At 36.3% G+C, this 144,179-nt stretch overlaps 5 protein-coding genes, 3 long non-coding RNA genes and 1 pseudogene across 11 annotated transcripts; all 9 read right to left on the bottom strand.

Moving 5' to 3' along the window:
- Window positions 1-5,029: 5,029 nt before the first annotated feature.
- On the bottom strand, window positions 5,030-14,922 carry LOC148995810 (complement factor H-like). Its single transcript, XM_089116711.1, has 21 exons — window positions 14,702-14,922; window positions 14,362-14,529; window positions 14,167-14,272; window positions 13,991-14,067; window positions 13,706-13,888; window positions 13,429-13,596; window positions 12,517-12,711; window positions 12,268-12,441; window positions 12,001-12,177; window positions 11,548-11,724; window positions 11,297-11,467; window positions 11,009-11,188; window positions 10,328-10,498; window positions 9,637-9,831; window positions 9,388-9,561; window positions 9,123-9,296; window positions 8,385-8,558; window positions 8,108-8,296; window positions 7,374-7,547; window positions 6,110-6,154; window positions 5,030-5,927 (listed from the first exon to the last, which is right to left on the bottom strand). Exons 1-20 carry the CDS (start codon window positions 14,769-14,771, stop codon window positions 6,147-6,149), a joined length of 3,105 nt encoding a protein of 1,034 aa, XP_088972837.1. The 5' UTR covers window positions 14,772-14,922; the 3' UTR covers window positions 5,030-5,927; window positions 6,110-6,146.
- A 2,979-nt stretch (window positions 14,923-17,901) lies between these two features.
- LOC148995811 (coagulation factor XIII B chain-like) lies at window positions 17,902-25,865 on the bottom strand. Its single transcript, XM_089116707.1, has 8 exons — window positions 25,731-25,865; window positions 25,440-25,616; window positions 25,192-25,359; window positions 24,880-25,059; window positions 20,754-20,945; window positions 20,443-20,646; window positions 18,294-18,479; window positions 17,902-18,191 (listed from the first exon to the last, which is right to left on the bottom strand). The coding sequence occupies exons 1-8, from the start codon at window positions 25,798-25,800 to the stop codon at window positions 17,995-17,997; spliced, it is 1,374 nt and encodes a 457-aa protein (XP_088972833.1). The 5' UTR covers window positions 25,801-25,865; the 3' UTR covers window positions 17,902-17,994.
- Window positions 25,866-31,674: 5,809 nt separating this feature from the next.
- Window positions 31,675-33,185, bottom strand: LOC148995812 (uncharacterized). Its single transcript, XR_016145457.1, has 4 exons — window positions 32,868-33,185; window positions 32,669-32,774; window positions 32,231-32,585; window positions 31,675-32,121 (listed from the first exon to the last, which is right to left on the bottom strand). It is a non-coding gene; the product is annotated as an uncharacterized LOC148995812 (long non-coding RNA).
- Window positions 33,186-41,017: 7,832 nt separating this feature from the next.
- LOC148995813 (neoverrucotoxin subunit beta-like) lies at window positions 41,018-46,201 on the bottom strand. The gene is made up of 3 exons (XM_089119135.1): window positions 46,085-46,201; window positions 42,993-43,085; window positions 41,018-42,825 (listed from the first exon to the last, which is right to left on the bottom strand). The coding sequence occupies exons 1-3, from the start codon at window positions 46,152-46,154 to the stop codon at window positions 41,018-41,020; spliced, it is 1,971 nt and encodes a 656-aa protein (XP_088975261.1). The 5' UTR covers window positions 46,155-46,201.
- A 1,449-nt stretch (window positions 46,202-47,650) lies between these two features.
- Window positions 47,651-48,542, bottom strand: LOC148995814 (uncharacterized). The gene is made up of 2 exons (XR_016145461.1): window positions 48,490-48,542; window positions 47,651-48,324 (listed from the first exon to the last, which is right to left on the bottom strand). It is a non-coding gene; the product is annotated as an uncharacterized LOC148995814 (long non-coding RNA).
- A 7,073-nt stretch (window positions 48,543-55,615) lies between these two features.
- Window positions 55,616-76,257, bottom strand: LOC148995815 (coagulation factor XIII B chain-like). The gene is made up of 15 exons (XM_089119136.1): window positions 76,182-76,257; window positions 75,233-75,388; window positions 72,205-72,396; window positions 71,895-72,098; window positions 67,355-67,540; window positions 67,068-67,258; window positions 66,362-66,365; window positions 60,731-60,910; window positions 60,471-60,647; window positions 60,164-60,340; window positions 59,913-60,083; window positions 59,626-59,805; window positions 57,203-57,385; window positions 56,559-56,744; window positions 55,616-56,452 (listed from the first exon to the last, which is right to left on the bottom strand). Exons 1-15 carry the CDS (start codon window positions 76,240-76,242, stop codon window positions 56,256-56,258), a joined length of 2,445 nt encoding a protein of 814 aa, XP_088975262.1. The 5' UTR covers window positions 76,243-76,257; the 3' UTR covers window positions 55,616-56,255.
- LOC148995816 (uncharacterized) lies at window positions 68,313-70,751 on the bottom strand. The gene is made up of 4 exons (XR_016145460.1): window positions 70,715-70,751; window positions 69,649-69,777; window positions 69,095-69,174; window positions 68,313-68,985 (listed from the first exon to the last, which is right to left on the bottom strand). It is a non-coding gene; the product is annotated as an uncharacterized LOC148995816 (long non-coding RNA).
- A 2,100-nt stretch (window positions 76,258-78,357) lies between the features above and the next one.
- LOC148995817 (coagulation factor XIII B chain-like) lies at window positions 78,358-83,094 on the bottom strand (annotated as a pseudogene). The gene is made up of 10 exons (XR_016146400.1): window positions 82,983-83,094; window positions 82,339-82,533; window positions 82,090-82,263; window positions 81,826-81,999; window positions 81,517-81,693; window positions 81,266-81,436; window positions 80,980-81,159; window positions 79,201-79,404; window positions 78,570-78,759; window positions 78,358-78,469 (listed from the first exon to the last, which is right to left on the bottom strand). The product of XR_016146400.1 is annotated as a coagulation factor XIII B chain-like (transcript).
- A 2,227-nt stretch (window positions 83,095-85,321) lies between these two features.
- Window positions 85,322-95,226, bottom strand: LOC120477218 (complement factor H). Of its 3 annotated transcripts, XM_039668718.2 has the most exons (13): window positions 95,109-95,226; window positions 94,823-94,990; window positions 94,627-94,732; window positions 94,448-94,524; window positions 90,752-90,934; window positions 89,388-89,570; window positions 89,135-89,308; window positions 88,869-89,045; window positions 88,521-88,712; window positions 87,592-87,771; window positions 85,883-86,059; window positions 85,598-85,780; window positions 85,322-85,507 (listed from the first exon to the last, which is right to left on the bottom strand). In XM_039668718.2, the coding sequence occupies exons 1-13, from the start codon at window positions 95,176-95,178 to the stop codon at window positions 85,488-85,490; spliced, it is 1,890 nt and encodes a 629-aa protein (XP_039524652.2). In that variant the 5' UTR covers window positions 95,179-95,226; the 3' UTR covers window positions 85,322-85,487. The 3 variants fall into 3 exon arrangements, with proteins under 3 accessions (XP_039524652.2, XP_088972818.1, XP_088972823.1); XM_089116692.1 differs by lacking the exons at window positions 94,448-94,524; window positions 94,627-94,732; window positions 94,823-94,990 and having other exon boundaries at window positions 95,109-95,222; XM_089116697.1 differs by lacking the exons at window positions 90,752-90,934; window positions 94,448-94,524; window positions 94,627-94,732 and having other exon boundaries at window positions 95,109-95,222.
- Window positions 95,227-144,179: the final 48,953 nt, after the last annotated feature.

Below are 144,179 nucleotides of genomic sequence, written 5' to 3' on the forward strand. Positions count from 1 at the left end.
GACGAATTTGAGCATTTAATAGTCGAATATTATTCGAATATTACATAAAATATGGAATGGAATTCGAATAGTATTATTGAGGAAGATTGACAGCCCTATTATGTACTCCATCTTTAAAACACTGACAAATGTGAGCTTAGGACGCCTGGAACTGTTGTGGTTCTGTCGTAACAAATTTTACACACTTAGCAAATAGAACCACTGCAAAGCAAATACTCTGTGCAAACATGAAGTGCTCTTTGTACGGGAATTTCAGATACAAATATCCTGGAATTGATGTTTTTGAAGGTCGATAAAGCAAGGCACTGATTCACATCAGTCGGTAGGACCTTATGCAATTTTGCAATGTATTGATATCTGACTTCTTTTCATGAATAAACAAACACTGTTATGTTGTCTTGATTGATACTGTGAAGCAGCTTTGATACAATCTGTATTGTGAAAAGCGCTATATAAATATATTTGACTTGACTTGACTTCTTCTGAGCAAATCATGCAAGGCTGATCGTTTAAAATCATTTCGATTAAATTACACATTAAATTACATTAAATTACAGCCAGCAGCCATATCACCCTGTAGCCCAAGACTGGTTGCCCACTGAAGCTAAGCAGGGCTGAGCCTGGTTAGTACCTGGATGGGAGACCTTCTGAGAAAGCAGGTTGCTGCTGGAAGAGGTGTTAGTGAGGCCAGCAGGGGGTGCTCACCCTGTGGTCTGTGTGGGTCCTAATGCCCCAGTATAGTAATGGGGATACTATACTGTCAAAGAGCACCGTCCTTCGGATGAGACGTTAAACCGAGGTCCTGACTCTCTGTGGTCATTAAAAATCCCAGGATGTCTTTCGAAAGAGTAGGGGTGTAACCCCGACATCCTGGCCAAATTTGCCCAGTGGCCTCTGTCCATCATGACCTCCTAATCATCCCCATATACACCAATTGGCTTCATCACTGTCTCCTCTCCACCAGTAAGCTGGTGTGTGGTGGGCATTCTGGCACACTATGGCTGCCGTCGCATCATCCAGGTGGATGCTGCACACTGGTGGTGGTTGAGGAGATCCCCCCCTCTATGTGAAGCGCTTTGAGTGTCCAGGAAAGCGCTATATAAATGTAATGAATTATTATTATTATTAATTACACATTGTCTCTCTTTTTGGTATGTCAGAGCTCCCCTTTCATGCTTAGAGAGCCTGTCATCTTCAAGTACTATTAAAACGTGCCAATGCAATTGGCAAGCGTGAAATGCATTACTCACTCCCCCCTCGCAGTGCGTGTAAAAATACGGAAGTGGATGCATGCAGTGCCACTCACTATGCTCTCAAAAGAAGTTGAGGAAGCGGTACCCAGACTCCAAAGAAAGAGCAAATTCCTCTCCAAGAGGACGAGTCTGGTGATGTGCGACCCTGTAAGCCTTGCACCCCTCAGCCATAAAAGTGAGTGCTTCACTGTTCCGTGTTGCTGCGGTCATTCCCATGGTGATGGGTCCTGTTTTCTGAAAGAGCAACACAGGTGTGTTTGCGTGCCTTTAAAAAAAAAATCCAAGTTTCTGGATGCGGTCGTTCCCTTTTCCTCTCTGACGGTCATAATTGTTCAAATTGGTCACGATTGCATCAAACCTTCGTCTGCAAAGCGCAAGTCCCCATAACCATGCCCCACCCCTGGGTGCCGTGTGGTATGGGTGAAGGGAGGATAGTGATGGAGGTCTCGCCTGGTAACCATTCCATGTGGACTCCTCTATCACACTACAGCCGATGGTGCGGTGCAGGTGCGCCTTTTGGCGGTATCCTCGTCTCCCCCCTAAGGCCTCTGAGTTCTCGTCCGTTCTGACGGGCAGAGCTTACAAAGCCAGCACTTGTCCACTTAGGTGTTGAGCTCTTTTTAAATGAGTGTGTGCTCCCGCTTAGGCGTTGACACAGAGTGCTTCGCTGGCAGATTTTCTAGAGTTTTCTAGACTTAGTCAAACCACTGCTTCCCGTGGGCTCTCTTCACATGAAGCCAGTTTTACTGGAAGCCCGGTTCATTGTGTCGGATTGCTGCGCCATTCCCCACCTATGAACTGGATACGTGTGCAATTCTTGCTCCAGTTGAGTTCCCCTTTTAAGCCGAACCCTGTTGAGCTCATCCATACCCTTCGGCAACGAACATGGTGGAACGTCCGAAGCCAGGCCTATCACTCGTATGCACCGGTGGAACCTGTGTTAGGCAGGGTCCATATGCTCTGATCCCTACGGCAATCCCATATGTGTATTCTTCCACAGTACGAACTCAGCCAGAACCGGGAACATGTCCCGTAAAACGTGATGTACTTGGTACATCAAAAGAAGGATGGCGTCTACGCTAATATTAGTTTTTCTGTTTATCCCGGGGGACCCTCTATGGTGGACCCATCCCGACTCATCCTTAAGTGCCGGCCTCATTGACACGACAGCCATCGGCACTGATCCTCATCATCTTGTCTCCAAACCGGTGTGATTACTTTGACTTCCAAACAGATGGAAATGGACAATTTCTCTTAAAGGGTTAGTTCACCCAAAAATTAAGTCATTAATTACTCACCCCCATGCTGTACCAACCCCGTAAGACCTTCGTTCATCTTCAGAACACAAATGAAGATAATTTTGATTAAATTTGAGAGGTGGATCACTGCTAGGCTCCCTAAGGGTATGAAACTTGATGGCCCAGAAAGTCTTTAAAGAAAATGTTTAAATATTCCATGTGCCTACAGTGGCTCAATTATAAGTTTATCTAGCGACGAGAATACTTTTTGTGCGATAAAAAAACAAACAACGACTTTTTTCGACTATTCCATTACTTCCTTGTGGGCCTTGAGACGAGAGTTGAGGAGATCTCGCATGCGCGAGAACTGAGATGAGGATGTTCTTCTTCGACTACTTCTTGTTACCGGCTGCTCACAGCTTAGGAGTATTACCGCCACCTACCGTATAAGATGACGTGCCGGAAGCGCAAAACTTTCTGTTTACAAGCAGAGGAAGATGCACGCTGTTCATACGCTTTTCAATTAGACACTTAATGTGCTGTAGGTCTCGCTATATACAATGGTTAAAAAGTGTGCATTTCCAGGATATCAGCACGTCATCATATAGGGTAGGTGGCGGTAATACTCATGTTGTATGTAATAAATAAATAAATATCAAACTTCGAGTTATAGCTCGGGTGGCAAGCTTTATTCTGATTCTGAAGCAGTGTTAACACAATATCATATTACTGTATATAAAAAAATAAGATTCAAACATCAAGCTAGCCGTTGTGTGTGTGTAGTGTGTATAATTAATTTGTATTATATAAATACCCACACATGCATGTATATATTTAAGAAAAATGTGTTATTAATATATCAATATTTATATATATATATATATATATATATATATATATACATGCACATATTTCTTAAATATATACATGCATGTGTGGGTATTTATATATACAAATTAATTATACACAATAGACACACATATATTATGTAAACACAAACTTTTATTTTGGATGCGATTAATCGCGATTGCAGGCCATGTATGTGTGTGTGTGTGTGTGTGTGTGTGTGTGTTTGTGTTGCTCCTGCAGCAGTATCTCTGTCCATCTTCATTTACATATGTAGGATTCTCAGATCTTAATAAATAAAATAACACTTTCCTTAACCGAAAAGCTTCTTTTATGTATAATTCAACCAACTTATTTAAAAGTTTGAGGTCAGTAAGATTTTTTTTTATTCAGTAAGGATGCATTATATTGATCAAAAGTAACGTAAATACATTACTAATGGTACAAAACATGTTGGTAAGACTAAAAATAATAACACCACACATGACAAGTAAATGTGATTCTAGATTCTTAACATTCTAAGATGTGCAGACAAATGTTCCACTCCATTTTCACAGATCCATGTCCGTTTGAATTCCATCACATGGATAAATGCACTTGTATTACAGAATTTCTTCTCTGTCGTAGACATCTTTCTCATTCAAGTATCATTCGAGTGTGGTTTGTGACACTTAGTTAATGGAACAAATGCAAAATGTACAAATATAGAAATAGTGCCATATAAACAATGCATTTACTGAAAATACATAATACAATATATGTGCAGACAGACTGGGTTGAGTCAGATTCATTCTTTTACATTTTACTCAGTATTTAACAGCTTTGGATAAATTCAGGCTTGTACATTAGCCATAGAGTCTCTGCTTTATTTACAAAGTTGCTATCATCTCTTTTATTTGGTAAATTCACGGAGGATTAACATGGGTAATTTTTTAAATCATTTATAACCCTCTTTCTCTGTTGGCCTCAAGAAGGCGAGAAGACATTTTGTGAGAGGGAAGACCACTCTTAGAAGAAATGGTTCTATATAAGACAAGGGTTTTTGACTCAATTTTAAAGAACCCTTTATTCCAAAAAAGGATAACACACATGTAGATCAGAGAAATACATGAAACGTGTCGGACAGGAAGCAAGTGGGAAGCTTTTGAAACCCTGAGTTTGAGGGGGAAAAAAACTGTGAATTTAATTTGTATCTCTAGCAACATTGAAAGGTTTACGTAAATAAAACAAAATAAATGGTTTTAACTAGTGTTATAATGTACAGTATTAAACAATGGTTCTAGATTCATCCATGCCCTGGCCTGAACTGAAAAAGCCCAAAATTAAAAGCCAAAATTAAATCTTTTTTACATTTATATTGTCACTTTGCTGATCCCAAAATAATTTAAACTATTATCATGAAAATATTTACTTTGTATTAAGTTTGTATTTTATATTCTTCTAACTAACATTTTCAATTCATAGTCTTTTGTGTAGTGATTCCAAATATCAATCTAAAGCAGAATTTACTGTAAATATTAATTACTGGGGTTCTCAACCAAATTTCGAAAATCGAAATACACAGTTTTACAGCAATAAAAAAATGTTTACATACCTTGATGTGTGCTATGACATCAGTATAGCTTATCAGAGACAAAATTTCTTTTACACTATTAAACACATCAAATTGAATTTGAAAAGACAGCACAGTAATAGTTTAAATGTTAAGCTTTATTCTGAAGCGGTTACAGTTTTTGAACTATGGCTCCATTTCTCAAAACACCACAAAACACACACAATAAACAAAACATAGGAGTTTGTCTAATGTGCACAAATACACTGTGTATAAATCCTCAGTTACGTATATAGTGTATATGGAACTGAGCTGAATCAACGCTGAATAATGACTATGAGAGATGCGTTACAGCAGAATTAGAATTTGTCACTATTGTGAAGCTGCTGTTAAAAACGATATAATTGTATAAAGCGCTTTAGAAATAAAGTTGACTTTTTGACTGGCTTGCATATGTGATGAATGTATGTAAAAGTGAAGAATTCAGATGCAAAAGCCTCTAAGTGCCATTTAATATTTTCTTCTAAAATGACCATTTTTATCAAGCTTGTATATTTAAGTTCAGTAATTTCACTTAAATGGCAATGAAGATTACCTATTAATTGTCATTCAAGTGAAATTACTGAACTTAAATATAAAAGCTTGATAAAAATGGTCATTTTAGAAGAAAATTTCAAATGGCATTTAGAGGCTTTTGCATCTGAACTCTTCAAGTGTTTTCACACATTATCATTGTGTTATCGGGAAATGATTGTGGCATTTAAATGGCAGTGTTTTCTAAATGAGTTGTTTTAAATGATGTGTGTAGAGCATGTAGAGAACTGTTTAGAGTTCTTACAAATGCAAACTGAGTGTAGACTTGGTCTGAAGATCCGGTACATGAGTGAATGGAAGTGTGACTTTAAGTCACACTTCAGTGTGTAAGGAATAAAAAAACAAATATGTAACATCTTTCATATTACTGTGAGCAAGTAAATTGAAGCATCAAGCAAGTGTGTGTTACACTGCAGCAGTGTGTCTGTCCATCTTCATTCAGATCTGTGGGATGATAATAAATGCAGTTACTTGTGGACATTACTGTTGATTTTAATCAGTTTACACTTCATTACAGGATCTTCATCCCATTCTACTTTTTCACTGCAAAATAAACTCTGAGAGCAGAACATTTTTGTAAAATCAAATGTAGCTACTACATTATCAAATTGTTTCATAGTTTTTACCTCAGTGTTTTACTCCAACTTTCTTTCAATTTATGTCTTACTGACCTGAAGAAAAAAGAAACAAAAAACATTTAATTTTCAATAATATCAATAAAAAAGGGTTCAATCTTTAAACAATTCAGTAAGGATGCATTAAATTGACCAAAAGTGACAGTAAAGAGATTTCTAAGGGAACAAAACATTTTCTATTTTAAATAAACTCTGATATTTTGAACTTTCTCTTTAGTTTAGCTGTCCGTAATATAAAACATAAAAACCTCAACAGAAGTACATTATTCATTATTATCAGGATGATAAAGATTGATTGAAAACTTTATTAATCCCGATAGGGAAACTGGTTTGCCACCCATCAAACACAATACACAACTAACAGACAGATAAATTATTCTGCATTGAGACTAATAAACCCTGATTAGGAGATCCAATTTGAGAAAAAGATTTAATTCCATAGTTAAAAAAATATACAAAATGAGCACTATAAAAGACAAGAATAATTTTCAACAATTAACAGTGTTTGTTAAAATATATGAAACATTAAGAGCTTTTGCTGATGTTCAATGATCTGAGTTTTCTCAAAAAGAACAGTCTCGTCTGAGCCTTCTTCATAAGGACATTAGTGTTCTCTTTTCAGTTTAATTTTTCATCCAGATGGACACCTAAAATGTATAGGACTGCACAATTTCGATCAACTGACCATTAATTGTAACTGAAAGGAGCTTCTCTTTTTTCTTTCTAAAATCAATCCCAAGTTCTTCCATACATTCAGTTTCAAAAAGTTTGACTCACACCAGCTGTGAAAAGACTGAACCTCCGTTCTGTACGCAAGATCATCACCCTGATTAAGTAGACCCACTAAAGCAGTGTCATCAGAAAATTTTTGTAACCAGCAAGATGGCTGACTATGCATATAGTCAGCAGTATAAAGTGACAACAAAATACTGTGTATTTAACGTGAAATAACGATAAAGTGAAATAACAAATATACAAAGATAAAATAAGTAAATTACAAAGATGTAAAGTACAATACATTATTGGCTTATGTAAAATATGCCCAAAATTTCAGAGGCAGATCACGACACGATTTTTGCTTTTTACTGTGAGGAAATTGTTATGTTAAAAAATTTGCACAAACTGTAACATTAATATGAGCATGCATTTTTTTTTCACTTTTTTACTGTAAACAAATATCCATCACATTAATTAGAATTCATAATTATGATAATGATTCATTTGCACAAACTGTATCATTAATATTTGCACATACCACCAGCACACAGTGGGTTTGGTGTCCATCCTTCTCGTGTGCATGTGGCCTCTGCTGACATTTTATCATATCCAGGCGTGCATTCGTACAATATTTTTACTCCTAATTTCAGATCATTGAAGTAAATATCTGGTCTATACACATGCGGGTCATCAGGAACTTTACATCTTGTTTCTGAAACAAGATTTACATTATTATACAGTAATAACATGCAATAAGTTCAGCACAAAATTCTGAAGTGTTTCTCTATAATCTTACAGTAAACTAAAAACCATTTTTAAGCCATTTTTCAAGATTTAGGCATTTCAATAAATAGTAAAATTCCATCAAATTCAATTGAAAACTCCTTACATATTATTCAAATTGTGAATTAAGATTTGTACATGATTATAAAAACCTGATAAATATTAATAAAACATTTTCTATAAATCTTAAACTTCTTTTTTAAATGTATGAATACGAATCACATAATCTAAATGATCCATTTTCTTATTCCATTAATATTTATACAAAATGTTTTATTAAGCTCTGTTTTTTTCTACTCATTTAAAATTCTTTATTCACAATATGAATAATATCTTCAGTGTTAATAATGAAATAGTTATTAAAAAGTTAAATAATTTTCTCAATCTGTAACATTAAACTGAGCACAGTACAAACTGAGTTATCATTGTGAAGATATATAATGACTTGAAAAAGTTATGGAATCTGTAAAATACATTATCATATCATACCATTTATCATACCAGTGCATTGCTGTATTCCTGTCCATTGATTCTGGGAAGTACAGGTGATTTGTACAGGCTGTTCTGGTTCAAACCCAGGATTACATTGATATTGTATTATTGAATTGATGTTGTAAATTGTTCTCTGATCTCCCATAATCGCTGAATTTGGGATGTTTGGTGCTGCACACGTGTTTACTGTAAACAAATATCCATCATTAATTAGAATTCATAATTATGATAATGATTAATTTGCATAAACTGTATCATTAATATGAGCACATACCACCAGCACACAGTGGGTTTGGTGTCCATCCGTCTCGTGTGCATGTGGCCTCGAACCTTTGATCATTTCCAGGCATGCAATAGTAAAATATTCTTGCTCCTAATTTCTCATTTCCTCTGAAGTAAGAGTACAGGTCAAACACATGCTGGTCACGTGGAACTTCACATCTAATTTCTGAAACAAGATTTACATTATTTTAATAACATGCAGTAAGTTCCGCACCAAATACAGAAGTATTTCTCGATCTTAAACAGTTTTTAAGCCCTTTTCAAGATTTATGAATTTAATATATATATATATATATATATATATATATATGTTTTTTAAATTCCATCAAATTGAATTGAATTACCCTAAAAATTATCCTATTTTTTTTTCATTTATGAATACAAATCGTATAAACTAAATGATATATTTCATCATTCCATTAACATTTATACAAAATGTTTTATTAAGCTCTATTTGTATTACTCATTTAAATTCTTAATTCAGAATATTAATAATATGTTCTATAATATCAATTTAAAAAAGGGTTAATTTCATCCAGGATATAACTAAATGTTTTCCTTTTTAAATTAAGTAAGGATGCATCAAATTGATGAAAAGTAAAAGATTTCTCTTTTTCTTTTTCTTTTACACGAAAATCTTATTTGAATATAATACTACTAATAATAATAATATAATGATTTGAATATTGAAAAAGTTATAGTATCTGTAATATACATTACTGTATCATACCAGTGCATTGCTGTATTCCTGTCCATTGATTCTGGGAAGTACAGGTGATTTGTACAGGCTGTTCTGGTTTAAACCCAGGATTACATTGATATTGTATTCTTGAATTGACAATGTGTTTTGCTCTCCGATCTCCCTCAATCTCTGCATTTGGGATGATTGGTGCTGCACACGTTACTGTAAACAAATATCCATCACATTAAATAGAATTCATATAATATTATAATGATTCATTTGCACAAACTGTATCATTAATATTCGCACATACCAGCACACAGTGGGTTTGGTGTCCATCCGTCTCGTGTGCATGTGGCCTCTACTGACATTTTATAATATCCAGACATGCAAGCGTAAGATATTCTTGCTCCCAATTTCAGATCTCCTCTGAAGTAAGATTCTGGCCTATACACACGCTGGTCATCTGGAACTTCACATCTAATTTCTGAAACAATATTTACATTATTTTAATAACATGCAGTTTATCAATAAATGCAGAAGTGTTTCTCTATAATCTTACCCGCACACACAGGCTCATGATCCCACTGTCCATTCTCTCCACATGTAAATGATTGGATGATTTCTTTTGTTCGAAAGATCCAGTATCTTTCAGTGCAGGTGATCTCCACACTTTCTCCAGCTTTGAAAATAGTTTTTCCGTCCGGGTTGATCCTTTTTATTCCAAATCTGGGTGGCTTAAGCTCACAAGTTACTTCTGTACAAGACATAATTATATAGAAATAAGGGTAAGAAGAGATGAAGCATCAAAAATTCATTTTTTTCAATATCTACAAAACAAAATTTTATCCCAAATTAGCCAGATTTAAGTTGAGTCAGATTCAATCTTTTAAATTGTACTCAATAGTTTTGGATAAATTCAGGTTTGTTCATTATATACTTTCCTTAATAAGTTGCGTTAGTCTTTTTAGTTTTGCAAATTCACTGAGGATTAATGTGAACACTTTTGAAAGCCACTTAGCAAGCAGATGAGAAGACTGCTGGTTGTGAAGGACCTATCGCACAATTTCACTAAAACACTAATTTGATTCTGGAAAACATTTGGACGAAAAAACTGTTGCATTGGATTGTTGCTTATGTAAAATATGCCCAAAATTTCAGAGACAGATCACGACAAGATTTTTGCTTTACTGTGAGGAAATTATTTATGTTAAATAATTTGCACAAACTATATCATTAATATTTGCACATACCAGCACACAGTGGGTTTGGTGTCCATCCGTCTCGTGTGCATGTGGCCTCTGCTGACATTTTATCATATCCAGGCATGCAAGAGTAAGACATTTTTTCTTCTAATTTCAGATCAGTGAAGTTCTGTTCTGGCGTAACCACACGCTGGTCATCTGGAACTTTACATCTAATTTCTGAAATAAGATTTACATTATTTTACAGTAATAACATGCAATAAGTGTTTCACTATAATCTTACAGTAAACTCAAAACAATTTTAAGCCATTTTTCAAGATTTAGGCATTTCAATGAATAGTAAAATACCATCAAATTCAATTGAATAATCCTTACATATTGTTCATAATATGAATTACGAATTGTATATGATTAAAAAAAATAACCCTAAAAAACAATTCAATTTTAAAAGAATATAAAACTGACGATGTTTAACATTACTATCATATTAATCTAAAGCAAACGTGGCAAAACTCAATTTTAGATTTCAACAGGGTCTTCAAACATATTGATTTAACAATTAAATTGATTCAGTTGTCATCACTACCAGAAAATTTGATGTGGACTTGATGTTATTCCTCATGGTTTTCAAATATCCAAGTGAGCCTTTCTTTCTTGATTTTCTCCAACAAGAATGTTTTGTTTTCTAATCTGTAAGAAGTTTTAAATCATCACCAATCAAAATCTTACCTTCACATGTTGGTGTTTCTTCCCAAATTCCATTGTGGCAGAAAACTCTACTTGTCCCATTAATTGAGAATGAGCTTCGACATGCGTATGTTACACTAGATCCATTTACATACAACTCTTCAGGTTTAGATGTTATGAGTGCATTTTCCACTTTTGGAGGAATGTCACAATGCACACCCACTAAAGAAAAGAAGAAGAATTTTATGAACTGATTTTAACACTGTCAATAGATTCTATTGTCCACTATATGCTCTCGCTGAACATGCAATAAGAGTTTGAGAAGCTCACCCTCACACACTGGTTCCTTCCATTTACCATTGACACATGTTATGAAGTGTGGAGTTGCTATGAACCCTGGATCACATTCAAATTCTGTTGTGTCTCCATCATGAAAGGTCTCTTTTGTTTGCTTTTGTTTTCCATGGTGAACTCTGGGAAAAGCACCACATTCGTCCTCCGCTGTAAAGACAGAAAACAGGAAGCACATTTCAGTACACTATCATTCGTCTAACACCCGAGACTGACAATAATAAACTCACGGATGCACCGAGTTTCGTCAGACCAAGAGCCTTCAATACATGTTGCTGAATCCCACCAGTTCCCAGAGAATGGTTTATAACCCGCGTTGCAGATGTATAATATTTCTTCCTTATTGGAGGGGATGCTGTATGTGAACCCATTTACCACGGATAGGTCACGGCAGGTTTTCTGCTTTTCTAGAAGGGGGAAACAGTTTAAAACCTTTCTTAAATACAAATCTCAAATGTTTTTGAGTTATCATTGTGAAGATAGATAATATATAAACTTTATCAAGCTGTATGCCCAACAACAGGACATACACCACACAAGAATAAGAAGAAGAAAAACAAAAAACATAAACATGTACAATAAACCCTGTTTCACAGAAATCTTATTTGAATATAATAATAAAAATATAATGATTTGAATATTGAAAAGTTCAAGTATCTGTAATATACATTACTGCATCATACTAGTGCATTGCCGTATGCCTGTCCATTGATTCTGGGAAGTACAGGTGATTTGTACAGGCTGTTCTGGTTCAAACCCAGGATTACATTGATATTGTATTCTTGAATTGATGTTGTAAATTGTTCTCTGATCTCCCAAAATCGCTGCATTTGGGATGTTTGGTGCTGCACACGTGTTTACTGTAAACAAATATCCATCACATTAAATAGAATTCATAATTATGATAATGATTAGTTTACACAAACTGTATCATTAATATGAGCACATACCAGCACACAGTGGGTTTGGTGTCCATCCGTCTCGTGTGCATGTGGCCTCTGCTGACATTTTGTAATATCCAGACGTGCAATAGTAAAATATTTTTACTCCCAACTTCTTATCTCCCCAGAAGTAATAATCTGGGTTATGCACATGCTGGCCACGTGGAACTTCACATCTAATTTCTGAAACAAGATTTGCATTATTTTAATAACATGCAGTTCATCAATAAATGCAGAAGTGTTTCTCTATAATCTTACCCGCACACACAGGCTCATGATCCCACTGTCCATTCTCTCCACATGTAAATGATTGGATGTTTTCTTTTGTACCATAAAACCAGTGTTTTTCAGTGCAGGTGATCTCCACACTTTCTCCAGCTTTGAAAATAGTTTTTCCCTCCGGGTTGATCCTTCTTACTCCATATGTGGTCGACTTAAGCTCACAAGTTACTTCTGTACAAGACATAATTATGAGATAAAGCAACACAAATTGTGAAACAGATCTGTGTATTTGCATGCCATGTCTTTTCAAGAGACAAATAAATCCTAAAATGGAACAATTAAATCCAATCTTTCTGTGAATAGTGTTGTCCCCATGTAAGTATATTAGAGGCACATTTTCTATTTTAAGAACCTTATAAATATTGGTTAAACTGTTATCTAAAGATCATAAGTTTCTAGTTTTAAATGTCTGTATCCCCCGTAAGTTCTTTACTCTCCCCACAATCCAAATTATAAAACATTATTTAAAAATAGCGAGAATCAATTAAACTGATAAACACTGTATTAAGTAGTTATTAGGTCATTTTGTAGTTAATAATTGTGTTTAGGTGCCTAAAAAAGCACACCCTTACAATAAAAACCTAGAAATCAACACCGGTCTGATCCTTTCTACAGCATGACTGGAAGATGGAAGTTAACAATCTTGTTATGTTTCCTCAGGATTTACATATTAAAAAAATAAATCTAAATAAGATCAAACACTCTCAATAACTTCACTTGCAATTTTGTTTTTCAAATTCCAGTTTCGATTTTACGGTTAATGGCTTATCTTATTATAAAATGTTCCAGTGTGACAACACAGAGTTTTTCCCATTATAAATGCTATATGGATAGAAGATTTTATTTCCCATATTAATTGTTTATTATGTCAAAATAATTGTGCATTACCATCACATTCCGGGTTCAGAGTCCAGCCGAATTTAGCACATTTGGGGACTCCCTCTCTAGGCTTGAACCCTGGTGAACATCTGTATTTTAATACGGCATCTTTCTGGTATTCTTCCATTTTCCTAACAACTTCACCATTCACTATATCTGGCGCTGTGCACGTTATCTCTGTGTGAAAAGCAAGGGAAGGAGACATTGTTAAATTGGTGCTTTGAATAAAGCTCAGAAATCTGTGATCATTGGGTAAAGATACAAACAAACAAACAATGTAATGAACCTTTGCACTTTGGAACGGAGTCACTCCATTCGCCCGTCTCTGTGCAGTGAATGTCACTACTTCCGTCTATCTTTTGGTCATTAGATTCGCACTCAAAGTGAATAACATCACCATAACTTCCCTCCTCTGTGTTGCCCGATGCAGTCACACCCTTATCTGTGCGAATGGCTGGACATGTCACAGCTAGGCAATAAAATATTACAAATAGAATTAAAAATAGAATAACCAACAAACCAATCACTCAACAAATTATTTTAGTTATAATTCTCAATATCAAAATCGTACATTCACAGATCGGGACAGTATTGTCCCATCCTTGAGCTCTGCAGGTACGCTGATTGATTCTGCTTGTCATTTCAAACCTGTGAACACAAGTATAAGGACAAGTAGTGTTAAACTGAAAAGGATAGCATGCATGTCCCACAATGGAAAAGAGAATAAAAAGCATAAAGCACATGTACCCTTTCTTGCACGTATACAACACTGTTGCTCCAAAAACAAACTCAGACCCTGATTTAAGTTTAAAATCACCATTTGGTGTGTCCCCTGGGTGAGTGCATTTTTTCTCTGCAGAAGTCAAACAAGTTTTACTTATTATGACATTGATTTATTCATAAAAAAAAAAATGATGTAGTCATTGGTAACCATTTTCTCACTTGCACATGGTCGCGCAATGGATGTCTTCCATTGTCCTTTTTCACATTTTAGTCTGTACATTCCAGTGAAACCTGTCGTGCAGGTCAGCTTCACTGTTTCACCTTCATTGTATGACTCTTTCGCAACTGGTTCTGTGTTTTCATGGGGAATCTGTTCTCGACTACATACTGAGAAACAAAAACAAATGTTACACAAAGAAGTAACTGTCATCATGTATTAAACGATATACTACTTGCACAGTCAAAACACCTTCTAAAGCTATCATTTGGGAAGTGCATACAATACAATATCAAATCTAAATGAAAAAGACATTCCAAAAACCCAACAAAAAGCGCTTACCTTGACATTGGCCACAATTTAAGAAAAACAACCAAAAGACAAAGCCGAGGAGTTTTACAGGAACTCTCATTTTGAGCTCAATTCACAAGTGCCGTTTTTGGGTCTGTCTCTGATACTCTTGTCTGCTTGGGGATCAACAAGTTAATCATTTATAAAAGTCAAAGAGAGGGTTTTTCTTACACCAGATCACTCTGATGCATCAAAACGTATTTGTCATTTGCACACAACAAAAGGAAAGTTATTTTAGAGAAGTCAGACTTCTTGAGTCTATATTTATGCAACATATGAACAGGAAGCAAAGGGCAGGTTCCAGAATAATTGTCATGCACTGTAAAAAAAATATTTTCAAGATTTGTTATCACAACATTTTTTTTCTTTTGTCAAATAAACTTAAATAATTTCTTTAGTTGAGATAACTTATTATTTTGAGTTTCTTGTGATTAAATCAATCTCCTTCATTGTATTAGCTCACTTTTTCCAGTTCAATCAACTTGAAAATTTTTAAGTTAAACCAACAATATTTTTTTTACAGTGTGTTCAAATTTTAACTTATCCTGTAACAGTTTTTCACTGGATCATGCTTGTATCAAATCATAAAATAGAATGCAATGAATAAATCTGCCCCATAGAGCATTGGAAAAGAATGAGATTGATGAAGATTCACAACACTTTCAAACTTTTAAACATTTCAAAAGTACAGTCATTGCAAAATGAGTATGTAACTGCCATTGCAAAATGTGTCCACTCGAATTGAGCAATCTATTGAACTGGAACAATACGTCGCAGAAGTGTATGACACAAAGTATTCAACAGTCTGCACTTTTTATTTTTATTTTCTCTTATGGCCTAGATGATCCTCCTCATGTCACATTACAAAAAACAAACATAAAACAAACAAACCTGGATGTCATTTACTGGATCTTACTTACTAGACTTTTGGTAAACACAGAGTTGTTAACCTTAAAGGTCTTTATTTGCGAATGGCTGTCATGTGATCACAGGTTCTTGGCAAAGAATGTGCAAAAAAAATTCTTTTTTCAAGAAATATTGAAAAAAGTTTTTAACCTTCAGAAAATTTTGACTGTGAACATAAATGTTAAACAAAATAATATAAGGTGGTATAAATAAAAGACATGTATATGCTAAAAACCATGAATTGAATAGATTATTTAAAATCAATAAGCATTAGCCTACATAAAAAAATAAATTAAAAAAATTCATAGGATATGAAACGTTTCAGGTTACGTTTGTAACCATGGTTCCCTGAGAGCGAACGAGACGCTGCATCCAGACGCCGTGAAGCATGTGTATAATCAGATGACACGTCATATGTGGGTGAAGTCATCGACCAGGAAACTGTTTTGAGAGATGTACTGCCGGAGGTACCTACTATCACCTTTAAACGAGCCCCTACTCCAAAAGATAGTCTTGTGAAAAGCTATATGCCTCCTATACAGAATAAAACCTGGCTAGGCACAAAAAGAGGTAACTATAAGTGTGGAAACTGTAATCACTGTAGCAATATTGTCAAGACCAATATTTTTACAGAAGTGCCATTAAATTGTGAATACAGTGTACAGTCATTTATTGATTGCAAATACCTCATTCGTTGTCTGTAGACTTGAACGTCCGTGTGGCTGTTTTTATATTGGAAGAACTACAGTAAGCGTAAACTTAAAGAAAGATCAGCAGAACATAAATATGCGATAAGAACAACCACCAGTATCCCATGGCTCTACATTATAAAGAGGCGAACCATGGAAGTAGCGATACTTTAAAAATCTTTGAGATGGGACATGTTAAAATATAACCAAGAGGGGGAAATATACTTTTACAAAAGAGATCCTTTTGTATTTATACTTTGGATTGAAGCTATAAATAGTAAAATAAAAAACAACAACGAAAATGACAATAGTAGGCCTCGATAAATAAAACTGTCACCAATCATGAATAATGTCGCGGAAAGCTAATCAATACCCTGGTCTAAATTTGGAATTGGATTTTTCTCCTTTCTTGTAACTGACTAAATACATGTCAATGTTTTATTAGATATACTGATATTTCAAATTGCTTCTTGATATGGAAAGTGTTAAAATATAGAAAGTATAAAATTATTCAACATCTGAGATTGCACATGTTTATTAGAGCATGGAATGAAATTGAATATGTTTTACAATGCAATCTTTTTTGTAACTTGTCTTGTATAAAGTAACCTCTTGCTATATGTATTTATTCATATTGATATTTTGAATCTTGATGTGAAAACTGGCTTGTCTTATCTAAAGTAACTTGTTGTAATTGCTCTCTGTCAGGTGATATGTGCAGTTGAGCACCTGTGCTTCTAGGACCACATGCAGATATATAGCATGCAGTCAATGGACTGCCATTTTGAATTTGCCCTGAGGAAGGCCAAAGAGGCCGAAACATGTTGGCATATGTTTTTTAATGGCTATCCAAGTTTAAATAAAGGCTTTTTAAACTTATATTTCTTTTGAGTGCCTCAGACTTCCAGTTTATTTGGATGACATTTTGGATCTCAAAACTGAAGAGCACCAAAGGAACATATTTCTCAACACCCAAGTTTCACTCCTAATAACTCATTTGTGGACATTTGGCCACAAGTACTCGTCTACCTCACACCGTATGTTGTTTCTCACTATACGCTTTGGATAGAAACTATCCACCCCTGACAGTCTTGTCTTGACAGATGTCTCCTTGCACCCATGGCATCCAGGAGGGACATTTGGTCATGTGGCCGATGATCATATACTTTACACCTTTAAGCGGTTGTGGAAAGGAGAGTACAAGGAAGGAAAAGGATGTGCAGCAAACCAGTTAGTGATTGCATGTGAATGGTGGAATGCTACATCGTCCCATCTAATCACAAATGTCCTCATGTTTACTCCCACCTGTTCTGCTTCTGGCACCTGTTGCTGGTAGAGGTCATCTAAAATCAAAAGAAGGTGTTCTGTGTTGTTGCCAAACTGTCTTTTCTGCAGGACCAAACCAGCACTTGAGATTCCAGCACACATTGTGATATTTGCTCCTTTCCCGGCACATCAACATTTGCCCTTTCCCCAATTACATTTCTTCCTCGTCTACGTGTTTTTGCCAGGTTAAACCCTGCCTCGTCTACATTTTAAACATGTTGCTTTTATCATTTAGTTTTAGTTGCAAGAATTCAAAACATAGAAACTGACTTTGGGGAAAAGGGTTTTATTTTGATTTGCTCCATTTGTTTTTTATTAGTAGTACAGCTGATGCTTTAGTTCACTGAGGTTTTATTCTCCCTGTCACACACACTGAGGTAAATTCATCACTCCATCATTACAGTATTGTATTAGGGTACTGTCACTGCCTAGTAAACGTTTGCCCCTCAGACATGCAAAGGTGATTCTGTCCAGATGTGGTGAGAATATCTTTTCTCGTCCAGCCCATCGCAGCTGTATACCTCTGTCGTCCATTTCCTCCACCGTCACTGAACAAGGCTCTGAAACAAACACAACATCTCACTGTCACTGTTACAAATAATAATTATAATATAGTAAGGAAAGCCTAATCTGTCATTAATGTTTAGAGTTTTCATACTTACTTAAACACTTGATGTTCCCTCTCCATTCGCCTTGTTCACAGGTCAAGTATTTAGAGTAGGGGGGACTCTGAACAAGTGTGTATTTATGAAAGCAGATGTATTCAACTTTCTCCCTTGAATTATATTCAGGTTTTATCATTTCAGTTGTATCTGCAAACTCTACTGGTGGTGGTCGCTCACATTTCTCTGAGGGCAAAGCAAAGTTATTTTTAGACTATTTTAAGATGACCAAGAAAATCATTAAACTTGTCATTAATAATGCACATTATTGTTATGATAATTTGTGGTATTTTTTCTTAAATACTTTAAAATACCTTCCTGTATCAAAGAGATATGTTTTTTGTATGTAATAAATTATAACTAGATGTAAATTGATTTGCATTTATCCATGTTGAGCTCACTGCAACTGTGCTAGTTTGTAGCTGTTTCTAGATTATTCTGGATGATTGCTGAGACATTTTCTTGGCCCAAGTCAAGAGAGACGTTGTGATGATAAATTACGAATCAAAGATGAGCATTTACTATAGAGATGCTTGCAAACCCTGCTAATAAAACTTGACTAGTAAACAAGTAAACCTTTCTATGTGTAGAATTTCCTTATATAGCTGATCAATATAATAAAAGATTTAATGGCACATTTGAAAATATACAGAATAATATATTGTGCTAAATATCACAATATATACAATTTTACACAAGGAATTGCTGCTTTTAATATATTTAAAAATATCTGACAATATATTTAGTAATATATCATAATGTATTTAATTTTATTTTCAGCAATACACTTCATAATATACAGATGTAAGATTTGGTACTGCATGTGTATAAATATATTGCTGATATTTACTCATGCATATATCATGTCATATATTTCTTATATTTTATAATTAGAAATAATTTATAATAATTATTTACCATGTTTCATTTTCACACACCTGCATGTACTAAAGTATTTAGCAAAGACAATCTCACTATACTGAAGAGCCATTACCATTACCATGAGCCATTTAATATAGTAACATATAGGGCCCTATCATACACCCAACGGATTCTCATCCTATGGCGTCATATAGGTGACGCTTTTGACATTGCGTCTAAATCCGACGCACATGGCACCCTTTAGCGTCGCTATAACACGCTTCGGTTACGGGTAGGTTTAGGTCTGGGGTAGTGTTAGTGTTAGACCACTAGGAGGCGCCTTCTGGCCCATATATATCTTCGTCTCATATTGACTCTAAAGGGTGCAATGTGCGTCAGATGTAGATGCAATGTCAAAAGTGTCACCTATATGACGCCTTGGGTATGAGACCTGATACACCTGGTCCAACGTGGCGCCAGAGGCGACACAAATGTCTTTTGTCAATTTCAGCCTGACGCAGTTATCATTTTTATGTCCTGCACCACATTGTTTAAATAGCAAATGAATTTGGACCCATTTGTGCGCCCATGGGCGTGCTGGTCTGAAAACGAAGTGCATTGCTATTTTGAGGCAACTGAAATAAACGGCGCCATTTATCGACTAAAGTCAATGGCTTTGATTTAGTTAGTTATAAGGATAAGGACATGGTGGAAAACGTTTTTTTTTTTTTTTTTTTTTCTCCTGTAGATGGTCTCCTCGCGCATGAGCAGATCCATTTTCTCTCTGGAAAAGCGTTTAGTTTTTCCACTCACAAATTTCACCACCTAAATAGCATATCTGCCAACTGGCAGTGGCTTTTAAAGAGAATGTTAGATGAGACTATGATTGGTTTATTGCATGTTACTCCCAAAACTCACCCATTACTCATTAAAAGAATTGGGACAACCCTTTTAGACCATGCGCTGAATGGACTTGGACACAAAATCTGCTGTAACTCGTTCCGTGAATGTGTGTACGTCATACATACATTCACATTTATATGGGAACATTTATATTATATTTGTATGTGCAATATGTGTACACAGTAAACGATAAAACTTTATGAATATTACATGTAATGCTATTTTTGCATTAATTTCTAAATATTTTATATGTATGGTCAATGCATATATTGCAGTATGCTGAAACATATTAGCACTGCTATATTTGGAAATCTATTATGTAATTAATTGCATTATATTTTGCAGAAGGCTATATTTCCATATATTTATGTTCCATAAGGGTTACCTCCAACACATTTAGGAAACGGGACGTTCCATTCTCCACTTGACAAGCAGGTGATTTTACTCTGTCCTTGTAATTTTGTTCGCCTCCCAACACATGAAAGAGTTATTGTGTGTCCAGGTCTGATTGAAACCTCAGTCCCCGGGGGTCCGTCCTTAGTGACGTCTGATCTCATGTTTGCTGGCAGTTTTGCGACACACTTTACCTCTAAAGAATAGAAAGATCTGATAAATTAAGCATCCTCCATGTGAATAACAGATCTATCATTGATCTGTTTTTGTCCAATCCAATGATTTTACCATATGTGGTCTTACCTTCACATTTAGGGAAAGGGCTACTCCATTCCCCATTTGATTGACAGATGATTTCTTTCTGTCCTTTTAATTTCATCCCTTGTCCATTGCATGAAAATGTTAACTTGTGTCCCGGTTTGACTGAACCCTCAATTTCAGGGAATCCATTGAGTTTTAAGTCTTCCATAGTTGTATTGATAGGACAGGATGCCTCTAAAGAAAACAGACAAATTTGATCACATACATTTATCCAGAGATAAGCTCTAATACTTTATGTGGCTGAATGTTTAAGAGTAACCAAAAGTTATTTGCAATAAGTAGTGGTTTAACATAACAATTACATTTTTGTCATTTGATATTGCACAACTAGCGCTACAGAAACTGTGCTAAAAATTGAGCATACATCTATCCCTAACAATCTTATGAAAAATTCAACATGATGCATATCCTCCTGACTAAAGTCAGTTTGCTCGTGAGAGATTTGTGATATAAATAAACAAATAAAACTAATTGTTCAACTTAATTCACCATCAGTCCCAGCTGATGTTTGTCACATAGCTAGTCAATTTTTACCATTATGTAAGTAAATGTGTTTTTTTGATTAATTAAATTATAAGTGACTCTTGTGCAGAACTTTTCACCTCATTTTTCATTTTCACAGATTCACCGTCTTTCTGGAATTTCATTGAAAATCTCAATTCGCTTGAATCTCGGAATTTCTTTTTATTCATACTCGTATCTTTCTCAAAAAAAAAAACAAAAAAAAAAACGTGGCGAGAGACTGTGGAGTTAGATTCATTATATTAAATTATCCTCATTAATAGCTTCAGATGTGTCTAGTGTCCCTACATTATTTAAAGAGTTGCTGTCATAATTTTATTTTGCGATTTGACTGAGGATTAATGCGACCATTTTTAAATCACTCAATCCCTTTCAGAAGTTGGACAACTTTAAAAAAAAGAAAGGAATATCACACAATAGTACTTTCATATAAAAACACTATTTTGATTTTGATTCTAGAGAGCATTTGATTGGACGCAAAACGTCTCGGTTACATATGGTAACCCTCAACACATTCTCACCCCAAGGCGTCACCTTTGACCATGCTTCAATATTTGACGTCTTAGGCGCCCTTTCAATATTTGACGTTTTAGGCGCCCTTATGAAAAATTCAACATGATGCATATCCTCCAGCTAAAGGAAAGCGTCAGTTAGAGGACGCGGTTAGGTTAAGGTCTGGGGTGGGGGTAGGGTACACGCGATCCTAGGGCGTCATCTAACTGACGCTAAAGGGTGCCTAAAGCGTCAGATATTGAAGCATGGTCAAATGCTTCCCAAGGCGTCAGTTAGGTGACGCCTTGGGGGTGAGAATGGGCAGTAACCCTCGTTCCCTGAAGGAGGGAACGGATACGTACGTCATGACCGACAAATAGGAATCTCGCTAGAGAGGCCAATCTACTTTGAGTGAAGCTTAAACAAGCCAATACACATTGGTGTGCAATCATTTGCATCAGCTGCTCAGCCTTGCAGCACTGAACAGCAGGTGCGATTGCACTTCAGTTTTTTGCTGAGGAGCAAAGCCTGAAAATCTGGCCACCCCAGTGGGCAGCAGAAGATGTAGCGATGGGACATAAGTCTGCTTTCCCTCCTTCAGGGAACAAGGGTTACAATATGTAACCGAGAATTTGTGACCGACAAATAGGAATCCCTACCAAAGCACCACAGCTGCTGCACCCCATCCTGCACCCTGTGCAACCTTCATTTTTGCCTTGAAGAACAATAGGAGGAGGCTTACACAGTGTGTATCTGTCACTGTTGTTCTGTCATAACCCATACAGTGAGAATATCGGATAACACTGGGAAAGCGTGCCCTTCTTGTTAGGAAGGAGAATGCTGTGGAAGCCAAGAGACATGAGTGTTCCCTCGGTCAGGGAGTAGCGGCCTTTTCAAGTGGCCCAGGGCGAGACATACTGCTAGCAACTCGAGGCAGCTGATGTGCCAATGCAGTTGGGGGTCGGTCCATACCCCTGAAACTGCATGCCCGTTGTACGTGTCACGCCAGCCGGTGGCAGAGGCTTCTTTGAATACCATAGCATGCCTGGACACCTGTTCCAAGGGGACTCCTGCCCGCAGGAATGAGGGATCTGAACACGGGCTTAAGGTCTGGTGGCACGCCGGTGTGATTGCCACCTGGTGAGTGCCATGCCCATCTCGGGACTTGGCCGTGAAGCCAGTGCTGAAGCGATCTCATATGTAGCAGCCCTGTTGCCACTGCCATATGCTCTAGGAACCTCTGAAAGAAATGAAGCCAGCGCAAGTTCAACCAGGAAGACTCAATCGTTCACGTCATGAATTATCTTCTCATTTATCCAATCATATCCTAATAGTCAGTATAAAAGGGTGGCTTATACATGTCTGAGTTCTCAGATGCTGTTGCTTCAACAACCTCCATCCTCCCCATCAACCACCAGACGGGACCTTTCCTTCATCTCCCTAACATTCATGTGCCCGGTCCTCCCCTCCATCCTTCCCACCACCTCCAGATGGGCTCTCCGATCTCTACCCCGAAGACGCCAGGACGTCCTCTCCTCCTTCCACCCCACCACCACCAGATGGCACCCTTCCTTACTTCGCAGGGGGTGGGCTGCGCCCCTGCCTTCGTCTTCAGGCAGGATATGCAGATTCCGTACCCTCGGACTGCGAATTACGGATGGGGCCTATGCCAAAGAATTTAGTTGTTTGCTGAGCTCAAATAAATCTTCATCGTCACAGTATTAATTCTCCTGGTAGAGTTTCAGTGGGGCCGCCATCCTGCCTTTGAACATGTTCAAGCAGTTCAGCACCGACTGATTGCGTTCCTCTGTGAGGCGCACTGTGCACCCAAATACAACTCCATTCTGAGAAAAGAGATCCTTTGCATGGGGGCAAGTTTGCTCTTTTACCAGTTGACCTGAAGGCTCAGCTGGCTGAGGTGCCAGAACTGGAGGTCCCTGTGTTCACAAGAGTGTGCAAGTATGAGCCAGTCGTCAAGATAGTTGAGGATGCGCACACCCTGTTTTCTCATGAGAACAAAGGCCCCCTCCATGACTTTCGTGAAGACACAGGGAGACAGGGACAGTCCAAAGAGCAGGACCTTGTACTGATATGCTCAAACCTCGAACGCAAAACGCAGCAACGGCCTGTGTCAAGGAATAATCGAGACATGAAAGTATGCGTCCTTCAGGTTGATCGCTGCAAACCAATCTCGGGGACGGGTGTATTCGAAAAATGCGTTTCTGAGTGAGTATTTTGAACAGTAGTTTGTGAAGACTCCGATTTATAACTCGGCCGTCCTAGGGCTGCTTACCCATGGCTTTGCCATTCTTCTTGGTGAAGGCCTGGACGGGCAGGGCAGCATGCCTGCATGGCCCCACCGCGGCATTTAGGTGGAGTCTGCTGCTGCGGCACGGGGGTAGGGGCAGAAGCCGGAGCACGAGCAGAGTGAGGGGCCGAGGGTGGTGGGGTGGACGCAGCATCTGACTGCCGCGGCAGGATGTCTGCTTTTGTACAGCCGAGAACTGCTGGGCAAAGTTTTCAACCGCGTCACCGAGGAGGCCAGTCTGGGACACAGGGGAGTTAAGGAACCAGAGCTTGTCGGTCTCCCTCATGTCGGCCACCGAACGCATGACCCAACAGAAATTACTGGTACACCTCGAGTTGCGGGGTTTAGCAGCTGATGCAAATGACTGCACGCCAATGTGAATTAGCTTGTTTTAGTTTTACTCGAAGTAGATTGGCTTCTCTAGCAAGATTCCTATTCGTCAGTCAAGACATATGTTGTGAGTGACCCGATTGATAGGGAACTGTGTAGCGCAGGACGAGTCATCCAGCATACACCAGCGAAAACTGATAATGTTTAACACTGCAATACAACATATTAATCTAAAGCACATGGACTAAACTTACTGGGTCTTCAAAGCAAATTGATTTTGCAGTTATTGTTGTCCCCACCACAAATTATCTGTGGACTTGATGTTACAGTATTTCTCCTGATTGCCAAATATCTAACAGTCTCTCTTCATTTTCACATGCAATATTTTTATTTTATTTTATTATTAATCTATAGGACGTTTTAAAAGTCCGTTATCATTACCAATCAAAATCTTACCTTCACATGTTGGTGTTTCTTCCCAAATTCCATTGCGGCAGAAAACTCTACTTGTCCCAATCATTAAGAATGAGCTTCGACATGCGTATGTTACAATAGATCCATCTACATACAATTCTTCAGGTTTAGATGTTATGAATGCATTTTCCACCTTTGGAGGAATGTCACAATGCACACCCACTAAAAAAAGATAAATAATATAAATTCATCAACTCCAATCAGACTGAGATTAACACTGTCAATAGATTATGTTGTCAACTACATGCTGAAGCGGCTCCTTAAAAAAATATAATAAGAGTTTGAGAAGCTCACCCTCACACACTGGTTCCTCCCATGTACCATTGTTACATGTTATTAAGCGTGTTGATCTGAACCCTGGATCACATTCAAATGTTGTTGTTTCTCCATCTTGAAAGGTCTCCTTAGTTTTCTTTAGTTTTCCATGGTGAACACTGGGAAAAGCACCACATTCGTCCTCCGCTGTAAAGACAGAAAACAGGAAGCACATTTCAGTACACTATCATTCGTCTAACACCCGAGACTGACAATAATAAACTCACGGATGCACCGAGTTTCGTCAGACCAAGAGCCTTCAATACATGTTGCTGAATCCCACCAGTTCCCAGAGAATGGTTTATAACCCGCGTTGCAGGAGTAATATATTTCTTCCTTATTGGAGGGGATGCTGTATGTGAACCCATTTACCATGGATAGATCACGGCAGGTTTTCTGCTTTGCTGTGAGAAAACAGTTTAAAAACTTTAAAATTCTGATCTCATATATGTTTTTGAGTCGACATTATGCATTTGTATAATTATTTGATTGGATATTGAAAATGTTCAAGCACTTACCTTGACATTGGCAACAATTTAAGAAAAACAACCAATAGACGAAGCCGAGGAGTTTTACAGTAACTCTCATTTTGAGCTCAATTCACAAGTGCCTTTTTTTGGTCTGTCTCTGATACTCTTGTCTGCTTGGGGATCAACAAGTTAATCATTTATCAAAGTCAAAGTGAGGTTTTTCCTACACCAGATCACTCTGTGCAAAAAATAAAATTAAAAAAACATATCTGATGTAGCAATTTGTATTTGTCATTTAGAGACACCAAAAGACAATTTACTTTACAGAAGTAAGACTTATTGAGTCATAGTTATGCAACATATGAATAGGAACCAAAGGGCAGGTTCCAGAATAATTGCCATTTTCGAATCTGACTTTACTTAATGTTTGCAATGTTTTTCACTGAAACATGTTCTTTTTGAATCAAATCAAAGTACATTATGTGGTGGATGAATATGCCCCATAGAGCATTAGAAAAGAGTGATATTTAAGAAGATTCACAACACTTTTGAACATTGCAAAATGTGTCCATTAAAGTTGAGCAATCTATTGAACTTGCAAAAATAAAAAAAGGGAGGCAGAAGAAGAGTTTGACCCTTAAAATATTGGCCTGTACTTAAATTGTTGTCTCTTAGAAAACACTGAGAAAAAAAAAAAGTTGGAAAAGCTGGATGTCATTTACTGGATCTTACAGTGTTAACTTTTGTTAAACTCAAAGGTCTTTCACTTTATTTACAAATGGTTGTCATATGATAACAAATTCTTGGCACATTCAATGAATATGTTCGAAACAGGGCTTGGAACTCTTTGAGAAATGCATTTTTTATAGTAAGTAAAAAAGGAGTGCTTATCCTTTAGAAAATGCTTTTCACTATATCCATACTATATGGAGGTTTATTTTTTTGAGATTTGCAAAAAAATTGCAACCATATACCAAACTTGAGATATGTCTAAATATTAAGCCCCCAAATTTGATTATTATATAACAGTAAGCATAGCATAACATCAAATTTAAACAGACAAAATAAGATTAAAAAAAGAGTTTTGAAACAAATTTTGATTTATACAGTAGTAACCGCTAAACTTATTTTCATTTTTAATCTTATTGTTTTGTTTGATTATTTATTTAATAAAAGCATCTCCCGAAGTTTCATTGTACAGTTTATTGCTAGTATATCTCAGTCTCTCAAAGTTGCTGAACAGGTTTCTTAATAGTTTTCACTGGTCGTGGCTCCTAAACGGGGTCCTACGTCGTACATTGAGAGAAGTCTAGCAATTCAAAATCTGCCAATCCATGCCATTCATCTTGTGGTAACACTTCCTTTTACAGTACAGTACTTACAGTATACTTACTTAGAAAGTACTGGCTAATATACGGTAAGTACATGGAACAGGGGTAGGTTTAGGGGTAGGTTCAGGGTTAGTACGAGTTATTACCCAGTAATTGTAGTTACTAAGATAAGTACATAGTATTTACATGGGTAACTGGACTGTAAAAGGAAGCGTTACCCATCTTGTCCTATTTGTTTATCACTAGCTCATGCTTGCTAATGCTGTTTTATTCTTCTACTAACTTGCATTGTAGCCTAAGATTCAGTTGGTGTCATCATTGCACAGTGTCGTTCCCAAGTTTAGATCTATATCATACAATGTGATTTTGAAATTATCTTATAGGATTGCTTGTAGCATGCACACGACTCTCTAGGCCTACTCACATGGTGTTTATAAAGGAACATGACCTGTTAACCTTGCTGTTTTCCATGGGTTCTCCTGCACGTTAAGTACTTTGAGATTCCCTTTGAGCTTCTTGGATGCCTTATTTGTCTATAGGCTACTTAGTATGTATACTTAGTAGTTTACTATTTTCACAGACTTAAGAGTGGATCTGTATTGCTCCAATGTGAAATCTGATGATTAATCCTGTGATGAATCACTCAAAGCACCTGTTTGGGTCTTTGTTTGATGAATAAACTTGTGCACTTGAGTTATTTCTTTCTCTGTCTGTGGTCAATATCATTACAAAAGCAAATGTAACATTTTTTAAACACCCCCTCAAAATAAAATGATGGGTAATGGGAATTCCTTGATCAATTGCACCACCAAGTGGTCCCTATGTGAAGTTTAAATTTATGATTGTACTATTAAAATATACACCATGCATTTCTGGTGTATTGACCATGACGGACAAAAAAATTGTCCGAAATTTGTTTCTAACACACAGTTATTAACCAACCAAACTCTGAACCATGGGTTAATATGTAAAAAAGTTAATTCTGTACATGCACTCTGGGATGCCACGTGTATTAGTATTTATAAATGAGATTCATTTAGATAATGTACCTTTCACATCAGTGTTTTGACTCTGAAACCCCAACTTCAGAATCAGCACATCAACAGAAGTAAAACAAGTAATATACTATTTTATTAGGAAGGCCAAGTTAGCTCAAAAGGAATTATCAATTAATGTATAGGGAATCTTTACAGAATCACTCATCCAGTGTTCATTCGAACAGGCTGTAACTATAACCTATGCAGCGGATATACACATCCAAACTGTAGTGAAACGCTATTTAGCAAGATAACTTAGATCAGCAGTTTAAGACATTGAATCTGTAAGCACATAACACAAGAACAATTAACACATACAAATATCGGTAACACTTTACAATACGAGTGCACTAATGTGCATTAATTCATCCTTAACTAATGCACAGATGATCATGAGTTAATGTATAACTAATGAAGAACTAAACCATTAATTGATGATTACTGCATCAGAAACTAATAAAGAGTCAATATGATTAATAGATTAAGTAATACATGAATTGCTATTAATTCAATGTGTCATTGTGTATTAATTCCTTAATAACATATTTTCTTAACTAATAGTGTAAATTAATGTGTTAATTACCACAATTAGTCAAAGCTATGCACTTCAACTTCCAGTTGTCTGCTTTAATTAATCATTAGCTAATGATTTGCAAAGGTATCATTATGCTATGACTTTACTTGATGAGGCACGTCATTATTAACTAGTCATTTAGTAATTGTAGTAATTTGCACATGAATTTGCACTAACAATGAAGTAATTAATCATGTATTAATGCATATTAGTATACCTGTCATATTACCTGGAAGTTGAAATACAAGGCTTTGGCTCATTCTGGTAATTAACATATTAATTAACGCTATTAGTTAAAAAAATGAGTTATTATGGAATTAATCCACAATTACATATTTAATTAATAACAATTCATGTATGAACTAATATATTAACCTTACAGACTCTTAATTAGTTCCTAATGTGGTAATCATTAATGAATAGCTTAAATAATCATTAGTTACACATTAATTCAGTATTATCTGTGCATTAGTTAAGCATGAATTAATGCTTATTAGTGCACACGTATTGTAAAGTGTTACCCAAATATCTAACACAATCACATGCACACACATTCATACGAGTTGCAGAAAGAAAGAGAGTGAGGAAAGGATGAGTTTTAAGAGTGAGATGGTGAAATCCCAAGTTTCTATATGCACTTATACTGTAAGACATGACTTGAACCAACCACCAATCATTCATTTAACCCTTCTATCGTTTCTTAGGCGGGTTATTCAATTTTATTTCAATGCACCAGTTCAGTTAAGTTCAGTCTGGAGTGCTACTTGCTTGTCCTTCCGTTGCTTTGGTCGGCATCCTTGCCCGGGTCCTTTGCTTGGCTGACGGTCTTCTCGTGCCTGGATAGATCACGTGGTGAAACTTTGCAGCAAAACTTAACTTATAATCGAGACTCTCAACGGAAAAGAAAAATGAAGCTAAGAACAAAAAGAAAAGTGAGACGTGAGAGGTATATAGCTTGAATGGAAGTTGTTTGAACCCATGTTCTTGTGTTGTGATCTTGTTTGGGTTTTTTTGTCTGCTGGTCTACATGGTTACTGGTCTGTCTGGTTACTCTGTCATGGCTCTAGCATGATGGCATAACGTAACTCCGCAACACATTCTCACCCCAAGGCGTCACCTTTGACAATGCTTCAATATTTGACGTTTTAGGCGCCCTTTAGCGTCACTTACATGACGCGATCCTACGGCGTCATCTAACTGACGCTAAAGGAAAGCGTCAGTCAGAGGACGCGGTTAGGTTTAGGTGTGGGGTGGGGGTAGGGTACACCCGATCCTAGGGCGTCATCTAACTGACGCTAAAGGGCGCCTAAAGCGTCAGATATTGAAGCATGTCCAAATGCTTCCCAAGGCGTCAGTTAAATGACGCCTTGGGGGTGAGAATGGGCTGAACTCCAGCATAACTCCCGCATAACTTTAGCACAACTAACTCTGAGGCTTTGTTCGAGACTCAAATGTTTGTCCAGCCTCCTGGATGGGTTCTGACCAATTAGACACTGTCGTTATTTCAGAGGTGGTATTTCCTTCAGCTCTCATCGTAAATCATGTGTTATCTGTGATCCCTTTACTCTCCAGCTTTAGCAGAGAGAGTACAGAGAATACATTTTAGACTACTATAACTTAAGAACACAAAACATTTTACACAGATTTCACTCAAGCCATTTTCTGAATTAAGAATCTTACTGATAGGAAACACAATACACTTTCATTCACACATCTAATAGTTATAACAATTATATGACTTATGATCTAAGCATAATAGACACAATATACAGCATTCTGGAGATCGTAAACCTTTCACCGCCATGCAGAGAAAAACTCTTCGATAGGGTTTAGAAATTGAGAGTATGGTGTGTAGTGAACTTTTTCTTCCAAAGTGGAGAATAATCAGAAGCACAGACCAAGAGACGTTGAGGTATCTTTCAGGCAGAAATTCTTTATTGCGTCGCTGCAGTGATCTCAAAAATCGTCTATAACTAAAACTAAAATACAGAACTGTTCTGATACGTTTCAAGGGGGGAGAAATTACATTGAGGAGGGGACTCTTGAAACAAAGCAAATGTAAATGCAAGATTTAGCTGGTTACTGGAAATTCCTCAGCCCTGATATCATCAGCATAGCGGTTATTCAGACCCTGACTAGATTGGTCAAACCTTTACAGTCTCAGTAGCCATTAAGAGTTTCAGCAATCTGAAAGCAGTATTAGCCAGATATCATCCTCCTCCTCACCTTTTAATATCACTTAATAAATGTGTATTCCTTCTGTTGTTTTAAAAGTATAATGTAGAGAACTGTTTAGAGTTCTTACAAATGCAAACTGAGTATAAAGCATATAGTGAGTTTGCAGTTTTGCAGACTTGGTCTGAAGATCCGGTACATGAGGTACATGTCCAGTGGCCACTGCCTTTTGGGGGTAACCTCGTCGCCCCCCTAAGGCCTCTTGAGTTCTCGTCCGTTCTGACCAAGCGTGCCGCACAAGCCCTCAAAAGTGAAGCCAAAACGTCTCGATCGCCCCCCTGTGACCGGTCCTAGTATAGCTCATAAATCCCGCCTCCCCATGTTATTCAATGGGACGCGAGACCAACTAAACAATTAAATTACACTTCACATATCCTCTTTCCAAAGATAGTTTCTGTCATTTACTGTTTCTATCACGTTGATGTAATTTCAAGTGTTCGTTTTTAAAATAAGTTTGTTTTTAGTTAGTTATGTGATGATAAAATCGGTGCTCTGACATCATGATTGACAGCTGTGATTGACAGGTTCTCTGTGCGAGGTAGTCACGATTATGTGGTTAGTAGTTGTATTTACCTGATTTTAACGAGGTTCTGCAATCAGCAGACAACATTGGAGAAGAACGAAGCAGACAGAGGACACTTAATGAAAGTGCGGGGCGTGTGCTTGCGTTTGATTCAGCGCGAAGGAGGGCGCGGCCTTGATTTCGCGGCTTTACTTCCTGCTCACGACTGCGCAAATACTGGTCCCGAAACACGCAAGTGCGCAGACTCAGTGTAACAGAGTCACTGGAACAGAATGAGACAGACAGTGATTAATTATTATTATTTGAAAGAGATTGTGAATAAAACTACTGTATATTGTAATGGCAAAACTAATTAAAAGAAAATAGTTGACCTTGTTTCTGCTTCTGGGGTTTTAAAATTGCTCATTATTAAAATTGCTTTTATTTTATAAACTTGTTAGTTTTATAAAAACACTAAAAATAATAAACACTGGCTCTCAAATTTAACTTAATGGACAGGGATGCCAAAACTAAATTAATCAAAAATGTGCTTTATTACTACATTTGTTCACAAGTAACTTTATTCAAGTTAAAAAAATAATACAAATCAATAGGATTTATGTAATATATTGTAGAATTTAGCTTTTTTTTTTTTTGGTCACTGGTGGCCACCCCATTTGGAGGCAGTGCCCCAGCATGGCCCCCCCACTAAAAATGCTCTAGACACGCCCCTGTATATCTGGCGCTGTGCACGTTATCTCTGTGTGAAAAGCAAGGGAAAGAGACATTGTTAAATTGGTGCTTTGAATAAAGCTCAGAAATCTGTGATCATTGGGTAAAGATACGAACAAACAAACAATGTAATGAACCTTTGCACTTTGGAACGGAGTCACTCCATTCGCCCGTCTCTGTGCAGTGAATGTCACTACTTCCGTCTATCTTTTGGTCATTAGATTCGCACTCAAAGTGAATAACATCACCATAACTTCCCTCCTCTGTGTTGCCCGATGCAGTCACACCCTTATCTGTGCGAATGGCTGGACATGTCACAGCTAGGCAATAAAATATAGAATTAAAAATAGAATAACCAACAAACCAATCACTCAACAAATTATTTTAGTTATAATTCTCAATATCAAAATCGTACATTGACAGATCGGGACAGTATTGTCCCATCCTTGAGTTCTGCAGGTACGCTGATTGAATCTGCTTGTCATTTCAAACCTGTGAACACAAGGTTAAATTGAAAAGGATAGCTTGTATGTCCTACAATGGAAAAGAGAATAAAAAGCATAAAGCACATTTACCCTTTCTTGCACGTATACAACACTGTTGCTCCAAAAACAAACTCAGACCCTGCTACAAGTTTAAAATCACCATTTGGTGTGTCCCCTGGGTGAGTGCATTTTTTCTCTGCAGAAATCAGAAATCAAAGTTTTACTCTGCATTATGACATTGATTTATTCATCAAAAAAATGATGTGGTCATTGGTGACCATTTTCTCACTTGCACATTGTTGCGCAATGGATGTCTTCCATTCTCCTTTTTCACATTTTATTGTGTACATTCCAATGAAACCTGTCATGCAGGTCAGCTTCACTGTTTCACCTTCATTGTATGACTCTTTCGCAACTGGTTCTGTGTTTTTATGGGGAATCTGTTCTCGACTGCATACTGAGAAACAAAAACAAATGTTACACAAAGAAGTAACTGTCATTATGTATTAAATGATATACTACTTGCACAGTCAAAACACCTTCTAAAGCTATCATTTGGGAAGTGCATACAATACAATATCAAATCTAAATGAAAAAGACATTCCAAAAACCCAACAAAAAGCGCTTACCTTAACTGTCACCGTCCCGGTACCGGGACGCCTAACTTTACTTCACTATATTTCTATTAAATCTTAATCTAATTATGACAAATTCTATATTGTTGGAAAGGTCTAAGACTTCTAAATAAATATTCTACCCCTGTTTTGTGTTACAAATTATGTAGGAAGAGTAATTGATGAATTTATGACAAGAGTGCACCTCAAAAAATCTGCATCATAACAGGAGGTCTGACCTTTGTCACACCCACTTTTGACCTTTGTCACATGCACCACTTTTAATCTTTGAAACTTCTGTTTTTATGCTAAAAGTTCATAATAAAACATAATCTAGTATTTTTCAATAAAAATACAAATATATAATATAATATTATCCTCTAAAAATTATAATATATTATCCTCTAAAATATAATATAATTTTTTATCGCCTTTTTTATTATATCACATATTTTAGTAGTTATCATAAATTAGGTATCATCTGAAAGCTTATAAACTCAGAATTCATCCTGTGAACACCGTTTTATAGTTGAACATTGCGTTACCATAGAAACCGTACTTATTTTATCAGACTCCTCCCCTTTTGAGCATCATTATACTGTATTTCATAATTTATGATCAAAACCTTTTCTAATCTTGACAAAACACATATTGTCAGAAAGGTCTGAGTCTCAAAGTTACAAATTTTGTGACAAAATTGATATTTGGACAGAAATTTATTAATTTGTTAAGGCAGAATATATACAACTAAATTCAATGGAATTCAATGGCACCCGGTGGCTATTTTTGGTACTACGCCTAAACAAAATCTCATGGGAACTTCAATTTTTGTGATATCAACTTCAAATTTGGAACATAACTTGGTTAGATTTATGGCTTTGATTTTATAGTAATTTTAGAGTAAAAATATTTTGTAAAATATCAACGCATTCTCACCCCAAGGCGTCACCTTTGACCATGCTTCAATATTTGACGTTTTAGGCGCCCTTTAGCGTCACTTACATGACGCGATCCTACGGCGTCATCTAACTGACGCTAAAGGAAAGCGTCTGTTAGATGACGCGGTTAGGTTTAGGTGTGGGGTGGGGGTAGGGTACACGCGATCCTAGGTCGTCATCTAACTGACGCTAAAGGGCGCCTAAAGCGTCAGATATTGAAGCATGTCCAAATGCTTCCCAAGGCGTCAGTTAAGTGACGCCTTGGGGGTGAGAATGGGCTGAAAATATATATTTTATATAAAATAAAAAATATATAGACAGTATATTTGATTTACTGTGAATTTAAACTTCCATAACTTTTTCATACTTTCATTTTTTAAAGTGTTTTCACTTCAGAAATAATCTGCTGAGTGTTTCCTTTAAAACAAGACCACATTTGGGTATATATTCCAAAGCATTCTTAAATTACAACCATTTAAGTGTGAATAGTGCATTTTAACCCCCATTCTCAAAAAGGGGGGTGACAGTTAAGGGGTTAAGAAAAACAACCAAAAGATGAAGCCGAGGAGTTTTACTGGAACTCTCATTTTGAGCTCAATTCACAAGTGCGTTTTTTTTTTGGGTCTGTCTCTGATACTCTTGTCTGCTTGGCGATCAACAAGTTAATCATTTAGAAAAGTCAAAGTGAGGTTTTTCCTACACCAGATCACTCTGATGCATCAAAACGTATTTGTCATTTGCACACACCAAAAGAAAAGTTATTTTAGAGAAGTCAGACTTCTTGAGTCTATATTTATGCAACATATGAACAGGAAGCAAAGGGCAGGTTCCAGAATAATTGTCATGCACTGTAAAAAAAAATACTTTCAAGATTTGTTATCAACATTTTTTCTTTTGTCAAATCAACTTAAATAATTTCTTTAGTTATTTTGAGTTTCTTGTGATTAAATCAATCTCCTTCATTGTATTAACTCACTTTTTCCAGTTCAATCAACTTAAAATTTCTAGGCAACCAGGTTACTTACTTTTTTAAGTTAAACCAACAATATTTTTTTACAGTGTGTTTGAATCTTAACTTATCCTGTAACAGTTTTTCACTGGATCATGCTTGAATCAAATCATAAAATACAATGCAATAAATAAATCTGCCCCATAGAGCATTGGAAAAGAATGAGATTGATGAAGATTCACAACACTTTCAAACTTTTAAACATTTCAAAAATACAGTCATTGCAAAATGAGTATGTAACTGCCATTGCAAAATGTGTCCATTTGAATTGAGCAATCTATTGAACTGGAACAATACGTCGCAGAAGTGTATGACACAAAGTATTCAACAGTCTACTTTTTATTTTTATTTTCTCTTATGGCCTAGAATAGATGATCCTCCTCATGTCACATTACATAAAACAAACATAAAACAAACAAACCTGGATGTCATTTACTGGATCTTACTTACTAGACTTTTGGTAAACACAGAGTTGCACAGTATGTGTATGTAGTTTCAAAAAAGCCAGCGTTAGTTTTTGTGTATGTCTGTGTGTGTGTGTGTGTTGCACATCCATAATTGCAAATGCGACGCGATTACAACTCTAAATGTATCAAATAACCATACCAAGACGTACTGGTCCATTCTCATTTGTGTTTATTCTGCCGGAGTCTCTTCGTACTATTTATATATTCCGATTCAAACGTACACTGAATGCCATTCAAAACAGCGCGTCTCTCAGCCTGTCTGCTTAGAGTGACTGCCGATAGGTATCAAGTTACGCCCTCATCCAAAGGCAGGGCGGGGATACGCAGCTCATTTGCATTAAGGTGGTAAACCTCCAAAACAGCTCATTTTTAAAGAGGCCCCAAAATGACATTTTCAAATGGTTATAATAAATTAACTGTGGGGTATTTTAAGCTGAAACTTCACAAATAAAGCCACACTGCGGAACTTTTGGCCACTAGGGCCGCTCGACCTGTAACTTTCATGTCTAGTGTCCCTAGAGGCCACAAGCTCCGCAGCACTGTCGTAAATTAAAGTCAACAAACAGTCAACCGGTCAGCCTCTCAAGTCTTTAGATTGTGTGTGCTTGCAGTGTTTGAGGCAAGCAGCCTTGCAGCGCTCGATTCCCTTATAGCAGTCTGCTGAAAAGCGAGTGAGTAGGGTGAGCCCCGTGGGGCTTATCATGTCTGTGTAGCCCCTTTTCCACCAAAGCATTTTGAGAGCCGGTTCGGAGCCGGTGCCTGCACGCGAACCAGTTCTTTGTGTTTCGACAGCCAAAGAACCGGTTCGCGGCCAGGAGAACTGGTTCCAAAGCGGCACCAACTCTTTGCTGGACTAGAACCCTTCTTTTACCACGTCATGCTTACGTCGGGGGCTGGGGCGGGTTTAGATGTGTCCTAAACATCTTTTCTGACCATCGCAAAGCCAGGAGAAACTGCAGAAACACGCAAGCGTTTTTATTTATTTATTTTTTATTTGAAACATAAGCAAAGAAGAAAACTGTAACAATATAGAACAAATAAATGGAAAGAAAAAAGACACAAGACAGGGGTACATAACTTATCAGAAAAGATTACATATCAAACGAAAAGATTAAAAGACTTACATATTTTATTTGTTTTTAAAGTTTTCTTGGTACACGAGTTAGAGATAATCCCAAAGCAATGTACTTGCAAGCGTTTCTAGCGACGTTCATAATGACGTAACGACGTCGTTCCCTGGGCGCTCTAGTCAGTGGAAAAACAAACAGGTTCTGAACGGGTTCACAAGTTGAACCAACTCCGAACCAACTTTGAACCAGCATCAGTTCCGAACCAGGTCTTTTTGGGTGTAAAAGGGGTATGAGTGAATGTGGGCGCGGGACAGCGGACACATTCACTGCACTGAAAACAACATCGGCCTGAGCTGACTGTATGTGTGTTGGTTTATTTTTACAGAAACCGTGGCACATGTGGTGTGTTTGTGGGCACTACTGAGTCGTGGGCACGTTCACTACATTTAATGGAACGTTACATTTGACATGAGTCGATTTTATTTGTGCGAGCCCTGCACTGAGGCTGTGTTTGTGTGTAGAAATGAACACGGGGCTGTGGGCATTTTATTAACACCATCGGCTGTGGCCGGAATACCAGAAAATACTACACTGCTTGCATTAATTTATCTGGGTTACCTTGGAAATGGCATTTGTGTGCAGGCAAGCGTCCACATCGGTCGAGCACCCCTCCTCCTCCGTTAGCTCATGCCAGCGAGCGAAGCGAAAGCTGGAACAATTTTAATTCTCGTCCTGGCTTTTAATTTGCCACTCTCCCCTTTTCTTTGTTTTAGTTTCCTTTGATAAAACCGTTGCCTTCTTCCTTGTGGCTGTTGTTCGGCCATGACGAAAACATACAGATGGCAATCAAACTCGAGTTGAGCACTAACGTCAGAATCTGAGGAAGTTTGGGGTGGTGGGGGAAGTGACGTATGCCTTAAAGCGGTCGAATTTTGTAGTTCTTTTTGTGCTCGGGTTCCTACCCGAAACCCGAAGTTGCAAAGTGATAGTAAAAGCGATACAGACACCTTCAGGCTACGGCAGACGTGTCATTCAACCTATTGTAAGTCGATGTAGCATCTCAATGGGTTTTGGTAATATATCATAAAGGTTGAAGAGTTCCACAGTGTGGCTTTAAAGGTATACCTGAACATCTACGTTTGTGTGAATTCTGTGATCTTAAGGTTGTGGAAGATGAATTTCACTTTGTTTTTTTTATTGTCCTTTATATTATGATTTAAGGAACTCTCTTTTTGAATTAGTTCAGATATATTTTGGAAATGTGAAGGGGAGATTTTGTGTTGGCTGTTTGATAATCATGTTTTTGCTTTGGTAAAATTTATAGAAAAAGCCTGGTGTTTACGGCAAAGTGTTCTGTATCCCGTATGATACGTCATCTCTATTTGTATGTATACTTATGTTTGTGGGTGAGTTATGCTATGTTGGAGACTCTTATATCACGTGGCTGTTTTGGTGATATGTGTGAAGCTGTAGTGTCTAATAAGCCCATGAGGGCTGGGCACCATGAAAGGTGTTTGACACTTAAATAAACAAATCAATCAATCAATCAATCAATCAATCAATCAATCAATCAATCAATCAATCAATCAATCATGTAAATAAATGTGATTTTAGATTTGTACAATTTTAAATAACTCTGGTGTGAAGAAAAATGTTCCACTCCATTTTTTTTTTCATATCGACAGATCCATTGTCCTATACTGGAATTTCATTATATGGCTCAGTGCATTTGTATCTCAGAATGTCTTTATTTTCGTACATCTTTCTCATGTGCCCTAAATTTCTCAAGAAAAAACTATGTGGTGAGTGTCACATTTTCAATGTGTTTAGTGCTGTTTTGTGATCTTGTTTCCCCCTGTCTATTGTGATTTTGGTTCAGTCCTGTTAGTTTTCCCTGTCTGTCTAATTAGTTATTCCCATCACCTGTGTTCAGTTAATTATCCCATTAGTCCCAGTTCTTTTAAGACCTGTATTTTCCCTCAGTTGCTGCGCTTACATGGACCCTAATAATCGGATTGACGGCTCAATCGGACTAAAAAAAACCTTCACCTTAATCGATACGATTGAGCTTGATCCGACTGGAATTTCGATCGGATTGAAAGGGGTGGTTTACTCCTTTTGTAATCCGATCGAGAGAACATGTAAAACACTTGATCGGATTGAAAACCGAAACTAAAAGGACTGCGCATGTGCAACGACGTTGAAATAGCGTAATTAACATTTGGAAAAATCTTATAACAGACTTCATTGCAATGGAACTCGCATCTCCCCTTCATAATTACACATCTGAAACTGACCTCTACCGTCCAACACTTTCTGACCTCTTACAGCTATGAATCCTCTCTCTGTTCTTAACTCCGACTATAACCAACCTACGAATATTTGTGCATTTTAGTTGTTTGCTATCTTTACTGTCACTGTTATGATTATTATTTTCACTTTTATTTTATTTTTTGTTGTTTCATTGTTGTAATTGCTGTTGTTGCTGTCTTTTGCTCTCACCGTTGTGATCACCACTGCCATCATCATTGTCATTTATTATTATTATTATTATTATTATTATTATTATTATTATCAATATTGCCATTGTCAATGCTGTAGAATTAGAATGTTGAACTAGAATTAAGCGTCATTGTCATCACTAATACAATAACTTCCCCCTTATCTCTTCATGGGTTTTTAATGCACCACAACATAGAATAGGAAAAAAAAAAAAAAAAAAAGAATAAGTATATTTGGAAAAACATCGCAAACACCAAGGCAGGCAAGACAGGCGAGAAGTAGTTTTAACGGGACAGCATCTCTGGCCCAATTTGAGACATTCTCGCACTGTACTCCCTCTTTTAATGCACTTTAGACATTGCACATAACACACACACAAAACCCCCCCCCCAGAAAAATAGGAAAAGATAGGGAATGATGAGATGTGGGGGAAGGTTGTCTTATATTATATTATATTATATTATATTATATTATATTATATTATATTATATTATATTATATATATATTATATTATATATCATATTTTGTACAGGATTGACAATGGCAATTGTTACATAGAAGGAAGGATGGAAATAAAAATCTACAAAAACAACAGGGGCAGTATGGTGGTAGTGGGGAGTGGGATGGTGATGGTAATGACAATGGTAATAAATAATAAATGGTTACTTTGTGTACACACGCATACACATAGTACGTACCCACGCTCACTTACACACTTAGATCAAACACTTAAATCACTCTTGCCACTGCTGGAATTATGGATTTACAAGATTGCTCACTACTGCACTATGTTGGTTTGTTTGTATGTATGTCTGACTGTTAAAAAAAAAAGAAAAAAAAAAGAAAGAAATAGCTTAATGACGTGACACACGGAACGAGCTGTTATTCCTGTTGAATAAAGTGTCAAATAAATGAGTGTTCTGTTATTAAAAAATTCCCATTTCACTCAGTGTCTATGAAGTGAAGCAGGACAACGTCCCACCAGTGCTCGTTTTAGATTCTCAGCTAGTGTTTGTTGGTCGTCGACAATGTTTGGTTGTGTATGTGTTTGAAGTCCTGGAGAGTTTTCCTTTGTTCCTGTAAGTTGAGTTTTGAAATAAATCAACTATATTGAAGTTCTCGTGTCCTCATCTTTGGCATCCTACGTTTACATTTACATTTGTAAAAAAGGCCCCCTTGTGGCCGCTTAGCATCAGATACTTTTACTGTGACTTTCTCAGACGCCTCGCTTCACCTGGACTCTTAGCCAATCACAAGTTGATTCAGGATCGCTGCACGTGGGTAGTAAGGGTTACATTTCATCAAAGACATAACTAAATGTTTTCTTTTTTAAATTCAATAAGGAACTCTTTTCTTTTGAACTTTCTGCAGCCCATTCTCACCCCCAAGGCGTCACTTAACTGACGCCTTGGGAAGCATTTGGACATGCTTCAATATCTGACGCTTTAGGCGCCCTTTAGCGTCAGTAAGATGACGTCCTAGGATCGCGTGTACCCTACCCCCACCCCACACCTAAACCTAACCGCATCCTCTAACTGACGCTTTCCTTTAGCGTCAGTTAGATGACGCATGGTCAAAGCTGACGCCTTGGGGTGAGAATGCGTTGCTTTCTGTTCAGTTTAGCTGAAACCTCAACAAAAGAGGTCTATAATATCAGATGAATTATTATCCGGATGATAAAGATGAGTCTAGATTAGCTGCAGTCAAACCTGATGACCTCAACTAATTAACATATAGCCTTCATTAGATATCAAATACATAATTTACTCTGTTTCTTTAAGGACTATTCATAACAACATGAACGAAGGAAATAAGACTTTCATATACTGTATATACAGTCAAATGAGAAACACTTTACAACATGCTACACATTTTATAAGAACTACACCTGTTATATATAAAATGTGCATACGACACTTACCTAAAGAATGTATGGGGCCAATAGTGTCACTGGCTTCACTGACTCCCACTTTACCCACTATCCTGTAGCGGATCATGTACTGCTTTCTAAACTCCAATCCCGTCAGAGTAAAGATTTCATCATCTGTGTTTATGACAATCCACTGTTCCTCAGAGCCAGAATCTGCTTTCACCTGCTGGTACTCCACTCTGTACTGAACGGTTTCTCCAGTTGGGGACTTCTGCAGTTTCAGGGACACACTGTCCTTCAGGAACCTCTTCACTTCTGGTGGGGGAGGCTTCGACACAGGCTGGAACTGTGTGTCTATCAGGTTCCCTTTTTCATACAGATAGATAGAGGAGCCTGGACTGGAGGGATCAGAGATGGCAGAAATAATGAATCGATATCCCTTTTCATCTTTATAATTCTCTGAAAAACTTCTGAAAAGAGATAAGTTCTTTCTCATTTTTGAGACGATAACAGGATCGTTGAACCACTTTGTTATAGATGCTAACGTGCTAGACTGTGGTTTCATTGCCACATTTAGCCCTTCAAACTCAACAGATTCCAGAAAACTCTTCAGAGTTGAGAGATCTGGGTCTTCATCCTTCAGAGATGTGAAGGTCAAGCACACCACAACATCAATACTAGGATTAAAGAGGATGGTGTTGAGTTGGTTTGAGTCTTCAGTTCGGATTCCCTTCAGTATCTCAGTGTGAGCACTCAAGAGGTTAAGTTCAGTCTTTGCATGATCTAACCACTGGTTAAGTATGTCAGCATTAAAGGGGGAACTGTAGTGGATCTTCAGGATGTTTTCCAATGAATTTTGCTCCATCTCTCCTCCTCGTATAGCAGGCAATACCTTGGCCACTGCTTTCAGGAGCACCGTTTTGTAAATGTTAAGAGAGCGCTGAAATAAAAGGAGCCTCTCTTTGATGTCTTTGAAAACATTTACAATTGGTTTTCTAGACAGGTCGTTGCATGTCCTCTCTACTTCTCCCAGCTTCTCGATTATATCTTCAGTGCTGAAAACCAGACTTGTGCTAATTTCTCTCTCCAACTGAGCTGCTTTTGTATCCAGAAGAGAAAGAGGATAGAGCCAGACTTTTATTGGAACTGCATTCTGTGGATTCTCCTTCAGTATATTGGGGAGCTTCTTGTACAGCTCTAGGGCCTCCATGTAAGTGGTGGGGTTCTGATCAAGGCGGAAGTCACCATGAAATGTGCACGTAGTCTTCTCAGCTACTTTCTTTTGACCATCTGTCATTTTCACAGCTCCTTGTCCCTCAATGGAAAATAGAGGGATTTTCTTGACCATGACATTCAGTTCTCCCTCAATCTCCTGCTTTTCTTCCTCTTCTGAAAATGTCCGATCAAACACCATGATGGCCTGAGCTCCATATAGTACACCTGTGACCACATGAGTTGCAGTTTTCTGGTCAAAGACCTGAGGGTAAGTGATCTGACCCAGATGACTCATAGTGAGCTGTTCGAATCTTGTGCTTTCGCTGTAATACATTGTAACTCTGGACTGTTGGTTTGAAGATTTGGTGTTACGCAGGAACATGGCAGATCCTCCCACCTCCACTAGCCCTCCCAAGAAGCTGGCCTTCAAGGAAGCGGTCACATCCAGGAGACTGGACTTACTTGAGAGAGAGTCTGAGCTACTGAACTTCAAATCTGTCCTTGACTGTGGACGATTGTCCAAATCTTCAATCAGTGACTTCTTATCCCACAGAGTGACACCTGAAATGACAAATTACTTTTAGATTTATGTACGAGGAAGTTATGTACTGTTGAAGAAACATGCAGGTTTTAAAGTGTTGTTACACAAGGTTTGGCAACAATTAGTGATGCAATATTTGATGAAGAGGGGAAAATAAACTTTTATTTATTTTAGGTTTGTAAAGCACCTGGAATGAAGGTATCCTTGCGGCAGTCATAAAGCATACCAGGAAACAGAGGTCTTCCTAGAGCTGGCACTTTCATGGTCTGTGATGCCAGGGCTGCAGTAAATAACAATTAAAAGATATCATTTGTATTTAGAATATTTCTCATATCTTGACAAGTTGCCAGCCACTGCCAGCATTTTTGATAATTTTCACAAAAATTTTCATTACCCCCAGAATATTTTGTTGCATGAATATCTCAAACATACAACATTTAAAAAGAAAGAGCACACCCTCTGCTTTAAAAAACAAAACAAAAAAAAGGTTTTAGTCTAGGTTAATGCATTTGTTTTAAAGTAAAAAAAAGCAACAATTCGAGCAAAAAGCTGAGAAAATCGTGTTTTTGTCTGGATCTAATTCAGAACGATGATCAAAACATAGATGGATAGAGTAAATTGGGTCGACACCCTCATAGCTGGCACAGTCCTATAGCTTGTCTTGGGTCAACTTTTCTTTCAGTAACATTTGGCAGTTTTGATTAATAAGATATTTAATTTTGATGAATTAATGTTTCTGCTTTTTTTCACATGTGTTTTGATCAGGAGATTCTGTACTCTTACAGAAGATGCATAATAGTGCCCCCTACCTTAAAACAGTGAAAACATGAAAAGCTGGAAATTTCGGTTAATGGTGGGGAAAGGGTTAATAATGAAGAAATCCATTTTAAAAAATAGACGCAAGCAGCAATATGGAGTCTCTTACATCAATCACCAGAGCGAACTGTGTTTGCAGCCCATATTCAGGCAGATTCTTGTTCCTGATTTTGGCAGAAACCAAACTGCTCTCCCAGAGGGCAATTTACATTCTGGAGATTTGGAAACATTGTGTCTTGTCCCTGAAAGGTAACAGCTCATAGATTCTGATCTCTCAGCTCAGGATGTTGAGACACTTTTGACTTCCAGAGCTCCCACCACAAGAAAATCGTTTGACCTAAAATTACAGTTCCTTTTAAGGATCTTTCTGTGGTCCTGAAAACTCCTTTCGTCATGCCCATTGCTCTGATCTATTTTTAAACCATATGAAATTGGAAATTATTCTAATGATTTTTTCGTAAATAAAGTTGATAAATTCAGAGAAGAAATGATGTTTGGCAGAACCAGTTTACCAATGTAACGCTCGAATTCACAGAGGATGAAGATTAAGATAATTCCAAGGTTTATTAAACAACAGAAAGAGCCACAACACAAAACAGTAAATCGTTGAGCTCACTGACAGGTCAGGGTGTTATCGTGTGCAAATCGCGGGGGATTAGCGGACGATGAAAGCTTGCCAATCTGTTGGTATGAAAGAGCCAACGACGCAGCGAAAACACTCGCCGAGCCCAGAAAAATAACTAGCATGCTATCCAGGGGTGCGTTTCCCAAAAGCATCATTAGCCAACTATGGTCGCAAGTTCCGTCGTTGCCAATAGAGTTCAATGGAAATTGCGATCAACTTGCGACCATAGTTGGCTAACGATGCTTTCGGGAAACGCACCCCAGATTGATATCCAGAGCCGTCGCGCGAGTCAACCTCAGTGATGTCATGAGTACAGCCAATCATAGCAAGGTCACCAGGTAAATATAAGTTTTTCTTATTTTTGCATTTTTTTTTCTCAGAGCAAATCATTGTGCAAATGGTGTGCAGCACTAGTTTCTGTTTGACGTCCATATTCACATGTTGTGTTCTCTTCTTCGCTGGGTATTGGCGTACGTGCTGTTTCTGGTTCGTTTTATTGCGTGGTTTTTCGTGACAAAACGTGGTTTGTAGACAAGATAGAATCGTTGGGTGACAGAGCTGTTGTCAACTCGTTATTTATTTGATCATTTTCAGGATTTAAACCGTACCATAGTACTGAAACAGCTCACAGATGATTTGCTCTTATCATCCGATCGTGGTTGTAGTGTCAACTCGTGTAGTGAGTTACCTCCTGTTGTGTATCAATCATGTTGTGTTGTGTGGTGTGAACAGCTAAAACACTTGAACACTCCTGATTTCACAGAGAGCAAGTCATGTAGTGTGAACCGCACAGTTCAGCCCGACGTTTTAAAATCATGTAGTGTGAACTAGGCATTAGTGCACACACATTAGGAGCAGAGTAGGGAGTAGTGAACACATGTGGATACACACTCGGAGCAGCGGGCAGCCTGTTTGGCGGGAACAATTCCCCTTGGGAGAAGGGACCCTTGCTAAAGGGCACCTTAGTATTTTTCTGCCGGTACTGGAATTGAACCAGCAACCTTTGGGTAACCAGTCCAACTATCTAACCAGGTCATGACAAACCATTGATGACTGGTAGTGTGCAGGTCGGAAACATGAGGGATGCTGTGAAGTGTAGTACCGTAGAGGTGTGACAGCCAGTGGTGTAACTTTGTTTTAAAATGTGGGTGGGACAGGTAACGTTAGGTGTGTGTGTGGTAAATTATATAAAATAGTACATTGTACAACATTAGCTAGAGAACACAGAAGTTTTGTGAGGGAGGCAAAAGATTCGAAAAATATATATTTTTTCTCCCATCCTAAATTTTTGCACCACCGTGTCCATTTAGGGGCTCCATACTTTTCATACAATATAAAGATAATAAAAAGCACAAAGCACATTTACCCTTTCTCTAGGGTACTGTATACAACACTGTTGCTCCAAAAACAAACTCAGACCCTGTTATAAGATTCAAATCGCCATTTGCTGTGTCCCCTGGTTGATTGCATTTTATCTTTACAGAAATCAAACAAGTTTTACTCTGCATGCTATCAACCAAAAATGATCTGGTCATTGATGATGCGAAATTGATAATTTTCTCACTTGCACATGGTCCCTCAATGGATGTCTTCCATTCTCCTTTTTCACAGTTTAATCTATACATTACACAGCTCAGCTTCACTGTTTCACCATAATCCTATAACATTTTCGACATAACTTTGTACATTAAATTCTGAGGCACATGCAAAAACTAGTCAACACTCTCTAAAGCTACAGTCTGGTAAGTACATATAAAATAACATGTATATTCAAGTCAATAAAATCTAAATTAAAAAGACATTCAAATAAATAACAACAACAACAAAAAAACACTTGCCTTGACTTTGGGCAAAATTTAAGGAAAACAACCAAAAGACGAAGCCGAGGAGTTTTACAGGAGCTCTCATTTTGATCTCAATTCAGATCTCAATTTTTGATCTCTGATACTCTTGTCTGCTTTGGGATCAACAAGTTAATCATTTACCAAAGTCAAAGAGAGGTTTTCATTACACCAGACCACACTGTGCACAAACAAAATTTAATATAATTGAAACAACAAGAAATCTTGTCTAATGCAGCAATTCTTATTAGCCATTTAAACACACCAAAATAATAACTTACTTTAGAGAAGTAAAAATTCATGCTGTCATAATTACAGTATTCAACACACGAACACCAAAACATGCCATGTTCGTCTCCGAACTCAATCTGTTAATGTTATTTACTGGCTCATGTTCTTCTTGAATCAAATCATAAAGTACATTATGGTGAACAAATATGTCCCATAAAGCATAACGAGTGAGATTGAAGAAGATTCACAACACTTTTGAACTTTTAAACCTTGCAAAAGTACAGACAAATGTATATGTAACTGCAATTGCAAAGAATTAAGCAATCTATTGAACTGAAGAAAAAAAAAGAGATGCAAAAGAAGAGTTTGAGCCTGTACAGTATTCGTCTGACATGCTTAAACTGTTGTTGTCTTTTATGAACTATGATCCTCCTTATCTCACATTACAAAGAAAAAAAAAACTGGATGTCATTTACTGGATCTTACTTACTGGACCTTTTTGGTAAACACTGAAAATTGTTAAACTCAGGGTCTTTAACTTTGTTTGCAAATGGTTGTCATGTGATAACAGATACACGTATTTTTCCCCCCAATAACTATCAAAAAAAGAGATCTTAACCTTCAGAAAGTCCTGACTGACCATAAATGTCAAACTTAATATTATAAGAAGTTTATAATTTAGGTTCTGAGGTTTGTGATTATGCAACCCTGTTATCAGAATTTGAGATGTGAGAATATTAAAAACCTTGAATTAATAACATAAACATAACATTACTCTGTCAGGCTCTAGCATGACGGCATAAAATAACTCTAACACAACTCTCGCATAACTCTAGCACAACTAACTCTGAGGCTTTTTTCGGGTCTAAGTTTTTTAACTCAAATGTTTGTCCAGCCTCCTGGATGGGTTCTGACCAATTAGACACTATCATTATTTGAGAGGTGGTATTTCCTTCAGCTCTCATCGTAAATCATGCGTTATCTGTGATCCCCTTACTCTCCAGCTTTAGCAGAGAGACTATACATTTTGACATGACTATTATAAGAACACATTTTACACAGATTTCACTCAAGCCATTTTCTGAATTAAGAATCTTACTGATAGGAAACACAATACACTTTCATTCACACATCTAATAGTTATAACAATTATATGACTTATGATCTAAGCATAATAGACACAATATGCAGAATTCTGGATATCGTAAATCTTCCACCGCCATGCAGAGAAAAACTCTTCGAAAGGGTTTAGAAATTGAGAGTATGGTGTGTAGTGAACTTTTTCTTCCAAAGTGGAGAATAATCAGAAGCACAGACCAGGAGACGTTGAGGTATCTTTCAGGCAGAAATTCTTTATTGCGTCGCTGTAGTCATCTCAAAAATCGTCTATAACTAAAACTAAAATACAGAACTGTTCTTTTACGTTTCAAGGGGGGAGGAATTACATTGAGGAGGGGACTCTTGAAACAAAGCAAATGTAAATGTAAGATTTAGCTGGTTACTGGAAATTCCTCAGCCCTGATATCATCAGCATAGCGGTTATTCGGAGCCTGACTAGATTGGTCAAACCTTTACAGTCTCAGTAGCCATCAAGAGTTTCAGCAATCTGAAAGCAGTATTAGCCAGATATCACCCCCCTCCTCACCTTTTAATATCATTTAATAAATGTGTATTCCTTCAGTTGTTTTAAATGTATAATGTAGAGAACTGTTTAGACTTCTTACAAATGCAAACTGAGTATAAAGCATATAGTGTGTTTGCAGTTTTGCAGACTTGGTCTGAAGATCCGGTACATGAGTAAATGAGTTTCATTGAGTTGAGTCAGTGAATGAGTTTCACTGAGCGGGCTTTAAGTTACACTTCAGTGTGTAAGGAGTTAAAAAAACAAATCTGTAACATCTTTCATATTACTGTAACATTAGCAAGAAAATTGAAGCATTAAGCAAGTGTATGCGTGTATGTGTGTGTTGCTCTGCAGCAGTGTGTCTGTCCATCTTCATTCAGATCTGTGGGATGATAATAAATGCAGTTACTTGTGGACATATTGATTTTAATCAGTTTATACTTCATTACAGGATGTTTTTGCACTGCAAAATAAACTCTGAAAGCAGAACATTTTTTGTGAAATCAAATGTAGTTAGTACATTATCAAAATGTTTAATAGTTTTTACCTCGGTGTTTTACTCCCACTTTTTCAATTTGTGTCTTAATGACCTGAAAAAAGAAGAATTCATTTAATTTTCAATAATATCAATAAAAAAGGGGTCAATTTTTAAACAATTCAGTAAGGATGCATTAAATTGACCAAAAGTGACAGTAAAGAGATTTCTAAGGGTTCAAAACATTTTCTATTTTAAATAAACTCTGTTCTTTTGAAGTTTCTATTTAGTTTAGCGGTCCGTAATATAAAACATAAAACCTCAACATAAGTAGATTATTCATTATTATCAGGATGATAAAGTTAACTTATTAACAATGAAAATACACAAACACAGAAATAGTGTAATATACAATACATTATTGACTTATGTAAAATGTGCCCAACATTTCAGAGACGAATCACAACATGATTTTTGCTTTGCTGTGAGGAAATTGTATATGTTAAATAATACTGTAACATTAATATTTGCACATACCAGCACACAGTGGGTTTGGTGTCCATCCGTCTCGTGTGCATGTGGCCTCGAACCTTTGATCCTTTTCAGGCATGCAAAAGTAAGATCTTGTTGCTCCTAATTTCAGATCTCCAATGAAGTAATATTCTGGCCATGACACATGCTGGTCATGTGGAACTTTACATTTATATCCTAAAACAAGATTTACATTATTTTACATTAATAACATGCAATAAGTTCAGTATGAAATTTTGAAGTGTTTCTCTTACATTCAAAACAATTTTCAACATTTAATGCTTTTCAATTAATAGTAAAATTCCATCAAATCCAATTGAATAACCCTTACATATTGTTAATACTATGAATTAATTAAATTATTGAAAAACCTGAGCTTAAGAAAACATTTTGTATAAAGCTTAAACTTAAATTTAAACATTTTCATTTTTTTTAAATTCATGAATAAGAATCACATGAACCATTTCCTTATTCAATTAAAATATTTCTACAAAATGTTTTATTACGCTCATTTTTTTCTACCAATTTAAAATGATTTATTTATAATATAAATAGTGTTTCAATGTCATTTATTAAGTTAAATAATTTTCACACACTGCAACATTAAAATGAGCACACATTGAGTTATCATTGTGAAGATATATAATGATTTGAATATTGAAAAAGTTATAGTATCTGTAAAATACATTATCATATCATACCATTTATCATACCAGTGCATTCCTGTATGCCTGTCCATTGCTTCTGGGAAGTACAGGTGATTTGTACAGGCTGTTCTGGTTCAAACCCAGGATTACATTGATATTGTATTATTGAATTGATGTTGTATTTTGTTCTCTGATCTCCCAAAATCTCTGCATTTCGGATGATTGGTGCTGCACACGTATTTACTGTAAACAAATATCCATCATTAATTAGAATTCATAATTATGATAATGATTCATTTGCATAAAGTGTATCATTAATATTTGCACATACCACCAGCACACAGTGGGTTTGGTGTCCATCCGTCTCGTGTGCATGTGGCCTCTGCTGACATTTGATAATATCCAGACACGCAAGCGTAAGACATTTTTGCTCCCAATTTCTTATCTCCACTGAAGTAATATTCTGGGTTATACACATGCTGGTCACGTGGAACTTCACATCTAATTTCTGAAACAAGATTTACATTATTTTACAGTAACAACATGCAATAAGTTCAGTATGAAATTCTGAAGTGTTTCTCTTACATTCAAAACAATTTTAAGCCATTTTTCAAGATTTAATGCATTTCAATTAGTAAAATTCCATTAAATCCAATTGAATAATCCTTACATATTGTTCATATTATGAATTAAGTAAATAATTAAATTATTTAAAAACTTATTAAACAAACATTTAGTATAAATCTTAAACTTAAATTTAAACATATTTTCATTTTTGTAATTTATGAATAAAAATCACATCAACTAAATTAAACATTTCCTTATTCAGTTCATATTTATACAAAATGTTTTATCATGCTCTATTTTTTCTACCAGATTAAAACTCTTTATTTATAACATGAATAATATGTTTCAATATCAATTATTAAGTTAAATAATTTTCACAAACTGTAACATTAAAACAAGCACATAATACATTGAGTTATCATTGTGAAGATATATAATGATTTGAATATTGAAAAAGTTCAAGTGTCTGTAATATACATTACCCTACCAGTGCATTGCTGTATTCCTGTCCATTGATTCTGGGAAGTACAGGTGATTTGTACAGGCTGTTCTGGTTCAAACCCACGATTACATTGATATTGTATTCTTGAATTGATGTTGTAAATTATTCTCTGATCTCCCAAAATCTCTGCATTTCTGATGATTGGTGCTGCACACGTGTTTACTGTAAACAAATATCCATCACATTAAATAGAATTCATATAATATTGTAATGATTCATTTGCACAAACTGTATCATTAATATGAGCACATACCAGCACACAGTGGGTTTGGTGTCCATCCGTCTCGTGTGCATGTGGCCTCTGCTGACATTTGATCATATCCAGACGTGCAATAGTAAGATATTCTTGCTCCCAATTTCTTATCTCCTCTGAAGTAAGATTCTGGCAAATACACATGCTGGCCACGTGGAACTTCACATCTAATTTCTGAAACAAGATTTACATTATTTTAAGAATATGCAGTTCATCAATAAATGCAGAAGTGTTTCTCTATAATCTTACCCGCACACACAGGCTCATGATCCCACTGTCCATTCTCTCCACATGTAAATGATTTGCTGTTTTCTTTTGTTAGAAAGATCCAGTGTCTTTCAGTGCAGGTGATTTCCACACTTTCTCCAGCTCTGAAAATAGTTTTTCCCTCCGGGTTGATCCTTTTTACTCCATATGTGGTCGACTTAAGCTCACAAGTTACTTCTGTACAAAACATAATCATGTAGAAATAAGGGTGAGAAGAGATGGAGCATCAAAAATGTGTGAAACTGTATTTGCACGTTTGTCTTTTGCAGGAAACAAATGATTCTGACAAATAAAATAAAAGTAGTCCTGAAATAGCGTTCCATAAACCAATAAATAGAGTATCAATTTAAACAAGTCCCTAAATAAGTAAAGGCACGTTTTTAATTTTGAGAACTTTTAGATATATTTGCTATTATCTATTAACTATCTAAAAATTAAGCAAGCAAGTAGAAAGTAGTTAGTAAGTAGTATGTAGTTGTTAGCTGACTAAGTAGTTATCAAATGATAATGCTTTGCAAATGTTGTTACCTCATGATTTTCCCCAATAAAAAAATGTTAATTTTAAACAAAGAAAACAACATTAGTTGGACACTTTCGATAACATTTCAGGAAGAGCAAATAATCTCATTCCCAGTGTTGTAGTCGAGACCACCTCACTCGAGTCCGAGTCGAGTCCGAGACCAGAGAGAGTCGAGTCCGAGTCGAGTCCGAGATCAGTGAGGGTTGATTACCTAATTTACTTTTATTTACCTAGAGAAATCCTTTTTTTTTTTTTTTTTTTTTTTTTTTTACTGAATTTACTTAGAGTTTAAAAAATATGATCAGTTTAGGGTAAAAAGGCCACATATTAGGTGGTGTTAAAAGTAATTTTATTACAATTTGTCATGCGCAGTTACCAGGTAACTCGAAAAAAGTTTTTTTTTGCATAATGAAAGATTTGGAAAACAGGATTTTAGTATTATTTCCCATATTAATTGTTTATTATGTAAAAATAATTGTGCATTACCATCACATTTCGGGTTCAGAGTCCAGCCAAATTTAGCACATCTGGGGACTCCCTCTCTAGGCTTGAACCCTGGTGAACATCTGTAGTTTAATACAGCATCTTTCTGATATTCTTGCATTTTCCCAACAACATAACCATTCGATATATCTGGCGCTGTGCACGTTATCTCTGTGTGAATAGCATGGGAAAGAGACATTGTTAAATTTGTGCTTTGAATAAAGCTCAGAAATTTGTGCAAACAAACAAAAAAATGAAACAATGTAATGAACCTTTGCACTTTGGAACAGAGTCGCTCAATTCGTCCGTCTCTGTGCAGTGAATGTCACTACTTCCTTCTGTCTTTTTCTCAATAGATACACACTCAAAGTGAATAACATCAGCATAACTTCCCTCCTCTGTGTTGCCCGTTGTAGTCACACCCTTATCTGTGAAAGAGTGTTAAAAGGATAGTATACATTTCATTAGAATAACACTCATTTAACTTTTGCTCCAAGTACAACACTGTTGCATCCAAAAACAAACTCAGACCCCTCTGTACATTTAAAATGACCATTGGCTGTGACCCCTGGATGACTGCATTTTGATTTTTTTTTTATCTGAATGATGACAACCAATAAAAAGATATGGTCATTGGTGATGTTTCAATTCCCATAATTCACAGTTTCACAAATTGGTGTCTCGCCGAAAAGCCCAATCACCTTCAAGTGCACTGTTAGCCCGGATTTTTTAATTTAATTAACATTTAATTAAATTATTAAATTTTGATTGCATTACTAATAAAATATAAGGATTTTCTACAATTAAGTAGATTCTGCGCGTCAGGTAACGCCATTTTGCCATGTGTGTGCGAGTTCTAGGAGATTTTGAGAAAGACATAAAAGATATGTTTTATTGCCCATAACAAAATAATCGCAGCCTTTTCAATTTCAAATCGGTTTCAGTGCGATTACATTTAAATTGCAATTAATCTTTCAGCCATACACTTGAAGATGATTGAGCTTTATATGTAATGTCCCCTCAAAGACATTTTGAGAAGCACAAACAAACATTACACAAAGACAGAAGTGTCATGTATAAACAACCCGGTCTCATCCCAAATCGTCATATAACTGACGTTTTGGGACGTCTTTTGACCATACGTCAATATTCGCCTTTTTAGGGCCCCCTTAAACGTCGGTAGATGAGGTTATGGGATCCTAACTCTACCCCATACCTAAACTTAACCCTAAACCTAACCCGTCACCTAACTGACGTTAAAGGTAAAGCGTCAGTTGTATGACGGCCCGGGATCGCCATCTACCGACGTTTAAGGGGGCCCTAAAAAGGCGGATATTGACGTATGGTCAAAATACGTCCCAAAACGTCAGTTATATGACGATTTGGGATGAGACTGTGTTAGTATAAATGCTAAAGTTATAGTACATCAAAAAAATAAAAATGGTCAACAGTATCTAAAGCTACAGTTTGGGAAGTGCATATAATATAACATTTATATTCAAGTCAATAAAATCTAAATGAATAAGATTTTATAACAAAAAAATCACTTGCCTGGGCAATTCAAGGAAAAAAAACAAAAGACAAAACCGACGAGTTTTACAGGAACTCTCATTTTGATTTAAATCCTCTGATAAAGTAAAAAAAAAAAAAAAAAGATTTTTTTTTTCTTATACCGGACCTCTCTGTGCACAAGCGATTTTCCTGTAAGTGAAAAGAAAAATGTTATCTGATGCAGATATTTGTATTTGTCATTTTGACACACCAACAGAAAAGTTACTTTAGGGAAGTGACACTTCTTGAGTTAACACTTCTTATGCAACATATGAACAGGAAGGAAAGGGCAGTTTCCAAAATTTCTTCCCCCCCAGGAATATATGTTTTTAATGTGAATAGGATTGTTTGGTATCATTTTAAAGGTCTCAGTGTGACTGGTAATAATGTCTCATTTCCAAAGACGTAAAAGAAAAGGTAATAAGGTTTTTACGAATATAGAAATATCTTGCACACAGAAGGGTGTGTCTTTCCTTTGAGTTAACACCTTCTGGCTTTTTGTCTGAATGCAAATTCTCCTTCCCCCATTAAGCATGGGGGGGGGGGGGGGGATTCAGTAACTTTCCACTAAACTCATGTTTTAGATATCAGGTAAGGTCTGGTTATAAAAGGAGGTGTAACGGGTAATTCGTGGCTGCTTTCTGTATCAGATCAGCCCATGATGCTGTGTCTTCAAGTCTCAGCATTCATGTAGTTAATATGTTGGGTAAAGTTCTTTGTTCTAAACATTTGATGGTTTGCATTGATTATCTTTAAATTGATCACGGAATTGTAATAATACATTTACCTGATATAATAAATTGTTATTATTCTAACAGACTTTGACTTTATTTTCAGTAGAGTTAAAAGGAATAGTCAAGTATTAACATATTAAATGGTGCACAGATATCATTGATAAACCTTTTCATTTTATGGAGTCAGATGAAACGAGTTAATACATAAGATTAAATGTGTTGCATTTAATTAAAAAAGGACCACGCCTGAAACCTTCACCACGAATCGAACTCCATCATTGGATCAATTTTGTGGCCTTTTACAGCGTGGATCCTCTGTCTAGTCCTCGAAACAGCTTGTCTTGTCCTCGCCCAGTCTCCCTATCCGTTCTCCAGTTATTGTGCTTCTTATGACTCTGAGTTAACATTGATAACCATCAACAGCGCCGTGGGCCATCAAATTAACAGGATTTTTCTTTTGGTTGCATATTTTGGGTTTCACCAAACTTAGTTATTATTGGAGTGCCTGGCTGTGTGTTTGATCCAAGTGCGCGGTGGTGTATGTGTGCGTAAGTAGTATTGCTCTTTTAAAAAGAAATTAAATAGTCATTTCGCCAGTAAACTCAGCCTGGTTGTTTGGTTTCATTATTTTTGTCTAATTTTGGTGTGAGTTAGGTTTATAAATTCTTCTCGAGGTTCCTCCTATTGTCGTGTGTTGATGTTAGCCATTTCATAGTGACCTACTGTATGTGATCACCTTTCTGGTATATTACCACAAATTGTATGTTTACCGCTAAGTGCCCTTTTAAAGAATAGATACTGTTTTAACTATTTTTGTACGTCAATAAATCACTTGCATTAATTGTTTGGTCATGTCTCTGACCTTCCTGGCACACATACATAAAAAAAATCGAAATAAGCGCTTCAGATGCTGAATGTCATTAACAAATATGTCTTTTTTTGATAAATGTGTGTAAAGAATAACACTGGTGTTGTCACAAACATTTCCCCACCGGCACATCCATAGTCTTAGTGTTGGCTACATGTTACAACAAGTTTACTGTTGATAACATTATAGCGCCAATGGCTTCTTAACATGCTATTATACACTCAGTTGGAGAGTCAAGAAGGATGACAAGTAGAAAATTGGTTAGGAGTACTGTCTGAACTTGAAAAAAATTATTTATTTATTTATGTACTGCTCTGTCTCCTATACATCATGATCATAGTACATATAAACATGTCAGAAATCACATTTGTAATCAGCAAGAAACCTAGCAAAAATAAAGTTTTATAACTCATGTATTTCTTTCCCCCCATATTTGCACGATACTAAAAACACTGGATTATTAGCAATGTTCTCTTTGGTCTTTGGTTAAAAAAAAAAAAAAAAGAAGCTTTTTTCATGCATATGCTCACATAGCTGGCATTAAATTAATTAATAATGTTTTCATACATGCACATTTTATTTGGATTATTTTTTATTTAATTTTGACATTGATTTTGACAATTTTCTCTTTGGTCTTACAGGCTTTTTCTTTTCTTTTTTTAAAGCCAATCTTTTTTTTTTTTGAAAAGCTTTTTTTCATGCACATGCTCACATAGCTTGCAATAAATTAATTAATGTCCTTTTCATACATGCACATTTTATTTTGATTATTTAAATTTTTGACATTGATTTTATAATTTATTTAGTTTTAATTGCAAGAACTCCAAAACAGAGAATTGTTAAAGGGTTTATTTTGATTTGCTCCATTTGTTTTTGATTAATAGCTGATGTATCAGTGATGTTTTATTCTCCTTGTCACACACACTCAGGCAAATTCATCACTCCATCATTACAGGATTGTATTAGGTTACTGTCACTGCCTATTAAACGTTTGCCCCTCTGACATGCAAAGATGATTCTGTCCTGATGTGGTGAGAATATCTTTTCTCGTCCACTATATCGCAGCTGTATACCTCTGCCATCCATTTCCTCCACCGTCACTGAACAAGGCTCTGAAACAAACACAACATCTCACTGTCACTGTTACAAATAATAATTATAATATAGCAAGAAAAGCCTAATCTGTCATTAATGTTTTCATAGAGTTTTCATACTTACTTAAACACTTGATGTTCCCTGTCCATTCGCCTTGTTCACAGGTCAAGTATTTAGAGTAGGGGGGACTCAGATCCAGTGTGTATTTATGAAAGCAGATGTATTCAACTCTCTCCCTTGAATTATATTCAGATTGAGTCATTTCAGTTGTATCTGCAAACTCTACTTGAGGTGGTCGTTCACATTTCTCTGAGGGCAAAGCAAAGTTATTTTTAGACTATTTTAAGATGACCAAGAAAATGTGGCATTAATAAAACTCAGTATCAGTCACATGCCTTTTCAATGCATTAAACTATAAAACTTGTCATTAATAATGCACATTATTTATACGAGAATTTGTGGTCATTTTTCTTAAATGCTTAAAAATGTCTTTCTGTATTAAAGAGATATGTGGTTTGTTTCATATAATAAATTATAACTAGATCTAAATTTGAGGCTAAAATTGCATTTATCCATGTAAAGCTCGCTGTCACAGTGCTAGCGTGTAGTTGCTAGGTTATTCTGGGTGGTTGAGAGGACATTGTCTTTTGGCCCATATCAAGAGAGACTTACGTGCTGATAAATTATGAACCAAAGTTGAGCATTTACTTTAATATGAGCAATACAGATACTTACAAACACTGCTAACTAAAACCTGTGAACCTTACCTCTTACACATTTAGGAAATGGGACGTTCCATTTTCCCCCTGACAAGCAGGTGATTTTACTCTGTCCTTGTAATTTTGTTCCCTTCCCAACACATGAAAGAGTTACTGTGTGTCCAGGTCTGACAGAAACCTCAGTGACGTCTGATCTCATGTTTGCTGGCAGGTTTGCGACACACATACCCTCTGAAGAACAGAAAGATCTGATCAATTAAGTATCCTTCAAGTGAACAACAGATCTATCATTGATCTATGTTTGTCCAATTCAAGGCTTTTATATTCTGTGGCCTTAATATGCATGCGTACACATCTTTCTCATGTTCTTTTGTGTGTCTTTTCATATAAACTTTAAAAACTATATTTCCTTTTGTGTTTTAATGAAGTTTATATGTTAGAGTTTTAGCACTTGATCAAAAATATGGTTGGTGGGTCCTTCTCTTAAATGTAGCTTGCATCTTTAAAAGGTTTTTAGAACACTAATTTGATTTGGATTCTAAAAAACAAACAGTGTAGCAGGGTGAGTCAACCAGCATAGCAAAATGGATAATGTTTAACATTACAATAACATCTAAATCTTACGGAGCCCCCCTAGTCTCACTTTGGCAAAAAAAAAATAATAATAATTACAACTATCTTGTGGCCTCAAGATAGTAACTCATGGCCTCAAGATAGTAACTCGTGGCCTCAAGATAGTAACTCGTGGCCTCAAGATAGTAACTCGTGGCCTCAAGATACTATCTCGTGGCCTCAAGATAGAGTTAGTATCTTGAGGCCACGAGTTACTATCTTGAGGGCCACGAGTTGGTATCTTGAGGCCACGAGTTAGTATCTTGAGGTCACGAGATAGTATCTTGAGGCCACGAGTTACTATCCTGAGGCCACGAGTTACTATCCTGAGGTCACGAGTTACTATCTTGAGGCCACAAGATAGTATCTTGAGGCCACGAGATAATATCTTGAGGCCACGAGTTACTATCTTGAGGCCACGAGTTAGTATCTTGAGGTCACGAGATAGTATCTTGTGGTCATGAGTTACTATCTTGAGGGCCACGAGTTGGTATCTTGAGGGCCACGAGTTGGTATCTTGAGGGCCACGAGTTGGTATCTTGAGGCCACGAGTTAGTATCTTGAGGTCACGAGTTAGTATCTTGAGGCCACGAGTTAGTATCTTGAGGCCACGAGTTAGTATCTTGAGGCCACGAGTTAGTATCTTGAGGCCACGAGTTACTATCTTGAGGCCACGAGTTACTATCTTGAGGCCACGAGTTACTATCCTGAGGTCAGGAGTTACTATCTTGAGGCCACAAGATAGTATCTTGAGGCCACGAGATAATATCTTGAGGCCACGAGTTACTATCTTGAGGCCATGAGTTAGTATCTTGAGGTCACGAGTTAGTATCTTGAGGCCACAAGTTAGTATCTTGAGGTCACGAGATAGTATCTTGAGGCCACGAGTTAGTATCTTGAGGCCACGAGTTAGTATCTTGAGGTCATGAGTTACTATCTTGAGGCCACGAGTTACTATCTTGAGGCCACAAGTTAGTATCTTGAGGTCACGAGATAGTATCTTGAGGCCACGAGTTAGTATCTTGAGGCCATGAGTTAGTATCTTGAGGCCACGAGTTAGTATCTTGAGGCCACGAGTTACTATCTTGAGGCCACGAGTTACTATCTTGAGGCCACGAGTTACTATCTTAAGGCCACGAGTTAGTATCTTGAGGCCATGAGTTAGTATCTTGAGGCCATGAGTTAGTATCTTGAGGCCATGAGTTAGTATCTTGAGGCCACGAGTTACTTTCTTGAGGCCACGAGTTAGTATCTTGAGGCCATGAGTTAGTATCTTGAGGCCATGAGTTAGTATCTTGAGGCCATGAGTTAGTATCTTGAGGCCATGAGTTAGTATCTTGAGGCCACGAGTTAGTATCTTGAGGCCATGAGTTAGTATCTTGAGGCCACGAGTTACTATCTTGAGGCCACGAGTTACTATCTTAAGGCCACGAGTTAGTATCTTGAGGCCATGAGTTAGTATCTTGAGGCCATGAGTTAGTATCTTGAGGCCATGAGTTAGTATCTTGAGGCCATGAGTTAGTATCTTGAGGCCACGAGATAGTATCTTGAGGCCATGAGTTACTATCTTGAGGCCACGAGATAGTATCTTATAATTAATTTTTTTGCCAAAGTGGGACTGGGGGGCTCCGTAAAATCTGGTGCACAACTCAAATTATGATTTGACGGGGTGTTATATTTAAATTATAATTATTGTTGTCACTATCACAAAATTATCTGGGGACTTGATGTTATTCCTCTTGATTGTCAAATACCTTTTACTCGTTAGTTTTACCTACACTAGTGTTTTTTGTTGTTGTTTTTGTTTTAATCTGCAAGAAGTTTTAAATGTCAGTTATCATCGACAATCAAAATCTTACCTTCACATGTTGGTGTGTCTTCCCAAATTCCATTGTGGCAGAAAACTCTACTTGTCCCAATCATTAAGAATGATCTTTGACATATGTATGTTACACTAGATCCATCCATATAAAATTCTTCAGGTTTAGATGGTATGAATGCATTTTCCACTTTTGGAGGAATGTCACAATGCACACCCACTAAAGAAAAAAGGATAATTTTATGAACTGAGGTGAACACTGTCAATAGATTCTATTGTCCACTACATGCTCTCGCTGAACATGCAATGAGAGTTTGAGAAGCTCACCCTCACACACTGGTTTCTCCCATTTACCATTGTTACATCTTATTAAGCGTGGAGTTGATATGAACCCTGGATCACATTCAAATTCTATTGTGTCTCCATCACGAAATGGCCTTTTTGTTTGCTTTAGTTTTCCATGGTGAACACTGGGAAAAGCACCACATTCGTCCTCCCCTGTAAAGACAGAAAACAGGAAGCACATTTCAGTACACTATAATTCGTCTAACACCCGAGACTGACAATAATAAACTCACGGATGCACTGAGTTTCGTCAGACCAAGAGCCTTTGTTGCATGTTGCTGAATCCCACCAGTTCCCAGAGAATGGTTTATAACCCGCGTTGCAGGAGTAATATATTTCTTCCTTATTGGAGGGGTTGCTGTATATCAGCCCGTTTTCCACGGATAGGTCACGGCAGGTTTTCTGCTTTTCTAGAAGGGGGAAACAGTTTAAAACCTTTCTTGAATTCAAATCTCAAATGTTTTTGAGTTATCATTGTGAAGATATGATTTGAATATTGACAAATTTCAAGTATCTGTAATATACATCACTCCATCATACCAGTGCATTCCTGTATGCCTGTCCATTGATTCTGGGAAGTACAGGTGATTTGTACAGGCTGTTCTGGTTCAAACCCAGGATTACATTGATATTGTATTCTTGAATTGATGTTGTATTTTGTTCTCTGATCTCCCACAATCGCTGCATTTGGGATGTTTGGTGCTGCACACGTGTTTACTGTAAACAAATGTACATCATTAATTACAATTCATATTATATGATAATGATTCATTTGCACAAACTGTATCATTAATATTTGCACATAGCAGCACACAGTGGGTTTGGTATCCATCCGTCTCGTGTGCATGTGGCCTCTGCTGACTTTTGATCATATTCAGACATGCAAGAGTAAGATTTTCTTGCTCCCAATTTCAGTTCTCTACTGAAGTACATTTCTGGCCTATACACATGCTGGTCACGTGGAACTTCACATCTAATTTCTGAAACAAGATTTACATTATTTTAATTAGTGCAGAAGTGTTTCTCTATAATCTTACCAGGACAGCACACACAGGCTCATGATCCCACAGTTCGTTCTCTCCACATGTAAATGATTTGCTGTTTTCTTTTGTAAAAAAGATCCAGTATTTTTCAGTGCAGGTGATTTCCACACTTTCTCCAGCTCTGAAAATAGTTTTACCCTCCGGGTTGATCTTTTTTACTCTAAATGTGGTCGATTTGTTATTTACTCTAAATGTGGTCGAAGCTCACAAGTTACTTCTGCACAAGACGTAATTATGAGATAAAGCAACAGATTGTGAAACAGATCTGTGTATTTGCATGCCATGTCTTTTTCAGGAGACAATTCTTACAACAAAAATAAATCCTAAAATGGAACAATTAAATCTTTCCATGAATAGTGTTGTCCCCATGTCAGTATATTAGAGACACATTTTCTATTTTAAGAATCTTTGTAAATATTGGTTAAACTATCTGAAGATCATATCTAGTTTTAAATGTCTGTATCCCCCGTAAGTTCTTTACTCTCCCCACAATCCAAATTATAAAACATTCTCACTATTTTTAAATACACGACTGGAAGATGGAAGTAACAATTTTGTTTCCTTAGGATTTACAAATATTGAACAAAGATTTAAAAAAATAAGATCAAACACTTTCAATAACTTCACTTGCAATTAGTAATAGTACTTGTAACTTAACTAGTAACTTGCAATTAGTAATAGTAATAATCCCATAGTAAATGCTATATGGATAGAAAATTTTATTTCCCATATTAATTGTTTATTATGTAAAAATAATTTTGCATTTCCATCACATTCCTGGTTCAGAGTCCAGCCAAATTTGGGGACTCCCTCTCTAGGCTTGAACCCTGGTGAACATCTGTATTTTAATACGACATCTTTCTGGTATTCTTGCATTTTCTCAACGACATAATGAAATGTGCTTAGACAAATCTGACCATGCTATAAGGAAAAGACAAAGTAGTAGATCATTTATCATTTATTTTAAAACAAAAAACATTACATTTCGATAACTCAAAAAATGATATGGTACCAAACAGGTAAGAATAAACCAGTGTCTTAAGATCTGCATTTTGTTGGATCTAGTGATTATTATTTGACAAATAAAAAATTAAAAAAATGCTCTGAATTATAGGATTTTTTTTTTATTCATTCATTCCTATGAGTTCCTATTTTTGTCTACGAACACGAAATTATAGTTTTTTTTTTACATTGCAGAGTAGAAAAAGAAATGTGTGTGTTCAGGTGGGTAAAGTAGCCAAGTCTTGTACCGCTCAGATTAAGGAAAGCACTTGTATATTTATATTGTTTATGTTATGATTAATTGTTATGAGGTTTAAAACTCAGCTCAAAAAGTGTAATCTATATTATAAATTGCCTATAGACAGTAACATGTTTTATTTCTCATCTGTAACCATCCCATTCTGAGTTCAGATCAAGACAAATTTAATGCATCTTGGGATTCCCTCTCTAGGCTTGAACCCTTAAATATCTATATTTTAATATGGCTTCTGGCAACACTTTTTTTTTAAGGTGACATTGTTAAACATTACATGTGCTTACCATAGTAATAACAGTAGATTAGACATAATTACTAACCTTAAAGCAAACCAAACCCTAACAGCAACTCTGGTATAGTAAGTACATATATTAGTTAATATTGCTTAGTACTTATTCGAGTAAGTACAATGTAACTACGTAACCTTAAATAAAGTGTAGCCTAGCATCTTTCTGATATTCTTGCATTGGTTCAACAACAAAACCATGATCGGTGCTGTGCATGTTTTAACGTAAATAGAAAAACAAGAAGTTTTCTCTCCGTATTTACAATTCTGCAGTCTTTAGCCTGATAACACACACGATCTTAACTTACTCCTACTAAACGTTTACACTTTGAATTCTTCTAGGGAACAATTCAAGTCGACACCAGTATGACTAAAGGTTTCCTAAGAAGTATTTACAACTAAAACAAGCTGTCATCTAACTCTGATGGCAGCAATGGTCAGTGCATTAGGTGTATAACTATTTGGCAAAAGGGAAGAAAACAGAATATTTCTCCATTTTCTTTGGTCAGGTAGACTTGTTTGTTTTACATTTTTCTTCTGAATAGCCAAGTTTTATTGAAAGCAGTGAAGTACAACTTTAATCTATACTTGGCAGTAAAACCTGCCACACATTTAACTCTCACGGTTTCATCGTCATCACATGAAGCTTTCCAAACTTTCCAAAAATGTTTTCATGGGTAATATCCTATCAAAGATATTCTGAGAAGAATAACATTAACATTACACAAAGATAGTTGACGCTCTTAAAAAACAAATAAAGGTCATTTAAAAAATGTTGGATAAAATGTAAAATAATATATAAAGATAATATATATAAAATAATATAATATATAAAAATGAATAAACTCACCTTGGCCTTGCACAACAGTAACTGAGAATAGGAAACAGGAAAAGCTGATGAATTGTACAGCTCTCATTTTGAACTCTCATTTCACAAAATGACTTGTTTTCTCACTCTGTTTATACATTATGATGGGGGATCAAAGAGTGAATCATTTACTAAGTCAATGGACTTTTATACCAGACCAGGCAGAAGGATCATTTTGTTTAAAGTCCCCCTGTTGTCAAAAATGTTATCCTAAAATGTTTTTTTTCCAGTGAAAAAAATAATAATTCATGCCTTAAAATATCTTAAATGTAACTCCTCACCCTTGCTTCTTTTGCTTCCATGTCAATAAAATCTAATTGGAAAGGACATTTAAGATACAATATTGAATAACAATAACATAAAAAATAATAGCTTGCACTATTATATAATAAATAATTCAACTAGAGAAATTCTCATTTTGTGTTCACATCACAAGTATTTTTCTCTTTTTCTTTTGTCATTTGGACAAACCAAAGGCCAAGTTAACATAGTGAAACTTTTTAAGTCACATTTATGTAACATGTAAACGGGAAGCAAAACAAAAGTTCCAATATTTTGTATGTGTTCACTTCTTTTCTTGCAGGTAAATAAACCTGTTAGATATTCTTTCACTCTCTAGTGTTCTTTACATTTAAAGAAGAACATTATTAGACAAATTAGACAAAAAAAATCTTTTTTTTTTTTTTTTTTTTTTTAACCGTAACACCGTAATGCTGGATGTCATTTACGGGATCTTGTGTGGACGTTTAGTAAACATTGAAATGTTAAACATCCATTAAACTCAAAGGTCTTTAACTTTATAAGTAAAGGGTTGTCAGCTGAGTTTTTGCACATTCAATAAATAGGGTAAACCCTTTCCCCCCCCAAATTTAACCTTAATGTCAAACTAAATATTATATAAGCCATTTTATATCTTGACATTTTTTAACTGACAAATAATAAAAAACTTCACTTGTGTGATTTCATTATTTATTCATCAAAATTCATTTGAAAAACAAACAAACAAACAAAAAAACAGAATAAGCAACAGGGGTGTAAATGTAGCATAAATTTAACCCTCAGTATCTGCTACTGTAGAAGTTGTAATGCCCCCCAAAAATCGTTTAGTCATATTTTCTTATAATTTTGACAAGGTTATAATATCACTGCTACAATATTTGCAAAAAAAATAAATAATAATAATTACTTGTCTTGTTGTCATGCTACTCATCAGAGCGTTCAAGGAAATTAAAGGCACAATATGCAATAATTTTGTAATATAATCCAGACATCACTAGCACGGTGTGATACCCACAGCCCCGTCCAAGTGATCTGAGGGCACGGGCGCTTTGTGGCTGTGATTACAAGAGGTAAAAACGATACAAATACTGTTCGTTTTCTCACAAACCGCTCGTTTCATGTCTTAGGCCATCAATGTGTACTTATATTTATGAGTCATTAAATCATGTTTAATTTTGACTTCTCTGTGCATGCTCTTTGAGGTGGACCCCCTATACCTGCATTATATGACTGGTAGACATGAACGGTTTGACCTAAAAATATCAAAATTGAAAATACTGTGGAAACAAAGACACCTACATCTTGGATGTCCTTGAGGAAAGCTAAAACATATCGAAAATTAGTTTCAAAGTGAACTAAATAGGCAAAAGTAAATGAGATAATAACATACAGGTGGTAGAAATATATGACTAATCCGAGCAATGGGTTATGTGAAATGTAGTTCATGGTGAGGAAGCAGATGGAAGGTGTCCTCTGAGGGAGATCATGGCCACTCCAGCTGGTGGTTGTGACAGAGATAATATACAATTCCATAAGTAATATTTGTAGCTGAATGAGAATGAGATAGAAGTGTGTCTCTCCATCTTCATGAACATAATTACATGCTGCATTTTTACATCATTAGGCCACTGAAAAGATTTAATATAATATTCATCAGTGATTTTCAGTGAAAAAAAAAACATTTGAAAGTTAATAGAAGTCATTGTTAAAATCTCACTTGGTTATGTTACCTCAACTACCACTTTAGTAATTTATTTTTAGTTATTTTGTGTATCACCTGAAAAAGAATATACATAAATAAGTAAATGTACCAATATGACTAATTCAGGTTCTGAAAACGACAAACAAATACTCACAACTTTTGTCAATCTGAAGATTCCCATCAGAACAGGACACGTCCACATACGCTCTCATCTCACTTCCAGTATTCCATCCAGCTTTACAGTTGAGTCTATACTTGTTACCATGCTTTATATAAACCTTTTCTGTAGGGAGCTGTAGACTGTACTTCTCAACGATGTCATTAATTTCACAAGTCTAAACTGAGACTGACCGCTGTAGTATGAAAACCAGTGGCGTGGATGTGTGTGTGCTGCACCATCTCTGTCCTCTTTTTTTTCTTTAGATTAACAGTTGTGTATTTGTTTTTTTGTTATCTAAGTTTGTGTGTTGTTGGTGTTGTTGACATTGTATACTATGTTTTGGTTGTGATTTTTTTTTTTCTTTTGGTTACTTTGGGTTTAATCAAACACAGTTAGTATTGTTTTCTCCCAGAAACTAAAGTGGCTGGGTGGAAGGACCTTCTCTTGCCTCGTGGTGGTGGTGTAGCAGTGGGTGACACTTTTGGAGTGCCTGGCTGTGTGTTTGATCCAAGTGCGCGGTGGCGTGTGTGTGCGTGAGTAGTATTGCTCTTTTAAAAAGAAATTAAATAGTCATTCAGCAGTAAACTCAGCCTGGTTGTTTGGTTTAATTAATGTTGTCTAATTTTTGTGTGAGTTAGGTTCTTCTCGAGGTTCCTCCTATTGTCGTGTGTTGATGTTTGCCATTTCATAGTGACCTACTGTATGTGATCACCTTTCTGGTAGATTGCCACAAATTGTATGTTTACCGCTAAGTGCCCTTTTAAAGAATAGATGTTTTAACTATTTTTGTACGTCAATAAATCCCTTGCATTAATTGTTTGGTCATGTCTCTGACCTTCCTGGCACACATACATAAAAAAAAATCGAAATAAGCGCTAGATGCTGAACGTCATTAACAAATACGTTTTTTTGTTTTTTGATAAATGCATGTAAAGAATAACACTGGTGTTGTCACAAAATTTTCCCCACCGGCATATCCCTATTCTTAATATTGGCTACATGTTACAGGTTTACTGTCGATAACATAATAATGCCCATGGCTTCTTAATATACATTCAGTTGGAGAGTCAAGAAGGATGACAAGTAGAAAATTATTTATTTATTTATGTACTTCTCTGTCTCCGATAAATCATGATCATAATACACACATAGTCATGTCAGAAATCACATAATCAGCCAGAAACCTAGCAAAAATACTCATGTACTTCTTTCCCCCCATATTTGCACAATAGTAAAAAAAAAAAAATAATACTTATTAGCAATTTTCGCTTTGGTCTTACAGGCTTTTTCTTGAAGCTTTTTTTGAAAAGCTTTTTTCATGCACATGCTCACATACCTTGCAATAAATTAATTAATGTCCTTTTCATACATGCACATTTTATTTGGATTATTTAAATTTTTGACATTTATTTTATAATTTATTTAGTTTTAATTGCAAGAATTCCAAAACAGAGAATTGTAAAAGGGTTTATTTTGATTTGCTCCATTTGTTTTTGATTAGTAGCTGATGCATCAGTGAGGTTTTATTCTCCTTGTCACACACACACAGGCAAATTCAACACTCCATCATTACAGTGTTGTATTAGGTTACTGTTACTGTCTATTAAATATTTGCCCGTCTTACATGCAAAGATGATTCTGTCCTCGTGTGAAATGAGTATCTTTTCTCGTCCACGATATCGCAGCTCTATACCTCTGTCATCCATTTCCTCCACCGTCACTGAACAAGGCTCTGAAACAAACACAACATCTCACTGTCACAAATAATAATTATAATATAGTAAGAAAAGCCTAATCTGTCATTAATGTTTAGAGTTTTCATACTTACTTAAACACTTGATGTTCCCTCTCCATTCGCCTTGTTCACAGGTCAAGTATTGAGAGTAGGGGGGATTCAGATCAAGTGTGTATTTATAAAAGCAGATGTATTCAACTCTCTCCCTTGAATTATATTCAGGTTTTGTCATTTCAGTTGTATCTGCAAACTCTACTGGTGGTGGTCGCTCACATTTCTCTGAGGGCAAAGCAAAGTTATTTTTAGACTATTTTAAGATGACCAAGAAAATGTGGCATTAATAAAACTCAGTCTCATCCACATGCCTTTTCAATGCATTAAACTATAAAACTTTGCACATTATTATGCACATTATTAATATAAGATTTTGTGGTCATTTTTTTAAATCTTGTCTTTCTGTATTAAAGAGATATGTGGATTTTTCTATACAATAAATTATAACTAGATCTATTGCAGTCATCCATATAAAGCTTGCCCCCACAGTGCTAGAGTGTAGTTGCTAGGTTATTCTGGGTGGTTGAGAGGACATTGCCTCTTGGCCCATATCAAGAGAGACTTGTACAGATAAATTAAGAACCAAAGTTGAGCATTTACTTTAATATGAGCAATACAGATACTTACAAACACTGCTAATAAAACTCGACTACACTGAAAACCCTAATAAGTTGATTTAACTCAATTGATTTGAGTAAACTCGTTCCCTCAATTTAATTGAGTAATGAGAACTCCCAAAACTTGCATAGTTAAGTTTACTTAACTTGGTAGTTATGTAGACTTGACTTAAATTGTTTAGTTCACAAAACTTGACGATTATTTAATGTACTTAAACAATAAAGTTCACTTAACTTAGTGTTAATATCAATTGTACTTGTATATTTAAGTAAACTCAACATGAAAATTTAACTGTAATTTTATTTCAAAATTTTAAAGCTCATATTTTTGACTGTAAGCTGTGTGCACTCTGCACTTACTTAAAACAATGAACAACATATTGATCCTTTGAGTCTTTATTGACCAAAATTTCAAATGGAAATGAGTCACACCCTGTACATAACTCTAAATGTGGCAACAGTATCCAACATTAAGTAGTGCACTATCAATTGTACAACTCTGATCACTTACACATTACATTTAAGTCTCAAATTTTTGTAAATGTACTGAACATGTACACGTAATGTACATTGTTTTTACATTTTACTTGTTTAAGCTTTATGAAATCACAGCAAACTAAGTAAAGCATAGTGACCATAGTCAGTGTCTTTGACCAAATATTTGCACAATATTACAGTACTGTATATATCTTCTGCAAATCATTTGTAGAACATTTCTCAGAGTGGTGTTAAAGTCTCACAGTCACATTTTTTAAACAAAAAGCTGGTTTGCCAGAGACTGCAATTTAGGCTTGAGAGAATACTGTCCCATTGACATTAGCACACGCTGGATTGGCAAGTGATTTGGGGTAATTCTGGTCTAGAGCGTAGATCAGACCGAAGAGGAGACACATAGCCTGTGGGAGGTCCTGCGTTTTTTTCAATCACCACTTGTCCTTCAAGTATTATTCCAATCGTAGAAGTTAAATACAAGGAATTGGGGGGCTGAAGTTCAGTGTCCTCAAATAAGATGCCCACTGGCACATTAAGGATGGAGTTGCGATGATCAGACACCTAGTGAAAAAACAGACATAAATAGAATATTACGATCATTAATCAAATGTTTATGAATTCATGTTTCTCAGAACGTGCACTAGATCTATTAAGAACACATAACACTAACCTTAATCACAGAGTCACCATCATCTCCAAGCATGATAGGTTGTCCTCGAATCCCAAGGGTTCGGACCTCCGTTGGCTGGGCTGATTTTAAAGGAAAACACAAAATTCCATTAATGCCAACAATTAATCAATATATTTGAAGAATTTTTATACGATTAAATGCTGACAAAATTAAATGCTTTTAAAGGGATAGTTCCCCCAAAATGAAATTTCTGTCATCATTTAGTCACCCTCAAGTTATTCCAATCCAAACCTGTACATTTCTTTGCTCAGCTAAATACAAAGGAAGAATACATTTTGAAGAATGTTTGTAACCAAGCAGTTTTGGGCCAACATTGACTTTTACATGCTTAAAAAAAATAAAAAAAAATACTACGAACATTAATTGTACCCAAATCTGTTCAATTACAAACATTCTTCAAAATATCTTCCTTTGTGTTCAGCTTTAACAAATACATGTATACAGGTTTAGAACACCTTGAGGGTGAGTAAAAGTTATCCTGTTAGTTATTTTAAATAAGACAAAACCTTTATTTATTATTAACCATTACTAACCTTTATTTGATTTAAAACGTTAGCCAAGTACTGACCAGGAGTCCCCCTTTTGGCTGTAAAAAGGTCAATGAACTGTATGTTCTGTAGAAGTAGAAATCCTGTTTTAGGTTTTTTCTGTTGAACTCAGATCTGAGGGGAGATAAAGAGAGATCACATAATCACATTAGTGTGCACATAGAAATGCTTTATTTCTTAATTAGGAAACAAATGTAACTTAGAGGCTAAGAAATATTTTTAACACGTTAAAGGAATAACTTAGTCCACTCAAAAATGAAAATTATCAAGTACTCATGCTCAAACAGTTTTGTGCATGGTTTTGTTTGTAGCCAAAAGTTGCTAGTTTGCATTGACTATAGTATTTTCCATATGATTAAATCGTTTTAATTAACTTACTGGTGACAAGCGTGACGAAACATCACTAATTCGTCCTAGCTATAGTAACAATGTTCTTAAAACTTATCTCAGTCAATCAGAAATGTATCATGAAAATATTTGCAATTAACGTTAAAGTTACGGGTAAAACTGACAAAGTTTGCCCGGGAAAAATCTATGGGAAAAATAACCCACATGGTCTGTGCAGTAGCTGCCATGTTTCTTGCACGGAAAAAGATCATCAAATGTGTAACTTAGCTAACTTATCTTGCTAGTAAAATAAGAAATAAGCTGTTGACATTTCAATAATCATACTATCACAAAATCATGAAGAAAATACCGTTAATTGATGTCGAGGTTGTCAAAGTTTGACCAGAAAAACAGAAAAAAAAACATCACTAAGTTGACTGGTCTAAAGTAACGTTAGGCTAAGTTAACGTTAGTTAACTATGATCTTTTGCAGAGAAATACACGATTACACAATTGAACTAATAAATTAAAGAATCGTTTGATATCGCAGTTATCATATCATCACAAAACCATCGATAAAACGTTATGTTGGAAAAGTTTGACCAGGAAATATTGTAATTAACGTTGGCTGCGTTCTCTTTTAACCGTGCAAGGATTTAAATAAACATATTTCAGAGTTAAAAAGTCATACAAAATAACTTTATATATTAATAATTCTACTTACCGAGAATGTTACACAAAGAAAACCTCCCGTCTTGTGATTTGAACTTGTGTCAGCAGCAGCAACAGACGATGCGAAAATCACCGATTTTGAAATCCACCAATTAGTGCATTAGTTTTCTTGTTGCCAGGCAGAACTCCTTGCGTGGCCAACCGCATCAGAGCAAGATCAGAGAGAGACATTTTAATTAAACCGATTTGAAATGAATTTGATTTAACGCTAAACATAATGTGTCGTCGCTGTATTTCTGTAAGTTTGTATATTATTTTTTCATTGATACTTGGTTGGTGGCTGATGTGAGGAACTCTTTCATGCATTTTGTCACGTGGCATATATGTGCACGTGAAATGTATGAGCTTGTATTTTGTTTGTTTTATTGTTCTGTACATGTTGTTTACTGCATAAAAAAGGCTACTGAGTGAAAACTGCAACCCACAGTATTACAAAAACACTTGAATACAGATATTAAAGTTTATTTATGAAGTTTAAAGTATCAGGATTTTTTTTTTTTAAATAAACGTTTATTTCCATTACAATCAATAATTGTAAAATGAAAGCCATTTGTTTTCTGGTAAAATAAGAATGACACCTTGCACTTGAAGAAAGCATGTATGAATGTCCCAGATAGCAAACTGACATTGAATCAACGTGGAAATATGACATCGAAACAACGTTGATCTGACATTGTTTTGCTCATCGAATTAACGTTGAACCAACGTCAGATGCGTCATTCTTTCAAAACTAACGCAAAATCAACTTGAAATCAACGCATTGTTTCAACGTTATGATAGCTAACCAATTTTCGATTTCATTTAGCTTTGAAGAATGCCGCGTCTGACGTTGGTTCAACGTTAATTCGATGAGCAAATCAACGTTGTTTCAATGTCATGAGAGACGTCGTTTCCACGTTGATTCAATGTCAGTTTGCTGTCTGGGGTATCATCATTTCACAGTAAAGAAATTTGTGAAAATGACCTTTTGTAAGTTTTAATCATTATTTTGAGTTCACTGCACTTGGAATCTTAAGTTTTTGTATTTTGAAGGTAAATTAGTTATTTGAACTTATATTTTTGAGTGACCCGGCAAAAATGCACAATTTCAAGTAATGTTTAGTCAAGTACACTTGATTGTTTAAGTAAAGACAACATTAGGGTTTACAGTGTAGTAAACCTGTGGATCTTACCTCCTACACATTTAGGAAACGGGATGTTCCATTCTCCACTTGACAAGCAGGTGATTTTTCGCTCTCCTTGTAATTTTGTTCGCCTCCCAACACATGAAACAGTTATTGTGTGTCCAGGTCTGATTGAAACCTCAGTCCCCGGGGGTCCGTCCTCAGTGACGTCTGATCTCATGTTTGCTGGCAGTTTTGCGACACACATTACCTCTAAAGAATAGAAAGATCTGATAAATTAAGCATCCTCATGTGAACAACAGATCTATCATTGATCTATTTTTGTCCAATCCAATGATTTTACCATATGTGGTCTTACCTTCACATTTAGGGAAAGGGCTACTCCATTCTCCATTTGATTGACAAATGATTTCTCTCTGTCCTTTTAATATCAGCCCTTGTCCATTGCATGAAAATGTTAACTTGTGTCCCGGTTTGACTGAACCCTCAATATCAGGCGATTGCTTGATTTTTAAGTCTTCCATTGGTGTGTTTAGAGGACAGGTTGCCTCTAGAGAAAGCACACATTTGATCACATCCACACAGAAGCTTTTGTACTTTATGTGTCCCTAACTTGCAATGAGTAGGTTTAGCATATATGATGATATGATATTGCACAAGTCACGTTACAGCCAAGAAAACTAGAATTAAAGGAGCTCACATCTAACCACCTCATGAAAGATGTACTACAATGCATTCCTGACTAAGGTCTATTAGCTTGTGTGAGATTTGTGATACAAATAAATACACAATTTCCACTTAATTTAAAATCATTCCTAGCTGTTGTTCATCATAGATCTAGTAATTTTTTACTCATTATGTAAGTACATGTGATTCTAGATTTGTACAATTTTAAATAACTCTGGTGTGAAGAGAAATGTTCCACTCCATTTTTTTTTTCATTTTGACAGATCCATTGTCCTACTAAAATTTCATTATATGGCTCAGTGCATTGGTATCTCAGAATGTCTTTATTTTCGTAAATATCTTTCTCATGTGCCCAAGATTTCTCAAGAAAAAACTGTATGTGTCACATTTTCAATGTGTTTAGTTCTGTTTTGTGATCTTGTTTCCCCCTTTCTTTTGTGATTTTGGTTCAGTCCTGTTAGTTTTCCCTGTCTGTCTAATTAGTTATTCCCATCACCTGTGTTCAGTTAATTATCCCATTAGTCCCAGTTCTTTTAAGACCTGTATTTTCCCTCAGTTGTTGCGTTTACATGGACCCTTATAATCGGATTGACGGCTCAATTTGACAAAAAAAAAAAAAAAAAAAAAAAATCTGATTGAGCTTGATCCGACTGGAATTTCGATCGGATTGAAAGGGGTGGTTTACTCCTTTTGTAATCGATTGAGAGAACACGTAAACACTTGATCGGATTTAAAACCGAGACTAAAAGGACTGCGCAGGTGCAATGACGTTGAAATAGCGTAATGACGTGACGCACAGAACGAGCTGTTCTTCCTGTTGAATAGGTGTCATAAATGAGTGTTCTGTTATTAAAAAAATCCCATTTCACTCAGGCCCCATTCACACTACTGCGTTTTCGTTTAAAAACGGAGACTTTTAGCTACGTTTGCACCTCCCATCCAGACTAAAATGGAAAAAACGAAGACCTAAAACGGAGAAGTTGACCTAAAACGTTCTGCGTTTTGAATCTCTGGAGGGCTTTTCAGTGTAGATGGGACAAAACGGAGAATGAAAACGGAGGTAGAAACGATGACGCAGAGGTTCACGCTCGGCTCTATGATTGGGTGTCATCGGTCATGACGTGTCCTTCCCTGATTCGTCAGCCACTGTTTACACCAGCACGTTCATGCCCAGTGTTGGTGAATGGTCACGTGATCCGCATTTTCAGTCATTGTAATGTGGACGGAGATCAATTCTAATATGCAGATAAAACGCTGGTGTGGACGGAGATCGTATTCGTTTTAATTCTCCATTTTAAGCGAAAACGCAGTAGTGTAGACAGGGCCTGAGTGTCTGTAAAGTGAAGCAGGACAACGTCCCACCAGTGCTTGTTTTTCTCATCCACACAAGACTTTCGGGCGCAGGGTTTTACTGCGTAATAAATATAAGCAGCACGGCAAAACAGTTCATGCTCATCGTCTGGCAAATCATGACCAGAGACGGATAAATATTAAGTCTGTTGTTTAAAACAAATAAAGAACCAATAGAGGAGAATAGTTATGCGCAACCAGTAGCATATTCGTGCGGTGTGTGCATGTCAAAAAATCAATTCGAATTTGAATCTTGCGACATATAAACGCGCATTATTTTATTTATCACTCACGTAAACACTGTGTTCAGATTCATCTATCGGATTGATTTCATTCCAATCGAACCATGTAAACGCAGCTAGTGTTTGTTGGTCGTCGTCAATGTATGGTTTGTTGTGTGTGTGTTTGAAGTCCTGGAGAGTTTTCCTTTGTTCCTGTAAGTTGAGTTTTAAAAAAAATCAACTATATTGAAGTTCTCGTGTCCTTATCTTCGGCATCCTATGTTTACATTTTTACATTTGTAAAAAAAGGCCCCCTTGTGGCCGCTTAGCGTCAGATAGTTTTACTGTGACTTTCCAACGAATTCTCGTCATTTAGCGTCATATAGAACACTATGACAAAACGGCGAAATACTACGCACATGGCACCCGTTAGCGTTAATATAACACGTGCTGTGATGGGTAGGTTTAGGTCTGGGGTAGGGTAAGGTAGTCTCATATTACGCTAAAGTATTTATGACGCCTTGGGTTTGCGTGTTATATTAACGATAAAGAGTGCCATGTGCGTAGTATTTCACCGTTTTGTCATATAGCATCGCCTATATGAAGCTAAAGGATGAGAACGGGTTTTCTCTCTCCTACTGTAAGACGCCTCGCGTCTTAGGTAAGTAGCCTAAAAGAGGCTTAGAAATAGGGTTTCGTTCCACCAAGTGGGGCACTACTTACTTTTTTATATTTAACATAAATATAGAGATATATAGAGATTCCTTAAGAAAAAGTTCTCTGCACACAATCTTGCAGTTTTGAGGAAAATGATGCTAAAGGTGCCCATTTCGAAAAAAAGGGAAACCATAGGGAATTTTGCACTTTCGAACCTGTTTATCATATGCTGTAAACCCAAAAATGGCAAATTACCACGTGAGGTACAAAATAAACCAGTTTGAAATGTGTGATATACCTGAAGTTGCTATATAGGCACAATAAACATACGATTATCAAGAAAACTTCTACTGTAGCATTAACATCCCAATTACTTCTCATTATGTTGTTCCAATTCAAAGGTATGAGGTAAAATCTGAATAACAGATCGAATTCAGCCAAACTATAATATATATATATATATATATGAACCTTTGCACTTTGGAACGGAGTCACTCAAATCGTCCGTCTCTGTGCAGTGAATGTCACTACTTCCTTCTGTCTTTTTCTCAATAGATACACACTCAAAGTGAATAACATCAGCATAACTTCCCTCCTCTGTGTTGCCCGTTGTAGTCACACCCCCACCTGTGAAAGAGTGTTAAAAGGATAGTATACATTTCATTAGAATAACACTCACATTTAACTTTTGCTCCAAGTACAACACTGTTGCATCCAAAAACAAACTCTGTACATTTAAAATGACCATTGGCTGTGACCCCTGGATGACTGCATTTTGAAAAGTTATTTATCTGAATAATGACAACCAATAAAAAGATATGGTCATTGGTGAGGTTTCAATTCCCATAATTCACAGTTTCACTAATTGGTGTCTCGCCGAACAGCTCAATCACCTTGAGTGCACTGTTTGCCTGGATTTTATATCTACTAATTAAATTATTGAAGTTTGATTGCATTACTAATAAAATATCAGGAGATACTACAAATAAGTAGATTCTGTGCGTAAGGTAACGCCATTTTGCCATGTGTGTGTGAATTCAAGGAGTTGTTGAGAAAGACATAAAAGATATGTTTTATTGCACATTAAAAACTAATCGCAGCCTTTTCAATTTCAAATCGGTTTCAGTGCGATTACATGTAAATTGCAATTAATCTTTCAGCCATGCACTTGAAGATGATTGAGCTTTATATGTAATGTCCTCTCAAAGACATTCTGAGAAGCACAAACAAACATTACACAAAGACAGAAGTGTCATGTATAAAGCTAAAGTTACAGTACATAACAAAAAGGAATGATCAACAGTATCTAAAGCTACAGTTTGGGAAGTGCCTATAATATAACATTTATATTCAAGTCAATAAAATCTAAATGAAAAAGATTTTCAAATAAACAACGACAACACAAAAAAAAATCACTTGCCTGGGCAATTCAAGGAAAACAACCAAAAGACAAAGCCGACGAGTTTTACAGGAACTCTCATTTTGATTTAAATTCTCTGATAAAGTAAAAATAATAATAATAATAATTTGTTTCCTTTCTTATACCGGACCTCTCTGTGCACAAACGATTTTCTTGTAAGTGAAAAGAAAAATGTTATCTGATGCAGTATTTGTCATTTTGACACACCAAAAGAAAAGTTACTTAAGGGAAGTCACACGTTTCAAAATAAGAATAAGCTCTGTAGCTTAAAGGGACAATTCACCCATTTGCATTAAGCTTTGTATCGTTAGAAACCCAGTCATATTTTTGAATGTTCGTCCATTATTCCATAATTTTTTCCTGAGATGGGAGAAATAAGGATTTCAGGGTTGCAGTTCCTGCTTATGTAAAATCTTCATTTTGCGTCATTCTAAGCAGGAAGTCCCATATCTTGGTAGAGATGTTGAGACTAACACTCGTTCCTTATTTTCCCAGGGGGTGGGACCCACTTACACTACAGAACTATTACAGATCCCTGGGTGGGACTTCACTTGCAGAAACTAAAAGCAATATCCTGCATCTTGTTTGGAAGCTACGGAAGAGATCTCTAATAGGCCGATACCTCATAGTCATAGGCGCTGTTCTGGATCAGTGGGAGTGGCTTTTCTTTCAAACAAATGCGCCCTTAAAGGGATACTCCACCATTTTTTTTTTACATATCCAACTGTTATTCACTTAACTAGACGAGTAGATACATACCTCTCTTGTCTCAGTGTGTGAAATAAATCGCTCTGTCTTGCGGCGAAACTTTGATAGCACTCAGCTTAGCCCAGTTCTTTGTTTAGGATCCAAGCAGAGAAGTGACAAAACACCTCCACCTTTTCCCTATTTAAAGTGGGACCCCCTCCGGGCACACATACATAAAAAAAAATCGAAATAAGCGCTAGATGCTGAACGTCATTAACAAATTTTTTTTTTTTTTTTTTTTTGATAAATGTGTGTAAAGAATAACACTGGTGTTGTCACAAAATTTTCCCCACCGGCATATCCATATTCTTATTGTTGGCTACATGTTACAGGTTTACTGTTGATAACATAAGAATGCCAATGGCTTCTCAACATGCTATTATACACTCGGTTGGAGAGTCAAGAAGGATGACAAGTAGAAAATTATTTATTTAATTATGTACTGCTCTGTCTCCTATAAATCATGATCATAATACACATAGTCATGTCAGAAATCACATTTGTAATCAGCCAGAAACCCATAGACAGAGACCTCACCTTGGCTACGGCAGTTCATTGGAACGAATGCGTCAATAGAGCCGCCATCTTGAAACAGGGGAGCCCCTCCACTTTAATGCATCAGCATCAATGTAGTAGACACAGGTCTAACGGAAATAAAATCACCATAAATCATCATGAATGCGATTTTTCTTGTTTTTTTTTGGTTTGTTCCAACGGTCAGACATGTATTTATCATTGATTCCAGAAAGAATCAATCAATTCCAAAAATTTTTTTTTTTTTTTTAAACATTCTTCCTAGTTCAGATATCATCCGTGAACATCATACGCTGCACAAAAGTCCACCACCATCAATAAATTCGAAGTAAAGGCAGAGATAGCAGCGTTAGCTACTTCCTATGACAAGACCCCTGTTCCAAGATGGCGTCGGTTTTGACGCATGCTTAGAACCCCAAGGTGAAGTCTAGTGTATATATCTATGCCAGAAACCTAGCAAAAATAAAGTTTTATAACTCATGTATTTCTTTCCCTCCATATTTGCACGATAGTAAAATTACTAGTAAAAGTACAATTTTCTCTTTGGTCTTACAGGCTTTTTCTTTTCTTTTTTTAAAAAAAGCTTTTTTCATGCACATGCTCACATAGCTTGCATTAAATTAATGAATGTCCTTTTCATACATGCACATTTTATTTGGATTATTTTAATTTAATTTTGACATTGATTTTATAATTTATTTAGTTTTAATTGCAAGAATTCCAAAACAGAGAATTGTAGAAGGGTTTATTTTGATTTGCTCCATTTGTTTTTGATTAGTAGCTGATGCATCACTGAGGTTTTATTCTCCCTGTCACACACACTTGGGCAAATTCAACACTCCATCATAACAGTATTGTTTTAGGTTACTGTTACTGCCTATTAAACGTTTGCCCCTCAGACATGCAAAGATGATTCTGTCCTCGTGTGGAATGAATATCTTTTCTCGTCCACGATATCGCAGCTCTATACCTCTGTCATCCATTTCCTCCACCGTCACTGAACAAGGCTCTGAAACAAACACAACATCTCACTGTCACTGTCACAAATAATAATTATAATATAGTAAGGAAAGCCTAATCTGTCATTAATGTTTAGAGTTTTCATACTTACTTAAACACTTAATTATCCCCCTCCATTCGCCTTGTTCACAGATCAAGTATTTAGAGTAGGGGGGATTCAGATCCAGTGTGTATTTATGAAAGCAGATGTATTCAACTCTCTCCCGTGAATTATATTCAGATTTAGTCATTTCTATTGTATCTGCAAACTCTACTCGAGGTGGTCGCTCACATTTCTCTGAGGGCAAAGCAAAGTTATTTTGAGACTAATTTAAGATGACCAAGAAAATGTGGCATTAATAAAACTCAGTATCATCCACATGCCTTTTCAATGCATTAAACTATAAAACTTTGCACATTATTAATATGATAATCTGTGGTAATTTTTCTTAAATACTTTAAAATGTCTTTCTGTATTAAAGAGATATGTGGATTTTTCTATATAATACATTATAACTAGATCTATTGCAGTCATCCATATAAAGCTTGCCCCCACAGTGCTAGAGTGTAGTTGCTATAGGTTATTCTGGGTGGTTGAGAGGACTTTGCCTCTTGGCTCATATCAAGAGAGACTTGTACAGATAAATTAACCAAAGTTGAGCATTTACTTTAATATGAGCAATACAGATACTTACAAACACTGCTAATAAAACTCGACTAGTAAACCTGTGAACCTTACCTCTTACACATTTAGGAAACGGAGCGTTCCATTCTCCACTTGACAAGCAGGTGATTTTACTCTGTCCTTGTAATTTTGTTCCCCTCCCAACACATGAAAGAGTTATTGTGTGTCCAGGTCTGATTGAAACCCCAGTCCCCAGGGGTCCGTCCTCAGTGGCGTCTGATCTCATGTTTACTGGCAGTTTTGCGACACACTTTACCTCTAAAGAATAGAAAGATCTGATAAATTAAGTATCAAGTGATATGAACAACAGATCTATGTTTGTCCAATCCAAGGCGTCACATTCTGTGGCCTTAACTTCACATTTAGGGAAAGAGCTGCTCCATTCTCCATTTGATTGACAGATGATTTCTCTCTGTCCTTTTAATATCAGCCCTTGTCCATTGCATGAAAATATTAACCTGTGTCCCGGTTTGACTGAACCCTTAATTTCAGGGAATCGCTTGATTTTTAAGTCTTCCATTGGTGTGTTTAGAGGACAGGTTGCCTCTAGAGAAAGCACACATTTGATCACATACATTTCTCCACACAGAAGCTTTTATATTTGTGTGTCCCTAACTTGCAATGAGTAGGTTTAGCATAAAAATTATATTTTTGACATATGATATTGCACATTACAGCCAAGAAAACTTGAGTTAAAGATGTACTACAATGCATTCCTGATTAAGGTCTGTTAGGCTTGTGTGAGATTTGTGATACAAATTAATAAATACAACAATTTTAATTTTCCACTTAATTCAAAATCATTCCTAGCTGTTGTTCATCATAGATCTAGTAAATTTTTACCTATTATGTAAGTAAATGTGATTCGTTGTCCTACTGGAATTTCATTATGTCTTTAATGAATGTCTTTATTTTCGTACACATCTTTCTCACGTGCTCAAAATTTCTCAAGAATAAACTATATGTGGCGAGAGACTGAGTTAGATTAATTATTTTAAATTATCCTCATTCATAGGTTTAGATGCATTCAGGTGTCTACATTATACCTACTGTCCCTACTACTATGTTTAAACAGTTGCTATCATCTTTTAATTTTGCAATGTCTGACCATTTTTAAGTCACTCAATCCTTTTTCTCAGGTTAGAAAACTATTTTTATAAGAAAGGAGTTAGGAGTATATCACAACAGCACAAAAACACTGTAACCAGAACTTGCATTCGTCCTCTATGTAGCCAGGTAAGAGAAGAGAAGAAGTTAGATTTGTGAAAGGGAAGCAAGGTTGACTCTTGTGTTTATCCAAAATTTATGACAATGTGAACATTTTTGTGTGTCTTTTCATTTAAATTTTAAAAACTGTATTTTTGTGTTTTAATGAAGTTTATATGTTAGAGTTTTAGCACTTGATCAAAAATCTGGTTGGCGGGTCCTTCCCTTACATTTATTGTGTAGCTTGCATCCTTAAAAGGTTTTTACAACACTAATTTGATTTTGATTCTAGAGAGCATTTGATTGGAAAAAACAAACAAACTGTGTAGCAGCTGCAGGGTGAGTCAACCAGCATAGCAAAAACAGATAATGTTTAACATTACAATAACATCTTAATCTGGTGCACATGGACTAAATGTACCAAAACTCAAATTATGATTTCACAGGGTTTTTGATTTATTTTATAACTATTGTTGTCACTATCACAAAATTATCTGGGGACTTGATGTTATTCCTCTTGATTGTCAAATGTCTTTTACTCTTTATAATAGTGTTTTGTGTTGTTGTTTTTGTACTAATCTGCAAGAAGTTTTAAAAGTCAGTTATCATCGACAATCAAAATCTTACCTTCACATGTTGGTGTTTTTTCCCAAATTCCATTGCGGCAGAAAATTCTACTTGTCCCATTCATTAAGAATGATCTTCGACATGCGTATGTTACTCTAGATCCATATACATACAACTCTTCAGGTTTAGATGTTATGAGTGCATTTTCCACTTTTGGAGGAATGTCACAATGCACACCCACTAAAGAAAAGAAGAAGAATTTTATGAACTGATTTTAACACTGTCAATAGATTATATTGTCCTATATGCTCTCGCTGAACATGCAATAAGAGTTTGAGAAGCTCACCCTCACACACTGGTTTCTCCCATGTACCATTGATACATCTTATTGATCGTGGAGTTGATATGAACCCTGGATCACATTCAAATGTTGTTGTTTCTCCATCTTGAAAGGTCTTTTTTGTTTTCTTTAGTTTTCCATGGTGAACACTGGGAAAAGCACCACATTCGTCCTCCCCTGTAAAGACAGAAAACCGGAAGCACATTTCAGTACACTATCATTCGTCTAACACCCGAGACTGACAATAATAAACTTACAGATGCACCGAGTTTCGTCAGACCAAGAGCCTTCAATACATGTTGCTGAATCCCACCAGTTCCCCGAGAATGGTTTATAACCCGTGTTGCAGATGTATAATATTTCTTCCTTATTGGAGGGGATGCTGTATATCAGCCCGTTTCCCACAGATAGATCACGGCATGATTTCTGCTTTACTGTGAGAAAACAATTGAAAAACATTCTTAAATTCAAATCTCATATGTTTTTGAGTTATCAGTGTGAATATATGTAATGATTTGAATATTGAACAAGTTATAGTATCTGTAATATACATTACTGTATCATACCAGTGCATTGCTGTATTCCTGTCCATTGATTCTGGGAAGTACAGGTGATTTGTACAGGCTGTTCTGGTTCAAACCCAGGATTACATTTATATTCTATTTTTGAATTGACGATGTGTTTTGTTCTCCGATCTCCCAAAATCGCTGCATTTCTGATGATTGGTGCTGCACACGTTACTGTAAACAAATATCCATCAAATCAATTAGAATTCATAATTATGATAATGATTAGTTTGCACAAACTGTATCGTTAATATGAGCACATACCAGCACACAGTGGGTTTGGTGTCCATCCGTCTCGTGTGCATGTGGCCTCTGCTGACATTTTATCATATCCAGACATGCAAGAGTAAGATATTTTTGCTCCCAATTTCAGATCTCCACTGAAGTAAGATTCTGGCCTATACACACGCTGGTCATGTGGAACTTCACATCTAATTTCTGAAACAAGATTTACATTATTTTAATAACATGAAGTTCAGTAATAAATGCAGAAGTGTTTCTCTATAATCTTACCTGCACAAGAAGGCTCATGATCCCACTGTCCATTCTCTCCACATGTAAATGATTGAATGTTTTCTTTTGTTAGAAAGATCCAGTATCTTTCAGTGCAGGTGATCTCCACACTTTCTCCAGCTCTGAAAATAGTTTTTCCCTCCGGGTTGATCCTTTTTACTCTAAATGTGGTTGGCTTAAGCTCACAAGTTACTTCTGTACAAGACATAATCATGAGATAAAGCAACACAAATTGTGAAACAGATCTGTGTATTTGCATGCCATGTCTTTTCAAGAGACAAATAAATCCTTAAACGGAACAATGAAATCCAATCTTTCTGTGAATAGTGTTGTCCCCATGTAAGTATATTAGAGGCACATTTTCTATTTTAAGAACCTTATAAATATTGGTTAAACTATTATCTGAAGATCATAAGTTTCTAATTTTAAATGTCTGTATCCCCATAAGTTTTTTACTTTCTCCACAATCCAAATATAAAACATTGTTTAAAAATAGCAAGAATCAATTAAACCGATAAATATTGTAGTAAGTAGTTATTAAGTCATTTTGTAGTTAATAATTGTGTTTAGGTGCCTAAAACTTTAAAAAGTGTTGGATGTGCATATAATATGTATAACATTGTACTAAAAATGAATAAACTCACCTTGACCTTGCACAACAGTAACTGAGAATAGGAAACAGGAAAAACTGATGAATTGTACGGGAGCTCTCATTCTGAACTCTCATTTCACAAAATGACTTGTTTTCTCAACTCTGTTTATACATTATGATGGGGGATCAAAGAGTGAATCATTTACTAAATCAAAGGACTTTTATACCAGACCACTTTGTGGTCATGCAGAAGGATCATTTTGTTTAAAGTCCCCCTGTTGTCAAAAATGTTATCCTTTAAAACTCATATTTGATCACCAAACTCAAACTGTTTGTTTTTTTCAGTGAAAAAAAAAAATCTAATTGGAAAGGACATTTAAGATACAACATTGAATAACAATAACATAAAAAATAATAGCTTGCACTATTATATAATAAATAATTCAACTAAAGGAAAAACACCAAAAGATAGAAATTCTCATTTTGTGTTCACATCACAAGTATTTTTTTATTTTTTATTTATTTATTTATTTATTTATTTTTCAATTGGACAAACCAAAGGCCAAGTTGACAAAGTGAAACTTTTTAAGTCACATTTTATGTAACATATAAACAAGAACCAAATTTCCAATAAATTGTATGTGTTCACTGCTTTTCTTGCAGGTTAATAAACCTTTTAGATATTTTTTTCACTTTCTAGTGTTCTTTACATTTAAAGAAGAACATTATTAGATGAATTAATCTGATTTTCCTAGTACTCAAACATACATTGAAACTCTTGCCCCTTAAAGAATCAAAATGTGCTTAAAACAAAAAAAAAAAGAAAAAAGAAAGAAAAAACGCTGTCCCTAGATGAACTCACACTGAAAAAAAAATCTTTTTTTTTTTTTTTTTACCATAATGCTGGATGTCATTTACAGGAACTTGTGTGGACTTTTAGTAAACATTGAAATGTTAAACCAATTAAACTCAAAGGCCTTTAACTTTATAAGTAAAGGGTTGTCAGCTGAGTTTTTGCACATTCAATAAATAGGGTAAACCTTTTTTTTTTTTTCAAATATAACCTTAATGTCTAACTAAATATTATATAAGCCATTTTATGTTTTTACATTTTTTGCAACGTTTCCAAAATTTGAGACAAATAATAATAAAAAAAAAATTCATTATTTATTCATCAAAATTCATTTGATTTAAAAAAAAAAAAAAAAAAAGAAGCAGAATAAGCAGCAGGGGTGTAGATGTAACATAAATTTAGTATCTGCTACTATAGAAGTAGTAATGTCCCCAAAAAAATCGTTTCGTCATATTTTCTTATAATTTTGACAAGGTTACAGTATGATATCACTGCTACAATATTTGCAAAAAAACAACAAAAAACTTGTCTTGTTGTCATGCTACTCATCAGAGCGTTCAAGGAAATTAAAGGTACAATATGCAAGTATTTTGTAATATAATCCAGACATCACTAGCACGGTGTGATAACCACAGCTCCGTCCAAGTGATCTGAGGGCACGGGCGCTTTGTGGTTGTGATTACAAGAGGTAAAAACAATACAAATACAGTTCGTTTTCTCACACAAAACGCTCGTTTCATGTCTTAGGCCATCAATGTGTACTTATATTTACGAGTCATTAAATCATGTTTAATTTTGACTTCTCTGTGCATGCTCTTTGAGGTGGACCCCCTATACCTCCATTATATGATTGACAGACAAGAACGGTTTGACCTAAAAATATCAAAATTGAAAATACTGTGAAAGCAAAGACACCTACATCTTGGATGCCCTTGAGGAAAGCTAAAACATATCAAAAATGAATTTCAAAGTGAACTATCCCTTTAAATAGGCAAAAGTAAATGAGATAATAACACACAGGTGGTAGAAATAAAAATATGACTAATCCGAGCAATGGGTTATGTGAAATGTAGTTCATGGTGAGGAAGCAGATGGAAGGTGTCCTCTGAGGGAGATCATGGCCACTCCAGCTGGTGGTTGCGACAGAGATAATATTAAATTCCATAAGTAATAATATTTGTAGCTGAATGAGAATGAGATAGAAGTGTGTCTCTCCATCTTCATGAACATAATTACATGCTGCATTTTTACATTATTAGGCCACTGAAAAGATTTAATATAATATTCCTACGCTATCTCACGACCGATTCGTACGAATTCGACACATGATTAAAAAGTGTCTAATTCGTACTAATTTGTACAACCTCACTCGTACGAATTTGTGCGATTTGTCTAAACCCACGTGATGGTTAGGTTTAGGGGCGGGGTCAGGGGTAGGTCATTTGTACGAATTCATACGAATTGGCCAATTCGTAAAATATGTACGATTTAGCAAAATCGTACTAATTCATACGAGTGAGGTTGTATGGATTAATTAGACACTTTTTAATCATGCGTCGAATTCGTACGATTTGGTCGTGAGATTGGGTTGAATATTCATCAGTGATTTTATATATCAATATTTAGTGCTAAAAAACATCTGAAAGTTAATAGCAGACACATTCTTAAAATCTCACTGGGATTATACGTGATAGTACGTTATTTTCAGTTATTTTGTGTATCACCTGAAAAAAATAAATAAATACATAAATAAGTAAATGAACAGAACACCAACATGACTAATTCGGGTTCTGAAAACGACAAACAATACTCACAACTTTTGTCAATCTGAAGATTCCCATCAGAACAGGACACGTCCACATACGCTCTCATCTCACTTCCAGTATTCCATCCAGCTTTACAGTTGAGTCTATACTTGTTACCATGCTTTATATAAACCTTTTCTGTAGGGAGCTGTAGACTGTAACTCTCAACTATGTCATTCATTTCACAAGGCCCTATGGCAGAGACATCATCCAGTGAAAAACAATACAAAACATTTAGAGATTTGTTTTACAAAAAAAAGCAAGAGAGAATTAATCTGTAATTGAACGACTCACTCAGACATTTCGGAGGAGTCTCCCATTTTCCATCCATGCACTTGTACGATTCCTGTTGCTTGTCCAGCACATAGTAAGACTGGCAAGTGTAAGATACCTCAGTAATCACATCTTTTTCCGTACTGATGATGCTGTAGTCTCCATGTTGAAGATATGGAGGTGGTGGACAAATCCCACCTTCCAAAAAAAAACAAAAAACATTCATATATTTTTAAACAGCATTTAATGTCCGCAATTGTACTTGGGGTAGCCTTTGAAAACCAATTTTTGAGCTCCTGAATGTTTCTGTTCAAAGCATGATCTCCAGTCTCGAGTGCAAGTTACTGTGTGTGTGTGTGTGTGAGTGTGTTTCATGCACATTAATACAGAAGGGTGATTAAACTGACTGTGCTTTTCACGTTTTGAACTCTCACCCAGCTAAAAGGGGTGTGTTTCCAATTTGACTAACTTACTGTTAACTACCATAGTAAGATGCATCGCTGAAGAAATCAACTAGCTATTCACGGCTGTTTCCCGAAACCGCGTTGTCGCAAATTGGTCGTTAATGATGTTATACAGGTGGTGGGATAATAACTACTTTTAATTAATATGTTTGAGATCGAATTAAAGCTATGTTTTGCTATAGCCTATATTACGGACATGGCATCTGAGGACTATTCTCATTTTTCTCGGTTATTTTGCTTTATTTCCAAATTCAATCAAAGGCTCGTTCCTACGTACTAAATTACATACGCACATGCGTACTCTTCAAAAACGGTGCTATAAAAGATACAAATTACATTTGTATGTCTTCTAAATAAAATGAATACATGTTGTGACATACATGTTCGTTGGAACGATGGTTTCGTGAAACACCGGCTCGCTGAACATAATTGGCTAACGATGCTTTTGGAAATGCACTCCTGATCATGACTGGGAATGACTTTTCTAGATTTCTAGAAACTCAGGTTGCAGTGTTGTGATGTAGACAGTGAAACCGAAGATTTTGGCCAGTGACGTCAGATCCGGGACTGGTAATAGCCTTTTTTTCAGACTTCTGATTGGCCAACATGGCTTTTACGGTTAGGGTTATACTGCCACCTGTTGGTTTGGAATGCTCTTGACAGCGCTTCATAGCATGTATTCGTTCCTCTAAATACCCGGCTTTGTGTAAACATGGCCTAAGTCCAAGACAATAATAATATAATTTTCAAAAACTTGCACATTAAAACCCATTTCCAAGTTGTCCCAGTTGTCGTGAATATGAACAGCCAAAACACATAAATAGTTTTATTGTAAACAACGCCTATTAATTAAACAAGACATGAATGCGACAGCTGTATCATTTTATGTATGTTATATATATATATATATATATATATATATATATGAAGAGTTCAGATGCAAAAGCCTCTAAGTGCCATTTGAAATTTTCTCCTAGAATGATCATTTTTATCAAGCTTGTATATTTAAGTTCAGTAATTTCACTTAAATGACAATTAATAGGTAATCTGCATTGCAATTTAAGTGAAATTACTGAACTTAAATATACAAGCTTGATAAAAATGATCATTCTAGAAGAAAATTTCAAACGGCACTTAGAGGCTTTTGCATCTGAACTCTTCATATATATATATATATATATATATAAATTGTATTATGTCTAATTATTAGTTGGGTTTGCTGCTGGGTAATAATGCATAAATGTAAATGCACTTGTGGGGACTCACTTTTGCAGACAAAGCTTGCGTTCCATTTTCCATTTTGACACATCAAAACTCCTCCTGAAATTTCATTGTACGGTTTATTGCACGTATATCTCAGAATCTCAAAGTTGCTGAACAGAGTTTTGTCATCTGACAGTGTCACAAATCGCAAGTTCCTTGTTGGTTGGGAACACTCAACTGTTCCTAGAGAAACAATTTAATGCAAAGTATTATATGTGAAATAGTATTACTTAGTTATAAGATTTCAAATGTTGATGGTCATGTTCGGATGATAGTAAATGAACACATTTGATTCATATTTTAAATCTGATTTAAAGAAATGTTTCGGCTGTGAAACGATTAATCGCGATTAATCGCATTCAAAATAAAAGTTTGTGTTTACGTAATATATGTGTGTATAATTGTGTTGTACATATAAATACACACATGCATGTATATATTTAAGAAAAAGGTGTGCTCAACATATCAAATATTTATATTTATATATAATATTTAATTATGTATAAATATATGAAGAGTTCAGATGCAAAAGCCTCTAAGTGCCATTTGAAATTTTCTTCTAAAATGATAATTTTTATCAAGCTTGTATATTTAAGTTCAGTAATTTCACATAAATGGCAATGAAGATTACCTATTAATTGTCATTTAAGTGAAATTACTGAACTTAAATATACAAGCTTGATAAAAATGGTCATTTTAGAAGAAAATTTCAAATGGCGTTTAGAGGCTTTGGCATCTGAACTCTTCATATATATATATATATATAAAGTGCAAATATTTCTTAAATATATACATGCATGTGTCTGTATTTATATATACAAAATAATTATACACACTACACATAGATATATTACGTAAACACAAACTTTTATTTTGGATGCGATTAATCGTTTCAAAGCCCTAAATGTAAACATAAAAGATTACATTTGTACCTCCACATTGTGGATATGGGTAATTCCACCTCCCGTCTGGCTTGCATTCAATTGCACGTTGGCCGTAAAATCTCATGTTGACATTAGTGCATTGAAAAACTAAGATATGCCCAGGATTATAGGGTGAAGTGACGTCTGGATGTCCAAATAGAATTTTTACATTTTTCAGTTCTTGCTCCTGACAGGTGCCATCTATATATAAAAAGACCATTTATTTTTGAATACTCAACAATACAGCAGTGTATGTAGTGTCAACCAATCATCTAAAAAGTTTTCCTTAAAAGTATCTGAATTCATGATACAGTAAAATCAAAGCAAACGACATGACAACATCAAGCTGTAACTTTCCAGTGCAGGGCTGTATGTCTCTCCATTGGCCCTCAGAATCACAAGTGATTTGTACAAGCTCCTCTGGTTCAAATCCAGGACGACATTTATATTCTATTCTTGAAGAGATTTTGTACTTTTGTTTCTGACCTCCCACGATCTCTGCATTTGGGATTTTTGGTGGGTCACACATTATTTCTAGAAAACAAACATCCACACAATCATAGAATACATATTATGTGATTTAATGAGAAGTGAAGCTTTTAATACTCTACAGCAGAACATACCAGCACACAGTGGTTTCGGTGTCCATCCGTCTCGTGTGCATGTGGCCTCAGCTGCCATTTTTCGATATCCAGACTTACAACTGTAAGGTTTTTTTACATTCAAATTCAGATCTCCACTGAAGTAAAACATTGGTATAAACACATGATGGTTGTGTGGAACTTGACATCTTATCTCTGAAACAAGATTCACATGCTTTTAAAAATATACAATGAATTCAGCACCAAATCCAGGAGTGTTTTTCTACATTCTTACCCTCACAAGTTGGCTTGTAATCCCACTTCCCATTATTTGTGCATGTAAATTTTTCCTGGTTGTGAAAGAAAGGGTTTTTGGCAGAGCAGAAAATTCCCACTGTTTCCCCAGCTTTGAAAATGGTTTTTCCCTCAGGTATGGTTCTTACTGCTCCAGATTCAGTCACATCAAGATTACACGTTACTGTAAATAAATCATAATGCAAAACAGAGTTAAGAAAAAGGTCAAGTATGTCAAAAATGGTTAGCAAACTCTAATTCGATTTTGCCTACTGTTTTATGAATACTGTATTTTCATAAATATTACTATCTGACAAACTGCTTAGTGAATGTTCGGATCGTATTCATACTGCACACTGCCATACTACTTGATCCTACTTTATTAATGGTCGAAAATTATGTTCATCATCAATTGCTTATTTGGCTTCCAAAAAAAAATAATGTGCAAGCATATTAAAGGAGTAGATCACTTTAAAACGTGAAAAAAAAAAAAAAACTTTTGCTGATAATTTACTCATCCCCATGTCATCCAAGATGTCCACGTCTTTCTTTCTTCAGTCGAAAAGAAATGAAGGTTTTTGATGAAAACATTCCAGGATTTTCTCCATATAATGGACTTCACTGGGAACCAAACGGTTCAAGGTCCAAATGAGAGTTTCAGTGTAGCTTTAAAGGGCTTTAAACGACACCAGACGATGAATAAGGGTCTTATCTAGGACTCTTCGAGTCATGACTCGAAAAAAGATTTGTTCATTTTGAGGAACAAGTTTGAACAGGAGAGTCACGAACGCTCATCACAGAACTGAGCAAGGTGACCATTTGTGCTTATAAAACTTAAACTTTTTACTTATTTTTTAAAAGACCCATCGTTTCGTCTGGTGTTGTTCTAAAGCCCTTTGAAGCTGCAATAAAACTGTCTTTTGGACCTTGAACCGTTTGGTTCCCAATGAAGTCCATTATATGGAGAAAATCCTGGAATGTTTTCATCAAAAACCTTAATTTCTTTTCGACTGAAGAAAGAAAGACATGGATATCTTGAATGACATGGCGGTGAGTAAATAATCAGCAAAAGTTTTTTTTTTTTTTTTAAAGTGAACTAGTTGTGTGCTAGTTTTGAATTTAATTTCAAATTCAGGAATATAATCTAGAGTGACATTTATGTTTTGTTTACAGAAAATAAAACATACAGGCAATTTTGCACAACAAAAAAGTGATTATACTCTACATGCATATCACAATTCATAATAGCAGCACTAATTATCTGTACCAATGGTCTTCAGAATTCTAGTATTAGTTATCTCTTCATGAAATGTGCAAGTGCATCAGGCAGTGATCTTGAATAAAGCAAGAGACTGTGAAGTTAACCTATGCACTGTGGAACAGGTCCGCTCCAAACGCCATTCTCCATACAATGAATGACACTACTTCCATCTAGCTTTTTCTCAGAAGATACACACTCAAAGTGTATAACATCGCCATAAGTTCCTTCCCGTGTGTTCCCTGATGCAGTCACATCCCCGTCTGTGCGAATCACAGGGCATCTCACCTCTAGGAAAACAAATCTGATTTAGACTGAATTTCCTAATAAATCGCTCTACATCAAATGTTATTTTAAGCAGTGCCTGTTTCCCAAACCAGAATGTTGACCGCTAACCATTAAGTACAAATCAAGTGCAGTAACAGATGTCAGGTCCACTGAGATCCCAGTTTTCAAAAATTTCTCTGAGATTTCATCTCGCCAACACAAAAATATTGCTCTTCTTCTTTGCAGTGACAGACTTCATGTCCATGTCACAGTTCCATGTAGGTCTAAGCACTGTAACTGCTACTTTCGACTTCCATTATGTAAAATATAATATGTGACTGCTATGCTATGTGTAAAGACCAATTCACACTGCACCGACAGACACTGACCAACGTGGACAATCACCAGATTACATTTTGTCATTTCTCAGACATTCCACAACCTGACAAAAGCCGATTCAACATGTTCTGGTATTAAGATTAGATTGGACAAGTGGTCGACACTAAATAAGTGGATGGGAGCTTGAGCTTGTCCACTTTCGACCACTTCCAGGGGTATTTGAAAACACATTAAACTGGACTGCTTTCTGGAATGTGTTCAAATAGCCACAAAAGCCCTTCTTCTCAAAGCCTACTGACCTAATGAGTAAACATTAATGGACACACATTAATCAAACGAGATTTAAACTTTGTCGGCTGGAGACCCAAGTTTGGTTTGAAGACCAAAAACCTACCAAACTCAATGTTCTCATGCACACCATTCCTGATTTCTAACACACTCACAGTGTTTGGCGTCGTCTTGCATGTGTAATTCCGCCTCCCATTTCCTATGGCTTGGAAATGGTTCATCTTAAAAGTTTCTGAATTCATGATACAGTAAAATCAAAGCAAACGACAAAACACATCCCGATCTCACAGGAATTCGTACGAATTTTAGGAGGTGGCTAATTCGTAACAATTCATACGACCTCACTCGCACAAATTAGTACAATTTTGCTAAATCGTACATATTTTACGAATTGGCCAATTCGTATGAATTCGTACGAATGACCTACCCCTGACCCCGCCCCTAAACCTAACCATCACGTGGGTTTAGACAAATCGTATGAATTCGTACAAGTAAGGTCATACGAATTAGCCCCTTTTAATCACTCGTACGAATTCGTACGAATTGGTCGTGAGATAGGGTAGCAAAACAACATCAAGCTGTAACTTTCCAGTGCAGGTCTGTATGTCTGTCCATTGACAAATCACTGTCCATCTGTCCATTTTACATGTCAGGAACCCTCAGGAAGACATTTACATGTCAGAGCAGAAACGAAAGCTGTTGCTCTAAGTGTGTCTTTCCATTGTCTCGTATGTAAATTGCGTGAGCTTGTTTCATACATTAGATTGAAAGATCTGAAAAATTCCATACATTTACCCACCCATAGATCCTCCCCTCAAAAAATCAGGATAGGTCGAAAGTGGACAAAAGAGACGGGCTAAAACAACAGTTGTAAAAAGGAATGTGTCTCGCTCATCTACCTGTGATCCAATCAAAGAAAATGCCTCTTAAAACCAGCTGTGTACAAGGCCTATCATGTAGCCTTCTTTAAATACAGACTAGTTTTGTGTGCAAAATGTGGAGTAGACATTGTTTTTAAAGGATAATTCCGGTATTTAACACCTTGAGTCTATTTTGTAGTTTGTTTTGAATGAAATAGTCTAGACTTTTTGACTATTTTAGAATCGCCTGTGACAGCTTTAGACTGGCTGTCTATGGGCATGCACAAACATGTCCTTAAAACAACCCTTAACGTTCCTTTTCAAAACTGTGCAACTCACCGAGTTGTTGGTGGTGTTCGTTGATGATTAAAAACAAATATATCGGAGCAATGTATGCTTTCAATCCGTGTTGTTTGCTATTGTGGAACTATTTATTCAGATACCTCACAACAACGTATAAACTTCCGCTCGATATTTGAGTCTGAAGCGTTAGCACACTCCCGACCACTTGATGGCGACAACCAGGACGCTGTACGGAACACGGTGTCTAGCGCACCGTAAAAAAAGTCCGGGAGCACAGTTGCTCTGCTCACGCTAGCCTTCTGAGAGACGGACAACCGAGCGAAAAGACTACAACCAAATGTAAACAGACCCCTTTCCTTTTCCAGTAGCTAGCGCAGTAATATCAACGAGCACTGAGTCCTCCAGCAGACATCAATGCGATTTAAAAAAATGACAAATAAAACACAACAGAAACGGTATTTCGCTACGCTACTTGTTTCACAACATCAACGAACACCACCAACCACTCGGTGAGTTGCACAGTTTTGAAAATGAACGTTAAGGGTTGTTTTATGGACATGTTTGTGCATGCCCGTCTAACGCTGTCACAGGCGATTCTAAAATAGTCAAAAAGTCGAGACAGGACCCATTGTCGATATTTCTAAGTCCACCACTCTATTTCATTCAAAACAAACTACAAAGTAGACTCACGGTGTTAAATACCGGAATTATCCTTTAAGTAGACAAAATAAAAAAATCTTGAATATAATTTACATTGACTTTGATATATTTGATATATGTTGTTTTGTGTCCTTTAGAAGTTGAAGTTGTAGCCTCTACTTTTGAGTGGCCCTACGCTCTAGAGAGAGCATTTTTGCGTGCAACTTCGATGGCGTTGATTCTGTGAAAACTGCAATGGGGATTAAATGCAGCCAGCGTGTTACTAATGTCCTACATTGTGCTTTGGGAAACCTGGCAGCCCTTGTGGTGCTGTAAGCGACGTTAGCAATTCGAGAACTTTCGTCATCGACGAAGACACGCCCCTATTTCAACACCCCCGCGTTTTTTTACCAAGGTATATAGAGTGCCTAAGTTACGACGTCACTCTTTAGGCCAAACCGCGGAAGTGAGTTCGCATTTTAGCACTAACGGTTCCTTCGCTCTAAAGTCTATGGGATTTTTGAATGGGTTTTTGCTAAATCGCCTGAAATAAGGTCTGTGGTGAACAAAGCCTCTAAATATTTTCACGTTTTGATCTATGACATAGAACACACCAGTTATAACCTGCTTGTGGCTTTTTAAAACTTTGTCTGTTATATAGGCTTCAAAATGTATACATTTTGGATTAACTTGTAAAGATTATCTTGATAGACAAAACGTGTAAGGGTCACAACTCTTTGTTGAACACAGATCTTGTTTTTTTGCGATTTTCAAAAAGTCTATGGGGGAAAATTAGCGTTTCGATCGAGGGAACCCAATGCTCAATGTCTGTGATCCTGAACATTATGCATTGCGAAACCCACTAAGAGTGCAAATGGGAATGTGCAAAATGATTGACAGGCAGAAAGCACCTCAAAAGGCTTCTGATTGGCTAAAGAATAATTCTGGATGAGGCCCACATGTTACTGTTTACATATAGTAAACAGTGTCATCACGTGATTTCTCAGAGAGTAGATTCATTCTCTATGTACCTTACCATAACAATCGCTTACAGCACCTTTCTGAATCAAAAGACAATAATGTAAACAGATTTTCAAAATGGCCTACCCTCACAGATAGGGATAGAATTATCCCACCCTTTCATTCTACAGTGACGTCGATTGATTCTAGTTGCCATTTCGTACCTACAAACACAAATTATTTAAACTTTTTAAGTGTCAAGTCAAACAGGTCAGATTTTAACTTTAACTTTAATAGAGAAAAAATAAAACGCTTTTCACATTTACCCTTTCTTGCAAGTATACTCCACTGTTGCTCCGTAAGTATAATCTCTCCCCTCTATAAGTTTAAAATCACCATTTGCTGTCTCCCCTGGATGACCACATTTCTTCTCTGCAGAATTAAAACAAGTTTTCCTCTGAAAGTGAACATTTGAATTAAATGATAAAAATGATGTGGTCACCATTTTGACAATTTTCTTACTTGAGCAGCTTCGTGCAATGAACGTCTGCCATTGTCCATTTTTACACTTTAATCTATAAAAGCCGACATAACCTGTCACACAGTTCACTTCCACTGTTTCATCATCGTCATATGAAGGTTTTGCAACTCGTTCTATGTTTTCATATGTAATATCCCCTCGAAGACATTCTGAGAAGCACAAACAAACCCCAATAAGATGTACTAGTCAACACTCTTTAAAACAACCACTCAATGTCATTTAAAAGAGTTGGAATATACATTACATGCATAAACATTCTAAACTCACCTTGACCTTGCACAAAGGTAACAGAAAAAAGAAAACAGGAAAAGCAGATGATTTTTACAGGAACTCTCATTTTCTTGTCACAAATGACTGTAGCTTATGTGTTTTCAGATTTTAGTCTCTGTTTGTATGCTGGTCGGGAATCGAAGAGTTAATCATTAACTTTTAACTTTTTTTTAAGCCTACCAGACCACTCCATGGCCATGCACAAGCTATATTTCAATTAAAATATATATTGACAGGACACAGCAAATGATTCCTAAAGAGAAAACAAGCTTTTTGATTCGCATTTTCTTATCACACAACAACAGAAGAAAGCTAAAGGCAAACAAGTGGTTTACTGCTATTTTCTTTGCATTATTGTGTTTATGGGGTGGTTTTTCTTTGTTTAAAAGTCTTATTTTTCATAAATTTCACCTTTATTGTTAGCCGCGATCTCCTGTCATTTGAACGACCAGTTGATAAAAAATATTGTTGGTTTAGCTTAAAAAAGTAAGTAACCTGGTTGCCTTAAAATTTTAAGTTCATTGAACTGGAAAAATTGAGTTAATACAATGAAGGAGATTGATTTAATCATCAGAAACTCAAAATATTATGTTATCTGAACCACACTAATTATTTGAGTTGACTTGACAAAAAAAAAAAAAAACACGTTGTGATAACAATTCATGAAGATATATATATTTTTTATCTTTATAAAGCCAGCGCTGGCATTTGATAACTAAAACAAAAGGCAACGTCTAGATTGGGTTAAAATAGTAATTTAAAAATGTAACCCAATGGCTGGGTTTGTCCATATTTGACCCAAAATTGGGTTAAAACAACACAGCATTTTTTTTAGAGTGTGTATCCTCATGTTCAGCTGGTTGATGTGGGATTTAGGAAGTAATATACTTACATTGTTCAAGATAGTAGCTAGTAATAAATTACTTTTAGAGTACCTTACCCCAACACTGCACTGTAAATGCCATGACTATTCTAATATGCTGATTTTGCAGCTAAAGAAACATTTATTATTATTATGTCAAAGTAGAAAACTGCTTAATATTTGTGGATGAACCAAATGAAACGTTTTTTTTTTCTCAAAATTTTTTGATGAATTGAAAGAGCAGTAGTTATGTGTGTTTGTGAAACACACACTGTAAAAATAAACCGTAAATTTGACGGTAAAAAACCGGCAGCTGTGGTTGCCAGAACTTTACCGTTAAAAATACGGTATCGTTAATGGTTTTACAGACTTAACTTAAAATTTACAGTAATAAACAGTGTTTAATTTTCTGATAAAATGTGGATTTAACAACTTATTGATGTATTGATATCTGTTTTAGACCATTGTAATACACTGACAACCAACAATCATCACAGCAGTGATGAGTTACATGAGCAATCACAGATCATCACAAGTGAACACTTGTATAAAGCAACACTTATATGAAGAAGCTGCACAATGTCATTCACACAAACATTAAGCACCATCACGGTAACACACATGAAATTAAAAAAAATGCAATAAACATTAATTTAACAACATCAAATGTAACACAAAACCCTAATGTACATAACTGATTAGAAAAAAAAAAACAATAAAACTATGAGGAACTATAGTTGTTTCAACAAAAACACATAAAATGTGAAGTGTCACACAGGGAATTGTGGGAATGTCAATTTACGGTTTTTCACTGTAAATTATACAATGAGTTGTTCTTTTTCACGTTCAAAAACTGTAAATTTAACGGTAAATTTAAAATTTTACTGTCAAATTATATCACAGTTATTTACCGTATATAGTACGGAAACTTTCTGTTTACCAATTAACAGTTTTGCACTGTAGCATTTTTACAGTCTTTTACCGTTAAAATCACGGTTATTTTTTACAGTGCACTCATACACACACACAAACACAATTATTATCATATAGTAAATTGTAAATTATTTATCATTGTTATTATTATTTTCCACGTTGCACTTATAAAGTTATAAAGCACTTATGAACCCCAAATGTACTGGTAATTAGTTGTTGATTACCTATGAGGAATGCTAAATTGTGTCTTCTTACATCTCTGCTGCTGTTGTACTTATACATATCCGCCACTAGAAGGCGTAAAGACCCTTGGAATCGGCTCTTCAGGAACTATCCAGATGCCACAACAACTGACAGCTGAGCCACAGAAAGTAGCATGACATCAAATATTACAGTTTATACAAACATATTGTGAATGAATGTACTGTATATGTCATCTTATATGCGAAAATGATCTGTAAAAAAAAAAAAACCCTTATAAGCTTTCAATCGTTTCAATTCTAATGGATAAAATCAAGTCATCCTGACATTTCTTTTTTCCTCATGCAATATTACATGCAACAGTTAAATCAGATCCAAGATTACATTTTATTTGTCCAAATGACTTTACATTTCTTCACTTAAAAACACTGTCTTACTGTAAGTAATGCACAGTAAGGTCCTCGACATACTGTACATTGGTCCTCGACATCAGGACCCAGTCTAAAGGTTTCCTTTGGCTGAAGGCAACGTGAAAACGCCTGCTTTACTCTCTGCCATAAAGGTAACAGAGAATAATAGGTGGGTGGTTGACAGATGACCTACATTAGACGCCGCCACGAGAGGAGGAGGAGGAGAGAGCAAATAAAAGCGAGCTGTGCTAAAGGACTTTAACACACCTTTTTTTTTTTTGCACACAGCTACATTCATCAGCCATTAATGAACAGAGAGGGGCAGGAATGCAAATTCAGAGAGCGCGATGCATCCTGCGTTCATTTAGATAAATGAGAAACAGAGTGTTGGCGCAGGCCTCGAGGCCATCTCTTAGTCACCCTCACAGTCAAGTGCTCTCCGGCGCTGTTGACATGGAAGCTTGTCATTAAAGTGATATCAGAGCCCACTATGGGTCAGTGGTTTCTCTGTGCTGAGAGCCACCTCTCTACCATATGATTTTGCACATTGGATAACCCCATGGTTTTCATAGCTGTTGTGATCATTGTAATTTCTGTCTTTGAATATAATGTTTTGTTTTTAATAGTAATGGAGTAAAACAGATCAGTTGTTTGGGGCTGCCAATTAATATATACACTAAAATAGAGGACACTACAGTAAAATGGCTTATATTAAATTGCTGTTATTGCTATTCTGCTCTACTGGATTTATGAAATTATGGTCTGGAGGGATCTTTAGACAGGTCTGCTAATGTTTTCTTGAGATAGGAAAAGCAAGTTTAAAGGGATGGTTCCCCCCCAAAAAAAATGCTCCAAACCTGTATGAGTTTCTTTCTTCTGCTGAACACAAAGGAAGATGTTGTGAAGAATGTCGGTTACCAGACAGTTGATGGGCCACATTGACTGGCATATTATTTTAAAAAATTTTATTAATGGGGTTCATCAACTGTTTGGTTTAAAATGTTCTTTGTAATATTTGTCTTTGTCTTCAGCAGAAGAAATAAATTCATAGAGAGTTGGAACAACTTGATGTGGAGTAAATGACAGAATTTTCATTTTTGGATGAACTATTCCTTTAATTTTTGGAAATAGTAACATTTCAGATTTGGAATCACAGATACGATTATATATACTGTGTATGTGTATAAAGTAAGTTCTGACAGTCTTTTCTTCCCTATTATGGTGAATATCCGAGTGAAGCGGCTTTTAGAACAAAAACAAATGCAGGGCGGGGCTTGATTTTGCCCAGCAGGATTTGATTGGATGGTTGTGGTTTGCTATTGGTGGATCTCATGTAGTTGACAGGTTGCCCCGCCCTCATGACAATAACCGCATCATCAGAGAAGAGAATAGATTAGCTGCAAGATGAAGGGGAAGTTATTTTGATTACAAATTACGAGGGCACAGGAATAAAAATAATAATGATGTGCAGGGATGAATAATAAATAGCATACTGAAATATTCTAAAATAAAATAAAAGTTGATTTCATAGGGACTTTTAAGTAATTGTGCTTTTGTTTTCTGTCACAGCCATGACATTTCAAAAAGGTCATCTAATTGGTAAAGGTGTGGTCTGGATTATTTCCTTTTTTTTTTTCAAAACAGCGGCGGTGTGAATAAATATATATATATATATGTACACTGAAAAAAATATTGTTGGTTTAACTTAAAAAAGTAAGTAACCTGGTTGCCTTAAAATTTTAAGTTGATTGAACTGGAAAAAGTGAGTTGATATAATGAAGGAGATTAATTTAATCATCAGAAACTCAAAATAATAAGTTATTTCAACTAAATAAATTATTTAAGTTGATTTGACAAAAGAAAAAAAATTGTGATAATTCAGTGTATAAATGAAGAGCTTGTATATTTAAGTTCAGTGATTTCACTTAAATGGCAATGATAATTACCTATTAATTGTTATTTAAGGGAAATTACTGGACTTAAATATACAAGTTTGATAAAAATCATCATTAAAGAAGAAAATTTCTAATTGCATTTAGAGGCTTTTGCATCTGAACTCTTCAAATATATATTTTAAACTTCTACTATTCTGCAGCATGTATTGTTGTAATTAATTGTAATTAGATGGTTAAACTATGATGGTTTCCCTGCTCTTCATCATAAACTTAACCTTAAAATGCATAATGAAGTCATATGATATGAATCATGCTAAGCTAACCTCACTAAGATCGAACAAGGCCTTTTTTTTGCATCCACTGCTCGAAATCATTGATTCTCCATGTCTCTTCCTCACCAAGAGCAATTAGTTCCAGATCGTTTTCTGATTGCCCGGCGTTTGATTTATCGAAGTGTCATCCGTGTGTTGGCTAACTGTCTTACAGCACCCTTCCCCGCCAATAGACCCTGATTGGGCTTAGCGCTAACTACCCACTACCTATCCAATCACAATCACCATGGAAACAGCAGGTGCTTGAGGAAAGCTGCTCGTAACCTGGCTGTTTCGCAGAAACATATTCTGATAGCTTTCTGTTATTGATCTTTTTTTTTAATCTCAACCTAAACGTGGAACAAAGAGCACCCCCCCCCCCCTTTAACAAATCATTATTTATATAAATGATTACACATGTCAGTGTCTGTCCATGCCCTGTGATTCAAGGTGAATAAACTGAAAGAATTAAATATGCATATCCTGATTAGCCATTCCCCTCATTCAGAATGAGGACATGCATTAAATATGCAACAAATGTCTTGAAAATAGAGTGGAATCAAAATGAAAGATTGCTTCAAAATTGCAAGTGTGGCTTCTTTCATATTCATATTTGATTGCTGATGGGTAATAATAAAATCAGTTTTTTTTCTTGCCTTTTCTCCCCCTAACAGTATCTCATATGCTTTTTCTGTCTGTGCTATTAAACTCAATTATTAGGTCAAATTAAATTGAAATTTTATTCATTCAGGCTAACTAAAAACTCCTCAATCTAAATTATTGTGCTTGATGTGTTCAAACTGTTCTCAGGGATGTGGAGCAATAAACAGAGACAATGGTGGCTGTGTTCAAAGGATCTATTCTCAATTTCCTTAGCGGTGCGGATCTAAAGCTTGAACACATTAGCCACAACCAAAAGAGTTGCTCTAACCAACCATTGAAACAGCAGTTCAATGTGAAATTTAATCTGTCCCATTGGGCAACTTTGCATTCCACACTTCACACCACTGAAAAAGTGATTGATGGTTAAAAGGAAGCATAAATATTGTGAAAATGATCCAGTTTGATTAGTTGTTTGATGAGCGACTGGACGTTGAAAGCGTATTTGGCTTTATCGGTTTCACAGACGAGGCTTAAACTTAATCCCAGACTAAGGCCCTGTTTACACCTGGTATTAAAAGGATAGTTCACTTTGAAATTAATTTTTGATATGTTTTATCTTACCTCAAGGGCATCCAAGATGTAGGTGTCTTTGTTTCCACAGTATTTTCAATTTTGATATTTTTAGGACAAACCGTTTTTGTCTGTCAGTCATATAATGGCGGTCTATGGGGTCTTCCTCAAAGAGCATGCACAGAGAAGTCCAAATTAAACATGATTTAATGACTCGTAAATGTGAAACGTAAAACGAGAGGTTTGTGAGAAAATGAACAGTATTTATATCGTTTTTACCTCTTGTAATCACAAGTACTCTGAATTGTAACCGCAAGCGCGTCGGAAAGCCCCGGAAGTGATCTCTTGCGCGTGTAAGTCACTCATTGTTTACGCAGAGATTTCAGACGTGTTATCCTTCACTGTGAAGATCTAAACATATTAAGATATACAGGAAATTGCAATGGAAGACGATTTCGATATATCAACAGACAACGTTTATTTTATTTTTTTACAACCGCGCAAGAGATCACTTCCGGCGCTTTCCGGCGCTTGTGCGGAACGAAGCGCCCGTGCCTTCAGGTCACTTGGACGTGGCTGTGGTTACAAGAGTTACACAAACGACTCGTTTCATGTCTTACACCGTGTCCTAACTACACGCGACGCGACGCCGCGACATGCGATAAAAGGTATCTTTTCCAAGTTAATCCTACCAGTTTTTGTCCTAACCAGATGCGCGCGACACACAAAGTTTCTAATTTATAAACGGTTCCCGCAACGGCTGACAGATCCGCCCACAAAGAGATCTCATTGGATGGAAGTTCTGCGTGTCATGAATATTTAATCATCAAACATGGACGACGAGGAACAGATTGTCGAAGTTCAAAGGCTAGGTCACTGTGCCACAAGCGATAACGGATAATTTACCTCAGATTTTGAAAGCATATAATATAGCGTTCAAAATGAATTCTATGCAAACATACTACTGTGCTTAATAACAAAATTAGTCAATGAGTATATTTTGTTAATGTTTTGATTTTTAATAATGTTATCTCTTGATTTGATTATGTCCTTACCCATTTCCAATGCGATTGCGGGCCAGCAGTGTGCTTTCACAGAGAGACTCCGCCCACACACTGTTCTGAATGGCTGTGATTTTTAATTGATGTGTGGTGTCTCACAGTCGCGTCGCGTCTAGTGTGGACAGACACACTTGCTGTCGCTGGAATTTTATCGCGTCGCGTGTAGTTAGGACATGGTGTTAGGCCATCAATGTGTACTTACATTTACGAGTCATTAAATCATGTTTAATTTGGACTGTGCATGCTCTTTTAGGAATACCCCATAGACCTGCATTAAATGACTGACAGACAAGAACAGTTTGACCTAAAAATATCAAAATTGAAAATACTGTGGAAACAAAGACACCTTGAGGTAAGATAAAGCATATCAAAAATTAATTTCAAAGTGAACTATCCCTTTAAGTTGATCGGATCACAAGTGGGCGACGCTAAATACAGGTTTCAACGGTGTCGAAAACGTTTTGAGCTGGTCCACTTTCGACCACTTCCAGAGGTATTTGAAAACGCATTCGAACGGATTGCTTTCATCGTGTAAACACTCATATGGTCAGATGCGTTCAAACAGCCACAAAACACTGTCTCCACCTACTGACCTAATGCGTATACAATACATTACAGGAAGTGCGCTAGCTAGACGACATTTAAACTTTGACGGCTGAAGACCAAAGTTTGGTTTGAAGATGAAAATTTACCAAGCACAACGTTCTCACACCATTCCTGATTTCTAGCACACACTCATATTGTTCAGCATGGTCTTGCTTCTGTCAAAGCAGAAACAAAAGCGGCTGCTCTCAGTGTGTTTTTCTGTCATCTGTGGTCGTATTCATATGTAAATTGCATGCTTATTTTGTCCATTAGATCAAAAGATCTGGGGAAAAAAAATACATTTACCCGCCCATAGAAATCAGGACAAAAGTGGTCCAAAATGGTTAAAAGAGACTGATTAAAACTCCAGGTGTAAACAGGAATGTGTCTCCCTCATCTACTTGTGATCCAATCAACCCAGTCACATTTAATACCAGCTATAACAGGGGCTAAAATGTTATTTGTTGTTTTAACTTCAAGTAAGTGCATCTTTAAATATGTCAGTGCCATTATTTTGTCTCAGGATGCACACCAGTAACGTTTCTTAAGACATGTTTATAAAAGCTATTTAATCTAAATGTCCTAATCGAACTGGGGCTTAATCCTGGTTTGTGAAACCAGGTCTAAATGTTGATGTGACATTCAGGAACAGAACAGCAGCAACTTGAAGGAGATAAATATCATTCTGTCTCGCAATGACAATGTCATTTATGCATTTTTTTTTGTTTTTTGCAACAACAAAAAAAACAATTACCACCACTGTTGTTTTCCCAGCAGCCTTATTCAAACAGATTTCAGAGACAGACCTGCAGTCTGAAATAGACGCTATACATCCTCTTGTTGCATCATGCTGTGTTGAATTGGCCTCTGTGGATGGTTTTAGCCTTTGATTCTAGGTTCAGGAAAAATGACATGCCAGTTGCAGCTGAACACGGCTGAACTTTACACCAGTAACAAGGGAAAAGCAGCGGGTGTGAAAAATGCTATAAACAATGCACAGAGATCTGTTGGTAATTAGAGGACTTTTAAGTGAAACATTGCTTCTTTTTTTTTGACAAGCCAAAGAACAGCTTGGTACAATCAGAAACAGTCTAAGCCGAAAATGGCTGCCATGAAAACCCTATCTCATGAGAAAACATTACTAATTTGGTAGAAGGCGATGGTATATGGTATGTGAATTCGAACGATGTGATTTGAATGGAAGTGTAAAGTCAAGTCAATGATTCAATGATGCAAACAGAGTTTGTTTTGGTCTGTACAACAGCTAATAGTGCCATTTGTTCAGCTGAGGTTGATTCAGTTCTGTTGTGAAGATCATCTAATATTAAATTAGTTCATTTCATCTATAAAACCTTCCAGCTCACTTCAATTCTCATCCAATGGTGTCAGTTCAGTCAAATGATATGCCTTGCACTCAGCAAAGCTTGTGTAACAATCAGCAGCTGGAGTGCCCCTGAGAGTCACCAGAGGGCACTCAATATCAGACTGATTAACTCACAAAACTACTATTCCCATAATGCTGTTTACCTGGAACTGATTACACTTTCACCTGCAGCTCATTCAGACACTCCATACAAACCACACTCAAACAATAGGCCTGTAATTTCTGAGCGTTTATTCCTGTGACTGCCTGATTTGTGTTGTGACCCTGCCCGGTTTGGATATCTCCCTGTCTGCTTCCTGCCTACATTATCTCTGCTTTGGTCTTTGACCTTGACTGTTTGCTGCCTGCCCTGATCATCTGCCTGGTATTGTACTACGATTTAGCTCTGTCTTCACTGCTGTATCTGCTGGTTCTGATGCTTGCCTGTTTGACTACTCTGCTCAATAAATTTAAGCTGCACATGGATCCTCTTGAGTCTTCCGCTTCATAACATATTGCTGCTGCTGTTGGATGATGCTGCCTCTGCTGATGATTATTGCTGCTTATGCTGCAGTTGATGGTTATTGCTGCTGCTGGATATTTCTGCTTTACTGCTACTATTGCTGCTGATGATAGTTATTGCTGCTTCTACTGCTATTATTGTTGCTTCTGCTTTTATTGCTGCTGTTGGATATTGCTGCTACTATTGCTGCTGTCATTACGGCTGCTGTTGGATATAGACGAATCCGGTGAAACTACCGGAAGTAAGCGGGCGCCATTACTGAGTTGTAGCGTTGCGCCATTGCCTCCTATTGTTTTAGTTGCAACTTGCGTCCACTGAAATAAACAGCCCGCGATTTACGACTGTCACTAACGTTACAACGTTACCCCTTGTATAATGTCGAGTGGGTAAACAGTTTCCATTATCAATTGTTTCAATGGTGGCAGTAAAATTTCAATTTTGAAGAGAAAACATTGTGAATACCCCGGGTCGACTGCCCCTGTCTGGTGCCGTACGGTTAACACAGATTTCCTGGGCGAGTACAAGACGCGAACATTCGCGTATAATAACAATTATTTAATGACATAAGTGAAAAAATATAATAAATATGTGATATGGTGATCAGCAAAATCTCCTCTCTTGCTATTTTTTCTATTCAATTAACATGCTATGGTCATTAAATGGCTTTCCTGAGCTAAATGTAACGTTATGTGACATAATTGTTCTCCTGCTGTTATATTGACCTCTTTCCATGGTTTAAAAACACTAATTGGACGATATTATGTATACTTTCTAGCTGTAACGTTACCTTACCCTTGCCTGTTGCAATGTGAAAATGAGATAAATAATGGACACAAAGGAAAAACATGAATTTGTTTATTTGATTTCATTCATTTATTTATTGTTGCCAAATGGACAGATCATTTTTATAGTTTCCTCGTTAGCAAACGTTAGCCTAGCTAGCTTGCCAAATTGCCAAGCTATTTTCACAAATAATCTGTAAGATCGTTTGTACCTTCATCTGTGACTGGAGGCCAAGGTCTAACATCATCAACCCAACAAGTCATTCTGCCTGGCTGTAGCTGTCATTGAGGGTGCTTTCACGTTATCACCGAGGTTTGTTTACATACCAGTGCATATGTCTATGCCGGTTTAACAGCTCAGTAATGGCGTTGCCACAAGATGGCAGCCTACACAGAACGCTCGTCGGATTCGTCTATTGCTGCTGCTGTTGCTACTGATGATGGTGATGATGGTTATTGCTGCTGCTGCTACTGATGATGATGATAGTGATGATGGTTATTGCTGCTGCTGTTGGATATTGCTGCTGTTTCTACTGATGATGGTGATGATGATGGTTATTGCTGCTGCTGCTACTGATGATGATGATGATAGTGATGATGGATATTGCTGCTGCTGTTGGATATTGCTGCCTCTGCTACTAATGCTACATGAATTAGCCATAGCAGATCTATACAGGTTGAGCTGGGGAAAGCTGCAGGCTTTCTGAAAGCACGCTGCAACTGCTACAATAAATTGTGTCTTAAGGCCATTGCACACTGAGTACGAAATTTTCGTATGGGTTTTTTCGTGTTCGTCAGCCTAAAAATTCGTCACGCACAGAAACCTTGCACACTGAGTCCGATGCGTATTTATTAAACGTTTGCGGGAAAAAACGCAAAAATACAAAATGGATTCGTCAAGCAGTGAGGATGATTTTGTTGTCCTCTCTCTTATTGAAAAGAGAAGAAAGAGAAAATATTACGTCCATACAATCCTGAAATTGCGCCGAGAGGAAGCACCTCCTTATCAAGGAGTTGCGAATTTATCCCGAGCGATTCAAAAATTACCTCAGAATGTCAGTGGAACAGTTTGATGCTTTGCTTGCGATTCTGGAGCCAAATTTTAAAAACAAGACCACCAATTTCAGTGAACCAATCGATTCTAAATAGAGTCTAAGGTATGGACGTGCTGGGCAGATAGAACAGCTGTATAGGCTACAGGTTATATATTGTACCCAAATAATACATTAGTTATCGAATTGGCTGCTCAATCACACATTAATCGATCCAAAATTTCAATCAGATTGAAAGAGGAGGTTATTCCTTTCATAATCCAATCGAGAGAAGAGAACATAAACACTTGATCGAATTGAAAACTGAAACTGAAAACATTGTGTATGTCTCCCTTATTTAACACACCTGATTCAGATCCTCAGCTCGTTAGGATAGACATAGAGGCTATCCTAACGAGCTGAGGATCTGAATCATCCTAACGAGCTGAGGATCTGAATCAGGTGTGTTAAATAAGGGAGACATACGCAATATGCAGAGCAGTGTGTCGCGAGGACTGGAGTTGAGAACCCACTGTGTGCAATGATGTGTCATTGTCCATTATCAACAATATAAACTAAGTTTAAATTAAAATAGTTTTTTATAATTTTGTTGATGTGATTAACAAGCCATGTATAAGTTTGGGTCTCATTAAAACAGTTTGCAGTGTTGGTTTAATTCCCAACATGGATGGAGTCCATGAGCTGCAGTAACATAAACACACACAGTGGGAGTTTCTACCGTTTGACATATGTAGCTCCTGATACACACGCACATAGTGGCTCTTATAAGGGATTACTGTCAGACCAGATGACAGGTACGTGTCTGCTTAGAGCATGTTACAGAGCATAAGTGAGATAACTGCTCTTTGAACGTGATGCTAGCCTGCTGAGTAGTTCATTGGGCTTCCCATCCCAGAGCTTTATGGTCAAAAACTTCATCTTGAGATGAACCTACTCAAAGCTGTCAGCGACTGCTTCAAATTTGTTTATCGTTGTCTTTAAAGGAGAACTCCGGCGCAGAATGAACCTTTGGTCTAATAAAACATTGGTACCTAGTCGACCGTTCTTTGAGATTTGTTTTCATGTTTTCAATCGAATAAAGAGTTTTATCTCTAAAAACTGTTTAGCGTATAGCGCTAGTAATGGGGGAATTTACTAAGTAAAAAAAAATCGCTAGTTTATACCACTAACAAGGCTCAAAATAGCCCCACACTAACACAGTAACATAATGAGGGTCCGTACATGCAAAACGAAGCATTGAGAACTTTGTAAGTGTACTTTGTAACTTTGTTAATATTTAGTAATGGACCACAATTTGTAACCCACCCAGCACTGTCAATATGTTATGCTTTTAGAATTTAATGAAACACTTAAATTAAATTGTGTTTGAAAAATACATTTTTAGAGAAAATAATGTTTGTTACATTCAGTAATATGCACACACGACTCTGAGCACATCAGTTGATGTGTATATTAATGTGTGAAGTTATGTTGGCAACTGAAAACAGCCTAGTTACACCAAGAAACAATCTGGAAAAACAATCGTTGATTGGCATTATTAGTTCTTTTAATGGTTTATTAAACCCCAATGTCTTTTATCATGCTGCCATTGCTTCTGTTTAATGAAAGCCATAAGGCACTTGAACCCATATGTTAAATTGATTTTTACCATGATTAAGGGGGGTTTTAACAGCCCCAAACTGTGGTAAAATTCATTGTAATGCATGGCTCCAAGTGGCTTATTGCTTATTAAAACCATCTATCAAAGTTCATCCATGTGGATTGCATTTCTAATGACGTGTTAGTTGGCATAAATGCGTCAGCACACAGCACGTTCTTCACACAGAACGACCTCCAGGACTTCTCAGCACTCTAAAATCCAATGTCCCGGGAGTTCTTAAACTATGAAAGAAACCTTAAATCACACTCTGACCTGGCCCACAGCCCAGTGATCAAAAGCCCACCAGACTGACGCGAGGTGAATGACAATGCGAGAAGTAACATCCCTTCCCTTGCAAACGAAACCATCAACAATAAGTGCAAGTCCGTTTGAAAATGACTGTCTCCGCTCCCATTATCGCCACTGCAATTTAGCTAAAGCATCCGGTGCAGATGCCAGGCAGCTCTTCTATCTCCAGCAGAATAGAGATTCATGAGGTCAGGATCTTTGATATTTTCCGCATATTGATGCGTTTTTTATTTACAGTGGGGTCTAAAAGTCAAGTGAAAATGCTGGGACTTTGCATTCCTTTTTAATTTAATACAAATGATTTCATGCTAATTATATCGTTGAACTTAGAATTTTACATGCATTTCAGAATGTATTTGTTTTGCCCCCCTTTTTTTATTTAAATGACATTAGCACTCGAGCTGCATGAACAGTTTGCATAAAATGTGATTCATCATCATTTGAAAATCATCCAAAGTGTTTCTTGTGCTTCAGCTAAAACTGATGTTTTTCAGCGTTTCGCATCCCATAAAGAGTATTATTCTTAAGTGTAATTTTCTTTTGCATATTTAGAAACACATTACTCCATTTCACTTTTACATAATTGTTCTTAAAGTGCCCCTATTGTGGATTTTTGAAAATCTTTCATGTAGTGTGTAACAGCTCTACGTGAATGAAAACAATCTACGCTATCTCACGACCAATTCGTACGAGTGATTCAAAAGTGGCTAATTCGTACTAATTCATACGACCTCACTCGTACGAATTCGTACGATTTGTCAAAACCCACGTGACGGTTATGTTTAGGGGCGGGGTCAGGGGTAGGTCATTTGTACGAATTCATACGAATTTGCTAATTCGTAAAATATGTACGATTTAGCAAAATTGTACTAATTCGTACGAGTGAGGTCGTACGAATTGTTACGAATTAGCCACCTCGTAAAATTCGTGAAACTATCTGAAAGTACACAGTATAGAAAGTTATTGTTTCTCAAAAGTAAGAGTCGATTCTTAGACAATTAAATGGATCGTTTTTCAAACGAGTCCAGGGAGATGTAGTTCATTGAGCAATTTTCACATAAAACTAAATGTTACTCTTCTGTTTTATGACAAACTGCGACGTTTTTGACTTTCAGAATTATCTTTTAAATTGACAAACATCATATGTGTAATTCAGGGCACACGCCATTGACTACCATTCATATTTTTTCCGAAATAAGGTCCCATGAGCCGGAAGCGGAGGGGCGGGTCTTAGGCTCTCCATTGAGACTGGAGCTTCGCACATGTAAAACCTTTCTAAAAGGAAAACATTGGAATATTTCAGACACTTTTTCTAAAGCTTCAACTACAGGTTACATTTTCTGTTCAACCATTTTTTATCCTTTTGAATAAAACAATGCACTACATATAGCAGCTGCTGCCTCTAGCACATACCGTTGTGTCCAGATGCCCTGAAATGTTTCAGTGAGCTCAGTTTTGACTGACATCTGTTGGTTCTATTTCGCAGCGCACCACACTCTCTGGGTAAGATTTCTGGAAATAACTTCAATTCATTCATGTCACTAAGGAGTTTTCCTCAGGTTCAAGGGTGTGCAGCTAATTATTGAGCTTACAGAGGATTTCTAATTTGCCGGCTGCCTACAGCCTGTTCCACACTACCAATAGAACAAGCAAAAAACAAGCATGCAAAATCAACTGCGTACATCTGTACGTCTCTGGAGGGCTGCGTGTAGCTGTTAATTATCAAAGGTCAGGCAAAGGGAAGCGAGGAATGAAGGTCAGGTCAGTGAAAAAAATCATTTAATTCATTCTCCAGAAAAAAAGACAAACATGAGATTTTTCCAAGATACAATGTGCAATATATATTATTCATACTGTATATTATTTGACTCAGATACTGCATTTCTGTCCTTTTTGTAATAAAAAAAATGCTGCCGCTTTTAAAGGGGTCATGAACTGGCTTTTTCAATTTTATTATATTGTTGTCTGAGGTCAACTTATGACATTCGCTTGGTTTTTGCATTCAAAAACATCAAAAGGAATAAGTAATAGGCTATTTTGTACCCTAGTTTTGAGCCTAGCTGAAAAACGCTCGGTTTTTATGGGCGTCTCCCACTGAAGACTTGGAAGTAAACTCCCACTGCTGTGAGTGGATAACAGTTTTGCATATTATAATGAGTTTCAACTCACCCGTCGATGCACTTGGGAAATTGTTTTGAAAACGTCCAATGTTGTAAAATGGCAACCGGAATGATTCGCCTATACATGTTCGACCCAGAGTCCGTGTATGGGGTTACTGGGGTTCCTGTTAATTTGCCAGTTCTGTAGCCTGTTCCTCCGCTGCTGGTCAACTAGCTAAATTCAAATATAGGTTTGTTGTCGTGTGTTTGATGCAGATTGTGCATGGTACTGTAAAATTGATTCTAAGAATCTTGTTGCGACACGTGAACATCATGCTGTGAATCCGGCCAATCGTGAACAGCTGTGTCATCATCAGAGCTTGAGCAGCTCTGGAGAAGCTGTGCCGGCTGAGTCAGCTGTCTGCCGTCGAATCACTCTCGCGGTACTTTAATGCCATACGTCAGTGACAAAATTTCTAAACAACATTCCCTGCTTCAAGTCAAATGCCCATTCGTTCTGAAGAGCATTGCCTGAAGTCGAAAACACCAATTGGCTTTGCCAACGCTATCTCACAACCAATTTGTATGAATGAGTGGCTGATTCGTGTGAATTTGTACGAGTTCTTACAATTTGTCTAAACAAAAGTGACGGTTAGGTTTAGGGGCGGGGTCAAGGGTAGGTCATTCGTACGAATCCATACGAATTGGGCAACTCGTAAAATATGTACGATTTAGTAAAAATACGAGTGAATTATCGCACATATGAATTGGCCACCTCGTAAAATTTGTACAAATTGCGGTGAGATCGGGTTTGCTTTGCCACTGTCATTAGTTTGAGGGCTGGGCTAATGTTTGTCTTCCCAAAAGATGATGTTTGTTGGGAATTGCGTTTGCTGTTTTGCAAGCAACATGTAATTTGCAAATATGTCATTATTTGCTAGTAGAATATAACATTTTGAAATGGACTTCCTGTTTTATTCTTTATTGAGATGTGCATTTCCTTTGCCATATTGCTGATATTCAGAAGTAGAGGAGTCTACAATCATTTTTATTTTGTTGTTGTTGTCATTAAGATAGCAGTAGATTTTCTTGCACCAGACATCATCTCGTTCTATAGGCGATGAGTTCAATACCTCTGGAAAGGAAACGTTAATGATGTCATGCTTTAATGTTGAGCAGTGCAGTCAAGGGTCAGAAGATGAACAGCACTGGACTTAGTACAAAGCCCTGGGGGACTCATTGCAAAGAACGGTAGAGCACAAGTCCTTTATGAACAATAACTCTATGAGGTCTATTCAACTGTAGAATGGTTTAATCCAGGATGTTTGTTTTGTTCTTTTGCTTGAGCGTGTGTTGTGTTAAATGGCAAACTGAAATCAATGATAATCAATAAGACACACAGTGATAAATACACTACACAAGTGCAGCATTTTCTTCAATACAGATTGTTTATTACCTAAAGCATACGGTAAACAGAATTTTATTTTAATTAAAACACATATTTTAAGTTTAAGGTTTAAACCATATCTAAACTTTTTGGTATATACTCTATTAAATGGTGACTCTACTATATAGCTTTTCTCTGTACATTTTTAATGCTTATTATAATGCTTGCATTTTAAAGTAAACCACAATGAAAGGAGCCTTATTAATAGCTTGCAGTCAAACATTGGAGAGATGGCTTACCGACAGCAGTAATCACGTTTTTGGTCTTTCTCTACACTCTCCTAATCATACATAAAACCAGTTGATGAGCTCTAGATGATCTGTTTTCAAAGCAAATAGACGTGAACGTGTAGCCCTTTGAATTTGACAGGGTTTACCGTAAAAGATGGGGAAGAAATGCAGTAATCATATTTTCCTCTAGAGGGCCTTTATTTTCTATAGTCCTCTTGTGCTCAGTTGGTGGCCATCTTGTTGAAAGAAAAGTGCAAAGACACCTGTCGAGTTGGATTGATTAGGGCAGACGAGAGTGGATCAGGAGAAAAAGAGTGGATTATAAAATCCATTTCAAGAGAATGCGACAAGACACTTTTTTTTGAAGGATTTGATTTCAAGAAATTCGGATGGTTTTTATGTACTCTCCACTTGTGACTAATCCTTTGTGCCTGAAATGACTAATTAATCATCAGATCAGTAACTGATGATTGATGTGAAAAAATACTGAATTTACAACTGTTAATTGTGTGGGTGTTTTCAAAGAGTTATTGCACTTCAGGCGGATAGAGAGTGATATTGCTGAGGGATTCAGTGAGGTCTTCTTCAAATTGTCATTCAGCCAGCGAATACCTTGTTTTCTCATTATAGAGCAACCGATAGGTAAATTATTCTGGGTGTCCCACATTTACCAAAGGAAGTGATTCTAAACTAATCATATTGACGTAACGAAGCTAAGCTCCCGACTTTCCAGTTGAGGAGTCGTGTGCTGCAGTCTCTGCATTCTGAATGTTTCCGTGCTGCTGACTCAACAGATGGCACAGTTCAAGCATCCAGACGTATGCCTGAAGTGAGTGCATTCAAAATGAACCAACACTCAACTGAGAAATGCTACAATGAACTCAGACAGAAATTCAAAAGCGGAGATGTGAACCAGTAAAATGATGAAACATGTCCTTCACTCTATTCTAGGCTTTGTAAAAGGCGTGAAATTAAATATTTCTCGATTTATCTTAGGACTGAAAGGAGACACGACTAGTGACTACTAAAGAGAAAGTTAAATTAAATGTAGCTTACATCATACCCTCTGTATGAGCAACGGTTGCGCCACACCAACCACCGCTGGTATAACGCCAGGACGTGCATTCTTAAATTCAATTCTAAATTATTCTAGATAATTTATATATTTTATGACTTATGTATTATATTATTGAAAAAATCACAAAGAATAAGAGTATTTGCGTATTTTTTTTTTTAGAATGTCAAACAATGATGGGATGTGCATCCCGCGGGTCACGGGAACAAAATTACTATGTATCACGGGATTGGGACAGGGAAGGAAAAAATGTCAGCGGGAGTGGGCGGGACCGGAAATCGTAATAAAATACCCAACTTTTGGGTTTCTATAAATACATTTCTGAACTAAATTCAATTTGCCCCATCTTGTTATGCTCTCCTGTTTGCTTTGGTGTGGCTGTTAAAGTGAATGACTGTACCAGTTGGTGGCTGTAATATACTTTGCTGCCAAATCTCATGCATATTGGCCGTGAGACACCCGCATTTGATTGGTTTCACGCTCACATGCCACACCCCCGATTTCTCATGCTGAAGTGTCAACCAGGGGTGCGTTTCCCGAAAGCATCGTTAGCCAACTATGGTCGCAAGTTGGTCGCAATTTCCATTGAACTCTATTGGTAACGACGGAACTTGCGACCATAGTTGGCTAACGATGCTTTCGGGAAACGCACCCCTGGTCGGTCAAATGCCTGGAAGATGAGTTTTTCTATACATTTACCTGTTGAGCCACTCGTGATCGAGTAGTTATGCCGCAAATTAGTTAAATTCTCCCAGAATCGGAGCGTGCATGCGAGACAGAGATTGTGCTTCAAACCGCCTAGCGCGCGCGCAAGCACACACGGCAGAGAGGGAAAGCGAGCGAGAGACCTTGCGAGTGTGCAAACCACCCAGTTTTACAGTTTTTTTTTGTTTTTTTTTACTGTAACTGACAGATTCTTCTGGGATTGGGACTGGATTGGTTGCTTTTTCGTGGGATTGGAACGGGACAGGATTTTTTTTCCCCCTCTAGTACAGTAAATTTTTCTAACTGGGGTTGCGGTGTTACCTTATTTGCATAATTCCTTACGTGAATCACTTGCTAAAATGACAGACAGCGTTTGCACATTTTTTGAAAAGTAGTAGAATACATCAAGCGTCGAATGAAAATTACATCTAATATGAAATACGTTGTCAGCTTATTTGCCTTTAAAGGGTTAGTTCACCCAAAAATTAAAATTCTGTCAGTATTTACTCACCCTCATGTTGTACCAACCCCGTAAGACCTTCGTTCATCTTCGGAACACAAATTAAGATATTTAAGATATTAAGATCGCTCCTGCATACTAGTCCATAGGCTTCTTGAGGGAATGACTTGCTGTCCTCGAAAAGTCATTAAAGACATCGTTAAAATAGTCCAAGTGACTAGGGGCTCAATCTTACGTTTATCAAACGACGAGAACACTTTTGTGCGCAAAAAAACAACAAAAATAACGACTTTGTTTCAACTATTCGTTTATTTCTCCCTCTGCGCGAGTCAGGTTACTAGTTTAATAGCGTAAGCTTCTGTTATTGTACGTCACACGCATCACACACATGACCAGCGTCGGCCAATAGTGAGCCTACGTGTGACGTAGCTTTACGCAATCACACTACGTTAACTGACTACAGGCCCATGGAGAAGGAAGTGAATAGTTGAAATAAAGTCGTTGTTTTTGTTTGTTTTTGCGCACAAAAAGTATTCTCGTCGTTTGATAAAGTTAAAATTGAGCCACTGTAGTCACTCGGACTAGTTTAACGATGTCTTTAATGACTTTTTGAGGCCAGCAAGAGTCATTCCCTCAAGAAGCCTATGGACTAGTATGCAGGTGCGATCTTGATATCTTAAATATCTTAATTTGTGTTCCGAAGATGAACGAATGTCTTACGGGGTTGGTACAACATGGGGGTGAGTAAATACTGACAGAATTTTCATTTTTGCCTGAACTAACCCTTTAATACCTTGATAAAGTATGTGTTTGTTTATTTATTTATTGTTGTCGAATGCATAGGAGCCATAATCTTGTGATTAGTCCATAAAATATGCAATACTGCCCAAGGCAGGATTCTTGTGGTACACGAAAGCATATCTGCCGGCCAACAGCAGTTGATTGTTGAATGAATAATTTGATTATTCAGCATAATCAATGCATTATTGCCATTCGTGGCAGAAAGGGTGACTGGTCCATCAGTCATAACTTCAGGCAGTTGAATGCATTAGCACAGGACAAACAGTTAAGTGATGCAAACCAATGTTTTGTTTGTTGTTCTTCATTAGCATTCGATTTCATTAATAGGTCATTTCCTGTAATACACCATCACGTCCATGCTAACAGACAGCATGTGTAAATTACAAACGGTGTAAGACCACAAATTTCTCTGTATTATTTACAGTGGTACTTCTATCATCCATCCCTCTATGTGGTTTCGCTACTATTTTTCGGACATGACCTTCATGAAATCTGCAATTGTTCTGTGAGATCTGCAAGTGCAAGGCAACACTATCCAATTGCACATAGTCCCTATTAGGTTTATAAAAAAGTTACGAAGCACGGAGGTCGATTTGAAAAGCAATACAGCGAGTTTTCAGCTTTCCAACGGCTCTTGAAATATGGATTTCTGGGTAGAATTCTGTGAAAGGCATCTGAGATGTCTCATTTTGCACCTAAACAAAATCAATTAGCCTGCTTTGAAATATGAAACAATATTTTGAAGGCGCTAAAGTCACCTTGCAATGATGCATGAACCTTTCACTGTCCAAATAATTAAACATCATTGCAAATGTTGTTCTGGGTGATGGGGTGGCAAAACAGCTGTGAGTCACTCTGAGATGTATCGTTATAAATGCGTCAATAAGTTCAAAAAACGTGCATGTCCATGTGCCCTAACCTCCAGAAATAACGTGACGGCGAGGGGGCTTGGAGCTCACCTGTGACTCATTAGCGATAGACTTCCAGGGTTACACAAAACATGCGCAACATTCCGTCAGTGAACTCAAAATATGCCATCGTGGGGTTTGATTCTCCCCCGAGGTTGCAGATCAAAGAGAATATATGAATATCCACTTGCTTATTTTGCACAATGCTTATCTAAAACATTCTCAAGAACTGACCTAATTGAGATCCGACGCTCTCCCATCATATCTGGGTGTGTTTGCTGAGGTTTTGTCTCATGGAGGTTGAGAAATCACATTTCTTGGTCTTTCTAGAGATAAATCACATCAAAAATATGTCAAAGTGACATGCTGCCCACTCGTTTTCACCAACTGAACATGTTGAATTGTTGTTTGTCAGGTTGTTGAATGTCTGAGAAGTGATGTGCTGTAATCTGGAGATTGTTGCCGTTGGTGCTGTGTGAATTGGCCTCTAGGGGCCTAAAAGGGGGACTGCCAAGTCTCTGTGACAAGTCTCTAGATGTGGCTCAGATCCCTCCATCAGTATAAGCCTATGGGATTTTCTTGTCATTTCAATGTATACCATTCTCAATTCTCTGTAATTAGGTGTTGCAACCACATATGGCTGCAATTATGCTACAGATACCAAAATGTCTTTACTCTTAAGCAAACAGGGCCTTTCAAGCTGCTATTTCTGAAGTATGCAGGCAGGTTTTATTGTGCTGTCCCAGGAGGTCACCAGAGGAAAAAAAAACACATCAATAAAACACAAATATCATGTTCTAATATATAAAAGCAGGAAAACAATGAAAGACAAAAAGTGTTTGTATTTCAGCACTGGGATCAAATGCCTTCAGCTATGTCACACAAACACACACAAGCGGCCAATTTGCTACCTTTAGCCCTTCTCAGCACTATTGTTGCACATGTAATCCCACTTCAAAAGCATCTCCTTCTCAAAAATTCATCAAACTGAGCTTGTCTGTTTTACCATCCTCCATATGCAACCTGCAGTTCTGCAGTGACCATTTTATCAATTGAAATATCAGGGGAAATGGGTGTGAATATGTAGGGGAATAATCAAATTATGAAAATGCTCAGGAATATTTTGGCTCCATAAGAAAGAATATGCAAGAAATAGGCAGTGTGGCATTTCATTTTTAAATCTACATGGCTCATCAGCATTTGAATCTCAGATGGGTTTTGGAAGCATATGCCCCATAAGTGGAGAGATAAGCCAGTCGGGGAGCGGAGCGAAGGGGTGGCGTATAGCGTTGGTTCATGACTGGGCCCAGAAACGAAGCATAATTAACCTCCCCAATGAGCCGACTGGTATTTGGCCTTGGAACATTAAAGGAGCCATTGCCAGGCACTGATAGCCCTACGATTAGAGGCAATTTGTCGATTTCACATAAGTAAACAAGAGTAAATTGATATTGTTATGCTAGATTTATATTACGATTATACGCATATATGTGGTTTCATTGTAACTCTGTGTGATTATGCTATTCTTAATGTAGATCAGCCAATTATATGCTAAATTATTATTGTTGGAAAGACAAATACTTGTTTTGGTTGACTAATATATATATATGTATATAATATATAATATGGTGTTTATTTTCTTTTTTTTAGGATTTATCCATTTTTTTTTCATTAATTTACATTAGGCAACTTAAATATCAATACAAATTCTGATATTAAACTTGAAGCGTAATGATTGATATCGTTGTTTTTTTTTAATTGGAGAAATATAAAGAGTACAAATAAGCTTCACAGAAAATATATCCAAAGATCCTCCGTTTTTTTCCTTATACATACAAAGATCTAACAGGATAGTATAGTTCCTTATAGTTATTAATTATATATATATATATATATATATATATATATATACTGTATATGAAGAGTTCAGATGCAAAAGCCTCTAAATGCCATTTGAAAATTTCTTCTTTAATGATGATTTTTATCAAACTTGTATATTTAAGTTCAGTAATTTCACTTAAATAACAATTAATAGGTAATTATCATTGCCATTTAAGTGAAATCACTGAACTTAAATATACAAGCTTGATAAAAATGATCATTCTAGAAGAAAATTTCAAATGGCACTTAGAGGCTTTTGCATCTGAACTCTTCATATATATATATATATATATATATATATATATATATATATATATAGCCTAAACATACAATTGTACACACGCACATATACATATTGATCGATATCGCTTTAAATTTAATGTAATTTTGCAGTTGTACTTGCAATGCAGTTGTAGATCTGCAACAATTGTAAGTACTTAAATTATAATGCTTTTGTAAAACTTTTTTTTTTCTAAACCTTTTTGTAAAAGTGTGTCTGATCGTTTTTTACCATCCGCTTAGTCAATATATCAGTCTTTGACTAATCAGTGTGACAATAAACTTAAGATATTGTAGTAGCTTGTAATGCTCACCTACAATGGCCCTTGTGTATCAGATTTGAGATCTATGAAACCACAGCTATCGAGTGTCCTTTCTTTGGAAACACCTTAGTGTGAAGTCATCTGTGAGAAGGGTGCAAATTTATGAGCAGGCTCAAGGCTGAGGCCAGCTGACTAGGAAGCCTTCACCTTTGGAACGCTACTGCTGCAGGCTTGAAGATGTAGGGCAGTGGCGGAGTCTTTATTTCTGCCTTCCTGGTCTGCTTTCACCTTCAGGAGCTGATCTATCACATGCATGGAGGCGGCAGTAATGCATGTCATTATTACTCGGTGTGTAGTTTTATTGGACTTTCGGCTTCCTGGGAAGGATGATCCCTGGGGTCCTTCGAGAGAGGAATACATGCATTTTAAAACCCAGCTTGAAACCAAAAACAGTCCTGCACCTACTTGAATGATTAGCGGGATGGTATTATCAGGTCGGGGAGATAAGACGGTACATCAAAGAGGTAAGCAAAGTCCCTCTTAAACATGTCGGGTGCACTTTACCTTGTGGAGGACCAAGATTGTGGAGTTGCCATTTTCAGCAAACTTGTTCAGGGTGTTGGTACTAAAAGTTTTGTTTTCACTGGTAGTACTGGGCCTAAACGATTTGTTCCTCAGTGTCCCCCGCTGGTCTTAAGCAAGGAACCACAAACATCACTGGATAGTACTTTCCAAGTAAGGTTTCAAACCAACTATCTTACAAGACTATCTTGCTAAACAGTAGTTGCTCCTAGTCAACACGGGAAACTCCTGTTAATTTTATTAGAGCGGTTCTTTCGCCAGTCTTCCCCTTGCTATGATAAAAGAACCAACAACATTTTGCTGGAAAAAGGTGTATAAGTGAGTCTCGAAAGTTGAGATAAGGTCTTCCCTTTCAGTCGTTCACGTTCAAGGTACGTCTCCGTTCCTTCCCTCCTACATACGTAACCGAGACGTTCCCTTTCAGTCGGTCACGTTCAATGTACCGATGTATTGAGATCGCAATACGAATCGACTTACTGTATGTCTCCGTACCTTCCATTAGGGAACGAGGGTTACATACGTAACAGAGACATTTGTAATCAACAGTGTTGGGAAAGTTCACCCTCTACACGAACAAGTTCAAAGTTCAGTTCACACATTTTAAAATGAACTAGTTCAGTTCATAGTTCATACTTCAAAAAATGAACTTGTTCATTCATAGTTCTTTTTTTCCATGTTGCGAGCTTTTCTTTTGCCACAGCCCAAATACAATTCACCGACCTCGTCATGATCATACGACACCTCCTCGCTCGCTGCTTTGTCGACGGCGGCCGCAGTGCGACACTGGTGGCTTGTGTTGCCAGATTGTTTTTTTTTTGCTACATAAAGCCTGTTTAATGTGTGTTTAATGGCGCTTTTCCACTGCATAGTACGGTACGGTTCGGCCCAGTACGCTTCGACTCGGCGCGGAACAGTTCGGATCGCTTTTCGTTTCCACTGCAGTAGTACCCCTTCAAAGTGTGTGGGACTGATCGTTATTTGCGCGCGCCTCTACTGCCATGACATCATCTTAAAAGCGCCACATTTTCAAACCCACAACACAGGAACAATGGAGACTATCGAGGGGATGGTGTTCCTGATTCTCGGTATGTGGTTGTTTTTAACTGCTAGACGGAAAAATGTGTTTAAAATGAGGCTGATGGCAGCAAAACCAAAATACTGCTAAAAAAGTGTCTCGTGTCTCGTGTCGCAAATCCAATGACGCTAGTAGTGACGCTGGTAGTGACGATTCTGTCTGACCAATCAGTGATCTGCAGTGTTTCACGTCACATTTTAGTACCGGTACGGTACGCTTGGAACCTCAACAGACCAGGTACCATTTAAAGCGACCTGAAGCGAACCGTACTGTACCGTACCATGCAGTGGAAAAGCACCACAAGTGAGACGTACCGAACCGAACCGTACCGTACTATGCAGTGGAAAAGCGCCTTTAGCCGGGTTTTCGCCCGGAAGGCTCTATAGAAATCTGGCACCCTATTGTACGGCGTTAAACTGAGAGAGCGTGCGTTCACAGACACCAGAATGAACGCGTTCACGTTCGCCCAAAATATGAACGCGTTCAGGCACAACACTGGTAATCAAAAATGCTTTACACATATGGAAAGCAAGGTACCTTCTCAAGTTCCTCTGTGGGTTGTGTGTTTTAACACTGTTGGGACCCAAAGCAAGCATTTGGGGTCAATCATCATCGTGGCGCCAATTCACAGTGGAACAATGGACCCATTAGCAAAATGCTGAGACGACTTCAGTGTCTCGTCTCCACTCCATAGGTTTTGCCCCCTCTGTGTTTTTTCCTCGTCAATGCACATTTGATCAAGTTGCGTTTGCCCCTACTAGTCGATTAATCTTTGCCACCTTTCCAAGTCTTCGCCTGCTTGCCCACCACTGTCTGGGAATCCCTCTGCTGCAGTGCGCTCTGACAGGAACATAAGTCACAGGCTGCATTAAAAACACATTAGACTAGCGGATGGAATTAGGGAGGCCTCTCCCCTTATCTGACGGCGAACCGCAGCGCACACCCCCTGCCTGAAGCACCTTGCGTCCCACCCCCTCTACATGAATCACCATCTGCCTCTGACAATCACATGACAAATGTATCCCTTCAAAACACTACGGCCATGCGAACATTATGAATTTATATCTCGGAATAATCCGAGCTACATTCCCACAGCCCCCATTTCTCCGGGGCCCGCAGTGTCACTTTTTTTTTTTCCCCAATAGAGAGTGCGAGAAGTTTTGCTTGCAGTAATTTAATTTGCCATGACTCGTAATGCTGCCATGCCCAGATGACTGCACTGAGAGAAATCAGTCAGAGCAGTCCATTAGTGGAGCAAACTGTGGCTCTGTTGATTGATAGTCAGAAATGAGAAAGCAATTGCTATATTTCATGACTGAAGAAGGGCCGCGTGTAGGCCAGACAGATAGATAATGAAGCACTACCCCACTCGTGCCCCTGCCTCCTGCATATTTACATTGCAACTCGGTGGTAATAATCTTCACTGTTGCTTTTATTTGGAGTCTGGGAGTGGGGGTTTTGTGCACTTCATAAACACCCATTTAAATAAAGAATGATCACGCTAGCTCAGAAGCAGTGCAAATGATACATAGTCACAATCAGTGGCTTTGCAACATCTAGATTATTTTTACGCTTTTTGGAAGCCAAGTCAAAACATTATCCGCACGAATGTTGACGTAATTCAGTGGGATTTATGCACAATTCTGTCGTCAGTGTCGGCGACAGGAAAGCCAATTAAATGTAAGATCTAGTGAACTAGGCACAAAGGTGGTTAGTTCTTTTGCTGTATCATTAGGAGTACTCTTTAACTGCCGTTTTACCTATCGCTATAGCTCACAAATCCTTTAAGTATTACTTTCTGGGATATTAATCTCAGAGGCTCTTATTATTTGAGTCATCATCTCTCAGAAAAATTACAGATAACTAATTGGGCTCAGTGATTTTATGTCAGCGAGGCTTACGGCATGTCAAACCTGCTAAAGCCACTGATAAATTGGTTTCTGAGATATCTTAAAGGGGACATATCATGCAAAATCCACTTTTTTAGCCCTTAAATGCATTTTGTTGTATATTTGGAGTGTTTATAAGTACAGAAAAGATGAAATTATTCTCTTCAGGTGATTCGTTTATATCTTTATATTCTGTTTTGGTCATATTTTTCAACGTGTTCAGATTTTTCTGTTGTCTATGACGTTTTTTGAGCAAGTGCGTCGCCATATTTGCAGCGGAACTGACAAATAAGGACATTGACTACCGGTCAAACACTTCGAGCAATCCGCCATTATTATTTCTCGCTCCGATTTTGTAGTCCGAGCTCAATGATGCAGAAGTTACGAGAGGGCAAGTCAAAATGTTCGTTTTTGGATGTACGTTAGTGACCTGAAGCACTTCAAGGATTCCCACTTCAACAACCTCCGCCAGTGTAAAGAAGGGTTTGCCGATTGACTTCGTCTGAATGAGAGTTAAATTCCTTCCATCTTTGGAGACGACGAACAGAGCATTTCGATAAGCTGTAAATATCGTTAATAAGAATAAAGTAGCTGCTACTTTACTTTCTTAAAACACATGGTGTTCATGGTTTAGCAGTACCTTTGTCTTACTTTGTTTTTGTTTTGAAGTAACGTTACACGTCTGCAGTATTATTGTTCTTGAGTTTCATCAATGGTCATTTAGCTGTGTTTTTCTGATGCTTTTCTAAACGTATCGTATTGTCGATACAGATTTTTTTGTGGTAAGATTAGAACGTAGTCATTTATCTTGTCAGTGTGCTTGTTTTAACAAGAGAAATAGTCGGCTTTCACTTATAACACAAAACAGTGAACTCACATACCAATATATCCATATGAAGAGGTCTGCAGGTTCGTCGTGGTCTTTATCGACTCGCTCGCTCTGGCTCGAATATGTAAGGCTTGATGGACAAGTCTTCTGTTGTTGACATTTTATTAAAGTGTGAATAAAAAGCTTCTTTGAAGGTATCGTATATAATCGTATATCTCTAATCAAACTACAATAATGGCCGAATGTGGGGAGTTGAACTGACCGTGAACTCATCGACCTGGAGAGCGGGCGGGGAAAGACGCATCTCCTTTTTATTTAAAGGGGACGCATTGAAACGGGTCGCTCAAAGACGCACATCAGAAAAGGGGCCTGTGGAGCTATAATAATGAGGAATTCAGACCCAAGCATTGCAGTTATGTTTTATATAGACCACAACGGTATGATTTATATGTAAAAATGAATGATTTAAAAGCATGATATGTACCCTTTAAGGGTAAAGCAATATCTACAGTAGATCAATGGCTGAACTAACTATCGTGTTTCCTTTCTGGGAATCTTCATCCTTTAAATATGCGAGTCTATAGGGAGTGTTCACTTCCTACTCCACACTTGCTAAATTGTAGTCCAAATGTACACTGTAAAAAAAATATAGTTGTTTGCTTTAAAATATTGAGTTGATTGAAATTAAAAAATGCGATTGGTTTAATCAACAGAAACTCAAAATATGATGTTATCTCAACAACATTATCGAAGTTGATTTGACAATATAACATTTGCTATATATAATGCCAACATGTGTTAAAAGAGAGCCTAATACTAATAATAACTATTTGTGTTGCTAAAAGATACTCGCCAGAGTTAACTTTTTACGGGGAATGCATGTGTCTATAAATTGCAGCGCTGTGTAATGCATCATATCATGAACAAGATGAACGATTATCAATGCACGAATCAAAGAATGCTGACAGTTTCTTACACAAATCATTTTTTATTATATTGCTTTATGTGGACAGAGACAAATCCTTTTGAAGAGTGAAATCACTCACAGTAGCATTAACTTCTCTGTCGTGCCCACACTCAACTACAGCATCTCACAGGAGACTGAGTCACCAAGTCTCATTCAAAATAAATGATTTCAGGACGCTGCGTCTCTGCTGATTGCTGTCAGCGTGAATGCTCCTTAAGACATTGAAAAGCCCTGCATTAGACAACTGAACTGACATGAAAGTTCAACACCTGTTGTACAAAATGTCCTGTGCTTGTTCTGTTATTTAGGGAATCATCTTCTGATTAGTTATTTGTTAGCTGTCATCTTTATCAAATGTCTGTCCCAGACAGCAACATAGTGTCGGCCCAGGTCCGGCCTACATCTGGTACGCGTTGAATCCACATGTAGGATTTGAACAACATGAAGGTGAGTAAGGCTTGCTGGAGTTGTGCATGATCACCTGCCCTGGTACTTGGCATTTAACGGGTCTTGTGCACTTTATTGTAAGTCACTTTGGTAGGAAGGCATATGCTGAGAATATAAATGTAAATATAGCATGCACGTTGAACAGATTCTCTGCATGTGCCAGAGAGGAAAATACTGCAGCAAACACAAGGTCAGTTTAAGCTTCTGGCCTGTAAAGGGACATTGCGAACACTTGCAAATCTTTTTCGGATGTCAATGAACACTGGAGGGAAATGTGAGAATTATCTCTGAAAATGTGTCACTAAATTATACAGAGATCAATCCTGAGTAATTTTCACCCAGGGATTGGAAATGTTATGATTTGTGTCAGGCACAGTCAAAATCAGATCGAACAGATGTTTGTTGTGGGAGATAGTTGAGAGATTGTTTATTGATGGTTTGTTTAATGACTTACAGACTAAAGCGAATGTAAAGCAATATGTAAGGTGTTATTCATTATTACATTTAAGGTTAATATATTTGAAGTGTACTAAATTGCAACTTCATCATTACAAATGTCTATTTACGAATGTAAATTTTTCACCAAAAATGCTACAGCCGTACATTTTAACCATATTTCAAAGACAATAGAAGTAATTGTAAAGTAACTGCATTTAATATGAATTTCAACCATACACAATTTCAACTAACTATAAATAACATGCAATTATGTGTCTGACTATGTGTCTTAAATATGTCTTTTTGAAGTATATTATTTCCGTAATAAGTTGTATTTTTAAAAGTGTGCTCTGTTCACAAAGGAAATAATGATGTACATATGTGCAAAATAATAGATCAGAACTTATTTGACCTTGAAAGGGTTTATTTTTCTGGTAATGACCAGATTATTGTAAGTTTTCCCTTTATTTACTCATTAAGTTGGCCATGGTACATTGATTTGAGCTGTAATTATATTATTATTTGAGAAGAAAAGACCATAGAGCGCTAGAAAAGACAGTGTTGGAGACCGGTTGCCAGGGTGACGGTCAAACGTGCAGGTTAGCAGGTCTTGGTAAATATTTGATCGCCAAATGAAGAGAGTCATGTACTGATTTTATAAATATGTTCAGATTTTTCTAACTATACAGTTAAAGCATAGAGTCCATGTCATTTTCTGCCTCATTATCTTAATTTAGTTCATTAATGTGACGTATGTTGCAGTAAATCTACAGTACTTTGAACAAAAGACACTTTGTTTAATTTGTGCAGACTGGAATAATGGTCTTAATCACGTTTATTGTGATCAAGGTAAATTGATGCAAATAATTGAATCATTTTCTTTTGGCAGCTTGGTTTACATATTTTCTCAAGTGTCTATAATCCTCAGAGTCATTTATTATAGTTAATAATTTAATGTTCTCCACAAGAACCGTTAATGCTACTAGAAGCAGAGTTGTACTACACTAATAATAAAAATAATAAAGACTAGTTCTATTTGGCTTTGAAAAACAGTCACTAATGGCCGTGCAGAAACTGCATTTCCAGAACAGTAATTACTGAAATCAAGGGTTCTCTTCTTAATCGTTACACTGACTCATACTGAATTAAACTGAAACAATTTAACACAATTGGAAATAAAATATTTATTTATTTTTATATTATCCCCTTAATTGCAAAGTCTTTTCATTTCTAAAAAGTAATTTGAGTACTTTGTTAATTTAAGATGTTTAACACAAAGAAATGAATCGTGATTTTTGAGGGAAAAAAAATGTCTTGATTACTTTAGGTAATAATGTCATTAAACAATGTCTGAGACCACAGGGACGAAGATAAGCCAGTGAAACAAACAAAAACTTGCTAGAGTAATTTCCCTGAGCAGATTTATTTGATTTGAAGAAAGAGGGAAAACAGCCCAATGTTTGGAGAATCCTTCCTGTCTCCTACAATATTTCAAGCACTGCTGATGCATTATTACATTTCAAATGGGACCATATTTTTTGTTATGTGTTCTGGATTTTTTTCCTAACAATATATAAATGGTATTTTCTGATTCTGTCAGAGTTAAAAATCAGAGCTCTCTGTTCCAAAACCTTACTGCCATCTAAATTGAGAAGCCACCATTGTGTAGTCTCCGACATTCGTATACGATTGTCGCATTATGTCCCCTGTGATGACATTCGTACAGAACTTTAAATTTTGTGGTGAAGCAGCCCTCCAAAGACCGAATCGCATTTGGCTTTGAATGCCAGTCTTACTATTTCAGCAGGTAAATGCTGTGTGCAGAAACCGCGTTACTAGAACAACTGTAATTTCTTGAAAGAAAGGGTTTTTTCCCTTCAAAATCATTTTGCAGACTCATAAAGAATCAAATTCAAACAATTTACATTACCATAGTTAAAGATTTTTTTTATCCCCTTAATGTCTAGTATCAGAATCTAATATTTGTTAAGTTGCATCAGTCAAGCTGGAATAAACCACACGCAATGCTTTCAATGTGTCCCAGGACGTCATCCACTACCGCCCTCATTCATTTTTTTAAAGGGGTGATGAACTGAGAAATCAAAATTTCCTTGAGCTTTTGACATCTAAGAGGTCATAAGAATATCCAACCCGATCTCATGGGAATTCGTACGAATTTTACGAGGTGGCTAATTCGAAACAATTCGTACGACCTCACTCGTACGAATTAGTACGATTTTGCTAAATCGTACATATTTTACGAATTAGCCAATTCGTATGAATTTGTACGGATGACCTACCCCTGACCCCGCCCCTAAACATAACCGCCACGTGGGTTTAGACAAATCGTACAAATTCGTACGAGTGAGGTCGTATGAATTAGCCACTTTTGAATCACTCGTACGAATTCGTACGAATTGGTCGTGAGATAACGTAGGAATATCCTGTACGTTTCAGAACTGAAAACGTCCTTGTTAGTCCAGTAAAAGCTTTTATTGACACCAGCCTCAGCAAACGACTCGTTTTTCAAAGTGGGGAACTATGACGTCAAAGAGGATAAAACACCACCCCCGCAGAAGAAGATCAACGTCTATTTCAACACGGCCGTTAGCCCCGCCCACCGATTCGCGGCATTACATGCATAGCTAAATAACATAGATGCCTACCTCGTGATGACAAACCGGATCAAAAGTGAAACTCATAATATGAAAAACTGTTATCCACTCACAGCAGTGGGCGTTTACTTCCAATTCTTCAGTGTCGTCATCAATTCATTAGAAACATAAGAAAAAAAATATGATAATGACTGTTTTCCCATTCATTTTTTGTAAAACTTGTTAAGGGTTGCTAACGACCCGAGGTGTGTAAGAGTGTATTTTTCTGCACAACAATCATTTTGATATTGATACACAATGATCAAACGAAAATGTACCGAACTCCTATCCAGATGTGACTCCGAAACCAAGAACCGAACCATGAATTCTGTGTACATACAGTATATCTTTATTTTTTTATGAAGACCAAACAAATATTTCATCCTGCAGCGTTGCTGTGTTCCAGAACAGAAACCCAAGTTGCCTAAGGGTAGCCATCTTTAGATGTACTTTTGGGGCTGGTGCTTTTGTTGAGGAAAGAGGGACTCTATCCATCTTGCTGGGGGGAAAGAGTTAAATATACAACCAAACTTTTGTGCAAAGCAATATATTTCAGTTCTTTTACTGTGATATTCACAACTTAAAATGTTGTGTTATGCTTCCTCATGGGTTTAAATCCATTATGCAAGCATTTAACAAATGACTAAATATAAGCCGAAACAAGTAATGAAAATGCTGTTCACAATTACAACTGGAGTCCAGGGAGGGTGAATGGCATGAATGGTAGTTTTTCCCCTGCTGTTTTTGCCCATTAGGATTCTAGAGGTATTTTGAAGTCTGTCAGTAATGTGAAACAATGCAGCCGTAATCAAGGACATACGACTTGAATGGACGCCATTCAAAAGAGCTCTCCCGCATTGCATTGTGGTGATTAGGAGACGCTATAGCCGAATTCAATTTGAGTTTCTTTTCCACAGTATGTGACACTTCTCCGGGTGATAAAAATGACGGGACTGTGTGGCTCTTTGTGTGTTCCCCGGATTCGCTAATTGCAGCGACAGTCTCTGCCTGGAGATGGCCGAGCAATTAAAAGTTTATCGCTGAGTAATCGTTTCGCAGGCCTCAACTTTAATGACATTGGATGTTAAAAGCCAGTCCGACCGTGTAAAATCACTCAAAGCAGAGCCTCATGCTAATTACCTCTGCCTCAGAAACGGCTATCATCGGAAAACACATCACGACTCCGTTCACCTCTGACTTTTTTCCCTCTCAAGTCAATTTATTTACGACATCTGATGAGATGTTTAGCTAGTTTGATGGTAGTAGCTCAATGTTAGACTATTGAGGGTTTTTGTTTTTCATGAATTCCTTTTGATTTTTTTATTGATTTTTTTATGTCACCTGCTATGTGTTTCTTTAGCAGAAATAAATTAGGGGTGAATTAACTAACTAACTTTTTATTAGGACAATCGTAGGGCTAGGAGTCTATTCTTTTGATTCAGATGTGTTGGGAATGAGCTAGTAGTGGCGATTTATTCAACACATTGACTTAGATCTTTTAATTCAGTTCACCTGATTTGCTCAGTCATGTATTCGGAAACAGATTGTGTAGATACCATAGCCTCATTCAGACTGTCAGTCCAAATCTGATTTTTGTGCATATCCGATTGAAATCCAATCAGATTTACATTAGCAATTTTGACGTTTTTTTTTTTTTTTTTTTTTTCAAATCTCATTTATGGAAATCTGTTTCAGTCTGCCTCCATGTTGCGATTGTTTGTTATTTAAGTTGAAATGACTTAAACATCCAAGCTGATAGCACTTAAAGATTCAAGGGCAGCAACTGTTTACAATGATAAATTCACATAATGAATTAAAATCTTACCGTATAGCATTGCTAATCAGTATTTAAAAATTAGTATTCAAATTTTTAAAAGGCTGCTTAAGACTTATCTTTTTAAAGCTGCTTATCAGCATAATATTATGTGAATGTTGTGTATGTCTCTTATTTTATCTGTTATTCATTTTTTATTATTTTATATTGGCATTGTGAATTTGTTTTTATGCCTGTAAAGCACTTTGCGTCGCATTCCATGTAAAAATGCTAATTAAATGTTTATTATTAATAATAATAAATATATTTTCAAAACACAGTTCAAAATTAAAACACAATAACAGCACTAATTTAAAATAGCTAAAGATATCTTGACAACTGTACCATCAATAATAACACAAAGTAAAATATAATTTATATGATTCCAAACGTCTGGAATTGAAAAGGTCTAGACATTTGTCAGTTACGTAAAAAAAAACAAAAAACAAATTGTTGGTTTAACTTAAAAAAATGAAGTAACCTAAATTAAGTAACCTGGCTGCCTAAAAATTTAGTTAATACAATGAAGGAGATTAATTTAATCATCAGAAACTCAAAATATTATGTTATCGGAACAACAGAAATTATTTAAGTTGATTTGACAAAAGAAAAAATGTTGTGATTACAAATCATTAAAATATTTTTACAGTGTAGCTGCACTGCAGTATATAAATCAGCAAGTCATAAAGATTCATTCATATGGCAAGTGTGTTTTAACAAGCCTGCCACTTTTTGTGCAGATAAAATTACTTATCAACACGAAAAGACTCGATTTAATAATGGACGAGGCTTTTCTTTTTTCTTTTTTTTTCACGCCACTGGAAGAGTGATAATAACTATGAAATGGATGCTGGGATGAAAGTCCTAACGAGAGAGTGCAGATTAGACTCCGGGTTCGGACTTCAAACTGCAGCACATTGATTTTCCTGCAAATGTGCTCAATTACAGAATGCCCGCTTTCACTGGTCTTGACATAGGTACCATGGAAACGAACGGAGAACTGAACATGAGAGTCCCACTAGCTTTATCTTTATTGTACTAATACTGTTATTATCTCAAGAAGCACTGTGACAAGTATTATGAGGAAAGTGGTGACATTGACACTGCTGGACAACAGTTATTTGAAGGGTTTATATAAAGTTTGGGAACATTTTGTAATTTTATTATTGTTCGATGCATATAAGCATTATTCAAAAAGAAATTCTCAAAACTCCCATGCTCATCAAGACTGCATTTACTTTATCAAAAAGACAGTAAAACTGTACTATTGTGAAAAAAAATTGTATAATTTTAAATAGCTATTTTGTATTTGAATATATTGTAAAATGTGATTAATTACGGTGGCCGCGAGAGAGCTCAATGCGCTGCAACCGAAGCAAACACAAGCAAATAGGAAAAAAACGCATTCAAAGAAAAAAAAAACATGCAAATTGGAAAAAAAAGCGTGCAAATAGAAAGAAATCATCAGTTTCACAACACGTGTGCTCCAAATACAGAAACGAGCTGCAAAAGTTCACTGCCGCCAGCACGTATCTCTTGGATTGATTGCGTTAGACGCGCAAACACACGGAAGTTGATGGAACATTCTCGCCCACCGTATGTTCGTTACCAGGTAACCTACAACATTGCGCGAACACACGTCCTGATGGAGAAGGGATGAAAGCTTGTCTAACATTTTTAGGCTAGAACATTTAACATTTAGCCCATCGTAAACTTGATGCAGTCAAAAACTCTACAACTACTTTGCAACCAGGCCAGAAGCTTTGGCTCAGTTTGGCTTGCTTACATTACGAAACTATAAGGGAAATGTTAGTGGGTATGGGAAGGAATGAAGACGTATTTCTTCATTTTATTTTTAAATTATATATTACACTGTATTAATAGTCTTTCTAGTTACATTGAGGCTACATGTATTAAAGCAGAGTGCTCTGGGTAATATTTTATGTCCTGTCAAAACATACATTAATCATTGGCATTGTATTTGTATTTTTCAAAGATGTCAGGGAAAAAGCAAAAAGATGTGTGCGCACACACACACGCACACAAAGACCTTAATATTCTAATATGTCCATTTGTTCACAATGTCCCAGCACACAATAAATCATTATACCATTTCGACTAGACACATTCAAAATTAAAAAGATTTGTTTTTCCAAACTGTTTGGAGCAATTTGTTATATTTTTGTAAATTTTTGTAATTTTTGGTCTGTGCGTATTTGCAGCGTGTTTCTGTATTTGTGTTTTGAGCTTTTGCAACACTTTTCTGTATTTGGGTGGTGTTGTGAGTATTTGGAGGTCACGTGTTGTGAAACAAACTTTTAATTTGTGGGTATTTTTTTATGAAAGCTTGTTTCCGCCACTGAAAAAAAAGTAGAAAAAAAGAATTGCGACTTTTTATCTCACAATTGCGAGATATAAAGACAGAATTGCGAGATATAAAGTCAGAATTGCGAGATATGAAGTCATAATTGTGAGATATAAAGTCAGAATTGCGAGAAATAAAGTCAGAATTGCGTGATATAAAGTCGCAATTGTGAGAAAAAAAAGACAGAAGTGCGACTTTTTATCCCACAATTCTGACTTTTTTTCTCACAACTGCGAGTTTACATCTGACTTTATAACACATAATTGCGAGTTTATGTCGAAATTCTGACATCTTTTCTCAAAATTGTGAGATATAAAGTCGCAATTGCGAGTTATCAGGCCAATTCTAAGGGGGGGGGGGGAATTTCCCCCTCAGAATAGTTTAAATCTCACAATTCTGACTTTATATAATGCATTTCTTACTTTATATTTTGCAATTCTGACTTTATATCTCGCAATTCTGACTTTATATCTCGCAATTCTGACTTTATAACACGCAATTGTGACTTCATATCTCACTATGACTTTATATCTCACAATTGCGACTTTATATCTCACAATTGCGACTTTATATCTAGAAATTCTTACTTTATATATTGCAATTGCGACTTTATATCACACAATTCTGACTTTATATCTCACAATTCTGACTTTATATCTCACAATTGCGACTTTATATCACGCAATTCTGACTATTTCTCACAATTGCAACTTTATATCACGCAATTCTGACTTTATATCTCGCAATTCTTAGAAATAAAGTCAGAATTGCGAGATGTAAACTCGCAATTGTGAGAAAAAAAGTCAGAATTATGAGATAAAAAGTCGCAATTACTTTTTTCATTTTTCATTCTGTGGCGAAAACAAGCTTCCACAGTTTTTACTATATGCAAGCAGGCTTTTTTTTTCTTTTTCTTTTCTTTTTTTTTTTTGCATGCATATTCTTTTATTTGCATGCGTTTTTTTCAGTTGCAGCGCTTTGAGCTTTCTCGGCCACCGTAATTAATTCCTGTTATGGCAAAGCATTTTCAGCATCATTACTCCATTCTTCAGCATCACATGATCCTTCAGAAATCATTCTAATATGATGATTAAAGAAACAGGGGCATTGGAATCTCATCTCAGGTTTCTCATTTGTTGTTAAATGGTGGGAGAAACTGTCAGCAAAAGACTTTTATAATTTAAAAACACAAATATTTATTTAGAAACGAAATCCAGATGGCCTGACAATCATCTGCACTCGTTGCATGAACGTAATTATCATCAACCCTCAACAAGTGTGACTTTGCTGCAATGATGCATCACACAATTAAAAATACATAGAATAAATAAATTGCTAAATGTGTTAAATAGCTTGATTGTGTTAATCTAATTCATTATAAATACAATAACATGCTCAAAGGATTTGTATACATTTGCACATTTTCTTAAGTTGGCAGAGTAGTTGGATGTACGTAACACAAATTCAAACGTTGACTTTTGAGAGGTATCAGGTCTGATGTAAACAGACAACTCTATATTTTTGATTTCCCCGAACTGTCAATCTCGTTGCTAAATTTAAGCTGAATTTCCCACCCCCCCTCTCCCTCGACGTAGGGCGAAGGCCTTTCACAAACAGATCTCTGAGCTAAGCTTTTGGATATTTCTTTGGTAGATCTGATAGATGGCCCCATCTGTGATCACGACTCTCTGGGATGAGAGGAGGGTATTAGTCAGACTTTGTAAACAGTAATGTAGTAGTGCCTGGAGAAGTGGATATACTCTTAATTTGTGCCCCCAAATATATATATATATATATATTTTAGCATCCAGCAAAGGATGAACACTGTGTTATAAATAGTGACATGTAGGCTAAGACTACTAGTCTTGCTTTAGTATTGAATAATATGCAACACTATAGAATAAAATGAATACAATAGAACATATAGAATCACTAGTATTGTTCCATATCAGGGCTGCACATAGGGATTTCTAAATACCCAGGTCCCATAAATGATATTGCTAGGGGGGTTGGGGGCATTGTATGATCGTTAAAGGGATAGTTCACTTTGAAATGATTTTTTAAAATGTTTTATCTTACCTCATGGGCTTCCAAGATGTAGTTGTCTTTGTTTCCACAGTATTTTTAACTTTGGTTTTTTTAGGTCAAACCGTTCTTGTCTGTCAGTCATATAAAAGGTCTATGGTCACCACCTCAAAGAGCATGCACAGAGAAGTCCAAATTAAACATGATTTAATGACTCGTAAATGTAAGTACACATTGATGGCCTAAGACACGAAACGAGCGGTTTGTGTGAGAAAACGAACAGGATTTATATCGTTTTTACCTCCGGTAACTTCTCTGTGCAGGTGGTGACCATAGACCTTCATTATATGACTGATAGACACGAACGGTTTGACCTAAAAATATCAAAATTGAAACTACTGCGGAAACAAAGACACCTACATCTTGGATGCCCTTGAGGTAAGCTAAAACATACCAGAAATTAATTTCAAAGTCAACTATCCCTGTAACTGAAGCTTGCACTCGGATTAGCGCTCGGCTCGCGCTTCTGTGAACAAAAATCTTGCATGCTTTGATTGGTCTCAAATGACATTTTGACATTGACAGGCAGGTGTTTGAGTGTTAAAGCAGATAAGATGAGAAGGTCCGTTATCGTCACAATGGGAGAATCATTGCAGCAACATTTTAGGGTTAATATGACTGGGTGTTTGTTATTCACAATATTGTATTAGCAACTACATGATGTGCATCATAGGGGATTTGGAAGTGGGTATACGCAATGCCGTCTGAAAAAGAAGTGGGTATACGCCGTAGACCCTGCACTAAACTACTGAGAGTTATAAGTTAACGGCCGGCCAATCATAACCTGCCTTTTCTCGGAAATGACACCCTGTCAGAGCAGTGAAACAGGCACAGCTGATTGAAAATTGCCTTCCTGTCACACTTTGCATTTAATCACCTCAGTATGTCGCTCGGGTTACAGGCAGGAGATGATTTTTATTGGGAGCGACGAAGAGTCGGGTTCCCTCAGGGCGACCTGTGGTTAGGCAGTCTTGCTCAAGGGCACAGTCGAGGTAGGGGATCTCCACAATTTAGCATTTTTTGTTACCACCACTGTTTGATTGGCTACGGCATCCAGGTCTTTCCACATGACAGAAAGAGAAAATCCAAGTGGAAATATGCAAAGAAAGAATAATCAAGTTGCTGTCCGACAGGCATCAAAGCAAAACGCCCTAAGACATTGTCTTCGTTTCGGCCTGTATAAGATATGCAGCTCATTAAAACTACAATAGGCTTCTCTTATAGCACTGATGTCACATTTTCATCAGCCATAAAGAAGAAAAGTAAGAGCTGTCAGGGTGTGTTGAACATGTGGGACTGTTTCTTTAGATTACGCAGTCGTGTTTGACGCAGCAGCTTTTTCCCGGGGGAGTGCCGGAGAAGCATCGACAAACACAGTGAGGAGAGAAACACATTACTGTAGAGCACTAAAAATGAAAAATCTGTCATTATTTATTCACCCTTGTGTCGTTCCAACTCTGTATGCTGTTCTTTTTGTCGTCCAAATATTTACACGGATTTGTTTCACATGACAACGATTCACAGGCCATACAATTGTGTCAAGGTCAGTTTATGTGCTTTCTGGGAATTTAACCCACAACTTTCCCCTCTAAATCTTTTTTTTTCTCATTCTGCATATATGAACAATACTAGACTCTTTTGTTTTTCAGTTTTTTAAAGCCATGATTCAGCAAATATAAACTAAAATATTTATTAAAGGGTAACTAAACCCCTGGTCAGAGCCTGACTCCACCCACTGGCAATATTTGAAAAATGCTAAAAAAGTGGGCAGACCCCAGCGGAGATAGAGGGGATGAAATAGATGCTAAAACACTCTATCCTGATTGTTTTCAACTCCTGACTCGCTACAGTGGTTTTGACGAAAACAAGCTGGTTTTTGTACTGCCAAGGGGCGTAGCTCGTGCCAAGAGCGTGGTGAGCTGAAACCTGCGTACGTCACAAAGTGCGGAACATCCAATAGGAAAATTCAACTGCAGTAGCCACCGTTCAACCTGAAGAGGGCAGCACTAAGACGTTTTTTTACACCATATATTGTAGAAATAATACACAAATGTCAAAAAAAGTCACTCGAATCAATGACTGGTATTAATAAAGATCCATTCTTGCAGATCATTAACTAAAAAAAAGTTGGTTTCAGACGATGAATAAGGGTCTTATCTGCGAAATGATCGCTCATTTAATAAATAAATAAAGTTATTTCGCTTTTTTAATTTAAAAGTTTTACAATTGCTCTGTTCTGTGACGCACGTTTGTGTGTGAAATCGTTCATCAAAATGAACAAATCTTTTTCTGAGTCATTTGGTTAATTCAACCAACAAAACGAACGAATTGACTCGGAAAAAAAATTGTTCATTTTGATGAACGATTTCGAACAGGAGAGTCATGAACGTGCATCGCAGTACAGAGCAAGGCGAGCATTTGAGCTTATAAAATTTAAACTTTTTTTTTTTTTTTTTTAAATCAGCGATCGTTTCGCTTGAGACCCTTATTCATCGTCTGGAATCGTTTAAAGCACTTTGAACAGTTTGCACTTTGCACTGAAACTGTCTTTTGGACCTTGAACCGTTTGGTTCCCATTGAATTCCATTATATGGAGAAAAATGCTGGAATGTTTTCATCAAAAACTTTAATTTCTTTTCAACTAAAGAAAGATAGACATGGATATCTTGGATGACGTGGGGGTGAGTACTGTAAATTATCAGCAAAAGTTTTTGAAAAGTGAACTACTGTACTCCTTTAACGACTGTATGGCTGATTATGAATAATAGTTACGACTGATGCCCAAACGCGCCGATTTGCATTCAGTAGGTGTTTAAAATCTGCTGCAGTCTTTGGAAATATTCTGTAAGTGTGTTCAGTCCACAGTCTAAGTGCAAATTTGGACAAATCTTCACATCCTAGCCAAGTCTAGCCAAATCTAGTAACCTGGGCCAGAGCTGGCTCCCTTTTTGGTGAGCCACTGCCAGAACATGGTCGAGTGAGTCGACATTCAGCCGCAATTGGCCCGATTGCGCTGACTGCTAACAAAAAAAAAAATTAAAAAATACAAGAAACGTTATTTTCTCTTGCTCGTTTTAGGGCAAATGCGAAATCAGGCGACTCCACGGCAGTCTAAACTCACTGTCCTGCGCAGGAACTGCTAAAAGCAGGCCATGAACTCCTGTAAGGTGCCGACCCAGAGGGCTCCGCTCAGCTCGATGGTGTCTTGTCATTCTGTCAGAAAAATTACAGATGTGTCAGAGATGGGTGACTCACAGTTCAGTGTTGCAAAAAGTATTTTACAGCAGTTGGATGTTTTAAAAATGGAGGAATATTGGACTGAGAAAGAGAGAGAGGTGCTAGAGCTATTTATATGCTCCCTGTCGAGGTCTGCTCTTCCTTCCCTGTCTTTAAAGGTCAGGCTCATTAAAGATGCGCGCCATGTATTGGATCTGCAGTGCCGAAGTATTGCAGCCACTCAAAAAGAGCGTTTATTGATATAGTACAGTGTGTAATAAAATGATTTCTTTGTGTTGCCACCCTTGCTCATTCACACCAATGATTTGCATGGTATGAGTTTGACGCCTCGGATTATGTCTTTTTGAAAACGTTATTTTACTAATGGAATGAACTTGGATAATCCCTTTCCACTGATTCACTGTCATCCCAGCCGGTTTTCTACAGCATATAATCTATTTAACTGGATTTAATGACCCTCAAAATTGGGTTCATTGACCATTTCTTGGAATGCTTAGGGAATGGATAATACTAGTCATCCTTAATAGTCTTAACAAAATCAATTTCAAATAGTCTAATGGACCAGTTTGGTATGCAAGTTTTTTTTTTCAATCTGGTGTCTCTTAAATGCATTTGGCATGATATTTTAAGGGGACAGGTCACCCAAAAATGAATCTTCAAAATATCTTCTTTTGTGTTCACACTGTAAAAATGAATACGCTTTATCTAATCAATAAAATTGTGACAACAGATTACAAACAATATTATTAATTAAATTGAACAAATTAGAATTGAGTAATAATTAATCAAATTATTCCTTAAAAGTTAACCATTTAAAATGAGTAAAGTTTACACCAAAAAATTAACAAAAATATCTGAATAACAGAGAGACGTCAAAGATTAATTAAGAACTCTTTATTTTATATTGGAGAAACCCAAATCAAACACCGATCACCATAATGGCAACTTAAATGTAAGTTTTCTTATTGTAAGTTTTACTCATTTTAAATGGTTTACTTTTAAGGAATTCATTTGAATAATTATTACTCAATTCTAATTTGTTAAATTGAATTAATTATGTTGCTTGTAATCTGTTGCCCCAATTTTTTTTATTTTTTTTATTATAAAGCACATTCATTTTTACAGTGCAGCAGAAGAAAGAAACTCATACAGATTTGGAACAACTTGAGGTTGAGTAAATGATGGCAATGATGATTTTTGGGTGAACTATCCCTTTAACCATCATTTGTATGGCCTAAAACCAATATGCTGAAACTATATGGGTTAAATTGCCATTCATTTGTAAAGAGTAAACAGATTTTTGTAATACTTAAAACTACAGTGAATGGATCCAATTGAGACTTTATTGCTGATAAAGAACAACACTGCAAAAAACATATCCAATTCAGCGAGTATGTTTGTCTAGTTTTCCAGGTTGAAAAATTCTCGAAACAAGATAAATTTACTTGAGAAGCAAAAAAATTTTTTAAAGATAATGTATCTTTAAAATGTGTATATTTTTTCTAGTTCTTAGACTTGTTTCACTAAATTTAAGTATAAACAAAATGCACTTATATTTAAGATACAAATTAAAAGTCCAAATATATTATGCATTGTTGCTTCTCGGGTAAATTTAAACCGTATCATATCCAATTCAGCGAGTATGTTTGTCTAGTTTTCCAGGTAAAATATCGAAAAATTCCCGAAACAAGATACATTTACTTGAGAAGCAACATTTTTTTTTAAAGATAATGTATCTTCAAAATGTGTATTTTGTCTTATTTCTTAGACTTGTTTCACTAAATTTAAGTATAAGCAAAATGCACTATATTTAAGATACAAATTAAAAGTCCAAATATATTATGCATTGTTGCTTCTCGGGTAAATTTAAACCGTTTTAAGAATATTAACTGGAAAACATACATTCATGTACAGTATTTGTAGGGGTATTATTTGAACAGTTGGAGCAGCTGCAGTTATAGCTACAGAAATTTTTTTTTGACTTTGCACCGTATAATCACAAATTTGACAAAGACGTGCCTGGATGAAGCTCATAATTATGGTAATTCTGATGATGTGAACACACCATTACTCACCAAACCTGTTAATATCTCCTTTTTACTTGCGGATGTGATAGGCTGTTTTTCCCCTTCTCTTGTTCCTCATCGTCATTTATTCTTGAGCGTTCCAGTTGCCTGAACTGTGCCTGCCTCACCCCCCTTCCACTGGAGCGGTGCTATATCATTCTGTCGTTTCAATAAATAAATTAGTTCCAGTCAAATTATTCCCTAACTTACCAATGTAAGAGCTTTTGTACTATGTGGGTGCTTCAGTACATCACAGAAAATGGAGAAAGCAAGCAATAATTTAAGAGCAGCTGGTCTAATGATGTCACTTTGCTTTCTGTCCTTGAAAAATGAGGTAAATAGGGGCTTTATACAGGCTTTATGCTTTAAAAGTGTTGCTTGTATTTAAATAGGCAAGATTGGATCATTATTGCAGTGTTATAACATGTTTGGCAACAGTTTGCATTTCTTACCATGTAGGAAGAAACATCATGGCCATATTCCAGGATGATAATGTCAGGATTAATCAGGCTTAAACTGTGAAAGAATGGTTGTGAGGAGTATGAAGAATCATTTCACACATGAACTGGCACCTCTGAGATCTTAAACTCATTGAAAGTCTTTGGGATTGTGCTGGAGGAGACTTTACAGAGAGCTGGACTCTTGCATTGTCAATACAAAAGCTTGTCCATTTTGAAGCTCATTTTTGACCTAATCATGATTGAAACAGTATATTTTTTAGAGAGTGTGTGGTTCAGGTATTCTGTTAGTGATGTTCCCTCAAGGATGTGGTAATGGATATTTTTTGTCCCCATGAGAAAAAAAAAACTAAATTGTTTTTTTTTTTATGTTAAAATGTATTTCTGTGAGTTTTGCAGACCAGATTATCTGAGCATTTGAGCAGTGAAAACCACCTTGTAAAAATATCAATAAGTTATGCCAACATATGTTTTTATATAGCCTCAACTCATTTAAGTCAATTTAATGTAATTTAAGTTGAAATTACTGAAACATCTAAGTTGATTGTACTTAATTTAAGGCAGCAACTTTTTTCACAGTGAATAACAGGGGGAAAACATCTTGTTGTTACTTTATTTAGAAAACATCAAGCTACTGTTATTCTTCTGAAAAAAATATATAGTTAAGGTAGTTGTCGCTATACTGTGCTAATTATTCCTTAAAGGTTGGTATTTACTGCTCTCTGGATTTATTGAGATTAATCCTAAACAACACCAGCTAATCACTGGTTATCATTGTTGTCATTTGTAAAATACCTAATTTCTTTCATAAAGAGAAACTAAGCCGTTTTACAGACTGAAGCTTATGCCGACAGAGCATGCAGTGATCAAAGTGTTTTAGTTTTAAATTAAGCTCTGCTCCTATCAGGACCAAACAGAGTGTCTTCTCAGGAAAAGGAATGCTCCATTCAAAGCCTCTTTGAAAGTAATTACATTTTTTGATTTGCAAATGAGCCTGTTTTTTTTTAAACAAAATATGGTTGGTTTTAATTAAGAATCAGGTTTTTAAAAACAGAACATTCTGAATGAATTGAGGGTAGACTATATGACCATACTGTAAAAGTAATATTACTATATTATTGAATATACTGCATGGGGTTTAGTATATTTATCACAAGAAGTGATGTATTCTCATTCTCTAAGCATTTGGTTCTCTTCGATCAATTGCTCTGACCTTTACAGTATATTGATTGAATCTTGTGTAATGACAGTTTTAGAAGGTTACTTTTTGGCTTTGTAAGCTTGTAGGATGCAAATAAGAATAAATAATAAATAAAAAAAGAATAGCAAAAGATGACAAACATAGTTTCACCTAGTTAGATACTTTGTTTGTACATTCATTCATTTTAATATTTAATTATTTTTTTACATTTAATTTTAATTTCTAATGTAAATGTATTTCAATTTTTTATTTAGTTTTTAGATGTTTTAATAAATAAATGTATAAAACTATATTATCTTTTTTATCTATTTATTTATCTGGTTATGTTTTAATTAATATGATATTATTTTATTTTTTCTTATTTACTAAAATGAACTGTCAATGTAATTCACTAAAATTAATAAATACATAACCAGATAAACTTATAGATAGAACATAGATAATACAATTTTATAAATGTATTTATTTATTGAAAACATCCAAATCAAAATAACTAAAAAATGTTACAACATTATTATAAAAATAACTCATATGATTTTATATATTTATGTATTTCACCTTTCTAATGTGTATTCATTTATTTTCTTTCATTTTAAAACATTTTTATCAAAAAAATTAGAATTATATATATATATATATATATATATATATATATATATATATATATATATATATATATATATATATACGTATATACACACACATATATATATATATATATATATATATATATATATATATATATACGTATATATATTCTATTTATCCATTTCACTTTGGAGTAATCTAATATTTATTTATTTTCATTTTTAATTGAATTTCATTTTATTTTAAATTTATACATTTTTATTTACATGCTTTATATCATGTTATGTATTTATTTATTTATTTATTTTATTTACTGAATATATTAATTTTTTTAATGAATGAGATTAGTTTCAATTTCTGTTTATCTATTATATATATATATATATATATATATATATATATATATATATAATATCATCTTATCTAATGTCATCTTTATTTTAATGTATCAACAGGTTTTTTAGGCCTACGATTGAAATATCAATTTTTGCATAGTCTGAATGAAGGTTATTCTCATCTAATGGTATACTTTTCACAACACCTTCCTGTGTGCAATAAACAGAGCTGGCTAGCTCAGGTACTACTTCCCGCAATTCAATGTTTTTATCACTTCCATTCCAGCATGTAGTCAATGGCAGTCATCCAGGAATGGTTGCAGGTCATGTGCCAGTGATTTAGCTTTGAATTTAGCATGTGTTCCACCAAGTTGCCTGAGGTTGGGATAAAGTTTGTAAGAGAATAACAAATTATGTTTTGTTTGTATGTGTTGTTTATAATTTATAGTGATTGAAAGAAGGAAGGGAGGTTGGGGGATTAACATCAACTTAGGGTTAGGGTTGTCTCTTGGGATACACATAGTACAAAATACACATTGTCACTGAGAAGAAGCTAATGATGTGTAGTGCTTTTGAAGAGATTACACTCGCTGTCAGAGGGATAAAAACAAGCATGCATTATTACTCAACTGAGTTCGCTGAGTCTGTGGTAATTGTGCTCTTAATCAGGAGATCAGAGAGAGCAATATTGAAAACTTTTACTTTCATATTCCAGCTCGTTACATTAAAATAACCGCAAAACAGGTCGTCACCTGAGAGCGCATTTCCAACGATGCCTTTTTCATAAATAAACACTTCCATCAGAGCTTTTTATATTCAGATTACCCTGCTACAGAGTGTTGTTCAGTGTGTTTGCGAATAATAGAGGTTGCTCAGATCAAGCCGCTACTTCAAATACTTTTTTTCAGATGATTATGGTAAATGCGGCATGGAGGACATGAAAGATACTGTCAGGCTTATTTAAGCTTTGGACATTTTCTGGCTGTCTGGATTTTTATAAAAGAAAGTGTGTATGTTGCTATGAGACCATTTGCTGGTTTGTTTTTTAATGTTAAAAAGCTTATTTTATATTTTGGGTCTTGATACTTTCACTTTTTTTCTTCTCAGAATTGCATGATATAAATTTGCAATAGAAAGAAATAAAGTCAGAATTGCAAGATATAAACTCGCAATTGGGGAAAAAAGTCAGGATTGCGAGTAATAAAATCACAATTGTGAGAAATAAAGTCGGATTTAAGAGACATATTGTCATAATTGCTGGGAGAAAAGTCATAGTTGCGAGAAAAGTCATGATTGTGAGAAATTAAGTCAGAATTGAGAGATTTTAACTCGTAATTGCATGAAAAAGTCAGAATCGCGAAGTAAGAATTGTGAGATATAAAGTCAGAATTGTGAGATTTAAACTCACAATCACGAGAAAAGTCAGAATTGCGAGTTATAAAGTCAGAATTGCAAGAAAAAAGTTTAAATTGCGAGAAATAAAGCAAGAATTGTGAGATATAAACTCACAATTGCAAGAAATAGACAGAATTGGGAGATTTAAAGTCTGAATTGCGAGAAAAAAGTCCAAATTGTGAGAAATAAAATCAGAATTGCAAGAAATAAACTCGCAATTGCGAGAAATATTCAGAATTGCGAGTTATAAAGTCAGAATTCCAAGATATAAACTAGCAATTGCAAGAAAAGTCAGAATTGCGAGTTAAAGTCAGAATTGCAAGAAAAAAGTTTAAATTGCGAGAAATAAGAATTGCGAGCAATAAATTCACAATTGCAAGAAATAGACAGAATTGTGAGATTTAAAGTCTGAATTGCGAGAAAAAAGTCAAAATTGTGAGAAATAAAATCAGAATTGCAAGAAATAAACTCGCAATTGCGAGAAATAGTCAGATTTGTTAGTTATAAAGTCAGAATTGCAAGATATAAACTCGCAATTGCGAGAAATAAACTCAATTACGAGAAAAGTCAGAATTGCGAGTTATAAGGTCAGAATTGCGAGTTATAAGGTCAGAATTGCAAAAAACAAAGCCATAATTGCGAGATATAAACTCACAATTGCAAGAAATAGACAGAATTGCGAGATAAAGTCTGAATTGCAAGAAATACTCCGAATTGTGAGAAATAAACACACAATAACGAGAAAAGTCAGAATTGCGAGTTATGAAGTCAGAATTGTAAGATATAAACTCACAATTGCGAGAAAAAGTCAGAATTGTGAGAAATAAACTCACACTTATGGGAAAATTCAGAATTGCAAGTTATAAAGTCAGAATTGCAAGAAAAAAGTTTTAAATGCGAGAAATAAAGCCAGAATTGCGAGATATAAACTCACAATTCCAAGAAATAGACATAATTGCGGGATTTAAAGTCTGAATTGCGAGAAAAAAGTCCAAATTGTGAGAAATAAAATCAGAATTGCAAGAAATAAAATCGCAATTACGAGAAATAGTCAGATTTGTGAGAAATAGTCGTGGTTTCACAGACAGGGCTTAGATTAAGCCAGATTTGATTTTTATTAACATGACTTAAGAAAAAAAAAAACATTACTGGTGTGCATCTTGAGACAAAACAATGGCTCTGACAAGATTTGTTAAAACAGTCTGGGACTAATCTTAAACAGTTTGCTGATCAATGTTTTTTTTTGTGAATAAAAGCCAAATTCAATTTGTGTAAATCAATTTGTCATCTGTGATTGAGTCTCTTCAGAAAATTTGGAATAAACCACATGCAGTTTGAAATTCTTCCTATGAACTTTTTGAAGCGTCAAAGTGGTAGTTGCGTAGCTGTCAATGGAG

The sequence above is a fragment of the Pimephales promelas genome, chromosome 2 (assembly GCF_988280905.1).
Source record: "Pimephales promelas chromosome 2, fPimPro1.hap1.1, whole genome shotgun sequence".
Classification (NCBI taxonomy): Eukaryota; Metazoa; Chordata; class Actinopteri; order Cypriniformes; family Leuciscidae; genus Pimephales; species Pimephales promelas.

Coding starts and splice junctions, on each gene's coding strand:
- LOC148995810 (XM_089116711.1), bottom strand. CDS start 14,771: ATGAGAGTTCCTGTAAAACTCCTCGGCTTTGTCTTTTGGTTGTTTTTC. Junction 14,530..14,701: donor AAATTGTGGCCAATGTCAAG/GTAAGCGCTTTT, acceptor TTTGTTTCTCAG/TATGTAGTCGAGAACAGATT. Junction 13,889..13,990: donor TACTGTCCCGATCTGTGAAT/GTACGATTTTGA, acceptor TTTATTGCCTAG/CTGTGACATGTCCAGCCATT.
- LOC148995811 (XM_089116707.1), bottom strand. CDS start 25,800: ATGAGAGTTACTGTAAAACTCCTCGGCTTCGTCTATTGGTTGTTTTTC. Junction 25,617..25,730: donor AAATTGTTGCCAATGTCAAG/GTAAGTGCTTGA, acceptor GTTTTCTCACAG/CAAAGCAGAAAACCTGCCGT. Junction 25,360..25,439: donor TGACGAAACTCGGTGCATCC/GTGAGTTTATTA, acceptor CTGTCTTTACAG/CGGAGGACGAATGTGGTGCT.
- LOC148995813 (XM_089119135.1), bottom strand. CDS start 46,154: ATGAGAGCTCCTGTAAAACTCCTCGGCTTCGTCTTTTGGTTGTTTTCC. Junction 43,086..46,084: donor AAATTTTGCCCAAAGTCAAG/GCAAGTGTTTTT, acceptor TATTTACTGCAG/CCCTGGCATCACAGACCATG. Junction 42,826..42,992: donor CAAGGATACCTTCATTCCAG/GTGCTTTACAAA, acceptor TTGTCATTTCAG/GTGTCACTCTGTGGGATAAG.
- LOC148995815 (XM_089119136.1), bottom strand. CDS start 76,242: ATGAGAGTTCCTGTAAAACTCGTCGGCTTTGTCTTTTGGTTGTTTTCC. Junction 67,259..67,354: donor AGGGAACATCAAGTGTTTAA/GTAAGTATGAAA, acceptor TGTTTGTTTCAG/AGCCTTGTTCAGTGACGGTG. Junction 56,745..57,202: donor ATTTCCTAAATGTGTAAGAG/GTAAGGTTCACA, acceptor CTTTGCCCTCAG/AGAAATGTGAACGACCACCT.
- LOC120477218 (XM_039668718.2), bottom strand. CDS start 95,178: ATGAGAGTTCCTGTAAAAATCATCTGCTTTTCCTGTTTTCTTTTTTCT. Junction 94,525..94,626: donor GAGTATACTTGCAAGAAAGG/GTAAATGTGAAA, acceptor TTGTGTTTGTAG/GTACGAAATGGCAACTAGAA. Junction 89,046..89,134: donor ACCGAAACCACTGTGTGCTG/GTATGTTCTGCT, acceptor TTTGTTTTCTAG/AAATAATGTGTGACCCACCA.